The following is a 143,590-nucleotide window of genomic DNA, read 5'->3' as shown; positions in this document are numbered from 1 at the left end:
ATACCTGTTTTCCCTACGGAATGTTTGAATGATTGAACTGACAGTAGTTCTTCCAATATTGGGTTGCACCCTTCGACCAGCCTCCTCCATGGTGAGGCCGTGATTGACAACATGGTCCACAATTGTAGCCCTTATTTCATTAGGAATCCGCCTATATCTGCCTCTTCTCCCTCTTCCCCTTCCTCCCCGCATCCTCACCCCTCTTCCACGGTGCTGACCTTCCATTTTGTGTCACAGAAGTGTAGAAATGGTACACACTAGCTCCTGCGCAGTTTATATATGCTTGCCAATTGGGGATTCACAGGATTCATCCATAATTGACAGTGAACAAGTTGTTTGTCATTGGTTACAACTAAACTTTCACACGCCTCCTCATGAGTGACAGCTGTAATTCACCCGAGATCAATTGTTCAATTTCGGAGACATTTCCAGGAAAAATGATACAGAAAGGTATAGGATTTGCTTGACAGATGGCCAATATTTGGCATGTGATAACTAGTTCAACAATTTTGTGTGTGATGACTCAAGCAATGGATGTATGACTATTACCGTATTTTCACGACCATAAGGCGCACTTAAAAGTCTTAGATTTTCTTCAAAAAGTGCGGCGCGCCCTATAGCGCGGTGCGCCCTATGTGTTGTAAGGAGGACGTAGTAGAGAACACCATGAGAACGTTAAAGGGTGAAGTGTGGGCGTTGATCGTATATACCGGGACAATCGCACATACCTGTATAAAAGAACAGGTATGTGCATTATGCAGGACATCGTTGTTTTAACAACCCTGAAAATGGCAAAGAGACACGCTTACGAAGCACAGTTTAAACTGAAGGCCATCAGCTACATGGAAATCGAGCAGCGGCGAGAGAATTTAAGATTAACGAATCGATGGTTCGCAAATGGAGGAAGCTGGAAAACAAGCTCCGGCAGGTCAAGAAAACGCAGCTGAGTTTCCGCGGACATAAGGCGAGGTGGCCCGAGTTGGAGGAAAGACTCGAGCGGTGGATCATCGAGCAAAGAGCGAGCGGGAGAAGCGTTTCGACGGTCACCATTCGGCTAAAAGCAGTTTCACTAGCTGAAGAGATGAACATTGAACATTTCCAAGGAGGTCCGTCTTGGTGCTTTCGTTTTATGAAACGGTGCCATTTTTCCATCCGGACCAGGACTACGGTAGCGCAGCAACTTCCAGCGGATTATAAGGAAAAGCTGGCCATCTTCCGCTCCTACTGCAGCAAACACATCGGCGACAAAAACATCCAGCCCAGCCACATCACAAACATGGACGAGGTCCCGCTCACTTTTGACATCCCGGTGAGTCACACTGTGGAGAAGAAGGGGACCAGCACGGTAGCGATACGCACAACGGGGTATGAAAAGTCTTCTTTTACTGTTGTGCTTGGCTGCCATGCTAATGGACAGAAACTGCCGCCTATGGTGATTTTTAAGCGAAAGACTTTGCCTAAAGAGAAGTTTCCAGCAGAAATCATCATTAAGGCAAATGAAAAGGGCTGGATGGATGAGGAAATGATGAAAGACTGGCTGAGGGAGGTGTATGTAAGGAGACCAGGTGGTTTTTTCCACGCATCACCATCGCTGTTGATCTGTGACTCTATGCGTGCCCATCTCACAGCCGATGTGAAAAAACTTGTGAAGCAAATGAACTGTGAGCTTGCTGTCATCCGGGAGGCCTGACAAAGGAACTCCAACCGCTGGACATCGGTGTGAACCGCCCGTTCAAAGTAAGGCTGCGAGCGGCCTGGGAGCGATGGATGACCGGTGGAGACCACAGTTTCACTAAGAGTGGAAGGCAGCGCCGGGCGAGTTACGCCACAATTTGCCAATGGATTGTAGATGCTTGGGCTAACATGTCTGCTGGCACTGTTGTTCGAGCTTTCGCAAAAGCCGGCATCGTTTCCGAGGAGCCGCACGGCACGGAAAGTGACTCTGACGGTGAAGACGGTGAACCTGGCATGTTTGATGGAGATTTAGCGCAGCTGTTCAATTCAGACACAGAGGATGAGGACTTCCATGGGTTTGATGATAAAAATGTGAGTACCAAACTTTGTTTTGCTCCTGCTTTATTTTTAAATATGCACACTTGTATGCTTGTGTGTTGTTGATGATGACGATTATTGGCAATAGAAATGTGAGTAAGGTACCGAATTCAGGTTTGCTCCCGCTTTATTTTTAAATACGCATACGGTACTTGTATGCGCCCTATGGTCCAGTGCGCCTTATGTGTGTGTTAAATACAGTAAGGGCACACATAACTGAGACTGCGCCTTTTAGCACAGTGCGCCTTATGGTCGTGAAAATACGGTAGTTTTATTGGGAACGACTATTCAGCATCCATAGGTATGATTACTTTTGACTGACATGACATAAGCAAATGGAAATGTCAGAAAGCAGCAGGGAAATGTATGGAAGCAACTGATTCATGTCCAAAATCATTTGCAGTTTGTTCAGAGAGAGGAGAAATTGCTACTATGATGTGCACAAATGACTGAGTGTTGTGGAGGTTGAACTAATAGTTATGAGAATTTCAATTCTGATCTGAGAAACGCACCAAAGCGACTGAGAAAAACTGTAAACCTACATTGAATTAAAAGCCAAATGTGATGGTCTCTGTCGTCTCCGGCTGATTTCTCGGTTTGTTTGCTGTCTGTCTCTGGACTTTAGTTTTCTCTCTCTCCTCTGTCTGTGTTCCTTTGTTGTTGTCTGTGTTGCTTTGTTGTTGTTTGTGTTCCTTTGTTGTTGTTTGTGTTCCTTTGTTGTTGTTTGTGTTCCTGAGTGGGCCTCGTCTCAGCTTGCTGCCTCTGACCTGACCCACGTGTCTCCGATGATCTCAAATGCAGAATTGAGCTGGCTGTCATTCTTCACTGGACTGTTGGATTAGAGTTAGTGAAGCCCTGGCTGCTCCTGCTCAGTGTTTGTGCTGCTTCTGATGCTTCAAGATACTCGCTGTGTGTTTCTTCTGTGTAGACTCCTGGTTTCGATCTTCCCAGGTGTGTGGTAAGACAAACCCTGAGTTGAGAGAGTGTTGTGTGGACTCCTTTCCTCCCTGGAGTCCCTGGAGCACTATACGCCTCCAGTGAACTTTACAAATCATATATTTGAGTCCAACCTGCCTACCAACACAGATACAAAAAGTCAAAATATGTAATGTAAAGGCTTAAGACTGCATTATAATAAACAACTAAATGTTCCAAAATGCAAAACAGAACTACGAATGTTGAACAACCTTAAAAGTTCAAACATTATTAATCGCACCAAATCCCAACAACAGTCCCCTCAAGGTGCTTTATATTGTGAGGTAGACCCTACAATAATCACACCCAAGATCATGTACAGCCGATATTTTACAGAATCTGTCCTCTGTGTTGGAAAGGCTGTCAACTGTGTGTGGGAGCCCCCTTGTGGCGAGAGGGCACAGGTGCACTATTGAACATGTTCCAGGGATCAGAGTTTGAGCGGACTGACTCAGCAGGGGATGTCGACACACGGTGTGAGTCGTGCGCGTTGCTAAAGAACTGAGTGGACGTGGAGCCCTGCCTGGAAAGGACAGCTTTAGTCTTTTAGGCATTTAGTGGATGTAGAAGTGCAATGTGTATTGGCCTGTTCAACTGTGTGGCTAGTTCATGCTGCTAATGTTGTACACAATAATAATAATGCACACTTTGCATTGATCCCCGTGGGGAAATTCACTCAGTGAAGCAGTGGGCAGACACCAGTGCAGCGCCCGGGGAGCACTGTGTGGGGATGGTACCTTGCTCAGGGGTATCTCAGGGTAGCCGTTCAGAGGATTCGAACCCCTGACCTTACGATCACGGGGCAACCGCTTTGGTTGATTGGCTGTTTTGTGTTGTTGGGTGTATTGGCAATTAATGTCATGGACTGTAAGGTTTTCTGAGTAGTGCATGGAGATCTTCATATCGGAATTTCCATTTGTAGTTCATGGTCAGACTGGAAGAAAGCTCATGAATCTTAATTCATGACTTAAACGTTTGTTATATTCAGTATTTTGTATATGTTCTGCTCTTGTTAGCTAACAGCTAACAGCCCCCCACCTACGAGTTCTTGTACATCCTCTGTAAGCCTGCGGTTGCATTACTGTGCTGCTGTGCTGCGCTGTTAAGCTACAGAATCACAGTAAAGACAGAATAACCTTATTTGTGCGTCCTGTGTGTTCTGACACCGCGAGGTGAACACCACTGCTATTCAGCCAACGCCGACACAGTCCTGGGTTCAACCCAAATTAACTCAGAATCAGAACAGAAGCAGAAAAAATGGCTTCTAAGTACACAGCAGATTGTCTCTCTCACTCACTGTCTGACTGCTACAACTATCACAGCCGAACATAAACACAGGTTCAGATATGCTTTTTTCCCTGCTGTCAAATAATTGTGTAGTTATCAGTGAATTCACTGTCACTGATGATTCCAGGGAATCTTCTCCTCCCCAAACTTTACAGTCTGAACGGGAAACTTGTGCAGACACTGATGTGGAGAAGCCAGCCGTAAAAGTCACTGTCTGGATGTACTTGTACTTGTAACTGCACCTCTTTAGTTTCTTTTAACACCAGCAGATGTTTTGCTGTTCATAAAGACCCTTAACAGGTTTCTGTCTGGCTCCACCCACTGATGCTGAACTCAGCCAATGAGATGGTCTCTCTCTGCAGAACTCCAGCCTGATGTTGAGGAGAAGGCTGTGCAGCAGAGAGGCTGCTTAGTCTTTCATTCTGCTGAACTTTGTTCATCTGCTGTGTGACTTCAGCACCTGAAACATGTTCCTTTACCTGTTTGTACTTTTCTCTCACTGCATAGGTGAGTGTTAGAACACAGAAAAGTCTCATTGTGACAAGATTTGATCAGGAAATAAAAACCAGAGGAGACACAGATTCAGGGAGGAGCTGAGCTGCGACTGAAGAGCAGACGAGACAGAGAAACCTCCACATTCAACACAGAAGATTCAGTCCAACATGTTGTTGTTGGGCTGTTATGAAACTTCTCTGTTAATCATCATGATTCTAACAGGTACATGTGAAAAAACTTCATCCTAATATTTTAATTATTCTTCACGATTTCTTTGTATAATATTTACAGATTTCTGTTTCTTTAGGTGTCAGCTGTCAACAACTCACTGCCAGCAAAGCTGAAGAGTCCAGTTTGGAAGGCAGCACAGCTACTCTGTCCTACAGATACTCCAGACAAGCAACTGGAAGTGATCAGTTCTACTGGTATCGACAATATCCTGGAAAACCACCAGAGTTCCTGACCTTTAACTTGGGAACACAAAACACAACAAATTCCAAACTTTCTGTCAGAATGGTCGACGACAAAAATGGTCTGAACCTTCAGATCTCCTCTGCTGCAGTGTCTGACTCTGCTGTGTACTACTGTGCTGTGCAGCCCACAGTGACAGGAAACAGCAAAACTCTGTACAAAAACCTTTGGAGCAAAGACAACACAATACTCCACAACATCCACTAGAGGGAGCCACACACTGTTAAACCTCTGTAGACTCTGAGAGAATGAGGCACAGCTGTGACAGCGAACTTCAGCAGCTACAATAACGTCACGAGTCTCCTCCTGAGTCTTGTAATCACAGTGTTCAGCTCAGGTGAAGCCTGTCATGCAGCAGCAGAGCAGCAGAGCTGGAAGAAACACAGCCGTGGGAACATTCCTGTTTCAAACCAAACACTCATCTTTCTCCGTTTTGTTTGCTCACAGAATATTAAGAATATTTTAATAGATGATTTTATCTCTTGCAGATGATTCATTCAGCAGATTACAACTAGAAAACAGATTTTTACAGGAGGCTTTGATTAACCTGAAATTGCTCTTTGAGTATAGATGTGTGTGAAAGGGTGAACGAGGCTGTTGTATGAAGCACTCTGAGCGCTCAAGTAGAAAAGTGCTTTATGAGAAGCAGGAAGCTGAAGCTGATAAATGGAGCAAGTCTTGTTTTTCTTCATTTTACTGAAGCTCTTTATAAACCTTTTCCTTCTTAAGGCTTTTTTCTTTTGTATGAAAAAGAAATTCCTCGCTAACACACACGTCTCACTGCCAGACTTAATAATTAACCTACTTTAAAAACATGCACATTACATTACATGAGCTAAAAGGTGGTGTCAAAGACATATCCACGTTCTATCTGAACATATTAATACTCACAAAGATGAAAGTTTCCCAAGGCACGAGCATGTACATGAGCTTCCTCTTTTATTCCTGCTGAAACATTTGTTCACAACATTACCGGAGAAGATACGCCAAAGACAGGGTCATGGCCAAACGCTACTGTTGCTCAATGCATAACACAACAGAGATCATTTGTGACACACGTCTTCCTCTGATCAGATTTCAAAGCCAAAACATTTTAGAATAAATTTACTTACAATATTTATTAATTACACACTTATTTATTACCCTTGTGTAACTAAATCATGTCCTGAACTAATTACTGTCTTTGAGCAACACAGCAAACACAGAGCAGAGAGGAGGAGCAGAGATTCAGGGAGGAGCTGAGCTGTTACTGAACTATAGAAGAGAGAAAAACCTCCACATTCAACAGAGTTCAACACAAAACAAACTTTATGTTCCTCAACATGCTGTCATTACATCACTGTGTGTTTCCTCTGATTCTTCTCACTCTCACAGGTCTGCTCACCTACACAGGAAACTATGTTCAATTAAATGATTACTGTAAATTTTGTGTAACTGATTAATAACAGATATTCCTTTTTCTTCAGTTATCAGATGTGAAGAACTCACTCCAACCAAAGAAAAAGAATTTACTTTAGAAGCCAGCGCTGTTACTCTGTCCTATAAATACTCCAAAGCTGCTGTTGGAACAGATTACTTCTTCTGGTATCGACAATATCCTGGAAAACCACCAGAGTTCCTGATCTCTCATTTTGGAACAGGAGACAGAATATCAGATCGAGTTCCTGGAATAACGTTTAAAGTGAGTGAAGACAAAACACTGATGACTCTTCAGATCTCCTCTGCTGCAGTGTCTGACTCTGCTGTGTACTACTGTGCTGTGAGGCCCACAGTGACAGGAAACAGCAAAACTCTGTACAAAAACCTTTGGAGCAAAGACAACAGAATACTCCACAACATCCACTAGAGGGAGCCACACACTGTTAAACCTCTGATTCTTGATGACAAAGACAACAGAGAAATGAAGCAGTAAAGATCAGAGACAGAGACAGAGCTGCTGTGGAAGCACAAAACTGTTTGATTGGCCCCGCCCACTGAAGTTGAGCTCATCCAATGACATTATTTGTTGGTCATTGTGCTGCAGTGGAAGAACATTGTTCATGTGCTGTCTGTCTGGCTTTAATAACTCCAAAGACATGTTGCTGCACCTCTTTTTGCTTCTATCTCACATTATAGGTGAGTTTAAGAACAGGGATTAAAGTTTAGTTGAAGCTGCTGCATTAAGCAGATATACAGACTGCATTTCACTACTTTTCTTCTTTCTTTTTCCAGGACTAACAGCTGGAGACTCAATCACTCCTCAACAACCTGAAGTCACTAAAACAGAAGGAGAATCTGTCAAACTCACATGTAGCTATGAGACGAGTGCAGGTGGTTTTAGGCTTTACTGGTACAAACATCATTCTGACCTTCAGGCTCCTCAGTTTATACTCTGGAAAGCAGAAGGATCATGGAGTGGTGAATACATACCTAATAAACATTACAAAACCCAAACATCACCTACATCAACCAATCTGACCATAACAGCCCTAACCCTGGCAGACACAGCTCTCTACTACTGTGCTCTAGAAACACAGTGATACAAAGTGTAGAAGAGGCTGTACAAAAACCTGAACACAGATATCTGACTACTCTTCAAAGAGGAGGGAAGTGGTATTCAAAGCACAGCTTCATATCAGATGGATTCTGCTAATTCCTGTTTTATCAGAGTCACTGTGGTTACAGCTGCTAATGAAACACTGTGGGAGGATTCACATGAGCAGCAAATCCACATCAACCACAAACCAACCGTGGGCTCAGCCTGCAGCTGGCAGCACATTTAATCTTTATTTATATTGTACATTTAAATTTCTACATATAAATAAAACATTTCAAAAAGTTGAACTATGGTAAAACATAAGAGTAACACAATTACAACTTAGATACTTTAAAATTAAGAGTTTCATGTTTTGAATTGAAACATTAATCTGAGCCACCGGAGGACAATCATGATGTACTTTAGAGTGCTAGTGTAAATGTGCTATATGCACTATTGTAAAAAAAAGTAGGTTCAGTATGACATGTTTACATTGATCAGAGTACCATCATATCAAACTTTAACCTGCAGCAGGTCAGCTGGGAGATTAAAGCATATCTTACATGTTTGAACTGAACTCTCCTCTGTGACCGCTTTCACTTATGATCAGTCACAGCTCTCTGCAGCCTTCAGTGTCAATCTGTCGTTTCTACATTACAACTTTACAAAGACTTTATGTTTAGAATGAATACATGACATCACAAAAACAACAGGCACTGATAGCTGTATCGATTACTAACACTAATGATGCTCTGAGAAAAAGCCTTTAACTCATCAGCTTGAAAAAAAGAAAACGCTGACATCATTCATCATTACAAAGACATTTTATTTCTTGTTTTTTTTAAATACAGAGTCTTTTACAACAACATGCTGGACATCTTTATTCTGCTTTTGTTACACATGAGGGTTGGAAAAAAATGTTCACAATATGAATTGTATCCAGTTGGCAATGAGATCATTTTAATATTCATTCTGTTTTTCATTTGGAGTTTTCTTTCATCCTCATGATGGCAGTGAAGTGTGACACAGATGGAACAAAACTCACATGATCACAGTTGGAGTGCACTCTAATAAACCTTGAATAGTAATAACACTAACCATGAATCCCTTTTTTTCCTAGTTTGGAGTCGCTTTGGATGTCTTCTCTAGAAAAATTTCAAGACTATGGCGTCTCATCTGTGTGAGTTTTCATGTGTCGCAACAAAACACTATTACGTGTGAACATTTTCCCACAGATTTTACAAATATATGGTTTCTCACCTGTGTGAGTTCTTATGTGAACTAACAAATGACTACTACATGTGAACTTTTTCCCGCATGTGTTACAAAGATACGGCTTCTCACCTGTGTGTGTTCTCATGTGCTCCAGCAAATTACTGCTTCGTGTGAACATTTTCCCACATCTTTTACAATGAAAGGGTTTCTCACCTGTGTGCGTTCTTAAGTGAACTGACAGATGCGTACTACATGTGAACTTTTTCCCACAGGTTTCACAAGGATACGGCTTCTCACCTGTGTGGATTCTCATGTGGACCAGCAGATGACTGTTCTGACTGAAGGTTTTTCCACATGTCTGGCAGGAATGTAACTTCTCTTTCGTGTGGATTCTCATGTGGCGCACCAAATTGCTCCTATGAGAAAAACTTCTCTGACATATTTTACAAGAATGTGGCTTCTCACCAGTGTGGATTCTGTAATGCTCTTTTATTTGGGACCTTTTCTTAAAGCTTTTTCCACAAACATCACATTTTAAAGACTTTTTACCTGTTTCAGTTTTACATTGACTACCTGACATGGGACAGTCTTCAGCATTGTTATTGGCTCTTCTGTTCGTATTTCCAGTTGATCCTGGATCTACTTTCTTGCTTCCTTCCTGATCCTGGGTGCGAGTTTCAGGACAGCTGTGAGGGAGTGGCCTCTCTCTGTCTGGTTCACTGTGCTCTCCTTCCTCAGCAGCAGTCACCATAAAGGTATCCGTCTCCTCCTTCAGTCCCAGCTGCTCTCCATCCTGACTGCTGCACAGTTCCTCCTGTTCCTCTTTAATCTGTGGAGGTTCTGGTTCCTCCTGGTCCACACTCAGCTGGAGTGCCTGATTAGTGAGATCCTCCTCTTCCTTAAAAATGTGTTGCTGTTGGAGGTCTGCAAGGATGAAAGGAGAAAAGAAAAACGCATATTAAAATATCGATTGTAATAAGGCTCCACAGTGTGAGTCAGTAAAGAAATCCATAAAAAAATGTCCTCTTCTAGTCACTGCTGATGATCGCTGCTGTCAGCTGTTAAAAATATTGGAGAATGAGTGTTGATGTTGGAATCCTCACAGTCAGTTATGAAGTGAGAAAGTCGCATCAAGATTATTAGAAGGAGAAAGGCCACAGCTGAGAATACACACCCTACTCCACAATTAAGAACAGAAAAGACTGCCTTTTATTGTCATAATACAGATGTACAATGAACAGTGTGTATTAAAAAATAGCAATTATACAAATATTGGAAAAAATTATTTTGTTATATATATATATATATATATATATATATATATATATATATATATATATATATATATATATATATATATATATATATATATATATACACATACACACACACATATATTTACAGTGCGGGCTATTGCACATAAATTAAATGTCACACAGTGGTGATGTTAGTTGAGTTGTAGTCTGTGTATAGAAGTCCTTGAATTGGGGGGTGGAACTGTGTGGTCAGTGCTTGTGTGAGTTCAGGCTGGTTATGGCTCTTTGAAAGAAACAGTTTTTTAGTCAGTCGGTCTTTGTGCTGATGCACCTGTAGTGCTGCCCTGAGGGAAGCAGGCTGAAGAGGTCAAAGCCAGGGGGGGAGCTGTCCTTGATGATGTTTGCTGCTCTGCTGAGGAGGAATAAATGTCCATTAGGGAGGCGAGAGGGCAGTCAATGATCTTCTGTGCTGCCTTAACTACACTCTGAAGCCTCGCTCTGTCCGCCTTAGTACAGCTGCCGAACTATAGTGTGATGCAGTATCTCAGCAGGCTCTCAATGGACGAGCGGTAGAAGGTCAGCAGCAGGTTGGAGTCCAGTTTGTACTTCCTGAGGACCCTCAGGAAGTGTAGTCGCTGTTGGGTCTTCTTGATGACCATTGTGATGTTGTCTGTCCAGGAGATGTCAGTGGAGATGACGACGCAGAGAAACCAGAAGGTATGGACTCTCTCCACACAGTCTGCGTTGATGTAAAGGGGGACTAAGTCAGTGCTGTGGCTCCTGAAGTCGACAATGACCTCTTTGGTTTTCTTGGTGTTCACTGCCAGGTTGTTCTCTGAACACCATGCTGCCAACTTCAGGACTTCTTCTCTGTAGAAGAAGGGATGGCTACCTGATCTAGTGAGAGGTTGCAGATTCTTGTGAAGATGAGGGTGAGCTGGTGGGTGCATGCTCTTAGCACCTTGCCAGGTACTCTGTCTGGATCGGCAGCCATTTTAGTAAGATCTAATACATATATTAAAAGATCAGAGGAGAAATTCTGTCCATTAGGGCTGGGCGATATGGCCTAAAATCCATATCACGGTATAATTTGAAGCATGCGTGGTAACGATATATATCGCGATATATTATTTTCTTCTGTATAACGTATTTTACACACTTAAAATCCTTTAATTTTCTCAAAAATCGACAGTGCGCCTTATGGGTGCGCCTTCTGGTTGTGCTTACTGACTTTGAACTGATTTTATGTGGTACACAGCGCTCAAAAATCTGTCAAAATGTAGCTTTGGTAAGCTACGAAGCCGCACCGCTTGATACCATTGATTTGTTGTGTGGTAGTAACAGGTAAATAAACTTTTTTTTTTTATTATTTGAATATATATAAGTGCTTGTGTATAAATACACAAACAATACACATATGCTTTCATGCTTTCAATTGTGTAATTTAAGTGATCTAGGTAGCTCTGTTTTGGAAGTTCAGTTAACGCTAGAAATGTGCTTTGGACTTTGTGCATGCTTTGTCTCTGGGGGCCACCGCATATATTTATATATAAACATATATAAATAAAACCACTTTTTTTTACATTAGTAATTCCTTTAGTGCATAATTTTATATTATTGTTAATAATAAATTAATTAAAGCAACAAAACAACCTGAAGAGCCGGTTCGGAGCCGAACGATCCGACTCTTTTTTGTCACGATCCTGGGTCTTATGACCCAGTGTTTTGAGTTTAGTTTATTTGGATGTTTATATGATTAAACTCATGAGTTTATTTGGATGTTTATATGATTAAACTCATGAGTTTATTTGGATGTTTATATGATTAAACTCATGAGTTTAATCATATAAACATCCAAATAAACTAAACTCAAAACACTGGGTCATAAGACCCAGGATCGTGACACTTTTTAATGATCCGAGCCGAAAGAGCCGGTTCTCTAAAAAGAGCCAGAAATCCCATCACTACTTTTGACCAAAACAGGCGCAGCTTGATGACACCATCAACATGCGGTAGAGCGGTATAGTCAAAATCTGTACCGTTGGCCAAATTTATATCAAATTTATATCATTTCTACCGTTTACACCGCCCACCCCTACTGTCCATTACAAATCTTAACAGATCCCTCCGGAAGGACAGATCGAGTACCCTGGCACTGACCTTCCTGTGAAGACTGAAGCGATGCCAGCTCAGCAGGTGGTGGTGATCAGCTGACAGCTCAGTTTCAGTTTTCAGTTTTATTTGTCGTATGCAAGTTAGCACAGGGTCAACATCGCAATGAAATGTATTTGACGAGCAGCAGACAGTCACTCAGCAGAATGGTACAGTAGAAGAAAAAATAAATAAAAATAAAAAATAAAAATAGTAAAGAGCAAAATATTAATAAGATATAATAAAGGGAAAAAAGAGAGAAATTTCCAGTTAACTGACTGAATATATGTATGTATATATAAATATATGTACACACTAGTGACTAAATAAAGAAAATCTTAAATAGGAATGGGGGAGGGCAGATGGGACACTGCACAGGGATGAGCAGCAGTACAAACTGAACAGTACAAAGTTTTTTGTTTTTTTTGTGGCAGTTGTTACAGTATTGCACTTTTTAAAAACATAACTATCAATAAAGTGGAGTGACCAGTGCAGATTAAACAGAGAACTTGTGAAGCTGCAGCTTCTGAGTGCGTCCCGTGGACTGTGTGTGTTGAAGTGTTGTGGTTGAGGCGTCGTATGGCTTGATGGTAGAAACTGTTTAAGTCTTGTAGTCCGAGCAGACAGACTCCTGTAACGTCTGCCAGATGCTCTCCACACCCAGCTGACAACAACACACCGTTACAAAATCAGCTGAGAGCTTTAACCAAGCTCGCATTAGCCGGACTGTCTGTGTGCTAGCTGACTCACCAAAACTTTAAACTCCAATCAGAGATAACGGGTATCACGGGGCTAGTTATCGACTCTCACCGGCTGAGAGACAGACTGTCTGCCCACTGAGGTTTCCTGAGCCTCGGTGTGGGGTCCCTGTGCTCACCCTACAGGACAGCTACAGGACAAACGTTTAAAACGGCGTTAATGAGGATCACGGCAGCATCAGAGTCAGACTCACCTGCTGTGTGCAGCTTGATTTGGGGTTTCCAGGTGATATCCAGCAGTCTGCGCTGACGGTCGATCTCTTCCTCGTACTGGACGATCGTTTTTTCAAACTCCAAGAATATTTGTTCAGCAGCAGCAGTTAGTCGCTCGTTGATAAACTCTCTCAGATACTGAGCTGAAGGCATCGTTGCTGCCGCAGCTCACACACTCAGCTCACACTCGCCGCTGATTCAACACAGGTGGAAAGCTACTTCCGCCTTTCCTTTGTTTACTTCCGCCTGGTGTCACACGGTCAAGCTCCGGCAGACAAGGGCTTCCGTTCCACTTCGTTTACGTAACAGCTCAGTTTCTAGTAGGAGGGAATATTAGTTACACATTCCTGAAAAATAAAAGGTTTCGGTAACATCATAAGTGGATTTTTCCCACCTTGATGCTAAAATCTGATTCCCAGTTTGAATCCAGTGGCTCCAGAGACTGTTTGGTATCACAGGCTGTGGATCTCTGTGGTGAACAGGGTTTGGAATATAAACAAGAATAAGATGCTCTCTGCTGAGTAAGCTGTACCTGTGCAGGCCGCCTCCTCTTACATCCCACCATCAAACACCACATCTCACACTTTATGGAGCACGTGGCCAAAAGGACTAACACCTCAGCTCACCTCCATTCACCTGATTCAGGTGTGTTGACCCAGGGTGAGATCTAAAACCTGCAGGGAAACCAGCCCTCGTGGACTAGGGTTGGGGACCCCTACCTTACAATATTAAGCTTCTTGAAGCTTAATATTGCTCTGATTTGGCACTATATGAATAAAATTGAACTGAGTTCATTTAATTGATGATTTTAAATTGGTTTAGCTGAAGAGAAAGGACCCAGAAAACTGTTTGACGTACTTTTCATTGGTATATATTTTTTAAAAAGATACATAAAACACAACTGTTAATATGAGTATAACATCTATGTATGTTTTAATGGAACCTGTACCTGGAAACCAACTGTGTGGTGTTCATGTGCCTGAATATGGGACTAATTTATTTGTGCATGTATGTTTTTAATTTTCAGTGGAATATCTAATAAAGTAAGGAAAAGGCAAACATGTTAATCCATTCAGGCATCACGCTGCATGTATAGAGTAGAGAGGTTCCTTCACTGGTCCTGCTGCTCATTCTGTACAGGCAGCTGAAGGAGTTTAGGTCAGGAAACCAATTTGTTGACACAGACAAACATGGAGACAGAACACAGACACGGTCTGCTTTTCATTTGGATGATGATAGTCTCCTTTCAGACTGGTGAGTCATCAAAAGATGGAGTGAGATGTAAAAGGAGATGATGGACATGAAAATATCTGGATGTTGTTTGAATTGATTCACTTTTATAAACTAAGTTTAAAGATGCAGAAACATGATGGTGAAATATGTCTTTGTTGTTTTCAGGATCCTCTGAGGATTTACTGACACCATCTAAAGATGTAGTGATGAGTTTGGAAGGAGACACTGTGACTCTCTCCTGCAACTATTCAGGCTCTGTCCTCAACCTCTACTGGTACCATCAGAAGTCTGGTTCACATCCACAGCTTCTCATAGATGAACATTCAGAGAAAATAGAAAAGCTGAAGTTTAGAAAAGATCAAGACAAAAGCGATTTTTATCTGAAGATCTCCTCTGCTGCAGTGTCTGACTCTGCTGTGTACTACTGTGCTGTGAGGCCCACAGTGACAGGAAACAGCAAAACTCTGTAACAACCTTTGTAGAGACAGAGCTGCTGTGGAAGCACAAAACTATTTGATTGGCTGAGCTATAAAACTGACTCCGCCCACTGATCTTGAGCTCATCCAATGACATTATTTGTTGGTCATTGTGCTGCAGTGGAAGAACATTGTTCATGTGCTGTCTGTCTGGCTTTAATAACTCCAAAGACATGTTGCTGCACCTCTTTTTGCTTCTATCTCACATTATAGGTGAGTTTAAGAACAGGGATTAAAGTTTAGTTGAAGCTGCTGCATTAAGCAGATATACAGACTGCATTTCACTACTTTTCTTCTTTCTTTTTCCAGGACTAACAGCTGGAGACTCAATCACTCCTCAACAACCTGAAGTCACTAAAACAGAAGGAGAATCTGTCACACTCACATGTAGCTATGAGACAGATGCAGGTGGTGCTTGGCTTTATTGGTACAGACATGATTCTGACCTTCAGGCTCCTCAGTTTATTCTCAGGAAAGGAGCCAAAGGATACACGGGTGAATATATTCCTGATAAACGTTATGGATCCCAAACAACAGATAAATCAACTACTCTGCGCATAGCAGCCCTAACCCTGGCAGACACAGCTCTCTACTACTGTGCTCTAGAAACACAGTGATACAAAGTGTAGAAGAGGCTGTACAAAAACCTGAACACAGATATCTGACTACTCTTCAAAGAGGAGGGAAGTGGTATTCAAAGCACAGCTTCATATCAGATGGATTCTGCTAATTCCTGTTTTATCAGAGTCACTGTGGTTACAGCTGCTAATGAAACACTGTGGGAGGATTCACATGAGCAGCAAATCCACATCAACCACAAACCAACACTTTATATCAGCATCAACAGTCAGGAAACATCGTTGCTGTCTGTGGTCCTGAAATGGAAAGCATCTGAAATGTAAATGTCGTGAAACGAAGGGGTTTCTGTGTCTCTGAGCCCAGGACACTCTGACAAAAGACAATCTTCATCTCCAGAATTTCACTTCCTGATTTAAGTTAACAGTTCAGTATTAATTCTGACACACTGTGGCTTCTGATTCTGTGAAATGTCTTCATCTTCAGCTCTGCATCTTTACTGCGGCTTTGATTTATAAATCATGAAACAGACAAAAAAACTTTAGAAAGAGCTTTTTATAAGAGCATGGTGAAAATCTACAACTTCCTAGTTTCACTTCTAAATCCTGAACAATCAAAATTAGTTGAACACAAAACAGAAGAACAAAAAGTGATACATGCTTTCCACAAATAAAAGACTCGTGTGGTCAGTGAGCACTACAGGATTTCTCAGCTTCAGTATCTCAGGTCACAATCCAAATATCTGAGGTAGAGTAAAAACAAGGGAAAGAAATCATACGTAGATCAGAATATGACAGAATACAATGGAAACATTTCATACATCCAATTTTCCAACCAAGTTCAAATACACACACAAACTTAACTGATGGCGGTAAAAGGAAAACAAAGCCAGTCTAACTCTGCAGGGAAAGAAGCTGCTTTAAAAACTAAGAGTTGCCGAGCAACGCCTCCACTTGTACCTTTTGATATTTACATTGTTGTGACAGAAAACTGCAGCAAACTCACAGAACTTAGCAACAACAGGAAACACTTCGGTTCATATTACACACATTTTTCTACCAGAGTGTGTGAGTGCTGGAAAACACAGATTTTATAATGAAACAGAACAAATGTACTTCTGTCTATGGCCGGCTTTAACAAGAGTTTATATCATGAAACACCAACTGTAATTCAGTGGCTGTCCGCACATCCAATGGTACACTGCACAAACAAACTTAACACAATTCAAACAAAAAATGACCTTGTGTGAGATTCATCATGTTTCACTGGAGAATTAAAAACCCTCATCATGAGAGCGCCACAGCGTGACACAGAAGCGACACCGAGTCGTCTAAAGTTGCGTCTCTGCTGCACATGAGAGAAAATAAAAGTAATAACACATAAAATTGTCACATTGTGTTGATCAGTAGCTTGTAGGGCAGTGAAATGATCAGATTTCAGCCTTGAATTTGATTTTGGCTTCCTTCTATGAAATGATGATCATGGAACAAAACTGAAACTGTGTGCTCGACAAACAGAACACAAAAGCACATCAAGCACTTCCTGAATCACAGCTGTTCTCTGAAGGTTTCCTGAACTCGTCTGCACGAGTAACACTGTGTTAAGACACATATAACAAAACTGAGCTGTGCTGTACAGCAGAGGGGGAGGAGCTTGTCGTTCAGCATCATACTCTGTTGTTTTGAAATACTTTGAATTTAATGGAAGAGACGTAATGAAGACGAAATCACGTGTGAAGAGTGCTTTAACCTCCTAAGACCCGAACTCTTCCACGGCAGCATTTTTAATTTCTCTTTGATATTTGGTCACATCGGGGCCCGATGAATGTAAAAACAAAGAATTGCCAGATTTTTTTTTTAAAACTTATTTTTGTTTTTAAGAAAAATGAGAGCCACATATGAGGATATTCGTTTAAAATTCTGATAGAACAGTAGCAGTATAACGTCCTCGTAAGTGGATATCAGGCCCTGGTAGAGCAAAACTGAGTATTTTGGTCTAAATAACCCAAAATGTGACGTCCACATGTGGACGGCAGGTCCCAGGAGGTTAATCGCCTGAAAACAATCCACGAACTGCAGCACGACTGACGCACAAAGGCTAAAGAAATAAAGAAATGGTTACTGACGTGAGTTATCCGACATTGACTCGTCATGTCCACAATAAAGGTTTCAGCACACGGACTCGCTCACTCAGTTCTATTCCTGAAGAGGAGATACCTGCACTGCATGCAAAAGCACGCAGGGAAACGTAGAGGGAGGTCAGAGCTGTCGATCTACATCCATCATGCAGGTACAGTGAATGCAGGGAAAGACTTTACATTTAGTGTTAAGTGGATGCGCTTACATCAGGCTTGCACCATATCGGTCTGGAAAAGTGTTTTAATTAATTCGTTAATATATATATATTTTTTGGAATGTGGGTGAGTAATATTAGGAATGTTGCATTATGGATGTAAAAGCAGTGTTATGTTTACATGCAGTAAATGCCTTTTGTCACTAAAATACATGAATAATCACAACAATTAATCATGATCACAATATTGATCAAAAAATCAGGAGAATTATTTTTGCCAGAATCGTGCGGTCCTACTAGTTTGGTAGAAATCGACTCACAAGTGCAAAAATCTCCTCAACAAACAGTTTTGATCCTTTCGTTAGTCATATGTTCAAACTCACAGCACCGCGGCTGTTCACACTGCAAAAACAATACAGCTGCATCTTAGTCACCTACACTAGCCAAATGCTTTTTAATGGCCAACAGTCATTTCATATTTATTTTATAGTTTGTTTGAGATCTGCTGCTGAGAATGATTCAATTTTAGATTTACATGTTTGTTCGATCACGGCTGCAGAAATGAGGATGAACTCTGCTGCAGACGCACAGGATAATACACCCAATCTTTGTTTTCATCATGAAGAGGAGTGAGTGTGTGTTAAAGTGGGAAACACATGAGTCGAAATCTTACACTTTTTCTTCACCTACTGTTTCTGCTTTTACACACACATATATATAAAAAACATAAATAACTGTAAAGTTAAAAATCAGACAAATGTTAGTTCCTAATACTGTTTTACCTTCATATGTTTACAGAATGAGATGATTCATCATCTGAACTAAAGACATGTTAAGTGCCAGTATGGATATGGGACTCTACTTCCCGCCTCCTATTTTCCCATTTCTGAAACAGGCGTGAGCATCTACAGTGTTCATACTAAGTGCTATCGTCTACAGGCTGCTGTTGAATAGCAGAATATCAGAAGACTACAAGTAAGCTATTAGGTTAGCGCCGGTTCACATCACTACATCTTAATATACATAAATCTGCATCATCACCGGTGAGAGCCGAGAACACGCAGAAAAACTGACGTTTAAATTGTGATGTTTTTTTGTTTGCCAGATTTCATTATTTCATCACATTTATGGAACATGTATGAGCTTTTGAGATCAGTCATGACCTTAATTTCAGACTTTTAAAGACCTTTTATTGAGCAGCAGGAAGTGTGTAAAGCCAGCTCTGATTGTGAAAGCTTTACTGTTAACGGGTTCGATACTTTTGTCAAGCTCGGCTTCATAAATACACTGTTCCCTGCTAAATATTCAGAACTAAAACTTTTTCCCTGCGTGAGTTTTCATGTGGACTACCAAACCACCTCTTTGGGTAAAACTTTTCCCACATACTTTGCAAGTGTATGGCTTCTCACCGGTGTGAATTCTCACGTGCACCAATAAAGTACATTTTTTAGTGAAACTTTTCCCACATGTTTTGCAAGAATACGGCTTCTCTCCTGAGTGGATCCTCATGTGGACCAACAAACTGCCCCTTTGAGTGAACGTTTTCCCGCACGTTGTGCAAAAAAATGGATTTTCACCTGTGTGCACCGCCTTGTGCTTTTTAAGTGCTAATAAGTAACAAAATCTTTCACCACAGGTGTTACAGGTATACGGTTTCTCACCCGAGTGGGTCCTCATGTGAACCAACAGACTACCGCCTTGAGTAAAACTTTTCCCACACGTTTCACAAAGATAGGGCTTCTCGCCTGTGTGGATTCTGTGATGTTCGTGTATTTTGTATTTATTCTTAAACAATTTTCCACAAACATTGCATGTTACCGACTTTTTACCTATGTCAGTGTTACACTGACCCTCTGACGTGGGAGAGTCTTCTGCATCGGTACTGTGACTTCTGTTTGCACTATGTGCTGATCCTAAATCTACATAGTTGCTTCCTCCCTGATCTTGACCCTCAGCTATCAGGAAGCTGTGAGAGAGGAGCTGCTCCCTGTCTGGTCCTGGTTCACCGTGGGCTCTTTCCTCATAAGCAGCAGTCACCATAAAGGTATCAATGTCCTCCTTCAGTGCAAGCTGCTGTCCCTCCTGACTGCTGTAGAAATCCTCCTGTTCATGTTTGATCTGGAGAGGCTCTGGTTCCCCGCGGTTCTCCTCATTACAGAGCTGCTGGTTAATGAGAAAATCCTCCTCCTTATAGACATGCTGCTGCTGGAGGCCTAGAACGAAGCCAACATAAAGAAAACTGATGTGATGACAGAAAAACTCCTCTGAGCAATCATTAAAATAAACACACACAATGTTTCCGCTTCTTCTAAAAGTCTGGTCGGATGTGTAAAAAAAAGCTAAAAATCACGTCTGGAAAAAGATTTTTGTTTTTTTTTTGTGGGGATAAACCGTTTATTTTACAGCATTACCTCAGTAATGGATTGGATTTATAGAGCGCTTTTCAAGGCACCCAAAGCGCTTTACAATGCCACTATTCATTCACTCTCACATCCACACACTGGTGGAGGCAGCTACAGTTGTAGCCACAGCTGCCCTGGGGCAGACTGACAGAAGCCAGGCTGCCATATCGCGCCATCGGCCCCTCTGGCCAACACCAGTAGGCGGTAGGTGAAGTGTCTTGCCCAAGGACACAACGACCAGGACAGAGGGCCCAGGGATCGAACCGGCGACCTTCCGGTTACAGATGCGATTCCCAACCCCCTGAGCCACGGTCGCCCCAAATAAACCCACACACAGGGTTAAAAAGGTAGTAAAGAGCTTCATAAAATTACATTTATAATATATTAAAACTCAAAGAAACCTACAGAACCAAACTCACTAATATAACTACATGCCCAGGCACATAAAGAAAAGGCCTTTTATATTCTTATTTCTTGGTGTCAGTGAAAATCCAGGCAGGGCGTTCTGAATCAGCTGAGAAGACAGTTAAAAAAGTTTTTAAAAAATGAACGTATGAACGACCTTGTGAGAGTCATCAGCTGTTCTTGTTTTTTTGTTTTGCTTCTGTGTGTTTTTGGCTTTGAAGCAGAGCTTAAATATAACAACTGACATTAAATATAAAGCGCTTTGAGGCAATTGTTGCTGTGCTTTGGTGCTATATAAATAAAACCAAAGTGAATTGAAGTGCTATTGCAGATCAATATTATATTTCCATCATCTGTTCGTGTGTTTTATTTGATCATTTCTCGTTCACTCTGAGAGTTACTGAGAGCACCAGGGGGATAAGTGGATGCTACCGAGAGTAACGTCAGGCTCAAAAAGCAGCACCACTGCTCTCATTCTCTCCTCTCAGTGTGCACACAGACACGCATGGTAGTGGGTAACCATGGTAACCGTTCAGGTTATTATTTCCATGCAAAAGAAAGAACACAAGTACCACTGTTGTCTAACCGAGTAACTAATATACTGTGCATGTATATAGTGCATATTACTTTACAAAGTCAGTGTGCACTCTGTGACAATAATGTGACTTCAGAAGAAGAAAATAAGCCCTTCATTTGAAAAAATGTGATTGACTCAAAATAAAATACATAAGATGTGTGTGAAACAGAAGAGGAAGAGATGCAGCTGTGAAGACACGTTTCACTGGATGGAAAAGAACCCGGTAATAAAAAGCAACAGATGTGTTGGATGCACATCTGTAGCTGCATGAAATATTGGCCTGTAGTCGGCAGCGGACCTGACGACAGTTCAGCTCTTATGGTAGGAAATACTGTCTAAATATTTCCCTTTATGCAATGTTTTTAAATAATTAGCTGACTCAATGAAAAAATAATCTGATGCTAAGTAACCAATCATCACGTTGCACTATTTTTACAACCAGGACAATAAGAGAGAGCAGAGGTGATGACGAGTGCGGGAGTGAAGAAGAGCTGAACATCCCAAAGCAATAATATGATAAACATATAAAACATAGCAAATAACTTTAAAATGAGTGAGACTCGTTCATGTGTGAGTTCATCCATCCATCAGAGTGAGACTCGCCTGCTGTGTGCAGCTTTATCTCGGGTTTCCAGGTGATATCCAGCAGTCTGCGCTGACGGTCGATCACTTCCTCGTACTGGACGATCGTTTTTTCAAACTCTGAGAAGATTTCTTCCGCAGCAGCAGTTAGTCGCTCGTTGATAAACTCTCTCAGATACTGAACTGAAGACATGGTTGCTCAAACGGCTCAAAGATTCGGCTGAGAGACGACAACAATACGACCGTCTTCCTTCTCTGTCACACAGGAGAAAAGCTAACGGAACTTCCGCTCTTTCCTGTTTACTTCCGCCTGGTGTTACACAGTAAAGTTCCGACAGAGAAGGACAGGTTTCTTTCCCAAATCAGGTTATAGTACGAAGTTATATATTTATTTGTTTTTACCGCATTTCACAAAAACAAAACATTATTTTAACCATAATAAGTTGAATTTCAACTTAGAAAATTCTCTGTTTAAACTGAAAACTGATTGTTAGTTTGAGTTCTTCTCATTTTTATAAGAGAAATAGATTATTGGTTGGTCGACTCACGTTGTGTTCAGCTGCTCCATAAGAATAACAGATTTTCCTTTTATTGTTTTGTTTTAATTTTTTCCCCCGTAAATTTATTTAACTGCGTGCTGGCTTGGTGAAGCACTTTAGTTCAAGTGCTTAAATTAAAGTAAGCGACTGGACTTCTATAAATTTCTTGAAGACGTTTCACTTCCTGTTATTAGGAGGATTTTAGACACCTAAACATATTATTATTATTGTAGTTGTGAATAATAATAATAATAATAACAATAACAACAATAATAATAATAATAAATTCTATTTCAAAGCGCCTTTATAGACACCCAATGACACTTAATGATAGAATAAAACACACAATAGAATATTGGCTGTGAAGAAAAATAAGAAAACAAAAGCACAAGATAAAATAAACAGGTTCACAGTGAATATGCAGATTTGAATAGGTGGGCAGTAGTAGGAGGGATTTAAACCGGGGGAGAGAATCAAGGTTTCTTATATCTGGGGGTAGAGAGTTCCACAGCCTGGGAGCAGAGCAGCTGAAAGCGATGCCTGCCATGGTGCTGAGGTGGAAAGAAGGCACAGCAAGCTGGATAGAAGAAGATGATCGAAGAGATAGTGCTTAACAGGTCAGCAAGGTAGGCAGGAGCGAGGTTGTGAAGGACCTTGTAGGTGAATAGAAGAAGTTTGTACACTATCTGGAATTTCACAGGGAGCCAGTGAAGCTCCTGGAGAACAGGGGTGATGTTCTGGTCGGAGGGGGTTCTTGTAATAATGCAGCTGAGTTTTGAACAGTTGAAGTTGGAGATATTTTTGGGGGAGACCATGCAAGAGAGGATTACACTAGTCAATACGTGAGTTAACGAGACTGTGGACATGAATGGACATAAAACAGTAATTACTCATAGATCCTTGTATGTTGACGACATTCACCATTTAGAAGCATTAAATGTGTATATATCTATTTTAACATCCAATTTCTTAAACTCCAGCAGCTAAAACTGAATCCCCCCTTTCTAAACTAAAATTATGGCAGAGTTAAAAGTTAGAAAATTATAATCTTTTATGTTGCTTTTTTCCTCTGCATCCATGCTTGTTCTCTCTGGGTAATAAAAAAAAACTCTGCAGGAGGGGGAGATACAGGAGAGGTGGAGGAAGATCTCAGCCTGGGCGTCTATTGTCTTGTGTAGTCTGGAAGTTGAGTGGATGACGGGGTGGGTGCAGTTTTCTCTGTGGTGGGGTTGGGTGGGCTGTCCCAGGCTCTGTGGGGCCGGGCGGCGCTGTTGTTCTGGGCCCCGGTCCGGATGGGCCTGGGCCCCCTTTCCCTGGCGGGTTGCAGGGTATGGGGGTGCCTACTGGGGTCAGCGGGGGAGCTGGTCACTTGCTCCTCCCTTCCTTCCCTCCCCATCTCCAGCTGCCTCCCTCTTCCGCTCCACCACAACCACCCACACATGCAGGGCCTTGGGGTAAAGGTGTGTCACCAGGATGCAGGGGAGGCATCCCCCCCCCTCTGTCCCCTTCTGGCTGCCTCTGCCTCAATTTTATCTCACAACTTAGACATTCACATTACTCACACTCTCATTACACATACATATAGGATCTTGGGGGTGGGCACGATACACGGAGTCCAAATTACCATCAGGGTGTACACCTCACCCCTGGCGTCGTTGCCCACCTCTCAATTTTAAATACACGTAGACACTGAGGGCTAGCAGGAGGGGCTATGCGCTTACCTGCTGCTCTCTGGCAGGTAGCTCCATGCCCTCCTGGGTTTTAATTGCACCTTAGAACACACATGCATCAACACTACAATGAGCGGGTGGAGGGAGGTTTGGAGTCTTCTCTCACCCCCGTTCTCTGCGACCTGCTGGAGCGGGGGGTCTGCCTTCACCAGTGTATGAATGTGAGAGTGAATGAATAGTGGTATTGTAAAGCGCCTTGAGGGGTCCCGAAAAGCGCTATATAAGTGCAATCCATTATTATTATTATTACCCGACTGCAATCTGGAAATATTAAATATTTGGTAAAAATGGTAAATGGCCTGTATTTATATAGCGCTTTACTAGTCCCTAAGGACCCCAAAGCGCTTTACATATCCACCCATTCACACACTGGTGATGGCAGCTACATTGTAGCCACAGCCACCCTGAGGCGCACTGACAGAGGCGAGGCTGCCGGACACTGGCGCCACCGGGCCCTCTGACCACCACCAGTAGGCAACGGGTGAAGTGTCTCGCACAAGGACACAACGACCGAGACTGTCCAAGCCGGGGCTCGAACCGGCAACCTTCCAATTACAAGGCAAACTCCCAACTCTTGAGCCACGATCGCCCATTTAGGTATGGATATCTCTCCTAAGCTTGCAGAATTAACTAAATTAAACCACATCCCGCTTTTAAAGGAAGTAGAAGGCGATCTGGCTAGATGGAAATCTCTGCCCATATCACTCATGGGAAGGGTCGCTGCTATAAAAATGATGGTCTTACCAAAAATAAATTATTTATTTTCAATGATCCCAAATAAGCCATCACAAGATTGGTTCAGATCTCTAGACTCGTATATTTCTAAATTCCTTTGAAAAGATAAACCCCCACGTATCAGCTTAAAAACACTACAAAGGACCAAGGATAAAGGAGGATTAGATCTGCCTAACAAGCTTCAGTTCATCTCCAGATGGTTAAAACACACCTTCTTAGATGAACCCTGGATAGATGTAGAACAGGCACTATGTAATAATCTAGAAATTTCAGACCTACCATTTATCAGCTCAAACATCAAACGACATGAATGCTTTAAAAGCATCAACATCAGCTCTTCTCTGACAGCATGGTGGGAGTTTCTAAAAATAAAAGAGTCTTAATCCCATGCAAACGTACACCTCTGGAACCATCTGGGCATATTACAAAACAATAATATGATAAACTTTCCAGATTGGAGTTATAAAGGAATTAAATACCTGGAACATATGTGGGAAGGAACAGACTTTATTTCGTTTGACAGACTAGTTACACAATATGGGATCAACAAGAAACGATTTTTGGAATATCAACAAATTAAATCCATAGTAAAAAAGAAATTTAATCCCAGTGAAGCTGAATTACAAACACCACCAAGTGTGATACAATTTTTTAATCTTAAAACTCCCAAACTGTTGTCTAAAATATACAGAACACTTTCTAAAATAGATGAATCAATGTCCCTTCCTATTGCAAAATGGGAAGCAGATTTATCGATCAGCTTAGACCAAAACCTTTGGTCCCAGATATGATTAAAAACCTTTCAATGGATCAGAAATCTCAGTTTGCAATTAATGCAATATAAAATATTAAATAGAGTGCACTATACTGGTCATAGGATGTTCAAAATGGGCTATACGCCTTCCAACAACTGCTCACACTGTCAAGCAAATACACCGGACAATTATATCCACGCTCTTTGGTTCTGTCCACCAGTTCAGAAGTTTTGGCGCGAGATATGTGAAGACTTATCAAAGTGTCTGAAATGTAACATTCCAACTTCCCCTTTAGTGTGTTTGTTGGGCAACTTGGATGAGGTCACTACAGAAATAAATACAGCTCACATTGTTTTTACGACCCTATGCATTGCCAAGAAAACGGTCCTCATTAACTGGAAAAATAAAAATAATCTTAGTTCTAACCAATATAAAAACCATCTAATAGATCACATTAGTCTTGATACAGCCTCTGCATCACATTTGATCAACAGCGAACTATAGCAGTCCCTTAATTAACCTCTGCTGTCTTTCCTGTCCTCGCAAAGCACCAACAAAATCTCGTGGCACCAGGTTCTGTCCTCTATCACTCCTTTTAAGATATCCGAACTCCTCCATGCGCATTATTCCTCAAGGTGTCCCTTCAGTTCTCATGTGCTTTCACTAGCAACATCTAAACCCTCCCTCCTTGACATAGCCATTCGAGACCACTCTCCAAGCCGACTCGCGGTTCTGACGACATTCAAAATGGAATTATCATCTTCTGTGAGGTTCGTGGAATCAGGTGGCTCTCTGCCGGTTTTGGGGGTTATGATTATAGAAGGTGGTTTTACTCTAATCAGTTCGCAAACCCGTCCAAAGCTGCTGACTGTCACCTCTGTTCATTTCAGAAATTGGTGCCGTTCAGAGTCGATCCACGTCGCTACCTGATCGAGGGTTCCCCTCATTCATCCGTTAAGGTTTTCTCTTCTCCCACAATTCATTCCTAATCGTCTGAGCCCATCCACTCGATTCTATGGAATCCTGGACCGATTTATTGAGGGCACGGACTGTTCATCTTTGCTAGCCTGCCCACCAGTTATATTCCTCTCCTCTGGGTGGCGATGTCACTTGGTGTTCGTCCTGTCTTCCTTCTCTCACTCCAACCAATCACAGCAGATGGCCCCGCCCCTCCCTGAGCCTGGTTCTGCTGGAGGTTTCTTCCTGTTAAAAGGGAGTTTTTCCTTCCCACTGTCGCCAAAATACTTGCTCATAGGGGGTCATATGATTGTTGGGTTTTTCTCTGTAGGTATTATTGTAGGGTCTTGAGGAGACTGTTGTTGTGATTTGCCGCTGTATAAATAAGTTGAATTGAAAATTGAATTATTACTGCAGAGGTCTTTGACCGTACAGTTATTACTGCTTCTAGGGGATGCCTTCTTTGGGCATCTGTCCAGCCTGGGAGCCACCACCAGTCCTCTTCAAGGCCTTCCCCAAACTGCAGATCAATTCATGTCTAAGAATTCAACTTTACCTGATAAAAACGCCGTTAAAGCTAAAATGAGGACTTCGGCCCAATGAGTGTAATGTACCTCATCATGTGTAAATGAATTCATACTGAAATCCAACAGTAACTCTCTAAATCCATGGTAAAACCAAAAACCTAATCAGTTCTTACAGGGAGTGCAGAATTATTAGGCAAGTTGTATTTTTGAGGAATAATTTTATTATTGAACAACAACCATGTTCTCAATGAACCCAAAAAACTCATTAATATCAAAGCTGAATGTTTTTGGAAGTAGTTTTTAGTTTGTTTTTAGTTTTAGCTATTTTAGGGGGATATCTGTGTGTGCAGGTGACTATTACTGTGCATAATTATTAGGCAACTTAACAAAAAACAAATATATACCCATTTCAATTATTTCTTTTTACCAGTGAAACCAATATAACATCTCCACATTCACAAATATACATTTCTGACATTCAAAAACAAAACAAAAACAAATCAGCGACCAATATAGCCACCTTTCTTTGCAAGGACACTCAAAAGCCTGCCATCCATGGATTCTGTCAGTGTTTTGATCTGTTCACCATCAACATTGCGTGCAGCAGCAACCACAGCCTCCCAGACACTGTTCAGAGAGGTGTACTGTTTTCCCTCCTTGTAAATCTCACATTTGATGATGGACCACAGGTTCTCAATGGGGTTCAGATCAGGTGAACAAGGTGGCCATGTCATTAGTTTTTCTTCTTTTATACCCTTTCTTGCCAGCCACGCTGTGGAGTACTTGGACGCGTGTGATGGAGCATTGTCCTGCATGAAAATCATGTTTTTCTTGAAGGATGCAGACTTCTTCCTGTACCACTGCTTGAAGAAGGTGTCTTCCAGAAACTGGCAGTAGGACTGGGAGTTGAGCTTGACTCCATCCTCAACCCGAAAAGGCCCCACAAGCTCATCTTTGATGATACCAGCCCAAACCAGTACTCCACCTCCACCTTGCTGGCGTCTGAGTCGACTGGAGCTCTCTGCCCTTTACCAATCCAGCCACGGGCCCATCCATCTGGCCCATCAGGACTCACTCTCATTTCATCAGTCCATAAAACCTTAGAAAAACCAGTCTTGAGATATTTCTTGGCCCAGTCTTGACGTTTCAGCTTGTGTGTCTTGTTCAGTGATGGTCGTCTTTCAGCCTTTCTTACCTTGGCCATGTCTCTGAGTATTGCACACCTTGTGCTTTTGGGCACTCCAGTGATGTTGCAGCTCTGAAATATGGCCAAACTGGTGGCAAGTGGCATCTTGGCAGCTGCACGCTTGACTTTTCTCAGTTCATGGGCAGTTATTTTGCGCCTTGGTTTTTCCACACGCTTCTTGCGACCCTGTTGACTATTTTGAATGAAACGCTTGATTGTTCGATGATCACGCTTCAGAAGCTTTGCAATTTTGAGACTGCTGCATCCCTCTGCAAGATATCTCACTATTTTTGACTTTTCTGAGCCTGTCAAGTCCTTCTTTTGACCCATTTTGCCAAAGGAAAGGACGTTGCCTAATAATTATGCACACCTGATATAGGGTGTTGATGTCATTAGACCACACCCCTTCTCATTACAGCGATGCACATCACCTAATATGCTTAATTGGTAGTAGGCTTTCGAGCCTATACAGCTTGGAGTAAGACAACATGCATGAAGAGGATGATGTGGACAAAATACTCATTTGCCTAATAATTCTGCACTCCCTGTAGTTCTTCAGTTTTGTCCCATGCGTGCAGAAGTCTCCAGATTCTCTGAATTTGTGGTAAAGACGAGCAATTCTGGGAAACCATCAGGCGACTCGGGAGGAAAGCAGCGCTCTATCTGCTGGGTCTGGGATTGTCTGCTTAAGCTGTTGCCCCCGCTACCCGCCTCTGATAAATGGGAAAAAAATCAATTCAGTTTTATTTATACAACGGAAAAATCACAACAACAGCCTCAAGGTGCTTTATATTGTAAGCTAGGGTAAGAAAATGGAGCCATTACTGTTTGTATATCACATTTACAGTATTTTTGGCAACAGTGTAATAATGGAGCTTGAGAGTCATTGAGGCAGTAATGGCAGACCTGGGAAACAAACCATCCTTAAATATTATAACATACCAAGCTTCTGTGTTTGAATGCAAAACAAACACGTTGTTGAGCTTGAGCGCGCGTGTGTGGCTAAAAAATAAATTAAATGACATATTGATTATCAGCAATGTAACCTACAAAATAAAGTTATTGGAAGCTTAAAATGAATTTCAAAATTATTACATTTCAGACTTTGTTTTATAGCAACGTTTGTAAAGTTTTGATTGTATAACAATGAAATAAAATAATAATAATTGGTTCATATTTGAAGTATTATTAAATAACAGTACTGTACAATAACTACAGTAGTGGCAGCATATTTATTGTTCAGTAGAAAAATGTCCAGTATATTGGCTGACATACTTTTTTTCCTTTGAAAATATAAATGGGCTGATTGTAATCGTACTGTAAGTGTCAGCAAACCCACAGTCTGTCTACAAAACACAGGAAGCATTTTCCACACTGCTCAGCTCCACTAGAGGGCGATATCATCCAGTAGGCGGGGCTCTCCTTCTGCACTGTGTTCAACCATTGTGTCAATAATAAGTGCTGCTGTGAAGAGAACAATTCTCAGACTGAATGTTGAACATCAGCTAGTTTCTCCTGTTGATTTAAACCTTGTTGTACAGATGGAACATTGGCTGTGGATTATTCTTGCTGCTCTTTTCTTTGGTGAGATACAAACATCAACATGTTTCCTCTGCACACGACTCACAACAAGGACAGAAAGAGGAGATTTAATCATTTTACACTGTGGAACTTTTCAATAACTTCAATCATGTTTATTGATCCATCTCTTCCTCTGCATGTTCTGTTCTTCCTCAGAGTGTAAAGGAGAAGACAAAGTGATCCAGGAACAAGGAGATGTCATTGCTGCTGAAGGAGACACAGTTACACTTGAATGTAACTTTGAAACAACTGATACATATCCATATTTGTTCTGGTACAAACAAGAAGTAAATGACTTTCCAAAATATGTTTTACGACGTGATAAAACAGCCGGCGATAATGCTCAAGAATTCCCAAAGAACAGATTTGATGCTGAACTCAAAGAAAAGTCAGTCCCACTGAAGATCCAGAAGCTTCAGCTGTCTGACTCTGCTGTGTACTACTGTGCTCTGCGGCCCACAGTGACAGGAAACAGCAAAACTCTGTACAAAAACCTTTGGAGCAAAGACAACAGAATACTCCACAACATCCACTAGAGGGAGCCACACACTGTTAAACCTCTGATTCTTGTGTCATTGGACTGATGACAAAGACAACAGAGAAATGAAGCAGTAAAGATCAGAGACAGAGACAGAGCTGCTGTGGAAGCACAAAACTGTTTGATTGGCTGAGCTATTAAACTGGCCCCGCCCACTGAACCTGAGCTCATCCAATGACATTATTTGTTGGTCATTGTGCTGCAGTGGAAGAACATTGTTCATGTGCTGTCTGTCTGGCTTTAATAACTCCAAAGACATGTTGCTGCACCTCTTTTTGCTTCTATCTCACATTATAGGTGAGTTTAAGAACAGGGATTAAAGTTTAGTTGAAGCTGCTGCATTAAGCAGATATACAGACTGCATTTCACTACTTTTCTTCTTTCTTTTTCCAGGACTAACAGCTGGAGACTCAATCACTCCTCAACAACCTGAAGTCACTAAAACAGAAGGAGAATCTGTCACACTCAGATGTAGCTATGAGACAACATCGGATTATGCTAACCTTCACTGGTACAGACATCATTCTGACCTTCAGGCTCCTCAGTTTATACTCTGGAAAAAAGGAAAAGGGAGCACAGCTGAATATATTCCTGATAATCGATATCAGTCCACAACATCAGATCGATCAACTAATCTGAGGATAACAGCCCTAACCCTGGCAGACACAGCTCTCTACTACTGTGCTCTAGAAACACAGTGATACAAAGTGTAGAAGAGGCTGTACAAAAACCTGAACACAGATATCTGACTACTCTTCAAAGAGGAGGGAAGTGGTATTCAAAGCACAGCTTCATATCAGATGGATTCTGCTAATTCCTGTTTTATCAGAGTCACTGTGGTTACAGCTGCTAATGAAACACTGTGGGAGGATTCACATGAGCAGCAAATCCACATCAACCACAAACCAACTGCAGGAACGTTCAGACGCAAAGAAACAATAATGAAATAACTACAAACAGTAAAAACTGTTCATGTGAAATATGTACAGTATACAATATGCTTTCTAACTTTTATTCATACGCATTCACACTCCGATGGATGTATCAGAGAGCAAATCGGGGTTAGTATCTTGCCCAAAGACATTTGGCATGCAATCTGGGGGAGGCAGGGATCAAACCACCAACCTCCCGATCAGCAGCTGACCTGCTCTACCGTCTGAGCTAAAGCTAAAGGTCATCAGGATATAACTTTCTTATTTATTGGATGACAGTGTTTAAAAATCAGAAACAAAATAAAATAACCCAGTTTCACATGTAACAAAGTCACAACATAATAATCTAATCTAAAGGTGCTTCATACCTGCATGACCTACTTTGACATTCTCACAGTTTTTCTATCATGGCTTGAACATCTGCTTTAAACTTTCCTGACATTTGACACGAATCCTCTGTGTGAGTCTGATTTTTCAGTGATGTCATGTGTATAATTTCTCACCTGTGTGTTTGGTCTGATTGGGTGTTTACTGCCGTGTCATTGTTCACTCACTCGCTCCCCAATAGATATTTCATAAATAATTAGAAATAATAATAATATCAATCAATCAAAGCTTTATTCGCCACATGCAGGTTGCTCTGCAGTGAAATGGGACACCCCCCCCCCCCCGACCTTACACACACAACACAGACATTACATGGGGACACAGGTCGGAGATCGGTAGCGTTACAGAAAAACACTGAAATATACACAACGATGGGAAAGTACAAGAAGAAAAGAAGAGACCTCTACGCAGGGCCTTGGAGTAGGGGTATGTCACCAGGGTGCAGAGGAGGCTACCCCCCCCCCCCTCTACTGTCCCCTTCTGGCTGCCTCTGCCTCAATTTTATCCCACAACTTAGACATTCACATTACTCACACTCTCATTACACATACATATAGGATCTTGGGGGTGGGCACGATACACGGAGTCCAAATTACCATCAGGGTGTACACCTCACCCCTGGCGTTGTTGCCCACCTCTCAATTTTAAATACACGTAGACATTGAGGGCTATCAGGAGGGACCATGCGCTTACCTGCTGCTCTCTGGCAGGTAGCTCCATGCCCTCCTGGGTTTTAAATGCACCTTAGAACACACATGCATCAACACTACAATGAGCGGGTGGAGGGAGGTTTGGAGTCTTCTCTCACCCCCGTTCTCTGCGGCCTGCTGGAGCGGGGGGGCTAGAAGGAGGAGTTGGCCGTCCGACTGCGGTCTGGAGTGTGGGGCCTCCCTGCTGCTGCGGAGTCGGGGCAGTCTGCCTCTCCCCAACGCAGGGAAAAGGGTAACACCACCTGGGTCTGGGTGCAGTTCCCCCCTCCAGGGGCAAGGGTACCTAGACCCGGTTTGTAGAGTATGCTTGGGGAGCATGATCGTGTGTACAGCATCTCTTTATGTCTGTCTCCACGTTGGTTGAGTGTGGAGTAAGTGCATATGAGAGCATGAGGGTGGGAATGGATGTTTGTGTCTGTGTGTGCCTGTATGTCTGTGTCTATATGTCAGGTTGGGTATCAGACGCCACCTCTCTGGGGACATCTCAGGCCCTCCAAGGTTTGGGGTCTATCTCCCCCCACCACCACTTCCCCTGCCAGTGGCGGACTCCCTCAGACATCGGTGCGTTGGTGGTTCTTTGTGTCTGGGGATGGGCGTCCGGGTACACACCGGCTCACTCCTTGGCGGCCGCTTATCGGGGCCTGGAGCCTGGGGCTCGCTCAGGCTACTTCGGAGGTGGGGTGCCCCCGGCCTCTCGGCCTGGGGCTCGGTCACTCAGGCACGGCTGGCTGCCGGCGGAGCTCACGGGCGCATCACTGCAACTCCCCCTGGCTTCTGCTCCGCGGCTGCTGGGTGAACCCTCATCTGGGACTCTCCTCAGCTCTTTCTGGGACAGTGGCGCGGCTGCCCCTCTGTTGGTCTTCCTTGGTCTCTTGTGTTCTGGGGGCCTCTGGATGTCTGGAGTTTTGATCTCCTCCATACCTGCTTCATGCCCTGGAGGACGGGGCTGTGGCCCCCCCACACCCTCTAGCAGATCATTACATGAAGGAACCTTTTAAAAAAAACAAGCGCGTCCATGCTCACAGGTGTGCACACGGGTGATCACACCCACAAACTACACCCTTTTTGGCTCCTACCTCAAAGCACACTGTGTTCTGTTGATCTTATGTGCTGCACAATAATGTGTAATATTTAGTATTTACTGTCATATTCCCATATATCATTGTGATGCTGTTTATTCTATTACTCTTGTTCTCTTCTGCTTGTTTTCTTTTTTCTTTCTCAGCAGGCGATCCAGGTGATTGATATATGCATTTTTTTTTCTGCCCGTTCTGTTGGTTTTTGTCTTTTGCCCTTCTCCCCCGTCCCTCTTCTCAGCTGTTTCTCTTTCCCTCTTTCTTTCTCCCCTTCTTTCCTCCAGTCAAGTCTGTCCCGTATTCAGCAAGTGAAAATAAAATAAACAATAAAAGGTGAATCAAATGGACCATTATGGCAAGGCTGGGATGGTCAATTTGGTAAAGTAAATCCGTTGGGCATCTTTCTTTGCCTTTAGACAACAATTCTGATGCAAAAGAGCCAAACGGTACAGGCAAAAAAAAAAAAAAAAAAAAAAAAAAAGAAATATACACTACAATGGGAAAGTACAAGAGGAAAAAAAGAGACCTCTACTCATGCTGTGCTTCCATGGTAGGACAGCATGAGAACAGGAACAATAATAACATAATTAGCAAAGAAGTCAAGTACGTAAAACATGTTAAAAGTGAAAATGAAAACCTGATTAAAATTCAATAAATGTAACAATGTGACTGTGGTGGTTTGGGTTCTTTCTTCTTCTTCTTTTTTAAGTTTTTCTATCTTAAAATGCTTAGTAGTGTCTTTTATGATTTATTTAGTTAATTCTATATACTGTTCCCATTCTTTTCCATCAGTCTCTGTGTTTATCTTTTATTTGTTCTCGTTGTGCTGTTTTCCCTTTTTTGGCAGCTTTTGTTTTTTTCTGTCTTGTGTTTGCTTATTTTGTAATACCTGACTTCCTCTTTGCATTTTTTGGCTTTGTAAGTTGTCCTGACAAATCCAGACTAAGTACTTGTTGGAGTCCTGTCACCACCATGTTGCATTTGTGTCCATAAGATATCACCACATAGCTAATTATGACACACAGCACATGTCAGATGTCCTGAAAGTGTATGGTAATAACTGAGTGTAAAGTGTTGTTATGGTGCCGGCCAGAGATGGGCAGTAACACGTTACTGTAATCTGATTACTTTTTTCAAGTAACGAGTAAAGTAAGGGATTACTATTGCAAAAAACGGTAATTAGATTACCGTTACTTTCCCGTAGGAACGCTGCGTTACTGCGTTACTAAAACCGTGATTTCTTTGCGAGAATGTCTCACGACAGTGACGTAAGCAAGTGCAACATTCGTGGCAACAGCTGTGTGCAGATCAACAATGGATAATATATCGAGTTCGGGAGAGCATATGAGCGTGCAGCGTTTAAAGCGTGGAAGTACTGACCTTACTTTGAGTTTGATTCCTAAAAAGTGACAAAAACATTAGTGTCTGTTGTGCGTGGGAAGAAAACTTCTCTTTACAGCGAAAAAAAACCCTAAACAAGCACCGAGTAGCTACGACGTAATGGGAAACTCACAGATTCTTCCACTGACCGCGGCACACCTGCACCAGGGTAAACCTCCGCCTACCGTAGTCCTGCTTTACAGGCGAAAATAGAGCAACAGGACCGCTGAGTCTTTGATTTTATTTATTTTCTGCTGTGTTTTACTTGGATCTATTTGAAAGACTGAGTGTAAACACAAAAAATATTTTATTTTATGTGCTGGAATGTGCAGAAAATAGGTTTAAATGTTAAACTAATTTCTTCAAGACAGAGAATGTTGCAGATAATTAAATTTTTACTTGATGCATAAAGTTAAAAGGTTAAAACTAATAAAACAAGTTTTAAAGAGAGACTTTTCCATTTGATTACATTTTGTATGATGGATTATGCAGAAAAAGTAGAATTGGGCTGAAAGATCTATCGCTTTATCACCTATTCAGGTTGTAAATCGTGTTTTTAAAAAGTAACTAAGTAACTAAGTAATTAATTACTTTTGAAAATAATAATCAGTAAAGTAACAGGATTACTTTTTGGGGGAAGTAATCAGTGAAGGAAACGGTTTCCAGGGCCTAATCCGTGGATCGACTTCCTTCGAGGCGTGGACGTCTATCAGCAGAGATTGTCCCTTAGTCTGTAACACAGTCAAATATATTCTCAAGTAATATTCAAGCATGCCATTCAGCGTGTTAGTACGAGCTCGGGAGCAGCTTGGGAGAACAAGAAAACAGAGACTGCTTCAGGTTGTCTTCCCAAATTGACTCAACTTTATTCTCAAGTACAACAGTTTATATAGAGGGTAAAATTCATGAGACAGCAGATTCTCAGTTTAAACCAGTACAGACCAAGATAAGGGAGCGTCTTCCTGCCCTTGGGTGAAGAAGCATCCTTTGTATAGTTTATCAGTTCAGCTACAATTGTGATTATCTCAGCGACATATTTTCAAGGCACGAAATAAAGAGTTCTTTCATTAGTGAATTCTGAAACAAACCATCTGGCCTTCAACAGGCGTCTCCTAAGAGATTTAGAAACTAATGTAGCTGAGGGAGTGATCTCTGTGGTATTTCAACCTTGTACCAGTCTGTGATTCTCACACATCAATTCTTGGGTCAAAGAGAAAAATAACTAAAACAAAGGGGCCTTATTGAATGACAGAGTTTTCCTGCATAATGTCACTATAAAACAATATCCAGTAAATGCTCCCATGGTACTAAAATACCTAACAATCAGTAATTAGTTACTGATTACTTTTTTCAAGTAACTTGACCAACACTGGTGCCGGCTGAGACAAACAGCTGATTCTGTGTCATAAAGGATTATTTCATGAAGTGTGAGAGATTATCTGTATCTGTGCTTGTGTCAGTGGAGCTGGAGCAGCCTGTTAGACAAGGAGCTCTTACTGTAAGAGGCTGATAGATAACAGCTTGTTCAGTGACCTTCTCTCCACCATAACTTCCTGTATATCCAGTTTGCATTAAGCCTTCCTCATCACTTTATTCAGTTTGTTGGTGTCACCAGAAATGTGGCTTACGATTGTTACGATTTTCCCCCAGTATACATTCTGCTGTCGTCACAGAAGAGGTGATCATTAGGGGTGGGCTTTGATAATCGATTTATCGATTAATATTGATTCTGGCTTGGATAACATGATATTGATTCATTAAAATCCTGAATTGATTTTTTAATATAAATTTATTTTGCCCAAAATGCCAGAATCTCAGGTTAAACCACGCAAAATTTCAACAACCACCAAACAGCTAAAACAGTAAATGAGAGCAGGAACATGGATTCTGCACGTCTCACCCGACGGCACGGACACGGTCGGGGCTGAAAGCCGACAGCTCGCTGATTCTGATGTTTCGGCGGGTCCGCGCTTTGTGTTCACGCCGTTTTTGCGCTGATTCTGAAGCTGTCAGTTTGATCTCTCTCCAAACAATATTGACTGAACCAGCAGCAAAAGAAGATCCAAACTTCCCATAAACATCGTCATGAATTCACTCTGACTTTTGCTGTTTTGCTTCCACCAGGATAAAATCACACTTCATGCACAGCTCTCTCTCTGTACTTCAAGAACAGTTTCCTGTCTAAAAATCTGTTTTCTGCATTATTTGCTTGCTTGTTACGCACAAGTCTACCGTTGTTTACAGCGCTGTCGGTCGCTGTTTTTTTTCTTTTACTTACTTCTGAAAGTGAAACCGAATTTCTGCTGTTCAGTACTGAACAAATGTAAACTTTTAAAAATTATGCAAAACGTGTCTGTGTTTTATCTTCAGCTACTTTGACAAAAAGGCCTCTGCTGTGATGCTCACACCTTTGATAAAGTCTTGCAAGTGTCAGCTTCCTTTTTATAGATACAAAAATATGTAAATGTACTGATCTGAATAATAATATTTCTGACTGTCTGAGGCAAAATTTCCCAGATTCAAATCTAACCGAATTGTGAATCGAATCGATTCTAGAAATCAGTGACGATACCCAGCCCTAGTGATCATTGTTACCTGTGTGGACTCTGAGCTGTGTATTTATATTCAGGACTTATTCTTTCAGATTTATTCCCAAATATCCCATGTGTCAGAAACACACCAACTCCCTATCTCCATTGTCACACTGAATATGTAGGCAGGGAGGGTGATGTCTTCTTTTTGGCTTGGACACGCACAGCTCTACATTTGGAGTTGATCCTGAGTCTAATATTCACTTCCTATCTGATCTTGACTTTCAGCTTCAGCAGAGTTTTAACTGTGTTTCTATTAAAAAAATTTGTCTTTGAGACTCTCAAAGTGCTGAACACTACAAGCCACACTCGCCCTTCACACACTGATGTGTTTAAGGATCATTGACTTTTCACTTTGTAGACGTCCTGCTGCAAGATCTCCAAGCAAAGCAGAGCAGCAGAAAGACGTGCTGAGTGTGAAGCTGTCAGCAGGGGGAATAACACAGGGCTGTGAATGAGTCCTGTCACTGTGATCAGGCTCCTCCTTCTAATCCACCAACTTAGTGTTGATGAAGACTAAACAGAGAGATCACAGCTTCTTTATACTTGCTGTAGCTCACAGTTACTCTACACTGCAGATATGACGCCTCTGTTCATCTCAGTGCTGCTGGCTGCTATGTGCCTCGGTATGAACACAACTCTGTTTCTTTGATATCAACATTGACGTGATTCTTTAACAGCACACTGATACTGTTTGTTGGTGTTTTACAGAATGCAGAGCACAAAAAGACAACGTGCTGCAAGCAAGAGGAGAAGAGACTGCTGCTGCAGGAGGCACAGTAATACTTGACTGTCTCTATAACAGCAGCAGTTTAACAGCTCCTTCTCTCTTCTGGTACAAACAGGATGGAAACAACAGCCCCAAATTCATCCTGATGCGCTATAGTGGGGATCAAGGAAACACAGCAGACAAGTTCAAGGAGAGATTTTCATCCACACTGGATTCCAGCATCAGATCAGTTCCTCTGAAGATCCAGAAGCTTCAGCTGTCTGACTCTGCTGTGTACTACTGTGCTCTGCGGCCCACAGTGACAGGAAACAGCAAAACTCTGTACAAAAACCTTTGGAGCAAAGACAACAGAATACTCCACAACATCCACTAGAGGGAGCCACACACTGTTAAACCTCTGCCCAGTTGGGTTTGTTGTAGTGACAATTTGAGTGAATAATGTTTATTGTGTAAAATAACAGAAATTATTCAAGATAATCAGTCATGTGACACAAGCTACTCACTGAAATACAATAACAGCTAGCTAACGTCATACTTCTATTATTTTGTGATGAATCTACTTCCTGCTTCTTCAAAATGTTTGTTCATACAGCAGCAGAGGTAAGGATGAAACAGAAAGACAGAACTGTGTCACATGACCACAGATGTTTCTGCAAAAGCTGCTGCCCACATTCTGCAAGAATACAATGACTCTAACCCCACTAACTGCATGGAGGAAGCCAGAGAAAACCCAACCCAATAAATAAGGATGTGAGCTATTGTCTGTTAAGGTTCTCAGTCATCCAGGTCATCGTAGTCAAAGGTCCTGTCCTCCAAGGACCAACTTCACACCCGATCAGATTTGCACACTGTTAGACCTCTGCCTCACCACTACATATTTCAAATACAACGAAGGCTTCTACAGACAAAAACATGGCTGTGCCATGGGCTCCCCCGTGTCACCTATTGTAGCCAACCTTTACATGGAGGAAGTGGAAAGGAAGGCTCTTGGCTCTTTCAAAGGAAGAGTACCCAGCCACTGGTACAGATATGTGGACGACACCTGGGTCAAAATCAAGACACAAGAAGTGGAATCCTTCACTGCGCACATTAACGCTGTGGATAAAAACACCAAGTTCACCAGGGAAGACACAAAGGACAACTGTTTGCCTTTCCTGGACTGCGCTGTGCACATTGTAGAGAATGGCAACCTCAACATCGAGGTTTACCGGAAGCCCACACACATGGACCAGTACCTCCTCTTTGACTCCCATCACCCTTTGGAACACAAACTTGGAGTAATTAGGACCCTACACCACCGGGCAGAACATGTTCCCTCTAAGCCTGAAGGAAAAAAGAAGGAACACACACATGTAAAGGAAGCACTCAAAACGTGCGGCTATCCTAAATGGGCGTTCTTAAAGTCAGCAAAGAGGCACAGAAAAGAAGATCAGACACCAGCGAGGGAGGATAGGAAAGACAGACGCAACAACATTGTCATCCCCTATGTAGCCGGTGTATCAGAGAAACTCAGGAGAGTTTTCTCCAAGCACGACATCCCGGTGCATTTCAGACCCAGCAACACACTCAGACAGAAACTGGTTCACCCGAAAGACAAAACGCCAAAACACAAACTTAACAATGTGGTGTATGCTGTACAGTGCAGCGAGGAATGCCCAGACCTCTACATTGGAGAGACCAAACAGCCACTTCACAAGCGCATGGCACAACATAGAAGAGCCACCTCCACAGGACAAGACTCAGCAGTCCATCTGCATCTTAAGGATAAAGGACACTCTTTCGAGGATGCCAATGTTCACATTTTGGACAGAGAGGACAGATGGTTTGAAAGAGGAGTGAAAGAAGCCATCATTTCTCACTCAATATGTATTAACAGACCTCTCTGCATTGAATCATATCTGTTATTAACCTCTGTCTCTCGTCCACAGCATGTCTTTATCCTGTCTTCCTTCTCTCACCCCAACCGGTTGCAGCAGATGGCCGCCCCTCCCTGAGCCTGGTTCTGCCGGAGGTTTCTTCCTGTTAAAAGGGAGTTTTTCCTTCCCACTGTCGCCAAAGTGCTTGCTCATAGGGGGTCATATGATTGTTGGGTTTTTCTCTGTATCTGTGAAGCGCCTTGAGGCGACTTATGTTGTGATTTGGCGCTATATAAATAAAATTGAATTGAATTGAATCTATGTCCACTGTGAGCGACCATCTTTGAACAGAGGCGGTGGTTTACGACACCAACTGTCTGCCATCTATAATCCAGTTTTGAGATCCCTTCCCAGACGCCTTAACGCCCACTCACATCCTGGGCCATCTGATCCCAGGAATTCGCATGATAAGGTGGGGCCAGGTTTCACAATGAACACACCCGAAACTCTGGCTGATTGGGACCCACACCCAGTTTCACACCTTGGCTCAGGCGATTAGAGGATCATCAGGGGGTCCTTTTGTCCCTCTGTGGGGGGAAACTCCCACTAGGTTTATATCTGGGACTCTCCACCATTTGACCTTATAACTGAAGAAGCTTCTCGGATGAGAGGTGAAACGTCTTCATGCAACTTAAAGAAGTCCAGACGCTTTTCTTTGCAAGCTCCTGTGACGATGTGAGTTATTGTCTCTTCACTGAGGATAGACTGACAAGAAACTTTTTTCTCAAACACAGTAAGTACAGGAGATTTTAACAGGTGAAATGTTTAATTTAACACTTGCAGAGGAACAGAAATCATCAATGAAAATGCTAACTACCTCTATATATGAGCGTCCCGCCACGTCTTGAGTCTAAAACTCTACAAAAAAGCTAAAAGTAACAGAAAACTAGTGTCAATGAATTAAATGACAAAAAGAAAATGAGACAAATGAATGATATAAACATCAACATTAAAAAATTATATCTAAATGAGCTTTCAAGTTATTCTTATTAAAAGAATTGGAAAAGCAGCATGATGGTGCAGTGGTTAGCACATTTTTAAAAAATCTCAAATTCATCACAGTGTAGTCTGACAGCTGGAGGTTCGACTGATCTCACAGGATTACACGCAACAAACTAGAACACAGGGTAAAGCTGTACTCTGCGGAAACACAAATCTAAAATAAATATTGTATTTCCATTTATTTTATCACTCACTGGCCTTTCCATGCTGCTGTTTATTTTTAACACGATGGCTGCACGTTTGAATTTTTTATAAGACACCTTTAAACATCAAAGGTTACTGTCCAGAACCAGAGCACAAACAAACAACCTGAAATGAAATAAAATCAAAAAGAAATTAATTTCATTGATGAAGCAGGTCTTCTCGGTGTGTGTTCTGTTCTGCAATGACAGCAGTGCAAAAGAGATATAAGAGCAGAAACCAAACATTTGCACTTCATTCATTTAGGAAACAGTTTAAAGACTTCTACATAGACAATGTATTCCTCAGTACTGTTGGGCAAGTTACTTTGAAAAAGTAATTAGCTATAGTTACTTCTTCAAAAAAGTAAGTTATTAACTAAGTTACAATATTATAAAAGTAACTAAATACAAAGAAAATTAACTATGGTGTTACTTTAGAAAAAAAAGTTTAACCCTCTGAGGTCCAGGGTTGATTTGACCTCTACATTTCACCTTTCAAGAACTATTTATCATGCCTTGTTTGGTATCATTCTTTTCAGCACAACCTCACATCTGAGTTTACAGTTATGTTTTCAATAATACAATTGATTAAAAAAAAATGTAAATAACCAAAACAAACAACCCCCCACCCCCATGAAATCTTTTTTTTTTTTTTACTGTAACAACAACAAACATTTAACAAATCATTTTCATAACATGAAATGCAAATAGACGTACATTTTAAAAACCTATGCAGGAGTTTTGCAAATAAAAAAGTTATATGCAACTATTTACCAAAAAACGCAGCAAAGACTTTTTGATAACCATTTTAAACTTTTTACAGAACACTCTGCATCAAATAAGATGCCACACAAATTATTTGTGCCACCACGTTATCTTAAATTGGTCATGTAATTGGTTTACCATGACTACTTTATTCTTCCTCAGCCAACCAGTGGGACTTGTGGGACTGTTTCGCCCCACTAGCTCCCGGCAAGATGAACACAGCTTCAACCAACAGTGTGTTGAGAAACTGTAACGTGCCTGCACCGCATTTTCTTCATAGTAACAGTAACAGCAACAGCATTATAACGATAGAAATAGTAATTAGTTAGATTACTAATTACTGAAAAAAGCAATGGTGTTATCCCCATCACTGTTGCTTGGGTACAGAATTGATAATGTCCTTAAAACATTTTGTAAATAGAATAATTTGTAAAAATGTGCCACTTCCACCTGCTTTTAAAATGAAACTCTAACCATGACCTCCTCACTACCATCCTGTGTTTACCATTAGTTCCCATGCTGACTTATGTTTAACTTTGCACTCAACACAGCTTACTAAACTGTTAATTTTGTTAAAAGAGTACACCTCTATATGTGTATTTTCATGTGACGCAACAAGTGAGCACGATATCTAAATGAATTCCCACAAGTTTTACAATGATATGGTTTCTCACCTGTGTGTATTCTTATGTGCTCTTTTAAATGACTGTTACGCTTGAACATTTTCCCGCATGTTTTACAATGATATGGTTTCTCACCTGTGTGACGTTTTGTGTGTATCAAAAACAAGTTTCTAAGTGGAAATGTTTTCCCACATGTTTTACAATAATAAGGTTTCTCACTTGTGTGAACTTTTTTGTGCCTCAATAAGCCATTACTACGTGCAAACATTTTCCCACATATTTCACAGTGATGTCGCTTCTCACCTGTGTGCGTGATCATGTGGACAGTTAAACCATTTGTCTGTCTAAAACTTTTCCCACACACTTTGCAAGAATATGGTTTCTCACCTGTGTGGATTCTCATGTGCTTCACTACAGAACCACTACGTACAAACATTTTCCCACATGTTTTACAGGAAAACGGCTTCTCCCCTGTATGGATTCTATAATGCCTTTCCATTTCATAATTATATTTGTAGGCTTTTCCACAAACATCACATTTTAAAGACTTTTTACTTTTGTCAGACTTGCACTCACTGTCTGGCGTAGGTTGGTGTTCTACATTATTGTGACCCTTTTTTTTATTTCTTCGTGATTGTGAATCTTTCTTCCTTCCTCCCTGATATTGTCTCACTGCTACAGCAGAGCTGACACAGTTGAGTTGGTCTCTTGTTGGTTCTGGTTCACTGTGGTCTCTTTCCTCAGCAGCAGTCACCATAAAGGTATGAATCTCCTCCTTCAGTACCAGCTGCTCTCCTTCCTGACTGCTACAGAGTTGCTCCTGTTCCTCTTTAATCTGTGGAGCTTCTGGTTCCTCTTGGTCCAGATTGGAGCTCCTCTCCTGGTTCCAGAGCTGCTGGTCAGCGATAACTTCCTCCTCCTTACAGAAATGCTGCTGTGGGACATCTGGAGGGGAAAAAGGAGACAATTAAAAGAAAGGTGATGTGAAAAAAAAAAAAAAAAAAAATTCATACTGAGCAAATATACTGCACAAAAAAATAAAGGAAGACTTTGAACATGTATCAGATCAAAATGGAAAATTAAATTAAGCTTGATATCTATAGTGCCATGGACTGGGTATGTGTTGGGAATAGGGCTGCACGATTAATCGTTAGAAAATCGCGATCTCGATTCATACTTACAGTATGTGCGATCTCATTTCCAAATGACAACGATTAAAAAAAAACAAAAAAAAACAAAAAAAACAAAACCCGACGACGATTGTACCGCATTTTGATCCGGGACGTAATCTGCATGAAAACAAGCGCTCACTCTTCCTGCTCAACAAATGACAAGGGCGGAGCCTTATACCACGTGATACAGAAGCTGTGCCGTGTGATGCTAAAATTAGCAGGGAAAAAAGACAACGGAGAGCACGTCAGGGATGATGAGAAAGTGACAGGAGAAAATCCGTCCCGGTCAACCACCCAAACATCAATAACGGGAACCTTATACAGCGCTTCCCTATACCCGTCGAACTCCCGCAGGCACAAAGAAATTACGGAGGCTATCACTTATCACCTGACCAAAGATATGGCTCCCATCAACACTGTGCAAAACGAGGGATTTAGGAAAATGATCAACACCCTAGACAAACGCTACACAGTGCCGTCCCCGCAACTATTTTTCTATTGTTGCACTACCTGCTCTATACACGCAGCGTCGAGCAACGGTGGAGACGGAATTTCAAGCAGTACAACATTTTGCGGCAACAACAAAAATCGTGATTCTCATTTTATGCAAAATCGTGCAGCCCTAGTTGGGAATGAAAGGATGCCATGTGGCTGAATTCAAGGACTCCCTAAAAATTTTACTGCAACAACTCAAAATGGTACTCAGTAGTTCAATTGGCCCTATTTGCTTGTAGGGCAGGGGTGTCCAACTCCAGTCCTTGAGAGCTACTGTCCTGCAGCTTTTAGATGCAGCCTTGTTCCAACACAACTGAATCTAATGAAAGACTTGTTACCAGGCCTTTGCCACACTTGATGGCATGCTGAAGAGGTATTCCAACCATTTGATTAAGCTGTGCTGGGGTAGGGATGCATCTAAAAGCTGCAGGATAGTAGCCCTCGAGGACTGGAGTTGGACACCCCTGTTGTAGGGCATGAAATGACAGATGCGTCCTGGGGGATCCCCCCCTAGATCTTGATCTGCCCATCACTGAGCTCCTGGACAGAGTTGTAACCACGTAGTACCAGATGGAATGAAACATAACATCCCAGATATGAATGGAAATTGAGAAGAATTTAGTGATTCCAACTGATTATTGATAACGCTTAATGTTCCAATTTTGTATCAATTCTGTCTTCGATCCTTATTGCCTCTGCTTTGAGAGTCACCGCTATCATTAAGCAGCACATCAAAGACATTACTTCATACAAATTAATTTGTGCATGTTAGAGGTATTTCTCCTTTGTTGTGATCAGTGCTGGGGTGGTAAATGACAAAAACCCAAAACAAAACAAAACAAAACGTTGCTACACATATTACATGGAGCACTTAAAATTAATTTGAATTAGTACAGTACTGCAGTATTTACTCCTAGAAGAAAGTAACTCATTGTACTAGTCATTACAAAACTTTAATGTTAATGGGGTCAGCTCTCAACTGCAGCGTCACTCTGGGCTCTTGGCTAGCTTAGCATTAGCATGCTGACTGCACAGGTGCTTGCAGAGCCATAGTTGTGTTAGCAGCCGTTTTGTCCTGGATGCAGTTTCTACTTTACCATCATGTTCTCATCCTTTTGTGCAATAAAAATAAATGTAATGTCCATATCCATGTTGCAGAGTGCGCCGCTATTTCACTCCTCTCACACGCAAACTAAAATCAGCTGATTGTAGTGCAAGAACAGTGGGATCAATAACCAGACAAACTAACAATTGAATTACTTGAATTGGATTACCAGGAACCAGTTCTTGAGGACAGCCAGTGCCCAGCAGTCCAGGTCCTTGGATTCCCGTGCCTAACCCACTCTGCTACTTAACTGACCAGATCAATATGCCAGTAGTTTGACTGACCTGATGCTATACTCTGGTTAAAAAGCATTCCTTTAATTTTTCGAGCAGTGCATACTGTTAAAACAAGGCTTAAAAGTAGGAATGTCAGTCAGAAAAACACAGAAAGTTTACGCCTCTTGTCAGTGCTGATGATGACTGACATCAGCTGTTGAAAATACGAGAGAAATGCAGAAATGTTGGCTGAATCCTCACAACCAACAGATAAATCAACTCTCATTAAAAATCAGCTACAAGGAAAAAGGCCACAAATGAATACAGAGAGAATACAGACCCTACTCCACAAGTTAGCCCATGAACAGAGAAAGTCTTGTAAATTCACAGTAACTGCCGTCTCCTTACAAATGTTCATTAGATTAACCACACTTATACAGACTGTATATAACCACCAACTCTCCAGCCATGTTGATGGATTGCCTATATTGGCTGGAAATATTAATTTCCAGAGGAAAGACACAGACAGACGATGCTTACAGGATGTGATGTAACAACACTAATGAAATATTGATGTGTCATATTTGTCCAAGGTGTATTTCATTGTTATGGGAAAAGAGAATATCAAAATCATGATGAACAGGAGTGGTGATTTCTATGACTTTGTGTATATAATTTGGAATTTTGTACAAATGTAGGCCAATAATAAATATATGATATCATTTCATTCATTTCAAAGGTTTATTTGCATGACGCACAAACAGACACAGTTGAAAGGTACAAATGTGCATGACACTGATTCAAACGTGCTGCAGATGTGTGTCACAGGTTGATCTGGCTGTAGGCTGTGGCACGTGGCCAGAGGTGGCGCTGGTTGACTCGAGTCCATGTTAGTGCACAAAGTAAACTGCTCGCTGTAGTAGTGAAGCAAAAACGCTGAAACCGGAGAAATAAAACGATAACGACGACAAGAGTCTCCCGATCGTTTACTCTTGCTGTCCTGTGAACAACATCGGCGTGGTGTTACTTGTTTGCTGTTTTCGCGATCGCGTCGCACATGAGGATATCACCAAGTGGTACATAAGTACATTTTGCTTATGTGACCTCTGTGTAGTGTCTTCTCTGGTCTGCATCCACAACAAAAAGGCAATGGTTAGAATGCTCTCTTTTTAATGTCGTGGGCAATCAGAACAAAATCTAAATGGGAAAGCAACAACAGAGTTAGCTAACTATGCTCCCATTTTGTTTCCTCTCCTCCCAACAAAGAAATCTCACATAAACGTGCACTCAGTTCAACATAAAGACTGGAGAAATGACGCGCAACGAATGATGTATAAACAACAAAAATAATCGGGTCAGACTGTATTACTTTAACAGCCTGCGATATGATTTTTCCTCCCCACGACATTTGCGCATTCCTTACCTCGCAGGAATCCTCCATTATTCTGAGGATTACCCAGAATCCCTTGCCCTTTGTGAATATTGCAGGGTGACATTTTTCGACAGTAGGTGGCGCCAATGTCCCATTTAGCGGGATTTAACTTCAACTCTATTTAACTATGTTACATTTACTTAAGTCTCCAAAAAGTCCTCACAATCAGAAACGTCCCGCAGAGCTGTGATCAGGATCCTCCCTCAGAGGGACACTCACCTGTCCTGTGCAGCTTGATTTGGGGTTTCCAGGTGATATCCAGCAGTCTGCGCTGACGGTCGATCTCTTCCTCGTACTGGACGATCGTTTTTTCAAACTCCAAGAATATTTGTTCAGCAGCAGCAGTTAGTCGCTCGTTGATAAACTCTCTCAGATACTGAGCTGAAGGCATCGTTGCTGCCGCAGCTCACACACTCAGCTCACACACAACAACACAACAGTCTCTGTGCTCAGGCACACACACGTGGGACGATAACGGCGCCTTTGCTTTGTTTACTTCCGCCTGTGTCACGCGGTGAGGTTCCGGCAGTACACGAGTGTTGCCTTTAGTTCCTCTTTAACGTCTCGGTTTGTTGCAGTAAATGAATAAATGATTGTGAGCAGCAAGGCTGCAGTGAGAAGAGAAAACAGATCCATGAATGACTGAAGCTCCATGCAGGCTGTGGAATAAAAACAAAGGAAATTATTTTGACTGTTTAGCTTTCAGTGCTGACTTTCATTTAATTTTTAATACACAACTAAACAAATCCATCGTACTCATACAAAAATATCAAAGACGAAAGAGCAGAAACTGCAGCAGCTTCTTTTTCAGCTGCTGTATCAAATAAAAGGAGTAAAACCTCCTTCATCTGTGTCACTGTGTTAGTTTTCAGGTCTTTCAAATGTGACTCCAACAGTTTTCTCAGTGTTACACTTATTATTACACAAGCTGTAAATGTTTATTTTTTACAGATTTACATAAATGTAACGTTTTATTTTCAAAGTGGAGCCCAGACGTGAGTGTTTAGTGGATGTTCTTTGGCTCAGACACCACAGAGAGAAGAACCAGATGCTCTGTGTGAACAAAGTTGAAGCAGGAAAACTTTAAAGAGCAGCACGAAGCACAAACTGTGCAGGACCTCCTGAAGACACACAAGCTGTCGTCAGGATTCAACAGGACACATCACATGACAACAAAAGCAGCTCCTCCTCCTGATTGCAGAAAACTGTCTGACTCCAGCTGTGAACATCAGACCACTCACAGCTCATAACTCCAAAGACATGTTGCTGCACCTCTTTTTGCTTCTATCTCACATTATAGGTGAGTTTAAGAACAGGGATTAAAGTTTAGTTGAAGCTGCTGCATTAAGCAGATATACAGACTGCATTTCACTACTTTTCTTCTTTCTTTTTCCAGGACTAACAGCTGGAGACTCAATCACTCCTCAACAACCTGAAGTCACTAAAACAGAAGGAGAATCTGTCACACTCACATGTAGCTATGAGACAAGTTATACACATCCAAAGCTTCACTGGTACAGACATGATTCTGACCTTCAGGCTCCTCAGTTTATACTCTGGAAAGGAGGGAAACAGCAGACAGCTCAATATATTCCTGATAATCGATATCGATCAGAAACATCAGATACATCAACTACTCTGACCATAACAGCCCTAACCCTGGCAGACACAGCTCTCTACTACTGTGCTCTAGAAACACAGTGATACAAAGTGTAGAAGAGGCTGTACAAAAACCTGAACACAGATATCTGACTACTCTTCAAAGAGGAGGGAAGTGGTATTCAAAGCACAGCTTCATATCAGATGGATTCTGCTAATTCCTGTTTTATCAGAGTCACTGTGGTTACAGCTGCTAATGAAACACTGTGGGAGGATTCACATGAGCAGCAAATCCACATCAACCACAAACCAACTGCAGGAACGTCAAAATGTGATGTTTGACGTTTAGAGTTTTATTATCATATGCAGATAAACAGTTTAGCCACATTTACCTATAAGGAAATTCTTTGGCTCATGCTCGTCAGCTTTACATGAACATATAGAAGTGTGCCGTTATATTAAAGCAGAAAATAACAATAACAATAATAATGATTAGAAGAAGAATAACAAAATACTAAAATATTAAATATTTAGAGAATTTAAGACAATTTTTGGTATTTAGAGTTTGCACCAAAATCGTTGCAATGAGCATTTAAATGTGTAATGTTGTGTCCAGAATGTCAGCAGTTCAAAAGTCTGATGGCTTGTGGGTAGAAACTGTGTCTGCTAGTGCGGGTCTGGATGCTCCTGAACCGCCTGTCGGACGGCAGGAGTGTGAAAAGTCTGTGGCTGGGATCAGAGAGGATCCGCTGCGTCTTCCTCATGCAGCGCCGTTTGTACAGATCCTGCATTGCTGGTGATGCACTGTGCTGATCTCACCACCCTCTGCAGAGCTTTGGGGACAGGAGTGTTACAGCTGCCGTACCAGGTGGTGGTACAAACAGTCAGAATACTTTCAATGGTGCTTCTGTAGAAGTTTGTAAGTATTCTGGGGTTCATGCTGAATCTTCTCAGGCGCCGCAGAGAGAAGAGCTGCTGTCTTGCTGCTTTTGTGATCACATGAACATGGTGTGACCAGCTCAGATCCTCGCTGATGTTGATGCTTAGGATGATGCCTTTTCATATTACCTTATTGTTCTTTCAAAATAAAGTTCTTCCAAAGAGTGCTGCACATCTTCACACAGATTTAAATTCCACCTTCAGTCGAGCTCCATCCTGGTTTGACCTGCTTTGGTCGAACTGTGCTGTGAAGAACTGAAACTGAACCTTCAGCAAACACTCCTCTGAGGCAGGAATAATCGCACTGACTGGCCTGAAAATGTTTCTGACTCCACCCACTGATGCTGAACTCAACCAATGAGATGATTTCTGTCTGCAGAAGCACAGCCAGCCTGACGTTGAGGAGAAGGACTGCAGCAGAGAGGCTGCTTAGTTTCTTCATTCTGCTGTCTGACTAACCCAACAACTAAAGACATGCTGCTTTACCTCATTTTACTTTTCTCTCATATCAGAGGTGAGTGTTGAGAAGAAATCTGTTAGAATGGTCAGAAGATCGTTTCTGCTGCCGTTTGTTAGCTTGTAAAAACACCTGATATTCTACATGTAATTCTACTCTTTAAAGCTGCTGATTGTTCTCCTTTAATCAATCATGTTTATTGATCCATCTCTTCCTCTGCATGTTCTGTTCTTTCTCAGAGTGTAAAGGAGAAGACAAAGTGATCCAGGAACAAGGAGATGTCATTGCTGCTGAAGGAGACACAGTTACACTTGGATGTACATTTGAAACATCTGCTTCATATTCATATTTGTTCTGGTACAAACAAGAACTAAATGACTTTCCAAAGTATGTTTTACAGCGTGGAACTACTGGAACAGCAGATAACGCTCAGGAGTTCCCAAAGGACAGATTTGATGCCGAAGTCGACAAGAAAGAAAAGTCAGTTCCTCTGAAGATCCAGAATACTCCACAACATCCACTAGAGGGAGCCACACACTGTTAAATGGCTCTGTATGAGTTCAGTGCCATGTGACCTCATACACGCGACTGTTGCTAACCTACAATGTAAACACCCAGAGGCTTTCATCGCTGCTTGCTTTTAACCAAATCAGTCTGGACTCTATTCTGCCAGCCGTCCAGCAGTAAGTGGCAAAACACAATGACGCTCTGGACCTTCTGTATGCTGTCGATCTGCAGGGCGCACAACCCCTACAGATGAAGACCCTGTGAGTCTTACTCAGTAGATATGTAAAGGTCAACTGATGATAGTATTCAGGAAGAAAAACAAACATTGCAGATATTTTTATCATAACTCTGGTTTTACGTGGCCGATCAACACAATTTAAAAACTGGTATAAAGTCCACACTTTGTCCGTCAGTTGTTCCATCTGTCCTGCTCACATCTCCAACGGTTGTGCACGCTGTCATTAACGTGGCTTCACTCCACATCAGCCGCTTTGCTCGCTAAAACAGCGGTGTCGCACATAAGGACGCTGTCATAGCCTGTCAACCACGTTGATTAGCTGCGTATATACGAATGTGAGTCGCGTGATTGGCTGGACTGTGGGATAAGGAGGCATCGTTCTGATCCCATACGTGAGCAGCCAGTCACTGACTAACACTGCAGAACAGGATTGTTAAAGTTTTAATTTCAATTCAGGTTAGATTTTTTTGTGTGCGCAGAGACCTGCCAGCAGTGCGCAATTGCACACGTGCGCAGCTTAGAGGGAACATTGGTTGTCAGCTCTCAATAGTGGCACTTGTTAATTTGGGTTCATGTTAGAGGCTCAGCTGGTTCTAGACAGGCATATATGAGGGGGCAGACAGATGTAAAGGGGGCACATGGTGGCAACAGAGGCAGGAAAGGGGTGGTGGTGGGGTCCTCCGGATAACTGTTTTTGTCACGTAATTGGACTGCACTTTGTCAGGGCTCGTACCTAAGACCTGACCAACTGAAGGTTAAGCTTCTTCTGGTCTAGCTCTCAGGGACACTGAGCCTAGCAAACCGCCCTGACCATGTTAAGGGGGAAAACTGAAAAATAAAATAACAAAAAATAAAATATTCCTCATCAGATTATAACAACTAAAAACACGATATTTACCCTAATTGGATGGCCTATATCAAATATATTCAAACCTAACAATAACACTTCTCACTATTGCCAATACTAACAAATCTAAAAATGGTTGGCATGTCTTTTCCTACAATTCTCAAATTAATTTGTAGAACACAACAGGTCTAGAACAGAACATTTGAACTTTTTCTTCTTTTTTGTCTTGTTTTAAGCTTGCATGAAGCAGGTAAACAAGTGGATTCCTTTTTTCTTTTATGTAACATGGTGCGTAGGACAAAGCATTAACTTTGCTTTTGTGCTGGAAGTTGGGGTGGAAAGTGAATAAGCTTTACTAAAATCGCTGTGATTACCAGTGATGGGAATAACGGCGTTACTAACGGCGTTACTTTTTCAGTTACGAGTAATCTAACTAATTACTATTCCTATCGTTACAACGCCATTACAGTTACTAACAAGAAAATGCGGTCAGTTACTATTTTTTAACAAACAGATGGTTGAAGCTGTGTTCAGCTTACAGCATCTTATATCAGCTGCAGGAAAGTAGCTGTAAGTAATCTGGACGCTACAGCTTTAAGCAGCTGCGCGCTCAACAGCACAACACCTGGAGCTCAGGGGGCAAAACAATCGCATGAGTGCTGCTGTTTGACTGAGGAAGAGTAAAGTAGTCGTGGTAAGACAATCACATGACCACTTAAAGACAAAGCAACAAGGTGACATATACCAGTTTATAAATTGTGTTGATAGGCCAGTAAAACCAGAGTCATGATAAACAATATATACGCGGCGTTTTTCCCTCAATAGTTTCATCACGTTTACTGTCTAAGGACAGCGCAGTGAGCACTCTCTGCTTATGAGCAAAAAACAACAACAACAACAACAAAAAACAGGAGACGTTTTAGGAGTGACGGAGAGAGAGAGAGAGAGAGAGAGCAGAAAAAGAGAGAGAACGAGTTTTGAGATGTCAGAGAATTGTGACGTTTAGCGTGTTTGCAGTGTGTAGTTAATGTGTTGTCTTGTGTAGTTAGTGTGTAGTGTTGTGGACAGTTTTGTGTTGTGTGTCAGAACAATGAGGCGGCTGCTGTCTCCGGGTAGAAACAGGAGCGACACACCTGCTGCTGTCAGACCTGCAGGTATCAGGCTGTGATGTTTCCTTTATAGTGGACAGAAATATTTGGAGTGGCACAAATAATTTGTGACATCTTATTGAAGAACAGCTGATTGTTCTGTAAACAGTTTGAAACGGTTATTTAAAAAATCGAGGTAAAAGGTAAATGGACGCAAATAACTTTGTTTGCAAAACTTGTGCGTATGATTTAAAAATTGACAATTTATATTTGCATTTAAAGTTCTGAAATATGATCAATAAACATGTTTGTGGTTGTTACAGTAAAAATGTAACTTTTTCTACAATGATTTTATGTTTTTTGTCTGATTTTAGATCAATTGTGTTAATACAGTCTGTCAAAGTGAAAACATGACTGTAGATTCAGACACGTGAGGCTGTGCTGATGAGACCAAACAAGACAAACAAATAGTTTTTAAAGGTGAAATGTGGAGGAAACATCAGAAGTAGTTAAAAATTCCCAATTATACCCTGTTTATACACATAAACAATATGTGGACTGTCCCACCAGGGGAGAGAAAATTTTAGACCTACTGTATGCTAACGTCAAGGATGCATACAGCTCCTCCTCCCTCGCCCCACTTGGTAGGTCAGATCATAACCTGATTCACCTCACCCCCCGCTATGTGCCAACTGTGAGGAGGGAACCTGTGACCACCAGGACTGTTAGGAGGTGGTCAGAGGAGGCAATAGCGGAACAACAGGGCTGTTTCGAGGTGACCAACTGGGAAACACTCTGTGAGCCTCACGCCGAGGACATCAATGGGCTTACTGAGTGTATCACAGACTACATAACTTTCTGCACCGACTCCATTGTTCCAGCTCAGACTGTTCATTGTTACCCAAATAACAAGCCGTGGGTGACTAAGGACATCAAAGCCCTCCTCAACAACAAGAAGAGGGCTTTCAGAGGGGGCAACAAAGAGGAGGTGAGGAAGATCCAGGTGTTGCTAAAGGACAAGATCAGAGAGGCTAAGGACAATTACAGGAGGAAGCTGGAGTGGAAACTCCAGCAGAACAGCATGAGAGAGGTGTGGAGGGGCATGAAGACCATCACTGGATTCAGGCCAACCAACAGCAGGGGAGCTGAGGGAGGTGAGAATAGAGCCAACGAGTTGAATCTGTTTTTCAATAGATTCGACACCACAGTGTCTGCTCCCACCCCCAGATGACCACAGGTCAGGTCGTAAATCATGATATAAAATAATTCATATCGTGATGAATATTTTTTCCATATCGCCCAGCACTAACCCCCACGCACCCTGCAACATCATCATCAAATTTGCAAACAACAGCACTCTGATGGAGCTCATCACTGACGATGACTACACCACCTACAGAGATGAGGTCCAACGTCTGACAGAATGTGACTTCAATAACTTAATTCTCAACTGACACATCAGCCCTGGTGAAGAAAGCCCAGCAGTGCCTCCATTTCCTGAGGGTTCTGACATGACCTCCTAGTCTCCTTCTCCCATGCCACAATCGAGAGTGTGCTGCTGCACACCGTCCCTGTGTGGTACGCCGGTTGCACAAGAGCCAATGAGTGAGTGTGTGCTTCAACAAAGAACTAGCAGATATAAACGTTTTCCCACACATTTTACAAGAGAACGGCCTCTCACCTGTGTGGATTCTGTAATGCTTTCTCATTAAATAATTATACTTAAAGGCTTTTCCACAAACATCACTTTTGTTTCTATTTCCAGCTGATCCTGAATCAAACGTCTTGCTTACTTGGCTCTCACCTACAGCAGAGCTGTGAGAGAGAAGCTCTTTTGTTCTGGTTCACTGTGGTCACTTTCCTCATAATCAGCAGTCACCATGAAGGTATCAGTCTCCTCCTTCAGTATAACCTGTCTTCTCTCCTGACTGTTGCAAAGTTGCTCCTGTTCCTTGTTAAACCCTACAGAGCTGGACAATAAAATCACATTGCTCCATCTTAGGAATCATAAAGTTTCTCAGTAATATTAAACCCGATTCTTTGATCCCCATGATAGAACAGAGAAGACCCGACTCAGAGTGGTCAAAACATTTATAATTCTTTATTCAATCATCTTCTGGAAGAGAGAGCCCTGCACAGCCCAAAGTCAGCTGCAGAATCTCTAACATTAGAAGCTCAAGATGAGTCTCATATGCATGTTATTTTAGTACTTCAGACGTCACACACAGTTTCAACACAAACAACTCCTACTTAGTTCCTTTGTGTCTTACTTCCTGTGCAGCTTGCAATAACTTCCCTTTTCTGAGGTCTGTTGCCAGGGCAACCTGTCACCCTTCATCTGAACTTAGATTCACTCGGTCTGCTCCTCATATACTGCAAAAACATGCAGTTTCCTGTCAGCCTGTGACCTAGTCAAGTCTGGGCCTCTCATAAAACAATCGAATCAGCAAATGAGCATTAAGAATATATATTTATTTATATTTATTTCTTAACAGTAACAATGAAAAAAGATGATCTGATTTTATGTTTGGCTCAGGATTCAAATGGAAATCCAGCTGAGTGGACTCCAGCAGCACATTTAAAAACATTCCTGTCATAAAAGTGAAAATGAGAAAGAGTTGCAGGAGTCTAATGTGGCCTCGAGAAGAGAGAAACACGCTGAAGGGTTGGAAATGGCTCCGATTCTGGAAGTAGAATAGGCAGGAAGACAAAGTCTGCAGCCCATCAGACCTGTTCCGGTAACAAAGTCAGAAACCCCAACCCCTGCAGCTCCTGCCTTTGCCTTTTTAGTCCTTATGAAATCTCAGCGACAGGCCAGAAGTTCTGACTTTATAAGTCATATTTGTTTCAGTGTGCACATTTGTAATTTCAATATACAGCTGGAGAGGTCAGACTGATCTCACAGTGTAACAAACTGGAAGACCAGCCAAAGGTTGTTTGACTCTGAACCTTTATAACGTTGTACATGTTTTTTCAGCCTCGCCTTCCAGACACCGTTTTCTCTAGAAAGACTCCGACTTCTGACCTCAGGGGTAGACGATGAATGAAGATCAACACAGCCAGGCTCCCTTTGTGTAAACTGACCTAACAAAAAGTAAAATCAGGCAGAGAAAACAGTTTTACGACAGTCGACGTGAACTTTTTATTTAAGCCGGGCTTTCTGCTTCAGACTCTGAGCCTGCTCACTTCTTCCAAAGTGTGAGTGTAACCTACTCCATCAGACATGAACAGATGACGATAAAGCGATTTAAAAAATCTATAAAGAACATAGAAATGTAAGTTAAACAGAACACGACGTAAAGATATGATAAAAGGTTAACGCAGCAGAAAACTAGTGCATTGAGCAGTAAAATAAACATTATAATGTGATAATTATTTTCTCTTTGAGTGCGCGCTCAGCTCTCATTAGAGCTCTGAACTGGACCCATGAAACATTAAAGCTTACAGTCCCAAAGCCTGACAAAAGATTTGCTTCAGTCTGTAGCAAAGTGAAATTCATTTTATTGTTTTTGTGTTTTTGTAATAGCTACAATTCAATCTGTGTAAAAGAGACTTAGCAGCAGATTAGAATCAAGTACAACAACATACTTTACATTTGCTGCATTATTAAATTACACATACGGGGTCACATTCTGGCCACTTTTAAACTGAACCTCCGAACATTACCCGCTTTCGACCAGTTTATTTATATGTTCAGTGTAAGTTACCATGGTGATTTTGCCAGGTACAAACTGGCCAGGTAAAGACTTTAGAGACACAAACATGTGGTTTCAGCTCAAAGCAGCTCACTAAGCCAATAAGCTTGGCTGAGGATACACTTCTCTCTGTGAGTTTTCATGTTTTACAGCATGTGTGTTTTTGTGTTCCTGTCATGTTGGGGTCAAATCTGACAGATTTACAACTTAAAGCACTCATAAATATTGTGTTTTACATACAATTGCCTTATGCTAATTTAAGAGCTGTGAAAACAGACCGGTCAATTCTGACCGGGAACACTAAAGTAAAGGGGTCGGGACTCTGGAGGATTAAAGCTACTTTTGAATATTTTTCCATGTTTTATGAGATGGTTTCAAACCTGCATGAACTCTCATGTGCTTGAATAAAGAACTACTATATCCAAACACTTTCCCACATGTTTTACAATGATATGGTTTCTCACCTGTGTGACTTCTTGAGTGTTTTAGTAGATCCCTATTATATGCAAACATTTTCCCACATGTTGGACAAGAACAACACTTTTCACCTGTGTGAGTCATTATGTGCTCTGTTAAGTGAGAGCTACGTTTGAACATCTTCCCACATATCGTACAAGAAAATGGCTTACCACCTGTGTGGGTTCTTATGTGCTTTGACAAAGAATTATTACATCTGAACATTTTCCCACACATCTTACAAGCAAACGGCCTCTCACCTGTGTGGATTCTGTAATGGATTTTAATTTGATAATTAAACTCAAAGGTTTTTCCACAAACATCACATTTTAGAGACTTTTTACATTTAGCAGAGTTACACCGACTCCCTGATGCAGTGGGGCTTTCTTTATTTTTGTGACTTTTATTTCTTTTTCTACTTGATCTTGAATTCTTGCTTCCTTCCTGATCCTGACTCTCAGTTCCAGCAGAGCTGGGAGAGGGGAGCTGCTCCCCGTCTCCTCCTGGTTCACTGTGGTCTCTTTCCTCAGCAACAGTCACCATAAAGGTGTCCGTCTCCTCCTTCAGTCCCAGCTGCTCTCCCTCCTGACTGCTGCACAGTTCCTCCTGTTCCTCTTTAATCTGTGGAGCTTCTGGTTCCTCCTGCTCCACACTGGAGCTCCTCTCCTGGTTCCAGAGCTGCTGCTCAGGGAGAACCTCCTCCTCCTCCTCACAGACAGGCTGCTGTGGGACGTCTGGAGGAACTGAAGGAGACAAAAAAAAAAAAAGAAAAGTGATGTGACAACAGAAAAACATATCTGAGCAAATATACCGTCAAAATAAGGCTCTACAGTGAGAACATGTTCCTCAGAAAGTTGCCACCTCTTGTCAGTGCTGACAATCACTCACGTCTGTATTTGAAACCACTGGAGAAATGGATGCTGTTCGCACAATCCTCACAGTTAAAGAAAATTCAGCTACAAGGAGAAAGACCACAAATGAAGGCTGCAACAGAGAATACACATCCTACTGTAGAGTTAAGCTCACCATTAGACCAATAAGACCAATAAGGGTCAAACGAGGTTAGGTAATACATTTACTGTAGTGAGCTGCTAAATCAAACCAAGAACTGACACACAGGCACTCAGATGTTGCGTGTACAGAGTTGAGACAGAGGGAGGGGCGGGAAGCTTGCAGAGTATTAAGAGGCTGTGATTTGGAAATAACTGACTGTAAAGCGCTATACAAATGCAGGTCATTTTGTTCCTCCAGGAGACGATCATCCTGAACAAATGATTACAGCAAACAGTCACAGTTGGATTATAAAGTAAAAGGAGGACAGAGTCTGATGTTTGTGACCTGTTAATACAGACTTTTGCTGATTTCAATTTTCTTTCTAAAAACTATCACTGATAACATATACAAGGAGAAATCTCTGTGAAGGTTCTCAGTCATCCAGGTCATCGTAGTCAAAGGAGCTTGCAAAGAAAAGCGTCTGGACTTCTTTAAGTTGCTTGAAGACGTTTCACCTGTTCCCAACACCATGTATACCTGTCTTTTCAGATAAAGACTGTAATGAATTTTTAAAATTTTTTTCAAGATAAGATTAGTTGCCTAAGAGGTAACATAACTCCCTTAGGTAACCCCACCAACCATGATCGTCCACACTCCATAATTATGGAATCTTTCCTCCCAGTTTCTTTAGAGGATTTATTGGAAACACTGACTCAATTGAATCCTTCAACGAGTTTAGCTGATGTCTTACCTACTCATCTATTTTGTAAAGTTTTTGAGACCATCGGGCCCTCTGTGGTCACGCTGATAAACCATTCATTGCTATCTGGCTCTGTCCCCAGGTGCTTTAAACAGGGGGTTATTCAACCTCTGCTGAAAAAGCCTAACCTGGATCCAACACTTCAGTCAAGCTACAGGCCCATCTCAAAACTTCCTTTTATCTCTAAAATCTTAGAAAAAGTTGTTTGGCTACAAGTAAAGAAAGCGCTGGAGAAGCATAACATTCTTGATAAATTCCAATCGGGTTTTAGAAAGTTACACTCTACAGAAACAGCTCTGCTGAAAGTCACAAATGACCTCTTGATGGCTGCAGACAGGGGTGATTGCTCAGTCCTGGTTCTTCTGGACCTTAGTTCAGCCTTTGATACCGTTGACCATCAGATCTTAATCCATCGCTTAAATTGCATGGTAGGGATATCTGGATCTGTTCTAAAGTGGTTCACCTCATTTCTGGAAGATAGGACGCTTCTAGTTTCAGTGGGAAACTTCCAATCAGACGTGGCGAAGTTCCTATGTGGAGTTCCACAAGGTTCGGTTTTAAGCCCCCTGTTATTTTCACTATATATTCTTCCCTTAGGCCGGATCATTAGCGGTTTCAAAAATATTTCTTATCATTTGTATGCAGACGACATCCAATTATACATTTCTTTTAAATCTTGGGAATTAGACAAGCTATCCACTCTTATGGACTGTCTTAAGGAAATTAATCTTTGGATGACAAACAATTTCCTGCAACTGAACGCAGATAAGACCGAGTGCTTAATCCTTGCCCCAGAGAATATCAAGCCTCAAATTAGTCAACATCTGGGTGCTTTTTCATCGACGATAAAAGCCACTGCTCGGAATCTTGGGATAATTTTTGACCAATCTTTGTCCTTTGATGTTCATATTAAATCCGTGACCCGTTCCTGCTTTTTCCACTTAAGAAATATTGCCAAACTCAGGACTATTGTCTCCACAACCGAACTGCAGATGCTTGTCCACACCTTTATTTCCTCCCGGCTAGACTATTGTAATGCACTTTTCTCCTGTGTATCTAAGGCCTCACTAAATCGGCTCCAAGCGGTTCAAAATGCTGCAGCAAGGCTTTTAACCCACAGCAATAAATTTTCCCATATCACTCCTATACTAAAATCCTTGCATTGGCTTCCGATTGGGTATAGATATAAGTTTAAAATCCTCACCTTTACGTTTATGTCTCTACAAGGTGAGGCCCCCATCTATATCTCGGAGCTTCTCAAACCCTATTCTCCAAAGCGAACTCTTAGATCCACTGATAGTGGTCGTCTATCTATTCCACGGACTCGTCTGAAAACAAAGGGGGATCACGCTTTTCAAACCCTGGCTCCAATACTGTGGAACGGTTTACCCTCCTCACTACGCACCATCGACACGGTGGCCTCTTTTAAAAAACAGCTTAAAACTCATCTGTTTAGACAGGCATTTGGGTAATATGTTGTCTTATTTTATATTTATATTGTACTATTGCTTGTTTGATATGCTTTTATATTTCTTCTAATATTGTTCGTTTGACATGTTTTTATGTGAAGCACTTTGTAATAGGGCTGGGCCATATTATACCGTTCACGGTAATACCGGTATAATGTTAGGCAACGATAGGAAAATGAAATATCGCGATAGAATGGGAGTAAAACGCGCATGCGCAGTGCCTTTGTTTTCATACGCACATGGCCGATTGTTGAGTGAAACAGATGAACCAGAATTGGTTTGTAAAAATGGTGCAACTTCAGTGATGTGGAACTGGTTTGGTGTTTGTCCCTCAGATACACGACAAAGCACATTTTTTTGCAGAACATGCAAGCGGCCGTTGTTATTGTCATATTTGTCGGACTAAGATGCTCTTAAATCTGGGAGTAATCTGGGTCCTAAACTTCGTATGCTTCAGGTCAAACAACACTGCAGCATCACTTAGAGTTAAAAACTGTCTAAATTCTTTCATCTTTAATAAAACGATCAGCATTGCTGCTTTACCAGGTGTAACTATAAAGTTTAACTTCCAGGCATCCATGAAAACAAAAGTTATTACATTTAACGGAGTTAGAAGTTAGCAGGAAGCTAGCGGAAGTTAGCTCGCTAGTTTCGCTAGTTACCTAAGCATGATATTGCATGTTCTGACTGAGAGATTTCTGAAAAAAAATCAAATGTACAGCTCTGCTATCACTTCCAACATAAATGAAGACAGGAAACTAAACAGCAGTGACGTTTGTAGGGTTACTGAAGTTGGGCTAGCTGGTATATAATGATGTGCTACGTGATCGCTAGCGACACAGCTATGTTAGCATAACATAAACAGTGAAGCTGGAGGACGAACACTTTTCCACTTATAAAAGTTGACGTGAGGGTTCCTGATGGTTAGAGACAAATGCAATCGCATGGCAGGATGCTGTAAACGGACCAAACTTCAGTCAGGAGAACAACTGAGATAATCCATCCACAATACGAGGTTAGTCATTAATATACTGCAACAACATGGGAATAGAGCAGCTGCCAGAGAATTCAACATTAATGAATCAATGGTACAGAAGTGGAGGAAGCAAGAAGAATGAGCTTAATAAAGTTTGATTTATCTGACTGCTTTGTTTCGCTTAATGTGCCTTATAATCCCGTGCACCTTATGGTCCGAAAAATGCGTACTGCACACTGCAGTTTAATGTTGCAAAGCACCTCTTTTTAACTTCAGTGGATATTATACATGGTTATGCTCAGGATATGTCAGCCCATTTCTACTGGAAATGCCTTTTGGTTAAACTTTCAGCAAGGAATTTGCATTTGCACTGTTACATTTTTATAAAGCTTTAATGTACATAAAAACCAGCTTCTTGTTTAAGTGAAAATAAATGGAAGGTTGTCTTTTTGCGCTAGTAATGTTGTGGAGTTGTATTTTGTCTCGCATCAATTATATCGTCGGTTATATCGTTATCGCAAATTTTCAAATATATATCGTGATAAATATTTTTGGCCATATCGCCCTGCTCTACTTTGTAACAGCGTTTTTGTCTTAAAAAGTGCTATATAAATAAATTTTACTTTACTTTACTTACTTACCTCTCATCCGAGAAGCTTCTTCAGTTCTAAGGTCAAATGGTAGAGAGTCCCAGATTTAAACCCAGTGGGAGTTTCCCCCCAAAGGGGGACAAAGGACCCCCTGATGATCCTCTACTCACATGAGCCAAGGTGTGAAACTGGGTGTGGGTCACAATCAGCCAGGGTTTCGGGTGAGCTCATTGTGAAACCTGGCCCCACCTTATCATGTGATTTCCTGAGGTCAGATGGCCCAGGATGTGAGTGGGCGTTCAGGCGTCTGGGAAGGGACCTCAAAACTGGATTATAGATGGCAGAGAGTTGGTGTCGTAAACCACCGCCTCTGTTCAAAGATGGTCGCTCACAGTGGACATAGATGCTTCTTTCACTCCTCTTTCAAACCATCTGTCCTCTCTGTCCAAAATGTGAACATTGGCATCCTCGAAAGAGTGACCTTTGACCTTTAGATGCAGATGGACTGCTGAGTCTTGTCCTGTGGAGGTGGCTCTTCTATGTTGTGCCATGCGCTTGTGAAGTGGCTGTTTGGTCTCTCCAATGTAGAGGTCTGGGCATTCCTCGCTGCACTGTACAGCATACACCACATTGTTAAGACAATGTTGTGTATTGTCAAAAACTGGTTCACCCAAAAGACAAAACTCCTAAACACAGACTTAACAATGTGGTGTATGCTGTACAGTACAGCGAGGAGTGCCCAGAAATTGAACTTGCAAATTTGAATGTCACATAGCTGCAGACCACAAGATAAACTAGATCTACGCTCATGGGTGGGACGATTGACTGACTGGACAAGATTAACAGAGTCAATAAGATTCAGGAAGTCTCCAACCAGAGGTTTTTGGTAGCAGCAAACATGAATATTAAAATCCCCAAGGATTAAAACGCTGTCAAATCTTGGTAAGATCCCCGATAAAAATACAAAGTCTTGAATAAAATCTTCGTTAAACTTCGGAGTACGATAAGCAAGTGCACACAGCACAGGCGAATGCAGATCCAACAGAAATAATTGTTGTTCAAAGCTGCCATAAATGAGCGGTGAGCTGTCGTCATTTAAAAGTTTTTTTTAAAAACAGTTGCATAAAACCTCCGCCACGACCACTTTCCCGCAGGGAGTTGAAAAACTGGCAGCTAGAGGGAATGAGTTCAGAGAAAGCGCTTAACTCACCTGTCATGGTCCTGTCACATCACATCATCACCGTGGTGAAAAAGGCCCGACAGTGTCTCTACCACCTCAGACGCTTGAGAGACTTCCAACTGCCCTCCAAGGTGCTCAGGAACTTTTACTCCTGCACCATAGAGAGCATCCTGACGGGAAACATCTTAACCTGGTTCGGGAACAGCACCATGCAGGAGCTCTACAGAGGGTTGTGCGGTCAGCTGAGCGCACCATCCGCTCCGAGCTCCCTGACCTGCACTCAATCTACAGCAGGCGGTGCTGGACCAAGGCCAGGAAGATCGTGAAGGACCTCAGCCATCCCAACAACAGACTGTTCTCTCTGTTGAGGTCAGGAAAGCGATTCCGCTCCCTGAAGACCAACACAGAGAGACTGAGGAGGAGCTTCTTCCCGCAGGCGATACGGTCTCTCAGTCACACCACCACACAGTACTGACCCACACATATGTTTTTTACACACACACTGGACATTCTGGACATTTGTTTACACTAGTGGCCACTGCACAACTACACTGCCTGGTCATCTAATCAAATCACTCACTTAGTCACAAGTCACTTAAATAAATCACTTTTAAGCATATTTAGGGGCGACCGTGGCTCAGGGGGTTGGGAAGCGTCTCTGTAACCGGAAGGTCGCCGGTTTGATCCCCGGGCTCTCTGTCCTGGTCGTTGTGTCCTTGGGCAAGACACTTCACCTACCACCTACTGGTGTTGGCCAGAGGGGCCGATGGCGCGATATGGCAGCCTCGCTTCTGTCAGTCTGCCCCAGGGCAGCTGTGGCTACACCTGCAGCTGCCTCCACCAGGGTGTGAATGCGAGAGTGAATGAATAGTGGAATTGTAAAGCGCTTTGGGTGCCTTGAAAAGCGCTATATAAATCCAATCCATTATTATTATTATTATTATTATTATATTTGCACTGCACAAGACACTTAAATATGTGGATTGCACAACCCTGGACATTACATTTCTTTCATTACTTGTACTGCTGCTCTTACTGTTCTATTTTATTTTATCCTTTCCTAGTTAAATTTACCCTTCATTTTAATTTTCAGATTTATTTCCTATCCTATTCAGTCTTTTAATTTAGGTCACGAGCAGATGTCTAAGCATTTCACTGCATATCGTATTGTGTATGTGACAAATAAAATTTGAATTTATTTATAGAAATACAAACAAACTACAGGTACTTCCATTATTTTACAGCATGTGTATAATGTCAGTTAAAATAACAGGACATACCGAGGCTGCCGGCTCCGAGCTCTGGCTAGCTTTAGCTTTAGCCACTTTGCCTTTGTTAGATTCTTTAAAATGTCCATATTTTGCTGATTAATGGAGATTTAAGCATCAGATCAAGTTTGTTGCTACCAATTTCCTTTAGGTCCTCACGTGGTTTACTTTGGCGATGGTTGTGTCTTCACTCACAGTGAAGAGCTTCCATGGTACCAGCATGAAATTATCCAAAATGTCTTTGTATGTTGAAGAAATAAAAGTTCCTTTGACTGGAACTAAAGGGCAAAACCCAACTCCTGAAAAACAACCTCCTTCACCAGAGATACACAGTTAGGTGAGTCCAGTTTCCCTGCCAACCCTGGAAACGCCTCATCAAGCCCAAAGGGGGAGGGGACACACACACACACACACACACACACACACACAAACAAACAACTCTCATAGCGTGAGCTAATAATTGTCAGGTGGTGTAATCAAATAAAATATTAATTAAAATCACAAAATAGTTTTTTTGTACTCTCTACAATAATTTATGCATTTATATTTGTATTTTTCTGTGTTTAAATACTACATTGAAGAATAAAAACAGAAATATTTACCGTTAGAACACAATTATTACAATTTCCAAAAAACAATCAAACAGAAAATAATGTGATCTGCACTGTAGACAATCAAAGGGACGTTATTTATTTTAATTCGGCTGAACCACCTGACAGTTTTGTGGTGCTGAATAGAAAAATGGGGACGAAATAGTAAACTGAAGAAAATTCTAAAGATGTTAAAAGAGAAACAGCCTGCAGATAAATCACCAAACACATTTTATTATTGCAGCTCATATTATGTTTCCAACACTTTCCAATTAAACACTGTTTTACTTCTTCATCATCATCATCATCTCTAGCTTTCTCAATCATTGGTCGTTATTATCATCATTATGATTATTATTACAACAACTACTAATTAATAATCTCTGGCTCTCTTCCACAGCTGTCTTTGTCCTGTTTTCCTCCCCTCACTCCCACATGGCTGCCCCTCCCTGAGCCTGGTTCTGCTGGAGGTCTCTTCCTGTTAAAAGGTTGGTTTTCCGTCCCACTGTGGCCAAAGCGCTTGCTCAAATTGCGTCATATGATTGCTGGGGTTTCCTTGCATTACTGCAGGACCTATACTTTACAATATAAAGTGGCTTGAGGCGGCTATTTTGATTTGGTGCTATATAAATCAGGTTGAATAAAATGCTTAAATCCGGCCTGATTTCAAACAGGAAGAGAGGGACTGAGCGGGGAGGAAACGGCCCTGGACCGAGTCCAACCCTGACTCTTCCGGGGGCTTTTCGGCACATGGGTCCCCCTCTGAACCAGACTCACAAATCTCCTGATCCTAACTTTGTTTCACTAAATAATCAGGAGAGAAATCCAGGCTGATTTCAGCGCCTGCTGTTTGAATGCAGCGCAGTCCTGTCCTCTGTTTGCTCTTTGTTAGCTCACATCTCCAAAAAGTCCTCACAATCAGAAACGTCCCGCAGAGCTGTGATCAGGATCCTCCCTCAGAGGGACACTCACCTGTCCTGTGCAGCTTGATTTGGGGTTTCCAGGTGATATCCAGCAGTCTGCGCTGACGGTCGATCTCTTCCTCGTACTGGACGATCGTTTTTTCAAACTCCAAGAATATTTGTTCAGCAGCAGCAGTTAGTCGCTCGTTGATAAACTCTCTCAGATACTGAACTGAAGGCATCGTTGCTGCCGCAGCTCACATAAAACAACACAACAGTCCCTGTGCTCAGGCACACACACGTGGAAAGCTAACGGTATTAGCGCCTTTCCTTTGTTTTCTTCCGCCTGGTGTCACGCGGTGAGCTTCCGGCAGAGCACACGTGTTGCCTTTAGTTCCTATGTGTACATTTTTCAACTCACCGTTGCAGTAAATGAACAGATTCTAAGCAGCAAGGCTACAGTGCGAAGAGAAAACAGATCCATCAAAAACAAATTAAAGTGCTCAAATTAAACTTAGTATCCTTTTGCCATAAGCATTGTTGCATTGTGTGAAACTAAAACCGGTGAGCATTAGTTTGGTGATGAGAGAGCTCAGAGGAGAACAATCAGACAGGTTGGAGCTGACAGAAAGAACAGCTGTGAACATCAGTCTTATCCAGGGACTCTTCAACATGTGCATTGAAGGAGAGGTAGATCAAACTACCAACGGATAGATTTCACTTTATAGACTTCCTGCTGCAAGATCTCCAAGCAAAGCAGAGCAGCAGAAGGACGTGCTGAGTGTGAAGCTGTCAGCAGGGGGAATAACACAGGGCTGTGAATGAGTCCTGTCACTGTGATCAGGCTCCTCCTTCTAATCCACCAACTTAGTGTTGATGAAGACTAAACAGAGAGGTCACAGCTTCTTTATACTTGCTGTAGCTCACAGTTACTCTACACTGCAGATATGACGCCTCTGTTCATCTCAGTGCTGCTGGCTGCTATGTGCCTCGGTATGAACACAACTCTGTTTCTTTGATATCAACATTGACGTGATTCTTTAACAGCACACTGATACTGTTTGTTGGTGTTTTACAGAATGCAGAGCACAAAAAGACAACGTGCTGCAAGCAAAAGGAGAAGAGACTGCTGCTGCAGGAGGCACAGTGACACTTGGCTGTCAGTATAACAGCAGCTCATCAAATATTAATCTCTTCTGGTACAAACAGGATGGAAACAACAGCCCCAAATTCATCCTGAGTCGTGTTAGCAGGGATGATGGAAACACAGCAGACGAGTTCAAGGAGAGATTTTCCTCCACACTGGATTCCAGCAACAGATCAGTTCCTCTGAAGATCCAGAAGCTTCAGCTGTCTGACTCTGCTGTGTACTACTGTGCTCTGCGGCCCACAGTGACAGGAAACAGCAAAACTCTGTACAAAAACCTTTGGAGCAAAGACAACAGAATACTCCACAACATCCACTAGAGGGAGCCACACACTGTTAAACCTCTGATTCTTGTGTCATTGGACTGATGACAAAGACAACAGAGAAATGAAGCAGTAAAGATCAGAGACAGAGACAGAGCTGCTGTGGAAGCACAGAACTGTTTGATTGGCTGAGCTATTAAACTGGCCCCGCCCACTGATCTTGAGCTCATCCAATGACATTATTTGTTGGTCATCGTGCTGCAGTGGAAGAACATTGTTCATGTGCTGTCTGTCTGGCTTTAATAACTCCAAAGACATGTTGCTGCACCTCTTTTTGCTTCTATCTCACATTATAGGTGAGTTTAAGAACAGGGATTAAAGTTTAGTTGAAGCTGCTGCATTAAGCAGATATACAGACTGCATTTCACTACTTTTCTTCTTTCTTTTTCCAGGACTAACAGCTGGAGACTCAATCACTCCTCAACAAGCTGAAGTCACTGAAACAGAAGGAGAATCTGTCAAACTCACATGTGACTATCAGATAAGTGGCACCCCTGATGTTTACTGGTACAAACATCATTCTGACCTTCAAGCTCCGCAGTTTATACTCTGGAAAGGAGCAAGAGGATCCACAACTCAGTATATTCCTGATAAACGATATAAATCAGAAACATCAGATCGATCAACTAATCTGACCATAGCAGCCCTAACCCTGGCAGACACAGCTCTCTACTACTGTGCTCTACAAACACAGTGATACAAAGTGTAGAAGAGGCTGTACAAAAACCTGAACACAGATATCTGACTACTCTTCAAAGAGGAGGGAAGTGGTATTCAAAGCACAGCTTCATATCAGATGGATTCTGCTAATTCCTGTTTTATCCGAGTCACTGTGGTTACAGCTGCTAATGAAACACTGTGGGAGGATTCACATGAGCAGCAAATCCACATCAACCACAAACCAACTGCAGGAACGTTCAAATGTGACATTTTCATATTAAAAGCATTTCTGTTCTTTCAAGAGTGCTACATATATTGACACAGATTTAAATTCCAGGCTTGATAATGTTTTTGGCTCCACCCACTGGGGTGGAACTCAACCAATGAGATGATTTCTGTCTGCAGGATTTAAAGCACAACCAGCCTGATGCTGAGGAGAAGGACTGCAGCAGAGAGACTGCATAGTTTCTTTATTCTGAGGTCTATTACAGTTTCTCTAATGTTAGAATCATCATGTCTCAGAATGATGCTGAAAAAGTAGTTCATGCATTTAGGTGGGACTACTGTAATTCATTATTTTCAGGTTGTCCTAAAAACTCCCTGAAAAGCCTGCAGTTGATCCAAAATGCTGCACCAAGAGTACCGACAGAGAAGCAGCTTCCAGTTTGGTTTCAGGAGACAGACACTATCTCTACTTTTAAGATTAGACTTCAAACTTTCCTTTTTGCTAAAGCATAAAATTAGGGCTCAACCAAATGACCCTGAATCGCTGGTCTTAAAAACTGGTTATAATGTAGGTACAGTTGATACATTTGTTGCGCTGTCTGCTGTCCGCTTGGCCAGATTACACTTAAAAAATAAATTTGTAATGTCAACAAGATTGTTTGTGAACTGGATAAATAAAGGATATATAAAAGTCACTGCCAAAAACTGATTGCAGCTTCTACCTGTTACAGGAATGTTCCTGGTGGCTCAAAGTGACGTGATGTCATTAATGAGGGAAACATTTGACATGTTTCACGTATTATAGACCAACAAGTTATTTATAGCAGGTTAAATATGAGCAATCAGTTTAGGGCAAAAACCAGAAATCAGTTTTTGGCACAACATCGGTCATTCTTACACATGTGCTGTATCATATAAAATATATAAACTAAATATCTTTGCAGACCACCCTGTGTGATTCTCCACTTGTCGACCAGGAAAGACCAACCGCAGGTCTTAGTTGCAGCAGCCCATCCACGTCTGATCTTGCTCGGGCAGATTCAGCAACACTGCCAGAGACTTCCTGTAATCTATTACAGTTGTTAAAGAAACGGTCCAGGAACAGGTCACTCAGGTTAATCCTGTGTGAACAACTGAAAACATTGTTTTTTCATCTTTACTGTGTATTTGAAATATTCTTGTTTAATCTCTTTAATCTTGTAGTATACAAATATTTCAGTCTGTATCGCCCGATTGGGCGATCGTGTCTCAAGAGTTGGGAGTTCGCCTTGTAATCGGAAGGTTGCCAGCTTGGACAGTCTCGGTCATTGGTCCTTGTGCAAGACACTTCACCCGTTGCCTACTGGTGGTGGTCAGAGACCCCGGTGGCGCCAGTGTCCGGCAGCCTCGCCTCTGTCAGTGCGCCCCAGGGTGGCTGTGGCTACAATGTAGCTGCCATCACCAGTGTGTGAATGTGTGCGTGACTGGGTGAATGACTGAATGTAGTGTAAAGCGCTTTGTAAATAGTAAATGCAGGCCATTTACTATTTTAACGGGCGCTCAAAAGTTTGAGTACATTTCCCCTATTTTAGCTTCACTTCACTGGCTGCCCATTTCTTTTAGGATTCATTTTAAACTTCCTCTATTTGCTTTTTAAGCTCTGCATGGCCTAGCCCCATCTTATCTCTCTGAGCTGCTACAGCCTTATACACCTACCGGCTCTCTCAGGTAAGCTGATCAGCTCCTCCTGAATGTACCCAGGACTGGGTGTAAACTTAGAGGAGATCGTGCTTTTGTTGTATCAGCTCCCAAACTGTGGAACGACTCCCTTTAGAGATTAGACAGGCCACTTTCCCTACCTGTTTTTAAGTCACTCCAGAAAACCCACCTCTTTACCCTGGCCTTTGACACCACGTGAGATGTTGGTTTTTATTTTTTTGTTTTATTTTAGTTGTTTCTACGCCGTTTTGTCTTGTTTTTTTTTTTAAGTATAGGGCTGTTTTAATTTTTATGTATTATGTGTTTTATTTATTTACCTTTGCTGTTTTCTGTTATTCTATTGTTTTTAACTTATTTTATGTACAGAACTTTACAAGTGAAGAATAGTACAGGAGAGTATAAATACAGGTTTAATGCTTTATTTAATACTTGCAGAACAACAAATGAAAATTGTACACTTATACCTGCCTACCAAACCTGAGGTTCTCACAGAAAGTCTAGATTCTTAAACAACTTAAAAATACCAGTAAATTAATGTAAATGCACTAAATGAGCTAAATAAAGAAAACAAATATCAATATAAAGGCCATCTCAATTAAAACAAAAACAAACATCTTTTATATATTCAAAAAGAAACTAGCAGCACGGTGGTGCAGTGGCTAGCACCATCCCCTCACAGTAAGAAGGTCCTGGTTGGCTCAGGCCTCCCTGTGTGGAGTCTGCATGTTCTGTCTGGGTACTCCAGCTTCCTCCCACAGTCCAAAGACATGGATGTTGTTCTAAATAGTGATTATATTGACCACAGGTGAAAGTGTAACTGGTTGACTCTGATAGTCTGGCAGCCACATCATCACCACAGTGGACAGCATCATGTTTAAGCTGTAGATGGAAAAACATAGAAACAGCTCCTAGATTTCAGTTTGCCGGAACAGAGCACCCCCCTCAGAAAAAGAAAGCATATACTGTCAATGGAGATTAACACGACCAGACTTCCTTTATATAAACTAAATTAACAAAACTAAAATCCCAGTCAGAATAAACGCTGCCATTATCAGATGACAATAAAATGATTAAAAATTTATAGAGAACATAAAAAAAATATACCAATAAAACACTTGCTGAAAATATGACAAAAGAGTGTGCGCGTGGCTCTCACTAGAGCTCTGATACTTTAAACTGGACCCATTTAAACGTTAAAGCTTATAGTTCCAAAGCCTAAGAAAATATTTGCTTTACTTTGTTCCAAACTACATTCATTGTATTGTTTTTGTGATCCATCTTCTAATAGCTAAAATTAAATTAGTGCAAAAGATTTAGCAGCAGATTAGAATCAAGTATAACAACACTTGTATGTTTTCTGCATACTAAATGAATACATGCACATTCCAGTTAAACCTCTCAACTTTACCTGCTCTTTAACAAGTTATGTGTTCAGTCTAAGTTACCATGACCTTTAAATTAATATTTATATTCATAGCTCTTTCAATTATTCATTCCTGAACAGGGTAATTAAAGCCAGATTTAAAAAAGCAACTTTTGTGACGCAAACCTCTGACTTTTAGCTCAATGCAGCTCACTGAGCCAATAATCTTGTATCGATAGTGCGCCGCTTAGCATGAGTTTTCATGTGGCGCAACAAATGAGTTCTAGAGTGAAACATTTTCCCACATGTTTTACATCCATACGGTTTCTCGCCTGTGTGTGTTCTTATGTGCTCTGTCAACATAGAGTCACGGCTGAACGATTTCCCACATGTTTTACAATGATATGGTTTCTCACCAGTGTGCGTCTTCAGGTGCTTCAGTAAATCACTGTTATAAGCAAACATTTTCCCACATGTTGTACAAGGATAAGGCTTCTCACCTGTGTGAGCTCTTCTGTGCTTCCCCAAAGAGCCAGTACATACGAAACCTTTGCCACAAATAGTGCATGAAAACGGTTTCTCGCCTGTGTGGATTCTATAATGTCTTGTCATTTCAGAACTATATCGGAATACCTTTCCACAAACATCACATTTTAAATACTTTTTACTTTTATCAGAGTTACACCTACTCCCTGATGCTGTCGAGTCTTTTTCATTCTTGGGACTTTTGTTCGTAAATCGAATTGATTCTGAATTGAGTTTCTCACTTCGTCTCTGATCTTGGTTCTCAGCTACAGCAGAGCTAAGAAACAGGAGCCGCTGCCCATCTGTTTCGTTTTGGTCACTTTTGTCACAAGTAGTGGTCACCATAAAGGTATCCGTCTCCTCCTTCAGTACAAGCTGCTCTCCCTCCGGTTCCTCCTTAACCTGCGGAGATTCTGATTCCCCCTGTTCCAGACTGGAGTTGTTCTCCTGATTACAGACCTGCTGCTTAGTCGGTACCTTCTCCTTCTTAAGAACATGTTGCTGTGGGACATCTGGAGGGACAAAAGGAGACAACACAAAGAAACTGATATGATACCAGAAAAACAGAAGCAAATTTGCTGTCAAATCAACTAAAGAACAGCAATAAGGGTAAACCAACATTAAACTACAAGCTGATGTTGGAAAAAAAATGTTTCCTCTCTTTAAAAAAGCACTCCATGAAGCTAGAACATCGTATTATTTACCTGAGAATAAAATGAACGGTTTCTCTTTAGCACCGTAGCCAGCCTGACAAAAAGTCCAAGCACTGTTGAGCCAGTGATTCCTTTCGCTCTTTTTTTTTTAAAAACTGAGTTTTACATGTATCAATGGCCTTGTCCCAGACTTAGTGAGCAGAATGATTTTAATAGCAGCACAGGAGTCACAAAAAGAAGAGCAGCTCCTGGACACTGCTAACTACCAAAACACCAAACATTATTTGGTCAATTCTTGTTTTCCTAATCCTAAATGTCAACAGATCAGCGTTTTTTAATTCCAAGGTGAAACAATGGCTGAAACAAAAACAAATCTGTGGACACTAATGTAAACCAGCCTGCTTTATTGTGGGCTGTTTACATCAACCAGCAAAGAGGATAAAGTGCATCTCCATGTATCTCCTGTTATTAGTTACAGTAACTTACAACAAAAGAAACAGATCTTTCAGATAGAATGTATCTGCAATAAAACCTCCCCCAGCACAGAGTGGCTGGAGAGGAATGTCTTTGATCTTATAGTTTGAACTTAGACTTTACAAATTTAAGAAACACAATGACAACATTCAACAATTTGACTTAACAGTCGTGTTTACGAGTGCCCGTGAGGAGTCGAGCTGCAGCATCCTGAACTAGCTGCAGATGAGACAGCAGAGCTGATACCAGAATAAAGACTGTTGCAGCCGTCAAGCCTGGATGAAATGCATGCGTGGATCACTTTCTCAAAGTCAGCTGATGACATAATGTTCATAATTTTTCCAAAGGCTCTGAGCTGGAAGGAGCTGGCTCTTACAACAGAATTTATTTGTTTGTCAAATGAAAAACTGCCATCAAAGAGAGTTCTGGACTTTTCCAGAGCGCCAAGGTCAACCTTAAGAGAAGAACGAGGGTCAGAAGGTCTAAATAGTACGATCTCAGTATTTTGACCGTTTACATTCAAAATATGTAATGCCAACTACAGGGAGTGCAGAATTATTAGGCAAATGAGTATTTTGTCCACATCATCCTCTTCATGCATGATGTCTTACTCCAAGCTGTATAGGCTCGAAAGCCTACTACCAATTAAGCATATTAGGTGATGTGCATCTCTGTAATGAGAAGGGGTGTGGTCTAATGACATCAACACCCTATATCAGGTGCATAATTATTAGGCAACGTCCTTTCCTTTGGCAAAATGGGTCAAAAGAAGGACTTGACGGGCTCAGAAAAGTCAAAAATAGTGAGATATCTTGCAGAGGGATGCAGCAGTCTCAAAATTGCAAAGCTTCTGAAGCGTGATCATCGAACAATCAAGCGTTTCATTCAAAATAGTCAACAGGGTCGCAAGAAGCGTGTGGAAAAACCAAGGCGCAAAATAACTGCCCATGAACTGAGAAAAGTCAAGCGTGCAGCTGCCAAGATGCCACTTGCCACCAGTTTGGCCATATTTCAGAGCTGCAACATCACTGGAGTGCCCAAAAGCACAAGCTGTGCAATACTCAGAGACATGGCCAAGGTAAGAAAGGCTGAAAGACGACCACCACTGAACAAGACACACAAGCTGAAACGTCAAGACTGGGCCAAGAAATATCTCAAGACTGGTTTTTCTAAGGTTTTATGGACTGATGAAATGAGAGTGAGTCTTGATGGGCCAGATGGATGGGCCCGTGGCTGGATTGGTAAAGGGCAGAGAGCTCCAGTCCGACTCAGACGCCAGCAAGGTGGAGGTGGAGTACTGGTTTGGGCTGGTATCATCAAAGATGAGCTTGTGGGGCCTTTTCGGGTTGAGGATGGAGTCAAGCTCAACTCCCAGTCCTACTGCCAGTTTCTGGAAGACACCTTCTTCAAGCAGTGGTACAGGAAGAAGTCTGCATCCTTCAAGAAAAACATGATTTTCATGCAGGACAATGCTCCATCACACGCGTCCAAGTACTCCACAGCGTGGCTGGCAAGAAAGGGTATAAAAGAAGAAAAACTAATGACATGGCCTCCTTGTTCACCTGATCTGAACCCCATTGAGAACCTGTGGTCCATCATCAAATGTGAGATTTACAAGGAGGGAAAACAGTACACCTCTCTGAACAGTGTCTGGGAGGCTGTGGTTGCTGCTGCACGCAATGTTGATGGTGAACAGATCAAAACACTGACAGAATCCATGGATGGCAGGCTTTTGAGTGTCCTTGCAAAGAAAGGTGGCTATATTGGTCGCTGATTTGTTTTTGTTTTGTTTTTGAATGTCAGAAATGTATATTTGTGAATGTGGAGATGTTATATTGGTGTCACTGGTAAAAATAAATAATTGAAATGGGTATATATTTGTTTTTTGTTAAGTTGCCTAATAATTATGCACAGTAATAGTCACCTGCACACACAGATATCCCCCTAAAATAGCTAAAACTAAAAACAAACTAAAAACTACTTCCAAAAACATTCAGCTTTGATATTAATGAGTTTTTTGGGTTCATTGAGAACATGGTTGTTGTTCAATAATAAAATTATTCCTCAAAAATACAACTTGCCTAATAATTCTGCACTCCCTGTATGATTTCATGTATCAAGGCAGTCCAGCAATTTTTAAAGAGTCTGTAGATTTTTTTTTAAAAAGGAAAGTAGATTTGAGATTCATCGGCGTAACAGTGAAACGACAGTCAGTCAGTCGGTGCTCTGTCTTTGTGTCGTCACAGTTCACGGTGCTAATGTGGGCTACATGTCTGTGCTTCATGCTTCAGATGGAACTATCACAGTGTAAGAGAGAGATTCTCCGTGCAGTAAATGTAACACATGACTGAAGTGGAGCTCTGACAGACGACACAGCGTTTAGTTCAAAGGTCATTTTTGCTTGTTATGAAGCAAATTAAAAACTGACGGGCTGTGCTGAGTCTGTCTTTGCTCCCCAGAACAAATGCACCCACTGTTTATGATGGAGGTGACAGGTGCTATCAGCCCAGCTCCATCAGCTGTGTAACTCACTGTAACACTGGGTGTGGTCTATGGCTGCAGAGGAGGGTGGTGCAGTGAGTTCAGGGGTGTGAGTCAAGCTGGGTCCATGACACAACTGTGTTACAGAAGTCGAATGTTAACTTTAACTGGAAACCAGCCTGGAGACCTGAGACCTGCTGTCAGTCTGCTACAAACAGAGTGAACTGAAGACGCTGAGTCACATCAAACATCAGAACGAAGTCAGAGAAACCACATCACTGACTCGTGTGTACAGCTCACACTGACACACACTTCAATGCTACAAACACTTTAGAATCAAAGAAATCACATGAAAGTCATCGATGTTGGTGGCAACATGACGGCTGTGTGGTCTGGACTGAGCTCGATAAAAGAAAACTGAGTATGTATAGGGCTGCTCAATTAATCGAATTTTAATCACGATTACGATCTGGGCTTTCAACGATCTTTAAAAATGACTGAGCCGATTATTAGCCCCTCCCTCAAGCTTTACTCTCGCGCTGCTCCGTGTGGCAAATCGAGCGCACCTCTCTGCATTTCGAACACGCATCACAACAATTAAGAGGACCCGAGGGAAGCTCGGAAAGCTAAGCAGAAGTTACTTGGAGAGGAGAGTGACTGCTGTTGGTTGAAAAGAGAGATAAAAAAAAAAAAACTTCAGTGGTGTGGAAACATTATGGGTTGGCGGAGTCAGACGTGGATCAAGTAGACACAGTGTGTAAACTTTGCTACGGTGTCGTAGCTGCACCACAGAGCAACACTGCAAAGTTCACTAAACATAGATGTTTACATTTTTCATTTATTTTTTTATATTGCAAACATTTGCACTGTTATCAGTATTTGCACTATTTTATATTATTTTTTAAAGTCATTATTCAATACATTGTTATTGTTAACCCTTTAAATCCCTGTAGAACCGGAACCGCGTAAGCTAGCACAATAATTTTGTTTGCATATGAAACCAGAGGAGTTGTACTTACATCTTATGCCATCAGCTTGTCCTCGGTCACGGTTTCCTTCCACATAAAGCTTTGCAAAAATTGCATAAAAAGCGCTTGCGGGAACAAAACCATAATATTCCAGAAACACGCTTTGCCGATCCGATCAGCTGTTCGTAACACTTCCCACATTGAAACAGACGTCAACGCGAACTATCGCATGTCCGTCATTTCCCGTCCGAAACCGGAAGTGATGTCATTTTCGCGGGAAATGTAGTTTTTTACTTGTAGGCCTTAAAAGCCTATACTGGTGTTTTTATAAGTCATGTTTGACTTTTCTGAATAGTTTCTGTGATGCTTAGAACTCGAATTGCACAGCTGGAAATAGTTTATTTTGATGCACATGCTGTTGTCTTTGCAAATTCGCATCATAGGATTGTTTTTTGTTTTTCCTGCAGTATATAAAAATTGCTGTATCTCCAAAATAAAACTATGAAGACACTCAAAATAAATTTCCTGTTGTTGTAAACTATTTTTTGCAACTTTTTTGTATTTAAAGTTTTGAGGGATAAACCTCTTAAATTTCTCCAAGTAGAAATATATGTAAAAAACACAAAAACAATTTCCAATTTTTTTATAGTTTATTGCACTTTTTTGCAATTAATGTAGTTACTATGGACTTAATGCAGACATATTATTAAAATATGGGCTATAACAGTTGTATTGATGTATAGCAACTTGAAATGCTCACAAATGGCTCTATAACATGTAAAAAAATAATATAAGCTCTGGCGGACTTGGTTCTATGGTAGGTCTTAAAGGGTTAAATAAATATCGTCAAATAATCGAGATCTCAATTTCAGTGAAAATAATAGTGATTATCATTTTTGCCATAATCGAGCAGCCCTAAGTATGTAAAACATTTATATTCTACACTTTAATAAATAATATATATGTATTTATAGTTATAAAGTGAGCTTTGTTTTAATGACACTGGCAAAAGCGCTCGTCCAGCATTCTGAATGTTTCACAGTGAGCGAGGAGGCCGTCACACTGGACCTGCTGCAGCCCCTCAGCTCATCCTGAAACATGATGTTTTAGCTCCTTTATCCTTTAATCCAACTTCACTGTGATTGGCCGCCTTTTAAAAACAGCAGGTCTGAAGCGCAGGTGGGGCTGCTGTGCACTTTAGACGACCATATCAGGGATATCTGCTCGCTCTGATCATGCTGTTCTGATCTGTTCATGCGGAGTTCATTCAAACCAGCAGAGAATCACACACTGCTGCTGCATGCTGGGCAATACCTGTGTGTTCATCGTTGGTGCTGCACTCAAACTCCATAAAGGTATCCGTCTCCTCCTCCAATCCCAGCTGCTCTCCCTCCTGACTGCTGCACAGTTCCTCCTGCTCCTCTTTAATCTGTGGAGCTTCTGGTTCCTCCTGCTCCACACTGGAGCTCCTCTCCTGGTTCCAGAGCTGCTGCTCAGGGAGAACCTCCTCCTCCGCACAGACATGCTGCTGACAGAAGTACTTATTTTTATTCTAAGTAAGTACCACGTGGAACCTTCAGAGGCTCACACACCCTCCGTGCCTTTAAATAAATGTGTGTATTGAGCAGCTGCTCAGTCTGATTGTGTGTACTGATTAATTTTATTTTTGCTATATTTAAAAATGTAAAATTTAAAAAAAAAAAGTCCAACTGAGGACTGGGTTTGCAAAATATCCTTTGGTTCGAAAACCTTTGTAAAAACCGTTGTTTTGTACAATTAGAGAAAAATGTTTATAACTGTCCATTATTAAATTCAGTTCTTTGTATTCTTCAACGGCCAAGAAAGACATGCTCAAAGTGGTCTAACTCAAAAGATGATCTTTAATTTTACATTTTCCGGAAAATGAAGACTTAGCACAGAAACGCCAGCTCAAGTCTGGGGCATCAGCGGCCTGTCTCGCTATACTGTATATTTTTGCAGCACGTCAGACCCAGTTTCGATACAAACTCCTTATATGGTACAAGTTCTGGTGCAGCTTTGCACTTCCTCTTTCTAAAGTCTGTTGCCAGGGCAACCTGTCACCCTTAACATAGTTCTCGTGTGGGTCTGGCATACATAAAACAATATAAGCAGACAATAAGTCGGACAATATATTTAAATCCCAACAGACCCCCTCTTGACCTTTCCCCCAGAAAGGTCAAGAGGGGGTTTTGATTGTAGACAATCAAAGGGACGTTATTTATTTTAATTCGGCTGAACCACCTGACAGTTTTGTGGTGCTGAATAGAAAAATGGGGATGAAATAGTAAACTGAAGAAAATTCTAAAGATGTTAAAAGAGAAACAGCCTGCAGATAAATCACCAAACACATTTTATTATTGCAGCTCATATTATGTTTCCAACACTTTCCAATTAAACACTGTTTTACTTCTTCATCATCATCTCTAGCTTTCTCAATCATTGGTCGTTATTATCATCATTATGATTATTATTACAACAACTACTAATTATTAATCTCTGGCTCTCTTCCACAGCTGTCTTTGTCCTGTTTTCCTCCCCTCACTCCCACATGGCTGCCCCTCCCTGAGCCTGGTTCTGCTGGAGGTCTCTTCCTGTTAAAAGGTTGGTTTTCCGTCCCACTGTGGCCAAAGCGCTTGCTCAAATTGCGTCATATGATTGCTGGGGTTTCCTTGCATTACTGCAGGACCCATACTTTACAATATAAAGTGGCTTGAGGCGGCTATTTTGATTTGGTGCTATATAAATCAGGTTGAATAAAATGCTTAAATCCGGCCTGATTTCAAACAGGAAGAGAGGGACTGAGCGGGGAGGAAACGGCTCTGGACCGAGTCCAACCCTGACTCTTCCGGGGGCTTTTCGGCACATGGGTCCCCCTCTGAACCAGACTCACAAATCTCCTGATCCTAACTTTGTTTCACTAAATAATCAAGAGAGAAATCCAGGCTGATTTCAGCGCCTGCTGTTTGAATGGAGCGCAGTGCAGTCCTGTCCTCTGTTTGCTCTTTGTTAGCTCACATCTCCAAAAAGTCCTCACAATCAGAAACGTCCCGCAGAGCTGTGATCAGGATCCTCCCTCAGAGGGACACTCACCTGTCCTGTGCAGCTTGATTTGGGGTTTCCAGGTGATATCCAGCAGTCTGCGCTGACGGTCGATCTCTTCCTCGTACTGGACGATCGTTTTTTCAAACTCCAAGAATATTTGTTCAGCAGCAGCAGTTAGTCGCTCGTTGATAAACTCTCTCAGATACTGAACTGAAGGCATCGTTGCTGCCGCAGCTCACACACTCAGCTCACACAACAACACAACAGTCCCTGTGCTCAGGCACACACACGTGGAAAGCTAACGGTATTAGCGCCTTTCCTTTGTTTTCTTCCGCCTGGTGTCACGTGGTGAGCTTCCGGCAGAGCACACGTGTTGCCTTTAGTTCCTATGTGTACATTTTTCAACTCACCGTTGCAGTAAATGAACAGATTCTAAGCAGCAAGGCTACAGTGCGAAGAGAAAACAGATCCATCAAAAACAAATTAAAGTGCTCAAATTAAACTTAGTATCCTTTTGCCATAAGCATTGTTGCATTGTGTGAAACTAAAACCGGTGAGCATTAGTTTGGTGATGAGAGAGCTCAGAGGAGAACAATCAGACAGGTTGGAGCTGACAGAAAGAACAGCTGTGAACATCAGTCTTATCCAGGGACTCTTCAACATGTGCATTGAAGGAGAGGTAGATCAAACTACCAACGGATAGATTTCACTTTATAGACTTCCTGCTGCAAGATCTCCAAGCAAAGCAGAGCAGCAGAAAGACGTGCTGAGTGTAAAGCTGTCAGTAGGGGGAATAACACAGGGCTGTGAATGAGTCCTGTCACTGTGATCAGGCTCCTCCTTCTAATCCACCAACTTAGTGTTGATGAAGACTAAACAGAGAGATCACAGCTTCTTTATACTTGCTGTAGCTCACAGTTACTCTACACTGCAGATATGACGCCTCTGTTCATCTCAGTGCTGCTGGCTGCTATGTGCCTCGGTATGAACACAACTCTGTTTCTTTGATATCAACATTGACGTGATTCTTTAACAGCACACTGATACTGTTTGTTGGTGTTTTACAGAATGCAGAGCACAAAAAGACAACGTGCTGCAAGCAAAAGGAGAAGAGACTGCTGCTGCAGGAGGCACAGTGACACTTGGCTGTCTCTATAACAGCAGTGGAACAAATAATTATCTCTTCTGGTACAAACAGGATGGAAACAACAGCCCCAAATTCATCCTGATGCGCTATAGTGGGGATGATGGAAACACAGCAGACGAGTTCAAGGAGAGATTTTCATCCACACTGGATTCCAGCAACAGATCAGTTCCTCTGAAGATCCAGAAGCTTCAGCTGTCTGACTCTGCTGTGTACTACTGTGCTCTGCGGCCCACAGTGACAGGAAACAGCAAAACTCTGTACAAAAACCTTTGGAGCAAAGACAACAGAATACTCCACAACATCCACTAGAGGGAGCCACACACTGTTAAACTTCTCTCCAGTCAGAATTTTACAGTCTTTACTTGTTTGATCACCTTGATGGAAAGCGTTAAGGCCTATTATTTTCTCTTTTCTTTCTACATTTTTCATTTCAGTGTCTGATCGATGCACTCCTCCACTTTTCATCAGGACCAAATTCTGTGGGTCCTTCCAATATTTGCCAGTGAAATATAGTACAGTGGTCCCTCGGAACATGGGGAACAGAGCCTTCAGTTGCTCTCTTCCTCAAGCCATAAGAAATAAAAACTCTCTTCCTGTGTTTAAGTCACAGCTCAAAACACATCTGTTCAAACTGGTTTATTCACTTTAGTGCTGATTTTATCTGCTTTCAAGTTCTGTTTTGCAATTTTAACTTATTTTATGTCATTTATGACTACTGCTCCTTTTATTAATTTTGTTCTTTTGTAAGGTGACCTTGGGTTTTTGAAAGGCGCCCACAAATAAAATGTATTATTATTATTATTATTATTACTTCTCTACCGTGGTGATGGGATTTCTTTCAGCTCCCAACCGGCTCTTCAGGTTGTTTTGTGGCTTTAAATAATTTATTATTAACAACAATATAAAATTATGCACTAAAGGAATTACTAATGTAAAAAAAAAAGTGGTTTTATTTAGAGACAGAGCAGGTACAAACTCCAAAACACATTTCTAGCGTTAACTGAACTTCCAAAACAGAGCTACCTAGATCACATAAATTACACAATTGAAAGCATGAAAGCATGTGTGTATTGTTATATTCAAATAATTAAAGAAAAAATGTTCATTTACCTGTTACTACCACACACCAAATCCGGTCATTGGTACTTTCTGGCTTGTGTAGCCACTACGTAACAAAAGCTCAACACTGCGCCTAGCATCCTGGAGCACGTCTGTTGTGTTTTGTACGTGTTTTGGAGCTTGTATGTGCTTTGTCTCTAAAAAAAAAAACCAAAAACATGGCTCGCGTCATTCACGTCAAAGATCCGGCTCTAAGAGCTGTTTCGTTCGCAACCGACACATCACTACTCTACGAGACTGAAACTGTGAGAAGAACATTGGACTAGTTTCCCTTTGACTGTACAAATATAGTTGTACTTTTTTAGTTGTTATTTATCTCATGAGTATCTTACACAATGCCAGTCTTACATTCCTGTTGTATTTCATAGTATTAGACCCTTACCTGGCACTTCTATTTTAACTCTGTTATTTGTTGTTTATTGTATACCGCACATTTTTTACTCATTCTCATCCTGCTGCTGTAACACAGTTTTACCTGTGAGATCAAAAAAGTCAAACTTAAAATCACACATGCAAACGTGTGAGTGTGAATATTCTGTCTCTGTTAGACCTGTGATAGACGGCCAACCTGCTCCCTTACTCAGTGATCACCACAGTGGTTAGGTTGGCCGTCATGTTTGAGTTTTGGGTGGATAAAAAACAAAGAAAGAAAACAAACAGCTGTTGTGCATTTTTGGTTTATAACATAATTGTAAAATTCTAACTTTAATTCAACAACACAGTAGATTTCCATGTGTATCAAAAAACTGAAAAGACAAAACAACAACAAATAAAAACATTAAAAATTGATCACATCGCAGTCTGACAGCTGAAGACATCAGGCTGATCTGACTGTTCAGGACAATAATGCAGAGGCTTCCTGCGCCGTAACAGTGGGGTACAACAAGTTTCTGTAAAAAACGGTCGTGGTGGTGAGCAAAATGACCGTTACAGCAGGTATACTACTGCGTTAAGGTGGTTTAACTTCAAACCCTTAGAAACTCTCTACTTAGACACTGTTTTCTCTAAAAAGACTTCTAACCTGAGGGGTAGATTATGAATGGTAAATGGTAAATGGCCTGTATTTATATAGCGCTTTACTAGTCCCTAAGGACCCCAAAGCGCTTTACATATCCAGTCATCCACACATTCACACACACATTCACACACTGGTGATGGCAGCTACATTGTAGCCACAGCCACCCTGGGGCGCACTGACGGAGGCGAAGATGATATTAAGGGAACAACTGCACATTAGAGACCTGAAACTTACAGCAGCAAAAAGTAAGAAAAGATTTGCTTTAGCTTGTTGCAAATCTAAATTAATTGTATTACTTTCTTGTGTTGTGTGTTCTAATTGCTACAATTTAATCAGTGTTAAAGAGATTTAGCAGCAGATTAGAATGAGGTATAACAGCACAGTCACTTTTAAAGTGAAACTCTGAACACATTACCTGCTCCTGACCAGGTTATTCAGTGTAAGTTACCACAGCGAATTCGATAAAAACAGCTACTTTTGTGACACAAACCTCTGACTTTTAGCTCAACACAGCTGAGCAATTAACCTTCTGTGTTCTGGTTTTGAATCTTTTATTACATCTTTGACAACAAAGCCACTGGCCAAGTGGAATACCTGGGAGTGTCCTCAAAACCTGCGCTTGCTGGCTCCTGTGTTCACCAGACTATTCAACATTTACCTGTCACATGCCACTGTCTCACATTGCCTCAAATCAGCAACAATAATCCCACAGTCCCCAAGTCCACCACCATCAGTGGCCTCAACGACTACAGAACCATCGCTCTGACTCCAGTAGTTGCTAAGTGCTTTGAGAAGCTCGTTTTAATGCACATAAAAGACTACCTCTCACCCAGCTTCGACCCCCACCAGGTTTGCCTATAAGGCAAATAGGTCCAACTTAAGATGCATCTTCCACTGCCCTCCTGGGACTTCAGTAAGGATGCTCTTCATTGATTTCAGCTCGGCCATTAATACCATCATCCCAGACATTGTTATTGACAAGCTTGTAAACTTGGACTCCCCCCCACCCCACATGTGCATGGATCAAAAACTTTCTTACAGACCGATGAAAATATGTCAAGGTTGGCAACCAGAGATCATCCACCCTGTCACTCAGCACTGGCTCACCACAGGGATGTGTGCTGAGTCCACTCCTGTACACCATCTACACCAGTGACTGCACCCCCACTAGTGCTGAGCGATATGACGATAAATATCGTGTGGACTATCGTGCCATTTGTCTTCTATCGTTTCTAACCTAATTTTAGAATTTATTACATAAAATATAACCTTTAAAACCGGTCGGAGTGGGAACGCTCCATTTTGCGTAACTATTTTTAAATCCCTGTAGAACTGGAATCACGTAAGCTAGCGCAATAATTTCTTTTGCATATGAAACCGGAGGAGTTGTACTTACATCTTATGCCATCAGCTTACCCTAGGCCACGGTTTCCTTCCACATTTAGCTTTGCAAAAACTGCATAAAAAGCACTTGCAGTAACAAAAACATAATATTCCAGAAACACCGATCTGATCAGCTGTTCATAACACTTCCCTGGTTGGAACAGACGTCAGCACGAACTATTGCATGTCCGCCATTACCTGCCCGAAACTGGAAGAGACGTCATTTTTGAGGAAAATGTAGTTTTTTACCTTCAGGGCCTTATAAACCTATGCTGGTGTTTTTGAAAGTCATGTTTGACTTTATGCTTTTCTGAATCATTTTCAGGATGCTTAGAACTCAAATTACACTGCTGGAAATAGTTTATTTTGATGCACATGCTGTCTTTTTGCAAATTTGCATTGTAATATTTATTTTCATTTTTCCTGCAGTATATAAAAATTAGTGTATCTCAAAAATAAAACTATGAAGACACTCAAAATAAATTTCCTGTGGTGGGAAACTATTTTGTGCAACTTTTTTGTATTTACAGTTTTGAGGGAAAAGCCTCTTAAATTTCTCTAACTAGAAATATATGTTGAAAAAACAAAAACGATTTTCATTTTCAATTTATGTAGTTACTATGGACTTAATGCAGACATATTATTAAAAATTTGGGCTATAACGGTTGTATTGATGTATAGCAACTTGAAATGCTCCCACAAATGGCACTACAGTATGTAAAAATATAAAAATAAGCTCTGGCGGACTTGGTTCTATGGCAGGTCTCAAAGGGTTAAATAGCCTGTGGCAAATATATTAGTGTTCGCTTCTCACTATACATACTCTTAACTTTATGCAAGAGAAAATAAAGTATTAAAAAAATGATATTTTTCGCACAGAAACTCCGTCTTGTGGTTTTGCGACATGGTGCTGCATTACGTGCACCCGGATTTGCGACATGCTTTACGGTAACTCAAAACGATGGACGTGCGACAGGTTGCAGTTTCATGCCCAGACATGCAACAGGCAGAGACAGCTACACAGCAGCAGGAAGACCACCATCAGTGACCACACCCCCACGCACCCTGCAACATCATCATCAAATTTGCAAACAACAGCCCTCTGATGGGGCTCATCACTGACAATGACGACACCACCTGCAGAGATGAGGTCCAATGTCTGACAGAATGGTGTGACAACAATAACGTAAACCTCAACACCAGGAAAACCAAGGAATTGGTCACAGACAGACTTCTGCAAGACAAAAAAAACCCGGCTCCCCCCCCATAAAAGGTGATCACCTGTCCACCCATGGACTCCATTGCCAGCTCTAGATGTCTCTCCATAAAAGACCGCCTCCATCCTCACCACCATCTATTCAACATCCTGCCCTCTGGAAAAAGGTTCATATCCATCAGGTGCAAAACCAATAGACTAAAGAACAGCTTCTTCCTGTAGGCTGTCAGGAAAATAAATGCAAACTGAGAGTTTCCTACAATCATTCTGGTGCTGCTATTTGCTATTTATTATTGTCATTATTGCTTTTTTGTGTGCGCGTGAGTTTCTTTTTGTTTCCGTACAATATTCTGCTCCTGCTGTGCAATATTTCAGCTATATGTGCAATCTCCATCCCTTAATGACCATAGCCCTTCCACCCTTATTTATTATTTACAATGTTTTATTATGACGTCTACATCATGTTTATAGTGTACATAGTGTTCTTATATTGTCTCTCCTTCTTCTTCTTCTTTCTTGTATATCATTTTCTTTATTTTCACACCTTTGTGGTATTGCTTCCAAATTTCAGTGTGCAAGCAACTATACATAGAACTTAGAACTCTTTTATTGTCAAAGTTCCTCACCTGTGTGAGTTCTTATGTGCTCTGTTAAATGACAGTTACGTCTGAACGTCTTCCCACATGTTTTACAATTATATGGTTTCACACCTGTGTGCCTTCTCATATGCATCAATAAAGAACTACTATATCCAAACACTTTCCCACATGTTGCACAATGATATGGTTTCTCCCCAGTATGTGTTCTTGTGTGTTTCAGTAAATCACTATTATATAAAAACATTTTTCCACATGTTTTACAACGATATGGTTTGTCCCCAGTGTGTGTTCTTATGTGTTTCAGTAAATCACTATTATACATAAACATTTTTCCACAAGTTGTGCAACAAAATGTCTTAACACCTGAGTGAGTTTTTGTGTGCTTCGACAAAGAACTAGCAGATATAAACGTTTTCCCACACATTTTACAAGAGAACGGCCTCTCACCTGTGTGGACTCGATAATGCCTTCTCATTAAATAGTTATACTTAAAGGCTTTTCCACAAACATCACAGTTTGAGGACTTTTTACTTTTATCAGAGTTACATTGACTTCCTGAGGTAGGTGGATATTCTGCATTGTTGTGACTTTTGTTTCCATTTCCAGCTGATCCTGAATCAAACTTCTTCCTTATTTCCTGATATTGGCTCTCACCTACAGCAGAGCTGTGAGAGAGAAGCTGGTTACTCTTTTGTTCTGGTTCACTGTGGTCTCTTTCCTCATAATCAGCAGTCACCATGAAGGTATCAGTCTCCTCCTTCAGTATAACCTGTCTTCTCTTCTGACTGCTGCAGAGTTGCTCCTGTTCATCTTTAACATTAGGAAGCTCTGATTCCTTCTGGTTGAGACTCTCTTGATTACAGAGCTGCTGGTCACTGAAAATCTCTTCCTTACAGACATGCTGCTGTGGGACATCTGGAGGGACAAAAGGAGACAAGACAAAGAAATGATACAAGAAAAACACATGGGAGGAAATATACTGTGAAAACCAGGAAAAGTACAGCAGTAAGGATAGACACACATTAAACTACGAGCTGGGGCCCGTTCTTCGTACGTCGCTTACTACATCCAAGATCAAATGACACATCCAAGACCAAACCATCACGCTAACCGTGAGCTCGCTAATCCGGTTCTCCGAACACACCTGCTGTTGACGATTAGTACAGCTGGATGAAGTAATGTGAGATCACTGGGTGTCGTAAAAGGGGCTACGCATCGATAGTAGAAACATTGATCGGCAACCCTTTGATTGGTCGGCGAAAATGTCGAAGGAGCGCGTTCGGTATTTTTCGGCAGCAGAGCAAGAACTCTTGAGTGAGGGAATTCAGGAGTTTCAGAGTTTAATCAGAACGCAAGGGAACACTGCAAAGGCTGCAAAAGCAAGGAGAGAGGGCTGGCAGGAAGTTGCTGACAAATTAAACTCGTAAGTAATGTCGTATCACACTATATTATCCAATATTATATTACATTATATTATATTATGTTATATTATATCCCCTTTCACATTAGAGCCACAACAGGACCCACTAGAACATGGGAACAGGTAAAAGTGAAATATAAGAATATTCTACAGAATGGTAATATTTATCACTTATATTGCTTTTCGTCTCTTGCAAAGAGACCCTGGAATAATCTGTTTGTTTATAACAGCAACCAAGAAAAGGGCAGAGCAACAAAAGACAGGTGGTGGTCCTGCACCCCCTCGTCAACAAGTTGGTTAAGTGAATAATACCCTCACGGGAAAATCGATATCTCTTAATGAGCACACTGTCGCGCTGAGCTAAAGGATCCTGTCTATCCCGCAATATACGCTGAATTCTGAAAACTCTCCTTATCAATCTTGCACCTTCCACAATGGGTTGCTCGCGTAAACGGACAGGACATGGCTGCGACAGACTTCCCAAATCCACCTTCGCTTTTATAGCCGTGGTCTCTCATCTTGATTACACGAAGTAATTTGCAATTACTACTCTAAAATATGAATTACATCTGTAATAATCACATACATGTAATAGAATGTTAATAGTACATTTCCCTTTTTTAGGAAATGACCTGTATGTATCTGTGTGACATCAATAAATGGATCAGGTGCTGCATTATCTTTAGTTACATTGATGTTATTTATTTATGGTGAAACAGTGGTGGAATATCGCCGTTGCTTTCGTATAAATGAAGCGGACATACCTGCGTGGCCGCGATCTAATCCTGTTTACATAAAGTAAACCTGCTCCCGAGCAGGTTTACGCTTACGGCTCTGTTGCTATGGCAGCAAGTCCCAGATGAGCTTTGGGGAACCGAACGATCCAGGATCACGCGAAATCGTCAACAATCTAATCCAGCTAACTTACTTAGCGAGGTACGAAGAACGGGCCCCTAATGTTGAAAATAGTTTGTTGCTTTATAAGACAGCCCTCCGCAAAACCAGAACATCTTACTATTCGTCACTGATTGATGGAGAACCAGCTTCAGCAAAACAACGTTGGCGAAGTCTGGAGAGGCCTCAGAACCATCTCGGGCCACAAACATCAGAACTCTCTGCCTGGGAGGGATGTGAGGTGGGCAAATGAACTGAATCATTTCTTCAACAGATTTGATTCAGCCATGAGGCAGTCTCCAACAGGGGCCGCAGGCTCACCCACCCCCACTGCTGCTGTTCCACCTCTGACACCTAAGACACTTCACACCTCCTCTACTCACCCTGCTCACTCCTCCCCACCCCCAACAACAGCATCCAATACACACTCAACACAAGGCTCCAGCCTGTCTCTCTCAACCACCCAGGTTAGGAGGGAACTGAGGAGGATTAAAGCCCAGATGGCATCAGCTCAAGGGTTGTCAGGTCCTGCCTGAGGCTGGGGAAAGTCCCACAGCTCTGGAAAACCTCCTGTGTTGTACCAGTGCCAAAGACACGCCCCAAGGACCTCAACAGCTACAGGCCAGTGGCTCTGATATCCAAACTAGTGATGGGATTTCCGGCTCTTTTTAGAGAACCGGCTCTTTCGGCTCGGCTCACTAAAATGAGCCTGCTCTTTCGGCTCCCAACTGGCTCTTCAGGTTGTTTTGTTGCTTTAATTAATTAATTATCAGCAACAATATAAAATTATGCACAAAAGGAATTAGTAATGTAAAAAAAACTTGGTTTTCTTTATGTATGTTTATATATAAATATTTATGGGGGCCCCTACAGACGAAACACGTACAAACTCATAAACACATTTCTAGCGTTAACTGAACTTCCAAAACAGAGCTACCTAGATCACTTAAATTACACAATTGAAAGCATACAGGGAGTGCAGAATCATTAGGCAAGTTGTATTTTTGAGGAATAATTTTATTATTGAACAACAACCATGTTCTCAATGAACCCAAAAAACTCATTAATATCAAAGCTGAATGTTTTTGGAAGTAGTTTTTAGTTTGTTTTTAGTTTTAGCTATTTTAGGGGGATATCTGTGTGTGCAGGTGACTATTACTGTGCATAATTATTAGGCAACTTAACAAAAAACAAATATATACCCATTTCAATTATTTATTTTTACCAGTGAAACCAATATAACATCTCCACATTCACAAATATACATTTCTGACATTCAAAAACAAAACAAAAACCAATCAGCGACCAATATAGCCACCTTTCTTTGCAAGGACACTCAAAAGCCTGCCATCCATGGATTCTGTCAGTGTTTTGATCTGTTCACCATCAACATTGCGTGCAGCAGCAACCACAGCCTCCCAGACACTGTTCAGAGAGGTGTACTGTTTTCCTTCCTTGTAAATCTCACATTTGATGATGGACCACAGGTTCTCAATGGGGTTCAGATCAGGTGAACAAGGAGGCCATGTCATTAGTTTTTCTTCTTTTATACCCTTTCTTGCCAGCCACGCTGTGGAGTACTTGGACGCGTGTGATGGAGCATTGTCCTGCATGAAAATCATGTTTTTCTTGAAGGATGCAGACTTCTTCCTGTACCACTGCTTGAAGAAGGTGTCTTCCAGAAACTGGCAGTAGGACTGGGAGTTGAGCTTGACTCCATCCTCAACCCGAAAAGGCCCCACAAGCTCATCTTTGATGATACCAGCCCAAACCAGTACTCCACCTCCACCTTGCTGGCGTCTGAGTCGGACTGGAGCTCTCTGCCTTTACCAATCCAGCCACGGGCCCATCCATCTGGCCCATCAAGACTCACTCTCATTTCATCAGTCCATAAAACCTTAGAAAAACCAGTCTTGAGATATTTCTTGGCCCAGTCTTGACGTTTCAGCTTGTGTGTCTTGTTCAGTGGTGGTCGTCTTTCAGCCTTTCTTACCTTGGCCATGTCTCTGAGTATTGCACACCTTGTGCTTTTGGGCACTCCAGTGATGTTGCAGCTCTGAAATATGGCCAAACTGGTGGCAAGTGGCATCTTGGCAGCTGCACGCTTGACTTTTCTCAGTTCATGGGCAGTTATTTTGCGCCTTGGCTTTTCCACATGCTTCTTGCGACCCTGTTGACTATTTTGAACATATATATACACACACACACATATATATATACATACATACATACATACATACACACACACACACACACGTACGTATGTATGTATATATATATATATATATATATATATATATATATATATATATATATATAAGGGGACTGGTGAGTGTCAGCACCACAGTCCAGGATGAGACAACGAACATCCAAGAATACATTGGGAAGATGGCCCCAACTGACCGAGTGCTCAGTGAATACCTCAGGCAGCAGAAACCCAAGAAAGAGGAGGGAGACGAGGAACCATCATGGAAGGACAGGCCCCTGCACGGTATGTACCACCGGCAGATAGAGGAGGTGGCTGATATCCAGAAATCCTACCAGTGGCTGGACAAAGCTGGACTGAAAGACAGCACAGAGGCACTAATCATGGCAGCACAAGAACAAGCTCTGAGTACAAGAGCCATAGAGGCTGGGGTCTATCACACCAGGCAAGACCCCAGGTGCAGGCTGTGTAAAGATGCCCCAGAGACAATCCAGCACATAACAGCAGGGTGCAAGATGCTAGCAGGCAAGGCATACATGGAACGCCATAACCAAGTGGCCGGCATAGTGTACAGGAACATCTGTGCCGAGTATAACCTGGAAGTCCCGAGGTCAAAATGGGAGATGCCCCCAAGGGTGGTGGAGAATGACCGAGCTAAGATCCTGTGGGACTTCCAAATACAGACAGACAAAATGGTGGTGGCTAACCAACCGGACATAGTGGTGGTAGACAAACAGAAGAAGACGGCCGTAGTGAACGATGTAGCGGTTCCGAATGACAGCAATATCAGGAAGAAGGAACACGAGAAGCTGGAGAAATACCAAGGGCTCAGAGAAGAGCTCGAGAGGATGTGGAGGGTGAAGGTAATGGTGGTCCCCGTGGTAATCGGAGCACTAGGTGCGGTGACTCCCAAGCTAGGCGAGTGGCTCCAGCAGATCCCGGGAACAACATCGGAGATCTCTGTCCAGAAGAGCGCAGTCCTGGGAACAGCTAAGATACTGCGCAGGACCCTCAAGCTCCCAGGCCTCTGGTAGAGGACCCGAGCTTGAAGGATAAACCGCCCGCAGGGGCGTGCTGGGTGTTTTTTTTTTTTTATATATATATTTATATATTAGGGGTGCAACGATATTCGTATCGATATTGAACCGTTCGATACAGTGCTTTCGGTTCGGTACGCATATGTATCGAACAATACAACATTTGTAATTTATTTTATCAACTTTCCTTCTGACGATGCTGTCTGTGTTGAGCGCTCAGTGAATCTGCGCTCGACAGTGCAGCCTAGGCGGAGTAGTCGAACGCAGATTCACTGAGCGCTCAACACAGACAGCATCGTCAGAAGGAAGAGCGCAGGGCAAGCTAGCGAGACAGAAGTTAAGCTCTCCTTTCAACATGGACCTCCCCCACCCTCATTCAGATCTGGCGTTTGGAATTATTTTGGTTTTCATGTGACGTATGACCCTGAAGGTAAGCGAGTCATGGACTAAAGTAAAACAGTATGTTGGATGTGCCACGCAATGCTCAATTACATGGGTGGGAACTAGTGTGTTAGCGCAGTTAGCTCGTTAACGTGTTGGCCGTCTAGCCCCATGCGCGGGGCGATCGGCGGTAGCTCGTTAACGGAGATTTGCCGTGTTGTGGCGTTAACGTCATTTCAACGAGATTTATGCTGACAGCACTAGTGGGAACTGTCACGGTCTGCGGAGGCAGACCGTGCGGAAATGTGTATGGTGGACCCAGGAGCGAACACAAGCGAGGATGCAGGAGTGGAGTTAAACAAAAGCGAGCCTTTTATTCTGGCTGATGAAAGGAACACAACAGAGTGAGGGCAGCATAAGAGTAATAGTTCAAACAGAAACCTAAACTGGACATAAACTAAGAAAAAGCTATGGCTGGAGATACGGAACACGGGGTGGTAACACAGACGACGCGACACAGACTACATGAAACACAGAGACTAAATACACAAGAGGGATGATCAGGGGAAGTGGCCACACATGGGAACACAGCTGACACAGATAAACATAACAAGACATGGCAGGAGTAAACAACACTGACGGGAGACTGTCAAAGTAAAACAGGAAGTACACAGGTGCAAACAGGAGGAGAGAGAGCGCAGGCATAGTGGGCTGGGGAAACATGGAATGAAACAAGGAGGGGAGATGAGGGCTCACAGATACATAGAGGGGCACACAGGGGATAAAAGTCACAAGGGGAAGTCAAATAAGGAACAACACAACAGCACAACTTAGGAAACATGACCTAAATAAGGAACGAAATACAAAAATACAAGAAACTAAGAATACTGGGCCCACATGGCCCAGGACCATGACAGGAACACAACGAATATGACTGCTCATTTACTCCGACATCATCCTAGTGCAAAGACAAGTGGAAGCCGACAAAAACAACAAGCATGCATGCTACAAACTTTACCCGAGTCATTTAGACAGCCGTTAGCACATGATTCTCCTTATGCTGCTGACAATATAGCCCAGAAGAAGCGTATAGTATAGCTTTTATTTTGGAAAGAGCCATTTCTCTGTAATAAACTCTCTTTTCCAAAGATGAGTGATTCCTCAATCAGATACAGGGCTCGCAAAATTTTTCCAGTCGGGCTACCAAAATCTCTCTCTGCCCTGCCTGTCGGGCTATCGCAGGAAGGAAAAATATATGTCAATGCTTTTGCATTCTTTCGGAAATGTAGCTGGGTAATTATGTCATTGGCATCAGTGAGCCACTGTCAATATGTGACATATTGAAATCGCGTTTGAATTTGCGCTTGTTTTTTGCTTTCACTTTGCAATCGTGTGAACTGTGTATAGAGAGCGACAGCACTGATCTGTGAGTGATGATAATTTGTGCACCAATTCCTCTGACATCGTCTTATTAATCGTTAGCTTACTATGCAAACATGACAAGTGAAATCTCCCGCAGCAAGATTAAACATGTGAGAGGTTGATCGCGCAGAGAATTGCTGAGCTTATGTGAGTGAGCGTGTAAAAGCATTTCAGTTCTGCTGAGCCAAATAAGACAGGTCAGGGTGAAGAAGTGACAGCCAAAGAAAAGCTTACCACAAAACGGAAAAGTTATGACAAATCAGACTATAAGGCAAAAAGAAAGTGCAGCTTTATGGTTTCATGGACAAAAGAATTTCTGTGGCTGCAATATGACGAGCTAAATAACCAGGGCTGCACATAAGTGGTCCGCAGGTGCGCATTCGCTGTCAAAATAAAAAATGCGCACAAGGTATGAAGTTGCAACGCGTGTTTGCATACATAAGATTTTCAGGAGGAGGACAGACATTTGTTTAGAACTCTTAAAGATGTTGAAGAAGCTCCTTTAAGCAATTACTTTGGTGTTCCTCCACCTCCAAAGAAATGTCAGAAGGAGTCCGAACCACAAAAGAAGCACGTATTCTCGGAAAAGTAGTTGCAGGAGGTGAGCTGGCTCCAAACAAATGATGAACGCACAGAGATGTGGTGCAGAATGTGCCATGAAAATTTAATAAATGACAAATTAAAAAGGCATGAACATTTTTTTTTGTATCGAAAAAATATCGAAGCGTGACACCAAAGTATCGAACCGAACCGTGAATTTTGTGTATTGTTGCACCCCTAATATATATATACATATATGTGTGTGTGTATATATTTCATATTTATCTGTCTTGCTCATGTCTGCGGTAGGCTTGCTTAGCATAGGGGGTCTAGCCTTAGGACCCTTACTGGATACAGACGCCCCAGGCAGGAATCGAACTTGCGATCCTCTGTTCCAAAGGCGTGTAGTCTAACCACTACGCTATCCAGCTGCTCTGTGTGTGTGTGTGTGTGTGTGTGTGTGTGTGTGTGTGTGTGTGTGTATGTATATATATATATATATATATATATATACACATACATATACACATATATATCATATACACAACATATACACATCTACTATATATATTTATATCTTATATACATTATATATCTATCTAATATATATATATATATACATATCTATATATATACATACTAATATCATAATACATACATATATATATATATACCTACATACACTATATATTATCTACACTACATACATATAATATATATACACTACATACCTATATATATATACATACATACATATATATACCATTACATACATATACCCACACATATATATATATATCTATATATATAATATATATATATATATATATATATATATCTATATCCACCCCCATACACACACACATACAATATACACAACATATATACATCCCCACCACACACCTACTAACATCAGAGGGTATAAGTCACTTAATCTAGTGTGGTCACTGAGGCTTTGCAAGACCTCTCGGCGGTCTGGTCGAGCATCTGGAGCCTTGCTACCTGCTTCCAAACCGGGATTTTTATGTCAGAGAAAGTTATCCCACAGAAGTAAAGCAAGTGTGTAAGTTCATCTCTGAATGTTAGTAAAGCATTTTAGCGTTAAGCTTAACAACCGATATATGGAGCGACTGCCTGTCTCTCTCCCTCTCCTGCTGCTATTTCAATCATGAAACTGATCAATGATCAATGATCAGCTGATCGGCTTTTCTGTTGCGAGTCCGTCTCTCTTGTTAGTTTATCGCCCACTTTGCACCAGAAAGAGGAAACCAGCAGATAAACAACAGCAGCACGTTTAAGCTTGATAAGCTGTTGTTAGATTTTATTTAATATTACTTTCTACACCAGGATCCTTTTCTATGCAGCTGACGGCTGGTAACTGTGCAGGGGCGGATCTAGCAAAGTTTAGCCAGGGGGGCAGGTAGGGAAAGGGGGGGCCCAAAATTACATTTCTTTCTTACTGTCATGTCGAGCTTTTAATAAATAATTATCTGAATCTTAAAACCAAAGTTTTCATCTGATGTAAAATGTATGGAAATCCATTACTGTATATAGTAACTGTTAAGTCAAACTTATAACCTACTAAGCTGTAGTACTTTTTCCTTTGGGAACCATCTGTGCAGTCTGCAGTTCTGTTGAAGAAAGATGTTCAATCCATTTAATTATTCTTGAAAAATTATTGATTTCTGTTTTTGTTTTTTTACACGTGCATCAAATTAAAGTTGATTACGTCGATTAAGCATCATGAGGTGGAGGGTGGGGGGTGGTTCCCTATTTTTTTTCTTTTGCTGGGAGTTTGCAACCCTGTTAGTTAGGTTGTTTAATATTTCTGCTAAGTACTCTGTAAAACACCAGAATAGGGAGGATGGTGCAGGTTTAAGTTTATTAGATTGATCAGTTTTGCTGAACTATGAAATATTTTGGGTGCAGTGTGTTTTTCGCATACAAGTGTAACAGAATAGCTTTAGTTTAGTTTTGTTTTTAACTTGAGTATGAACTTATACAAAATGCAGCAAGATATTTAAAAAAAAACATTTTATTGATCATAAAATATGCTATATCGGATTCATATCGGTATTGGCAGATATCCAACTTTATGATATCGGAATCGGACATAAAAAAGTGGTATCGTGCCATCTCTACATATCACCCCATTAGAGCACTTCGCTCTGGCACTGCAGACTTACTTGTTGTTCTTAGAGTATTTAAAAGTAAGCCCACCTAAACAAACTGATTCAGTGATGGATTCAGGTTGAATAAAATACTAAAATCCGGCCTGATTTCAAATTTTACAAGAATTATTCTATAGGATTCTTTTATAATAATAATGGATTGGATTTATGTAGCCAACACCAGTAGGCGGTAGGTGAAGTGTCTTGCCCAAGGACACAACGACCAGGACAGAGAGCCCAGGGATCGAACCGGTGTTCCAGATCTACTGGCGTTTAGATCTACTGGCGTTGGTCGAACAGATGTGTGGCAGTCTTGCGTTTCAGGAGCTGCTACCGACAAACCAGCAAAAAAACGCCAAATGTGTCATCTGTGACACTTGTGAGGTTATCTCAAACACACTCCGTCAGTCTTGATGCTGTTGAACAACAAAATGTTTAAAATGTGGCGAGTTTACCTGGTTTATCGCCCGCCGAAATATAACAAGGTGTTCTTATCAGAGTTCTCAGAGTTTCTTGCTGATTGTGCATCACGATATGACCAGATCCTCCTGCTTGGTGATTTTAATATTCACGTTTGCTGTCCGGGGAAGCCCCTGGCCAAGGACTTTCTGGACTTAGTGAACTCTTTTAATTTTGTCCAATTTGTTAGTGGTGCCACTCAAGAACGTGGTCACACACTGGGCTTAGTTTTATCTCATGGTTTATCTGTTTGCAATGTACGGGTTGAAGATGCAGTATTTTCTGATCATATGCCTATCTTATTTGATATTGCGCCTTCTAACGTTTTTGCAAATCAGGCTGCACCTGCTCGATGTTATCGTGCCTTTGGCTCTGATTCTGCCGAACGGTTTTCTATACTGTTTGACAAATTTATGTCTTATGCCCCTGAGTTGCCCACTGCAGATGACCTACTTTTGTATTTTGACTTTGCTTGTAAATCTGTGCTTGATGTTGTTGCCCCTTTGAGAGTAAGAAAATGTAAATCTAAGACTAGTCCTTGGTTAACAGATCATACCCGAGCTATTAGAAGACAATGTAGGAAATGTGAAAGACAGTGGAAAAAAGACAGATTGCATGTCTCCCTGGAAGCCCTAAAGATTAGTTGGAAAACTTATCAGAGGGCAGTTAAGGCCGATAAACACTCCTACTTTTCTCAACTTATTTCGGCCAACTCTCATAACCCTCGTGTTTTATACAATACGATTAATTCTGTACTTAACTTGGAGGGTTACAACCTTTTGCCGTCCTCTGAGGCTATGTGCAATAAGTTTATCACCTTTTTTGTGGACAAGATTGCTAGCCTGAGGCCTCTGATTCCAGCTATTGTTGATCCGGCCATGCATGCTCCTTGCTCAAGCTTATTCCCTGCTTTTGCACCGATTTCTCTGCGTGACTTAGAGGAGTTGGTGCTACATGCTAAGCCCTGTGGCTCCCCAAATGATGTTGTTACTCCCCGCTTTCTCCAAAAAGTATTTCCCATCATTGGACCTTATATCCTGAAAATTATCAATACTAGTCTGTTAACCGGTCAAGTTCCTAGTGGGTTTAAACATGCAGTCATACACCCCTTACTTAAGAAACCTGGCCTTGATAGTTCTACTATGTCAAATTTTAGACCTATCTCCAAACTTCCCTTTTTAAGCAAGATCTTGGAGAGGATTGTACATACCCAACTGTTGGATTATTTGAGCGACTCGCAATTGTCTGAAATTTTCCAATCTGGTTTTAAGCCCTTTCACAGTACGGAGACAGCTCTTGTTAAAGTTATGAATGACATTCTTGTTGCTACTGATCGTGGTAAATATGCTGTGCTTGTCTTATTGGATATGACAGCTGCATTTGACACAGTGGACCACGACCTGCTGATCTCCCGCTTACATCACTGTGTGGGAATTTCTGATCTGGCATTGTCATGGATAAAATCATATCTTTCCGAAAGGAGTTTTTGTGTCAAGCTGGGTTTGGCCGCTTCCTCTGTGGCCCCTCTGCTTTGGGGTGTGCCCCAGGGATCTATCCTTGGGCCATTACTTTTCTCGCTGTATTTAATAATAATAATAATGGATTGGATTTATATAGCGCTTTTCAAGGCACCCAAAGCGCTTTACAATGCCACTATTCATTCACTCTCACATTCATACACTGGTGGAGGCAGCTACAGTTGTAGCCACAGCTGCCCTGGGGCAGACTGACAGAAGCGAGGCTGCCATATCGCGCCATCGGCCCCTCTGGCCAACACCAGTAGGCAAGTAGGGTAAAGTGTCTTGCCCAGGGACACAACGACCAGGACAGAGAGCCCAGGGATCGAACCGGCGACCTTCCGGTTACAGATGCGATTCCCAACCCCCTGAGCCACGGTCGCCCCCCTTGGTGCGATTTTTCATAAACACGGAGTGTCATTTCATTTGTATGCCGATGACTGTCAGCTTTACTTACCTTTCAATCATTTGGATACCTCCCCATGTCAATCACTGCTTGACTGTCTTAGCGATATTAAATTATGGATGGCAAATAATCTTTTGAATTTTAATGGTCGCAAAACGGAAGCAATTTTATATGGCCCGCATCGTTCTACTGATTCTCCAGATGTTGATTTTGGTGATTTGACCTCTCATCTGAAAACTTCAGTCACTAATCTTGGTGTTAAACTTGATTCTGCGCTTACTTTTGAAGGTCATGTAAGTGGGGTGGTAAAATCAGCTTTTTATCACCTCAGATGCCTGTCGAAGGTTAAGCCTTTCCTTTCCAAACCCAAAACTCTTATTCATGCTTTTATCACCTCACGTCTGGACTATTGTAATTCCCTTTTAATAGGGGTCGGGTCGGGCACCTTGTCACGCCTGCAGTTAGTGCAAAACGCGGCGGCGCGATTTTTAACCGGTAGTAGGAAATTCGATCACATCACTCCGGTTCTGGCTTCCTTGCATTGGCTTCCCATTGATTTTAGGGTTCGTTTTAAGGTCCTTTTATTGGTTTTTAAATCTTTAAATGGTCTGGCTCCTGTGTACTTATCTGACTTGCTGAAGCCACATGTTCCTCCTCGCTCGCTCCGTTCAGCTGAGCAGCTGCGGCTGTCGGTCCCTAAGTCGCGGCTGAAATGCAGAGGAGACCGTGCCTTTTCAATTGTGGCTCCGATGCTCTGGAATAACCTTCCCCTCCAAATTAGACAAGCGTCATCAGTGCAGGTCTTTAAGTCCAGATTGAAAACCTATTTTTATTCCCTGGCTTTTAACTCTGTAGGAAACTGACACCTTCTTATTTATTTTATTGTTTGTAATGATTTTATGGTATTTTTAATTTGGTTGTTGTTTTGATCTGTGTTGTTCAGCACTTTGGTCTGCCTGGTGTGTTCTTAAAGTGCTATACAAATAAACAATGATAATGATGATGATGATGATGATGATGATGATGATGATGATAATGATGATGATGATAATGATAATATCCTCACGCGCGACACGATCGCGAAAATAGCAAACAGTTAACACCACGCCGATGTTATTCACAGGACAGCAAGAGTAAACGATTGGGAGACTCTTGTTGTCGTTATCGTTCCCCTCGCACGGTTTATTTCTCCGGTTTCAGCGTTTTTGCTTCACAACTACAGCGAGCAGTTGACTTTGTGCACTAACATGGAGTCGAGTCAACCAGCGCCACCTCTGGCCAAGTGCCACAGCCTACAGCCAGATCAACCTGTGACACACATCTGCACCACGTTTGAATTCGTGTCATGCACATTTGTACCTTTCAATTGTGTCTGTTTGTGCGTCATGCAAATAAACCATTGAAATGAATGAAATGATATCATATATTTATTATTGGCCTACATTTGTTCAAAATCCCAAATTATATACACAAAGTCATAGACATCACCACTCCAATTGGTCATCATGATTTTGATATTCTCTTTTCCCATAACAATGAAATACACCTTGGACAAATATGACACACCAATATTTCATTAGTGTTGTCACATCACATCCTGTAAGCATCGTCTGTCTGTGTCCTTTCCCTGGAAATGAATATTTCCAGCCAATATAGGCAATCCATCAACATGGCTGGAGTTATATACAGTCTGTATAAGTGTGGTTAATCCAATGAACATTTGTAAGGAGACGGCAGTTACTGTGAATTCACAGCAGTTACACAGTGATTAGTAATAAACAGCCAGTGAGAGTGAGTGGATTTAAGAAAGTCAGTGACTCAGGTGTGTCGCTTGGTTTGTCATCTGTTTGTGAGACTGGAGGAGACGTAGAAATCCTTTGTTTTAAATCTTAATTAGGAAGATTCCTGTTTGAAAACAAGCACTTTTTGTGAGAAATGCAAGAAGCACATCTGCAGAAAGCACACAGTTACATTCTGTCCATCATGTGGACAAAACTGAAAATGTTGAGCACTGAAAAACTGAGAACGTTGGGCAAGTTCAAAAGAAATGTGTTTGTAAGAACGAAAAACCAAACTGTTCCTACAATAGTTATGGAAAGTCTAACAGTTGTATGTCTGTGTTCTACATGTTTATCTAATCGAAAATAAAGGTGCTATTGTTTTATTGCAGTTTTTGGACAATTCTGAGTGGATTTACACAGTACGGGTCAAAATGACCCGCAACAAAATCAATGTCACTTTTTTGTTTTTCAACATAATACAAGGGTTCATTTCCAAAACTTCCATATGATCTTCAATTTGTAGCAGATCCACTATCACACAGCAGCTGGAGCAGTTTCAAATGGAGGTCAGTCCACTACTACCATAGCCTACTACTGGATAAACTTGTGACACATCTGCACCTGCTGCTATGATCACAGTGAGTAGAGGCTGAGTGGCTGCACTAAACCCTGGTACATCCAGATCTGCCCACAAACATGTTGAAAGATGCAATGCCAGCAATGTGGATTGTCAACACTGAAAACAATCAGTAAGCAAAGACTACAGGGATCATTTGTTTCTGTTTATTTAGCATGCACAACATTTGTAGTCGCCTTCTGCACAGGGGACGTCCACACACACTGTGTGGTACCACTTTCCACAGAAGGTGCATTCAGTCTGCAAGATTGAATGAGATTGTCAGAGTCATTGTCTGACTGTTTATTACTAATCACCTGCTGTACATTCACAGTAACTGCCATCTCCTTACAAATGTTCGTTAGATTAACCACACTTATACAGACTGTATATAACAACCAACTCTGAAATGTTCGTTTGCAGAGAAAAGACACAGGCAGACTACGCTAACGACATGTGATGTTACAACACTAGTGAAATATTAGTGTCATTTCATTCTTTTCAAAGGTTTATTTGCAGACGCACAAACAGACACAATTGAAAGGTACAAATGTGCATGACACTGATTCAAACGTGCTGCAGATGTGTGTCACAGGCTGATCTGGCTGTAGGCTGTGGCACTTGGCCAGAGGTGGCGCTGGTTGACTCGAGTCCATGTTAGTGCACAAAGTAAACTGCTCGCTGTAGTTGTGAAACAAAAACGCTGAAACCGGAGAAACAAACCGTGCGAGGGGAACGATAACGACGACAAGAGTCTCCCGATCGTTTACTCTTGCTGTCCTGTGAACAACATCGGCGTGGTGTTAATTGTTTGCTGTTTTCGTGATCGCGTCGCGCGTGAGGATATCACCAGGTAAACTCGCCACATTTTAAACATTTTGTTGTTCAACAGCATCAAGACTGACGGAGTGTGTTTGAGATAACCTCACAAGTGTCACAGGTGACACATTTGGCGTTTTTTGCTGGTTTGTCGGTAGCAGCTCCTGAAACGCAAGACTGCCACACATCTGTTCGACCAACGCCAGTTGATCTAAACGCCAGTAGATCTGGAACACCGGTCGCCCCTGGAGCGCAAACACGAAAAGAGAGGGACAGAGCGGGGAGGAAGCGGCCCAGGGTGGACTCCAACCACAACTCTTCCGGGAGCTTTTCGGCACATGGGCCCCCCTCTGAACCAGACTCACAAATCTCCTGTTCCTAACTTTGTTTCACTAAATAATCAAGAGAGAAATCCAGGCTGATTTCAGCGCCTGCTGTTTGCATGGAGCGCAGCGCAGTCCTGTCCTCTGTTTGCTCTTTGTTAGCTCACATCTCCAAAAAGTCCTCACAATCAGAAACGTCCCGCAGAGCTGTGATCAGGATCCTCCCTCAGAGGGACACTCACCTGTCCTGTGCAGCTTGATTTGGGGTTTCCAGGTGATATCCAGCAGTCTGCGCTGACGGTCGATCTCTTCCTCGTACTGGACGATCGTTTTTTCAAACTCCAAGAATATTTGTTCAGCAGCAGCAGTTAGTCGCTCGTTGATAAACTCTCTCAGATACTGAGCTGAAGGCATCGTTGCTGCCGCAGCTCACACACTCAGCTCACACAACAACACAACAGTCCCTGTGCTCAGGCACATACACGTGGAAAGCTAACGGTATTAGCGCCTTTCCTTTGTTTTCTTCCGCCTGGTGTCACGTGGTGAGCTTCCGGCAGAGCACACGTGTTGCCTTTAGTTCCTATGTGTACATTTTTAAACTCACCGTTGCAGTAAATGAACAGATTCTAAGCAGCAAGGCTACAGTGCGAAGAGAAAACAGATCCATCAAAAACAAATTAAAGTGCTCAAATTAAACTTAGTATCCTTTTGCCATAAGCATTGTTGCATTGTGTGAAACTAAAACCGGTGAGCATTAGTTTGGTGATGAGAGAGCTCAGAGGAGAACAATCAGACAGGTTGGAGCTGACAGAAAGAACAGCTGTGAACATCAGTCTTATCCAGGGACTCTTCAACATGTGCATTGAAGGAGAGGTAGATCAAACTACCAACGGATAGATTTCACTTTATAGACTTCCTGCTGCAAGATCTCCAAGCAAAGCAGAGCAGCAGAAGGACGTGCTGAGTGTGAAGCTGTCAGCAGGGGGAATAACACAGGGCTGTGAATGAGTCCTGTCACTGTGATCAGGCTCCTCCTTCTAATCCACCAACTTAGTGTTGATGAAGACTAAACAGAGAGATCACAGCTTCTTTATACTTGCTGTAGCTCACAGTTACTCTACACTGCAGATATGACGCCTCTGTTCATCTCAGTGCTGCTGGCTGCTATGTGCCTCGGTATGAACACAACTCTGTTTCTTTGATATCAACATTGACGTGATTCTTTAACAGCACACTGATACTGTTTGTTGGTGTTTTACAGAATGCAGAGCACAAAAAGACAACGTGCTGCAAGCAAAAGGAGAAGAGACTGCTGCTGCAGGAGGCACAGTAACACTTGACTGTCTCTATAACAGCAGTGGAACAACTCCTTCTCTCTTCTGGTACAAACAGGATGGAAACAACAGCCCCAAATTCATCCTGAGTCGTGTTAGTGGGGATGATGGAAACACAGCAGACGAGTTCAAGGAGAGATTTTCATCCACACTGGATTCCAGCATCAGATCAGTTCCTCTGAAGATCCAGAAGCTTCAGCTGTCTGACTCTGCTGTGTACTACTGTGCTCTGCAGCCCACAGTGACAGGAAACAGCAAAACTCTGTACAAAAACCTTTGGAGCAAAGACAACAGAATACTCCACAACATCCACTAGAGGGAGCCACACACTGTTAAACCTCTGATTCTTGTGTCATTGGACTGATGACAAAGACAACAGAGAAATGAAGCAGTAAAGATCAGAGACAGAGACAGAGCTGCTGTGGAAGCACAAAACTATTTGATTGGCTGAGCTATTAAACTGGCCCCGCCCACTGAAGTAGAGCTCACCCAATGACATTATTTGTTGGTCATTGTGCTGCAGTGGAAGAACATTGTTCATGTGCTGTCTGTCTGGCTTTAATAACTCCAAAGACATGTTGCTGCACCTCTTTTTGCTTCTATCTCACATTATAGGTGAGTTTAAGAACAGGGATTAAAGTTTAGTTGAAGCTGCTGCATTAAGCAGATATACAGACTGCATTTCACTACTTTTCTTCTTTCTTTTTCCAGGACTAACAGCTGGAGACTCAATCACTCCTCAACAACCTGAAGTCACTAAAACAGAAGGAGAATCTGTCACACTCACATGTGACTATCATACACCTGCAACCAGTGCTTACCTTTACTGGTACAGACATGATTCTGACCTTCAGGCTCCTCAGTTTATACTCTGGAAGAGAGGAAAAGGAGGCAGTGGTGAATATATTCCTGATAAACGATATAAATCAGAAACAACAGATAAATCAACTAATCTGACCATAACAGCCCTAACCCTGGCAGACACAGCTCTCTACTACTGTGCTCTACAAACACAGTGATACAAAGTGTAGAAGAGGCTGTACAAAAACCTGAACACAGATATCTGACTACTCTTCAAAGAGGAGGGAAGTGGTATTCAAAGCACAGCTTCATATCAGATGGATTCTGCTAATTCCTGTTTTATCAGAGTCACTGTGGTTACAGCTGCTAATGAAACACTGTGGGAGGATTCACATGAGCAGCAAATCCACATCAACCACAAACCAACTGCAGGAACGTTCAGACACAATAAAAACTGTCAAACATCAAAAGCTGCTCATTTACACTATTTTATATTTAGTGGATGAGGACATGCAGAAATGCAGCAGAAGCAAAATAAACAGAGTAACAGAGGTTTATCTCTTCAAGGTAAAATCTCTGACATGAAGCTAAAAGTCCAACCAGGAAGACCATCTCATGCTTGTTCCATTTATTCTCTTTGAACTCATCACATCAGATGATGACGCTCTCCTTCATCATTGTCCTGCTCTGGTACTTTGTGATGTTCCCCCTCTGGCAGGTCCAGACTCTCCTCTGTGCTTCTGCTCTGAACAACATTTCAGAGTGCCTGGCCTTCTTGAGGTCTCTGAGCAGGATCCTGGACGCTGCATCATCTGGTAACTCTATTGTGCTTCTGAGGACTTTATGTGTCAGAGTGACTGTAACAGGGCGGCCCTTAGCGGCTGGAAACACAGTGAGATGGACCAAGGCAAGTGTAGTGGAACAAAGTATTTATTTGCTATACAGCTCTCCTTACAACAATTGGTTTGTCGAGCTTCTTCACAGCACAAAAATCCCTCCTCTAATGACAACTGGCAGCCTTAAATATGTTCAGCTGTCACAAACTTAATCATTATTCCACTCTCAAGTAAATTCTTAAATCCCAACCTTCCACCACAGTATACAATATATCAATAAGAATAAATAAATACATAAATACATTTTCACATTTACATATTAATAAATACTTCACACTTTAATGTTACACCAAACCCAATATTATAAAAACCCAGAAACCCAAGCACAAAAAGATTCACCACACTCTCTTTACCAATGGTCTCTCCCGGAACCTTTAAATGGTGTCTGGACCCCCGGGGAAACATTTGCCCAAACACCTTGAAGAGGACACAGGCAAGAAAGGTGAGTAATCATTAACTTACACTTATTTGCATCACTTTTATCCCTAGATTTCACACACACATTTGCATTAGTTTTCCTTACTGGTAAACCTCAATCACAATCTCAATCACCATTCTTCTCTCCTGACAGACAACCACCACATTCCTTGATGAGGAGCAGCTGTGCAGGATCTGAAATAAGGCTACCAACTAATTTTAAAATTCCCAATAAATAGTCAATAAATATCTAAACTTCTTGTGTGCAAATCCATGCTTAAAGTGCAATGCTAAATAAAGTGCTTGATAAGGTGCTTTTAATAAAGTGAAAGGTGTGCTCTAAAGTGGTATACAGATAATATAATATAAATAAATGCAGTAAGGGAGTCCTCTTCCTTACATTTCCTCCTCCCTCTCTTAAGTGCGAAGTGCTTCAGTCCTCTGTCATCCTAGATAAACAATCAGCAACCACATTTGACTTCCCCGGCCTATACTGGACCGTAAAGTCATAAGGCTGCAGAGACAGGTACCATCCTGCAATGCGGGCATTCGCATCCCTCATGCGGTTCAACCACTGGAGGGCACGATGATCAGTCTACAGAGTGAAGTGACGTCCCAGAAGATAATACCTCAAGGCCTCAATAGCCCATTTCATGGCCAAGCACTCTTTCTCCACCGTCGAATACCTCGTCTCCCTGTCGAGTAGTTTCCGACTCAGAAACACCACAGGCCTTCTTTCACCATCCACCGCCTGCTGAAGCACAGCACCAAGGCCAACTCCTGAAGCATCAGTTTGCAAGATGAATGGCTTGTTGAAGTCTGGGCTGTGTAGAACCGGATGTGTGCAAACTGCTTCCTTGAGGTCTCTGAAAGCTTGCTTACAGTCTTCTGTCCAACGCACTTTGTTGGGGCCTGAGCCTTTTGTGAGGTTTTTCAGTACAGTGGATCGCTCTGCAAAAGAAGGTATGGATTTCCTGTACCAGCCTACTAGACCCAGAAAACCTCTCACCTTCCTTTTTGTTGTCGGAACTGGGAAGGACAGAATTGCTTCAATCTTCCCAACCTGCGGCTTTATCTTCCCAGAGCCAACTACAAAGCCCAAGTACTCCACTTCTCTCTTGGCTATGGAGCACTTCTTGGGATTGATAGTCAGTCCAGCCATTCTGATGAAGTGTAGCACCTTCTGCAGGTGAACGACATGCTCTTCCCAGGACTGGCTGTACACCACCACGTCATCCAGATATGCTGCAGAGAATGCTGACACATCTCTCAGTACATGGTCCATTAATCGTTGGAATGTCGCTGGTGCACCTTGAAGCCCAAATGGCATGACTTTAAATTGGTACATACCAAAAGGAGTTTTAAAGGCTGTCAGCTCCCTCGCTTCTGGTGCCAAAGCCACTTGCCAGTATCCTTTACACAGATCGAGTGTTGTAATGTACCTTGCTGATCCAACTCTCTCCAGCAGGTCATCCACCCTGGGCATTGGGTAGGGATCAAACTTGGATACTGCATTCAAATATCTGAAATCAATACAGAATCTCAGGGTGTCATCTTTCTTTGGTACCAAAACAATCGGGCTGCACCACTCACTACCTGACACCTCAATGATTCCCAGGTCCAACATCAGTTTTATTTCTTTCTGCAGCACTGGCATCAACCGTTCTGGAATTCTGTAGCTCTTTTGTTGAACCGGTGCATCCTCCTTCACCCGTATCTTGTGCTGAACCAGTGATGTGAAGCCTGGTGTTTCTCGAAAGAGCTGTGGGTCCACGAGTGGTTTTATATCAGCCTGCTCAGTAGGAGACAAATGAGAAAGGTCAACTGAAGCACAAACTTCAATGTTAGTTGGAAAGAACTTCTCAGTCACCTCCGAATCCTTAACTGAACGCACCAGTAACTGATAGACCGGCTCTTGTCGGCTGTGGAATTCCTTCAACAAGTTCACGTGAAATGTCTGATTTTTTTTAACTCTGTCTGGCATATTCAGCTCATAAGTGACTTTACTCACTTGTCTGACGATCTCGTATAGGTTGATGCTTGACTCTGTAATTGCATCATCAGGTCTGCAGCAGTGTGTTCTGGACACTCTGGTGAAGAGAGGAGCTGAGCTGTCATCTGATCACCATCTGGGGGTGAGTTGAGTCAGGTGGTGGGGGAGAATGCTGGACAGGCCTGGCGTATCAAAGTGGTTCAGGTGATCTTCAACTCCCACCTCCAGCAGAGCTTTGGCAGCAGTCTGAGTGAGGCTGGGGACTCATTGCTGATGGGGCTGTGCAGAGCTTTGGCTGCAAGCTGGTTGGTGCTTGTAGTGTTGCTAACCTCCTAACCAGATCTCATTAACTCCTCGTGTTTTGGGGAATGAAAAGTCCAGCTGAAACATCCACTCTTTGTCAGATTGTTGTCTTCATTCTGGTGGTAATTCAGCTTTAATTTATGACTTATCAGTTTGTGCTTGTAGCTTCTGTTACCTCACCATGTTCTCTTGTGTCTGCTCATATCTCTGTGGACTTGAGTTACCTGAAACCTGAAGGATTCTCTCATTGTCTGCTGTTTGGAAAGGACTGACTTGTAACAGAGCTGGAAAACTCACCTGCCCATCCACTCTCCACCCACTCAGCCTTCTGAAGCCTTCACTTACCTCCCTGACACAGAAACTCTAAAAGTGAAACACAAGAAAGGACTCTAATAAATACTATATAAGCAATTCTGACTGCACTGATACTCAGCAGTCGTTCTCTCGGGCAGTTCTCTGGTGTCTCCCTGCTCTGTCCCTCTGCAGGAAACCTACTTACCTGCCCCCTGTCTTTGAACCTTCTCAAAATAAAAGCATGTAAAGCTTTAGCCTCATGTGGGCTGCGTTAGAGTCGATGCATTCCTGTAATCATGACACTGAGAGGTTGCTCCAGGGATTTAAATCATGTATTAATCGTAGTGGAGAGAAATTAATATGAATATTTCCTGTGTGAAGATGATGGTGTGATATCAAGGCTGCCACATGAAGGGGCAAAGTGAACAAGTTTATGAATACCTCAGAAAAAAAGCTTCAATGAGTATAAATGATCTTCTGATATTAACAATATCCTGGAACACCAACATGCACGCTCAGTCATCCAGGTAAGCAAATCCCAAAAAGTTGATTCTGTTCATCTGGATGTTTTCAGTGGGAGAAACGTTTCATCATCATCAGGTGACGTCTTCAGTCTCAGCTGACTGCAGGTTTCCAACCTTAGAAACAGGACATTTGCACAATGACTGAAACCAGCAGCACTGAATGAACACTGGGCTGTGAGGTCAGTTTATGATCATTAATATGCAAATTGTACCAACCATTGATCAACAACCACTGATCAATGGTCACGAGTACCACTCTCTGTTTATCATACTAAGCTGCTGTGGAATCAGAAAAGTATTTGATTGGCTGAGATGAAGTTTCAAAAAAATATTAGAGCTCCTCCCACCTGAAAGTGAAGATGCTGCTACTAGTGTGTAAAGCAGGAGGAAGTGAGAGAAGTTCAAATCCAGATCAGAGAGGAGGAGGAGAGATTCAGGGAGGAGCTGAGCTGTTACTGAACTAGAAGAGAGAGAAACCTCCACATTCAACAGAGTTCAACACAAACCATAAACTTTACCTTCATTCAACATGTTGTCTTTGGACTATTTTGCACTTTCTTTACTGATTCTCACCATTCTAACAGGTACGTTACAATCTGTGTGTTTAAAGAAACACATTTGAACTGTGATGATTTATAAAAGAATAAAACATGTTTCTGTTCCTTTAGGTGTCAGCTGTGAAGATCTCACTCCAACCAACAAAGAAGTGTTCAGTGTAGAAGGCAGCACTGCTACTCTGTCCTATAGATACTCCAAAAAAGCAACTGGAAGTGACGAGTTTTACTGGTATCGACAATATCCTGGAAAACCACCAGAGTTCCTGATCTATCATTTGGGATCAGGAAGTGTAATGAAAGAAGAAATCTCTGGACTGTCTGTTCAAGTTGTGGATGATCAAAAACAAATCGATCTCAACATCTCCTCTGCTGCAGTGACAGACTCTGCTGTGTACTACTGTGCTGTGAGGCCCACAGTGACAGGAAACAGCAAAACTCTGTACAAAAACCTTTGGAGCAAAGACAACAGAATACTCCACAACATCCACTAGAGGGAGCCACACACTGTTAAACCTCTGATTCTTGTGTCATTGGACTGATGACAAAGACAACAGACTCATTTCAGTCTCATCTTTACTCAAATCTTCATCTTTCTCTCCAACAGAAATCAACCTGTCACTGATCAATAACAACATGATAAATGATTGATCACTGATCCCACAGAGGTGGTTGTAGGTAAAGTACAGACATCCAGGACTTTTTCCATCAACTTCTTTACTCCAAAGGGAAAAAGTGCAGAGTTAACTGAACCTTGTGCTACATTAATGTAAATGAATGATATCAGCACACAGGAGCACAAACTTTATTTCAGTGTAAATCTGAATTATATTAAAATCACTTCATTAGACTGAATCAGTGAAGTCGAACACGAGCAGAGAAAAAGAGGGAAAATGAAGACATTTCTGTTTTCTGTTGGCTCCATTAGAGAGTGACTGTGCCTCTAACAGGAACATGAGCAGAGAACAGGTTAAAGTGGATTCAGCAGGTGGGAACCCTAAAATCAGCTGTAGTGGCTCAGTGTGGGGAAAAGAATCAAACTCACAATCATTTCTGCTGAGAGCTCCAGTAGATTTGATTCAAGTACAGGCTGTGATCAGCTGATCTGAGCTTCACCGCTCTTTGTAATGTGAATTCAACCAGATGTGAGCAGGTGTTTGCGAGGATTCTGTCTGTGTGCTCCAGCTTCCTCCCACAGTCCAAAGACATGCGCTTAGTGGGGTTAGGTTAGCTGGTGATTCTAAATTGCCCATAAGTGTGAATGGTTGTGTGTCTCTCTGTGTTACCCTGCCATAGACCAGTGACCTGTCCAGGCTGTGCCCCGCCTCTCGTCCTACAGTAGCTGGGATGGCTCCGCCCCCCTAAATCGGATCAGTGGAAGAGAATGGATGGATGGACGTAAGCAGATGTTTCTGGGCTGATTTGCATCCTCTACACTGACAGTACACTGATTCTGCTGTCTTTATTCTGCACTACACAGTTGGTGTGAAGGTGGAAATCAGTGAATGGATCTCAGCATCATCGGCTACAATTCATCTGAACTTCACATCGTTTACACACTTAAAGGGAGTCACATGCAAGCTTTACATTTTCAGTTCATCAGATAACTCTAACATACTCTGGTGATTAATCCATGAATGGGGCTGCCTTACATGTGTTACTGTTTAGCCTCAACCTTCCCTAAAGCTGCTTTGTGGAACAGACAGAGTGGAGTCAGGTTGGGGAGCATCCTCCAGCTCATGGAAGCTGGACGAAAAGACCAAACTGTTGATGAAATGACTTCACCTGCGTTTGTTAACACTGCTAGTTCATCAGTTTTCCCTTTTGAATCTCTGGAGACACTGCTGACCTTTGACCTTTTGTACTTATTATTATTCTTTTGATTCCTATCATAACTATTATTATGTGCTGTTATTATGTGTCATTTTCTGTGCACACTCTGTGCTCCCTGACCGTCTTATGAGTCTTACGCTCTTACAGAAAAGGTTTTTCCGACCTGTTGTAGGATTCAGGCCATTGCTCTCCACACCTCTGGTTCTCCAGTGTATATGTAGTTACAGATCTCATCACTCTCCTACTCCTCCCTTGCTGCTGACCTCACCTTCCAGACATTGTTGGAATGAGTAGGACAGATGTGGAGTCCGGCTTGAGGTACCAAGCTGTTGGAACAACTCTTCAAGAAATGGAGAAACACAAGAGATGTGACTTTAAAGCTTTTAGTGACTTCAAGTGAGCAGCAGCAGCAACCATAACTTTGTGCGAGCGCTCTCTGGAGACGTCTCAGCGAGCTTCTTTTCTACAGACAAAGAGGATTTGTGTAGCATGTTGCATATCACCCTGGGACAGATGTGTAGGAGGACTTTCTCAGGAGTTGTATCTCCTGGGAACTTGCTGTGCTTTCGGTTACATGTGATAAGAGCCACGACACACAATTCTGACTTCTCACAATATTTCACGTGTTAAACAAAGATGTTGTATCATATCTAGTACGTTTTTCTAACACCTGCTTTAACAGTCACTGTGTTCTGGTCACATCTTCCTCATAAACGAACACAAGTGGAGGAAACTCTCTCATCTACCACACACTCTCTCACGGCACCTTCAGCTATCACAGCCATGTCCAAAACATAATAGGATACGTTCAGTGCTCCCAGTGTTAATAACAGTGTAGGAACAGATTTATCTCTAAATCTCAGTGAATTATTATTTTTATTAGTTGTTCAAATACTCTCCTCCCAAAACGTTTCAGTCTGAAAGAAACACACATGCAACAAGGACAGCTGTAAAAACAACCAGCAGATGTTTCGCTGTTCATAAAGACTCTAAACAGGTTTCTGTCTGGCTCCACCCACTGATGCTGAACTCAGCCAATGAGATGGTCTCTCTCTGCAGAACTACAGCCTGATGTTGAGGAGAAGGCTGTGCAGCAGAGAGGCTGCTTAGTCTTTTCATTCTGCTGAACTTTGTTCATCTGCTGTGTGACTTCAGCACCTGAAACATGTTCCTTTACCTGTTTGTACTTTTCTCTCACTGCATAGGTGAGTGTTAGAACACAGAAAAGTCTCATTGTGACAAGATTTGATCAGAGTTATTATTAGCAGATTTCTTCATCTCATTATGCTCACAAAGGAAGAAAAAGACTGACTGACATGAATCATTCATTTGCAGCTTTGGGCTCCATGAACAGCATAAAGCAGGAACGTGCTGAAGAAGCTGTTGCAGAGCGAGGAAACATCAACCTGACCTGTACATATGATGGTTCTATCTACAATATCCAGTGGTACCGACAATACCAGAGATCCAGACCAGAGTTCCTGCTCTACATCACAGAGGGAGGATCAGTTCATCGAGCTGTGTCGGGATTCTCAGCTCACATTGACAAAACAGAGAAACGTGCAGATCTGGAGATCTCCTCTGCTGCAGTGACTGACTCTGCTGTGTACTACTGTGCTGTGAGGCCCACAGTGACAGGAAACAGCAAAACTCTGTACAAAAACCTTTGGAGCAAAGACAACAGAATACTCCACAACATCCACTAGAGGGAGCCACACACTGTTAAACCTCTGATTCTTGATGACAAAGACAACAGAGAAATGAAGCAGTAAAGATCAGAGACAGAGACAGAGCTGCTGTGGAAGCACAAAACTGTTTGATTGGCTGAGCTATTAAACTGGCCCCGCCCACTGAACCTGAGCTCATCCAATGACATTATTTGTTGGTCATTGTGCTGCAGTGGAAGAACATTGTTCATGTGCTGTCTGTCTGGCTTTAATAACTCCAAAGACATGTTGCTGCACCTCTTTTTGCTTCTATCTCACATTATAGGTGAGTTTAAGAACAGGGATTAAAGTTTAGTTGAAGCTGCTGCATTAAGCAGATATACAGACTGCATTTCACTACTTTTCTTCTTTCTTTTTCCAGGACTAACAGCTGGAGACTCAATCACTCCTCAACAAGCTGAAGTCAGTAAAACAGAAGGAGAATCTGTCACACTCACATGTAGCTATGAGACAGATGAAGATAATATTTACCTTCACTGGTACAGATATTATTCTGAACTTCAGGCTCCTCTGTTTGCTGTCAAGAAAGGAGCAAAGGGATTCAAGAATCTGTATACATCTGATAATCGATATAAATCAGAAACATCTTCTTCATCAACTAATCTGACCATAGCAGCCCTAACCCTGGCAGACACAGCTCTCTACTACTGTGCTCTACAAACACAGTGATACAAAGTGTAGAAGAGGCTGTACAAAAACCTGAACACAGATATCTGACTACTCTTCAAAGAGGAGGGAAGTGGTATTCAAAGCACAGCTTCATATCAGATGGATTCTGCTAATTCCTGTTTTATCAGAGTCACTGTGGTTACAGCTGCTAATGAAACACTGTGGGAGGATTCACATGAGCAGCAAATCCACATCAACCACAAACCAACTGCAGGAACGTTCAAATGTGACATTTTCATATTAAAAGCATTTCTGTTCTTTCAAGAGTGCTACATATATTGACACAGATTTAAATTCCAGGCTTGATAATGTTTTTGGCTCCACCCACTGATGTTGTACTCAACCAATGAGATGATTTCTGTCTGCAGGATTTAAAGCACAACCATCCTGATGAGGGCTGTATCCCAATTCAGGGTCTGCAGCCTTAAAGTACGCAGCGAAGTGCGAGGCTTGTGAAATGGGACGGTCTAGCCTCCGTTGCGCTGCCCAGGTTGCCTAGCAACCATAATACTAACAGCTGGAAACGTTTCATACAGCTTTGTTTGACAGAAATGAAGGAGAAAATCTTTTGTTCATTTGTTTGTTTCTACATGAGCTTTGATCATTCTCTGTAGGATTAAGATCAGCTATTGAACTGCGCATATTTTAAAGTAAAGGCTTTAAAACCAAGTTAATACAAACGTCACTAATGTCACATGACTTTGCCGACATGTGGCCAACAGCAATGTTTTAATGTTCTTCGTTATTAAACATTTGCACATAAATAAGTGACATAATATTCAGTACTTACTTAAAGTTTACTCTTCGGGCGCCCCTGATCTGCTGTTTTTTTTTCGGCAAATTTATCCACACCCATCGCCGCGCTATGCATTCTGGGATATGTTGGGCCACGAAGTCTACACTGCCACAGCCTTAAAATTCAGGGAAATGAAGGACGCATTTCAGGGCCGCATTTCGAGCAGCCTTTGAATTGGGACAGCCTTCGGCGCGCCGCTGTGACGTAATCGGCCTTGAAATGCGTACTTTAAGGCTGCAGACCCTAAATTGGGATACAGCCATTGAGAAGGACTGCAGCTGAGCGACTGCATAGTTTCTTTATTCTGAGGTCTATTTTTACAGTTTCTCCAATGTTAGAATCATCCCTGTCTCAGAGTGATGCTCAAAAAGTAGTTGATGCATTTAGGTGGGACTACTGTAATTCATTATTTTCAGCATGTACCAAAAACCTCCTGAAAAGCTTTCAGTTGATCCAAAATGCTGCACCAAGAGTACTGACAGAGAACCAGCTTCCAGTTTGGATTCAGGAGACAGACACTATCTCTACTTTACAGATTAGGCTTCAAACGTTCCTTTTTGCTAAAGCATATAGTTAGGGCTGGACCAGGTGACCCTGAATCCTCCCTTAGTTATGCTGAGATAGGCATAGACTGCTGGAGGACTGCCATGATGCACTGGGTCTTTGAGTATCAGTTAAGATGGGGGCTGTGGTAGGACTTGACTTAAGCGGCCAAAGAAGTGCAGGAAACTGATGCTGTCCAGTGTAGCAAGTGATTTATTCACCATTTTGTGACCCAAACAAAAAACATAAAACATAACTGAACTCAAATCAACGGAAATTAAGGTCAAAATGCACACAGCTACACTGACCTGAACCTTTCTTCAAACACCTGAGTTCTGCTTAAATAGTCCACTTAACCAAACAATTTTTCCTCTGAACTATTCCATTCAGTACGTAAGATGAACAGGATTATATTCAAACCTCTACTGCCACTCTTTACTGGTGTAATCAATACATATTACAACAATAAATCTATTTCTCCATAAACCCTCTAAAATCAACTTGATTAAATTACAAGAGTTCTTCCCCTTCTGCACTTGGTCTCTTCCTGTGACCTCAGATTGACCCAGAAGCTATAAAGCAGGAAGTAAAACTACATTTCCTCCTTTTGTTTCTGGAAGACAGGTACGTAAGGTAAGTTTAAACAGTACAAATTAACAGTTGAAATAAAGAACATGTTAACTTAAAAAACTTGTAGGAATTGATTTAAACCAAGATGTTATATTATATAATCTGTAAAAGTGCAAAACATAAACAAACCCGGGATAGTAGATGTTTGCCTGTTGCAGACTACATATGAAATATGGTTCAATCAAAACAAGAATGTTAACTAATATGGACAAATGGTATTCTCACCCACTTTGTCACAGGGGTAATGCCAAAGAGCTCTCAAAACAGATTTGATGTCGAACTTGACAGTACATTACCAAACACCAAAACCTTATGGAGGAAAGACAACAGAACACAGAATATATTTTTCTCTTCTTTTCTTTGCTAAATGAACTTTGATTATTGTTTACATGATTGAAATAAATTAAAAAAACAAACAGACAAATATTGAAAGAACCCACAGACTATGGTCCTGATGAAAAGTGGACGTGGGAAGTTAGATAAAGGTTGCTTTGATTTGACACTGAAATGAAAACTAAGAGCAGAAGAAAGAGGAAGACTTAAACATGAAGGGCCTTAAAGATCTTCATCAAGGCGGTCACACAAGTGAAAGCAAAGTAGACTGTAATCCTGCTGCAGAGAAGTTTAACAGTGTGTGTGTCATGGTCACGGTGAGTGCTAGAGTTTTCCATTGTGCCAGTGATCTCATCCCTTAGGTGGAGTTGCCGCATCTCCACGTGCCACGGCCTCTGTGAGTAATTTGGCTGCTGGCTTTTAAGACCAGCGCTCACAATCACTCCCCGCCAGATTGCCTGCTAACCATGTTTAGTGTCGGACGTCATAGCTGAAGTTAATGTATCATAGTATTGCTCGTTCCCACCTGCTTTACCTCTCTGCTCACAGTAATTCTCCATCCTGCCATAACTAACCTCCATTAAGTCGCTGGTTTGTTGTGCTGCTTCACCGCTGCACTCACTTGCCTGCCTCCCTGCCCAGCTTTCTGGAAATGCTTGGATTTCGCTCAAGATGTGTATGAGGCTCACCAGGACAACTTACAGGCTGTATCCCAATTCAGGGTCTGCAGCCTTAAAGGCCACATTTTAAGGCCGATTACATCACAGCGACGCAACGAAGGCTGTCCCAATTCAAAGGCTGGTGGCGTCGAGCCAAACTGACTTTAACGTGTGTTTGAACGAGCTGACGGTTCACTCGTTAAGCTGAAAGAAAGATGCTTTAATCACAGCAGTCACACATGTGTCCACTGCACCATCTGGGAACTCTTCTTGTTTAGCTCTCGTAATAACACAAACACTAAATCCTGCTTCTCTGGTGCTGTTGTGTAGCAGTGTGTACACCTGAGACTGTCACCTGTCTGTCTGTCCTGCACTCTCTCTCTGTTTCTTTCTCTCTGAATGTGGAATAAAAGTATGAACCTGTGTTTATAAGTTACACTTGTGTTTGAATCCTGCAGCTTATCACACATTTGATTTCCATGTGTGACGACTGCAAGTGTCCAGAGTGAGGACAGACTGAGGGACCCACTGCTGCACATCATCTGTGAGGCTTTGCACCCCTGATGATCCACCAGGACAAACTCAGCAGTGTGTGAGGAAGAGGAGGAGGAAGAGCCAGCAGCAGCTGACAGATGGAGAGAATACAGACTGTTCCCTGTTTGTGAAGGACTGCTAGAAAAGTTTAGCATAACTGTCTGTGCTGAATCAGTCTTATTAGGTAATGTTCAAATAATGTTATCATCCCAGTGTTTCCAGTGTGGGAGAAAGTACTCAGGGCCTTCAAGCTACACACTATGAAAGGCAGCAACAAGTTTAATGTTCAGAAACCTAAAGTATGTATCAGCAGCAGAATGGAGCTAAAAATAAATGTTTGTTTCAGTTCTATGAAGCTTTGAGTATTTTGGATCAGTAGCACTGCTGTGTTTGTTGCATCATATTGCTATAACTGTTTATATGCTTTATATATTCTGAGCTAAGTTGATCTATAGTGTTACATCATATTCTATAAGGATGTTATGTGTTTGTAGACTTTCTGCCCAGTTTGACCCATGTACCAGACGTCAGCCTGTTTAAGGCTCTGATATCTATTCTGTATGACTTAAAGCAGTTATGACTAGGGATGGGTACCGGTATCCGGTGCCATTATGCCACCGGTTCTGACATAAACTGTAGTAACCAGATCAAAAAGCAGCGCATATTTCAGTGCTTTATTTAAGTGCTTTTTCTCCCCCTGAGATGTCATACACTTTGGATTCCAGCCAATCATTTTACCTTTCCGAGGATAGTAGGCGGGCCCAGGTATGTACGTTCTTTTAGAGCAGAGCTACAGATTAAAAATGCCCAAGGCGAAGCGGTCAAAAGTCTGGCTGTACTTCACAGCACAGGATGCAAACTCAGCAGCCTGCAACAAGTGCTTTAAGCTGATACTGTGCAAAGGAGGTAACACCTCTAATCTGATGAAACACCTGGCGACGCATAGCGTTTTTTTAAAAAGCCTAGAAATGCACCGTATTTGATAGCTTGCTGCGAGACCTCACACAGAGCACATCTACTGCGGGTGGGTTGCCTGTTATTGGTCCCGGAGTTAGCAACATCCCCCAAAAACCCGAAGAGGAGAGTCCTGGCCCCTAGCCCTGCCAGTGTAGCAGAAATGATGATGGATGATGATGCAGCAGCAGCCGTTCTTCTCTGCGTGAGTAGCTTAATGTTGTTCGTGTGTAATTTACGTTGAGTAGGCTAACCACGTTATTAAATTAATGCACGTAAGGTGAACTAGCAAACACCGTCATAGCTACGTGCGGATGTCTTCTTGTTTGATGGCAGCTGTAAATGTTCATTGGTTATAGATTTAATTACATTTAACATTTTATTTTCAAAGTGGAGCCCAGACTTGAGTGTTTAGTAGATGTTCTTTGGCTCAGACACCACCGAGAGAAGAACCAGATGCTCTGTGTGAACAAAGTTGAAGCAGGAAAACTTTAAAGAGCAGCATCACATCACATGAGAACAAAAGCAGCTCCTCCTCCTGACTGTAGAAAACGGTCTGACTCCAGCTGTGAACATCAGACCACTCACAGCTCACAGCTAATAACTCCAAAGACATGTTGCTGCACCTCTTTTTGCTTCTATCTCACATTATAGGTGAGTTTAAGAACAGGGATTAAAGTTTAGTTGAAGCTGCTGCATTAAGCAGATATACAGACTGCATTTCACTACTTTTCTTCTTTCTTTTTCCAGGACTAACAGCTGGAGACTCAATCACTCCTCAACAACCTGAAGTCACTGAAACAGAAGGAGAATCTGTCAAACTCACATGTAGCTATGAGACAAGTGATAGTGATCCTTGGCTTTTCTGGTACAGACATGATTCTGACCTTCAGGCTCCTCAGTTTATATTGTGGAAAGGAGCAAAAGACAGCAGTAATCGTCAGTATATTCCTGATAAACGATATGACTCAGAAACATCAGATCGATCAACTAATCTGACCATAGCAGCCCTAACCCTGGCAGACACAGCTCTCTACTACTGTGCTCTAGAAACACAGTGATACAAAGTGTAGAAGAGGCTGTACAAAAACCTGAACACAGATATCTGACTACTCTTCAAAGAGGAGGGAAGTGGTATTCAAAGCACAGCTTCATATCAGATGGATTCTGCTAATTCCTGTTTTATCAGAGTCACTGTGGTTACAGCTGCTAATGAAACACTGTGGGAGGATTCACATGAGCAGCAAATCCACATCAACCACAAACCAACTGCAGGAACGTTCAAATGTGACATTTTCATATTAAAAGCATTTCTTTTCCAAAATAAAGTTCTTCCAAAGAGTGCTACACATAAATGGTAAAATGGTCTGTATTTTTATAGCGCTTTACCTGCTCCTAAGGACCCCAAAGCGCTTTACATTATACACAGTCATCTACACATTCACACACTGGTAATGGCAGCTACAGTGTAGCCACAGCCGCCCTTGCCAAAAAGGCTAAAATGACCAAAGAAAAAGTGGAAAACAGCTAAACATGAGAGGTTTTTGGACAAAGTTGGTGTTTTTTCCCCCCCCCATTGCTTAAGCATTGCTTCCAGCCAAGAGTGATACCATAAATCCCATATAGCTGCAGAAAAGGCTAACATTGTTATCTTTTTACAAAAACAAAAACAAAAAAACAGTTAAACATAAGAGGTTTTTGGACAAAGTTTGTGTTCTTCATTCTTTAAGCACTGGCACCATTTCAAAAGTACCGGTTTCGTACTGGTATCGGATAAAACCTAAACGATACCCATCCCTAGTTAAGACATGGTCTGATTTTCTCACCCAATAAAGGAATATTTAATATGTCAGTCTACTCTTCATTCTATCAGAAACAGTTATCACAGCTCGTACATTTTCTTTTTACACATATATGTAAGCATTGAGCCAAAAGTAATAATGCCAACATATTAAATGAACAATATATTTGTCTCTTATATATAATACATCTAGACATACACTGTCAAAGATACTTATCTTTGAGTGAAGATTTAAGGTGATGGGAAATTTGAATAAATGCAACTTGAATCTTTACTGAAGCTCAGTATTTGACACAGAGTCCAGGTTCACTGCTGTAATAACTTTAATATTGGCCATATTATATTCACCCAAAGTGAGATGACTTTAGTCTCATGAACAACATTAGCTAATTGTTATTTACTAGCTAATCTTAAAATGGGTGTTCAGTGCAGTAATGAAGCCCAATAATCATGTTTTCACAGTCCCGTGGTCTCAGCCTCAGATACTTATTAAAATCACACAAAGCTCATGTAGAAACAAATGAACAAAAGGTTTTCTCCTTCATTTCTGTCAAACAAAGCTGTATGAAACGTTTCCAGCTGTTAGTATCATGGTTGCTAGGCAACCTGGGCAGCGCGACCGAGGCTAGACCATCCCATTTCACAAGCCTCGCACTTCCGGCCTTAGCGGTTATGGGGTCCACGGCCCTTGTGGACCATTAAGACTGTGTAAGGCTGAAAACCCTGAGTAGACATGGGACCAGAGACTAAACACAGGCTAAGATAAATACTAAGTAAGGAAGGACTAGAATTACAAAGAACTAAAGAAAACCAAAACCATGAACAAGAGGCTTTGTAAAATATACATGATACTGTATATACACTCTATTTCCACATTTTTATTATGGCTTTCATACATAGGTACATACGTAAAGAGAGAGAGAGAGAGCAAGAAAAGGATTAGCAATTTACTGCTTAGAAGCCTCAAATAAAGACCTGATTTAGACAGAAATAAATCTGTATTTACTGAAGACAGACATTTAAGAAACCTTTTGGTCATATACAATGAGTACAGGAGAGTTTAACTACAGGTTTAGTGCTTTATTTAATGCGTGCAGAACAAGAAATGAAAATGTTACGCTTACACCTATCTATCTTTGAACCTGAGGTTCTCACAGCAAGTCTAGATTCTTAAACAACTTAAAATTAACAGTAAATTAATATAAATGCACTAAATGAGCTAAATAAACAAAACATATGAATACAAAAGACCACCCCAATTAAAACAAAACAAAGATCTTCTATTTATTCAAAAAGAAACCAGCAGCACGTTGTCGCAGTGGCTTGCACCGTCCCATCACAGTAAGAAGGTCCTGGTGGGCTCAGGCCTCCCTGTGTGGAGTCTGCATGTTCTCTCTGGGTACTCCAGCTTCCTCCCACAGTCTAAAGACATGAATGTTGTTCTAAACAGTGATTATATTTACCACAGGTGAGAGTGTAAATGGTTTACTCTCTGATAGACTGTCAACCACATCATCACCACAGTGGACAGCATCATGTTTAAGATTTAGATGGAAAAACATAGAAACAGCTCCTAGATTTCAGTTTTGCGATACAGAGCACCCCCCTTTAGAAAAAAAAAAGCATATACTATCAATGAAGATCAACACACCAGGCTTCCTTTATATAAACTGAATTAACAAAACTAAAATCTCAGTCAGAATAAACAGACATTATCAGATGTCGATAAAATGATTGAAAAATTATAGAAAACATAAAGAAAATATACCAATAAAACACTTGCTGAAAATATGACAAGAGTGTGCACTCGGCTCTCACTAGAGCTCTGATACTTTAAACTGGACCCATTTAAATGTCAAAGCTTATAGTTCCAAAGCCCAAGAAAATATTTGCTTTACTTTGTTGCAAACTAAAGTAATTGTTTTGTTTTCTGTGATCCATCTTCTAATAGCTACAATTAAATTAGTGTAACAGATTTAGCAGCAGATTCAGCAGAGAATCAAGTACAACAACATTTCCACGTTTTCTGCATACTTGAATATATATATATGAATATATGCACATTCCAGTTAAACCTCTCAACTTTACCTGCTCTTTAACAGCTAATGTGTTCAGTGTAAGTTACCATAATCTTTAAATCAATATTTATATTCATACCTCTTTCAATTATTCATAGCTGAACAGGGTAATTAAAACCAGATTTTAAAAAAAAGCTACTTTTGTGACACAAACCTCTGACTTTTAGCTCAACGCAGCTCACTAAGCCAATAATCTTGTATCGATAGTGCACCGCTTAGCGTGAGTTTTCATGTGGCGCAACAAATGAGTTCTAGAGTTAAACCTTTTCCCACATGTTTTACATTCATATGGTTTCTCAAAATGTGTGTGTTCTTATGTGTTCTGTCAAAATAGAGTTACAGGTGAACGATTTCCCACATGTTTTACAATGATATGGTTTAACACCTGTATGCATTCTCATGTGTTTCAATAAGGAACTACTATATCCAAATACTTTCCCACAAGTTTTACAATGATATGGTCTCTCACCAGTGTGCATCCTCGTGTGTTTCACTAAATCACTATTAGAAGCAAACATTTTCCCACATGTTTTACATCCATATGGTTTCACACCTGTGTGAATTCCCATGTGTTTTAGCAGAGAACTACTGTATCCGAACATTTTCCCACATATTTTACAATGATATGGCTTTTCACCTGTATGAGATCTTGTGTGCTTCAGTAAATCACCATTATAAGCAAACATTTTCCCACATGTTTTACATCCATATGGTTTCTCACCTGTGTGAGTCCGCATGTGTTTCAGTAAATCACTATTATAAGCAAACATTTTCCTACATGTTTTACAATGATATGGTTTCTCACCAGTGTGCGTCTTCAGGTGCTTGAGTAAATCACTGTTATAAGAAAACATTTTCCCACATGTTATACAAGAATAAGGCTTCTCACCTGTGTGAGCTCTTCTGTGCTTTGCCAAAGAGCCAGTACATATGAAACCTTTGCCACAAATAGTGCATGAATACGGTTTCTCGCCTGTGTGTATTCTATAATGTCTTGTCATTTCATAATTATACCGGAATACTTTTCCACAAACATCACATTTTAGATACTTTGTACTTTTATCAGAGTTACACCTACTCCCTGATGTTGTCGGGTCTTCTTCATTCTTGTGACTTTTGTTCGTAAATCGAATTGATTGTAAATCAAGTTTCTCGCTTCGTCCCTGATCTTGGTTCTCAGCTACAGCAGAGCTTAGAAACAGGAGCTGCTGCCCACCTGTTTCGGTTTGGTCACTTTTGTCGCAAGTAGCGGTCACCATAAAGGTATCCGTCTCCTCCTTCAGTATAAGCTGCTCTCCCTCCTGACTGCTGCAGAGTTCCTCCGGTTCCTCCTTAATCTGTGGAGATTCTGGTTTCCCGTGTTTCAGACTGGAGTTGTTATCCTGATTACAGAGCTGCTGCTCAGTCGGTACCACCTCCTTCTTAGGAACATGTTGCTGTGGGACATCTGGAGGGACAAAAGGAGACATCGCAAAGAAAGTGATATGATGTTATACCAGAAAAACAGAAGCAAATTTACTTTTAAATAAACTAAAGAACAGCAATAAGGGTAAACCAACATTAAACTACAAGCTGATGTCTTTAAAAAAAAAAAAGCACTCCATGAAGCTAGTACATCTTTTTATTTACCTTAGGATAAAATGAGAACAATTCCAGGTTTCTCTTTAGCACTGTAGCCAGCCTGTTAGGCTGTCCAGCCCATGCACTGTTGAGCCAATGACTCCTTTCGCCCTTTTTTAAAAAACTGAGTTTTACATGTATCAATGGCCTTGCCCCACAGTTAGTGAGCAGAATGATTTCAAAAGTCAGCAGCGCAGGAGTCGCAGGAGAAGAGCAGAATATGGACACTGCTAACTACCAAAATACAAAACATTATTTGGTCAATCCTTGTTTTCTTTCTTTTAGAACATTTTACCATCTCATCCTCTCTCTAAGGGAGAGGCTAGCAACCCATTGGAGGAAGCTCATTTCCGCCGCTTGTATCCACAATCATTTTCTTTCAGTCACTACCCACAGCTCGTGACCATAGGTGAGGGTAGGGATATAGATTGATCAGTAAATTTAGAGCTTCGCTTTTACAGTCAGCTCTTTCTTCACCACAACAGAGCGGTACAGCGTCCACATTACTGTGGCCACAGCACCAATCCCATCTGTTGATCTCCTGCACCCTTTTCCCTTCAATCGTGAACAAGACCACGAGATAGTTAAACTCCTCCACTTGAGGCAAGAACTAATCTCCTACCCAGATTGGGCACTCTACCCTTTTCCAGCTCAGGACCATGGCCTCAGATTTGGAGGTGCTGATTCTCATTCCCACCGCTTCACACTCAGCTGTGAAGCGTTCCAAAGTGAGCTGAAGGCCATCACCCAATGAAGCCAACAGAACCACATCATCCGCAAAAAGCATAGATGAGGTTCTGAGCCCACCCAAGTGAAAGCCTTCTGCCACTTGGCTAAGCCTAGAAATCCTGTCCACCCCTGGGGTGGGGGAGCACCAGCAACAGTGTGACCACTCTTCAGATGGCCTTGTTAAACATGAGGTCACTGGCTAATAAGACTTTTGTCTTAAATGATTTTATTCGCTCATCCGGACTTGACTTGTTATTCTTGACTGATACTTGGCTTCGCCCTGGTGAAGCCAAGTTTCATTCTCAGAACTGCTTCCACCCAATTTCACTGTTCTGAGCTCACCCCGGACCATTGGCAGAGGTGGAGGGCTAGCTTCAGTTTTTAAAAACAAATTTCGATGTCGGCAGCTGTCATCTGTTCTGTACCCCAGCTTCGAGGTGCAGTTATTGGAACTGAACCACATCCCTTCATTTCTTTGTGCTTTGGTGTATTGCCCCCCGAAATTTGTTAAGGATTTTATTTCTGAATTTGCTGACTTACTGGGGAGTGTTGTCTTATGCTATGATCGTATTTTAATTGTTGGCGATATTAACATTCATGTTTGTTGCAAAGACGACTCACTAGTCAAAGACTTCCTTACTCTTATTAATTCGTTTAATCTCACCCAGTGGGTAAGTGATCCAACTCACACAAAAGGTCACACACTCAACTTGGTACTGTCAAATGGTTTGGATATCTGCATCACGGACATCACGGATAAAGTTGTATGGGAAACGATTAAACATTATCCTTTTCTTTTCTCCGATCGGTGATCGCTTTAAATTGGGAGAACCTCAGGATTTCGGACCGTTTTGTTTAATACTGTTATTAACAATGTTGATTTGTATAGTGATGGTTCTCTACGGCAAACGCGCTCGATGAGCTCTCAGTCAATTGCTCATTTCACTGCTGCTTTTTTTGATTCCCCTCTTTCTGATGTTAATGGTATTGCGGATTTATCAGCGGAGGAACTTACCAACCTTTTTAATACTAGATGCGCCGACATTCTTAATTCGGTGGCACCTCTGAGGACAAAATGTGCCAAATTGTTACGCCAACCCTGGCTTAATGACACTACCCGCGCCCTTAGGTGTGAATGTCGGCGCACTGAGCAAAAATGGAAAAAAGATCAACTCCATGTCTCTCTGGACATGCTGCTAAATCTGCCTTCTTCTCTGGTATTATTAGGTCTAACTGCCATAATCCCCAAGCCCTTTTTAGTATTTTTAATTTCTTGATAAACCCTTGCCCCTTTACTTATAGGGATGCCTCCCTTGTACTTTGTAATAAATTTTTAAATATTTCACTGACAAAATTTCAGTTCTGAGGGTATCTCTCTCATCTCAATCATTGTTAGTTTCTGACCCTGTTCCAGTCCCTGAATGCTTGACTGTCTTTCAACAGTTCCAGCCACTGTCTGATTCTGATTTAACAGCTATAATTGATCATCTCAAAATCTCGAATTCCCTCCATGATATCCTTCCCTCTCGTTTTCTTAAGGAAGTTTTGCCCACTGTTGGTCCCTGTATGCAACTGTTACTGAATATATCACTGTCATCAGGTTGTGTACCGTCAGTATTTAAGCACGCTGTCGTGCAACCCATTATAAAGAAAAAGAACACATGCTGCGGTTGGGATAACACTTCCTTTCACTGCTACGCCGACGACATACAATTTTATTTCCCTTTGACATCGGATGTCTCTATTTCCTTGCAACCCCTATTTGACTGTCTAAATGAGGCCAAAACTTGGTTATTATGTAGCTCGCTCACACTGAACGAGGATAAGACAGAAGTTATAGTTTTTGATAGTCACACCCCGCTGGAACAACTAACTGATGCCTTAGGGCTCCTTGCTAGCCATCTCTCACCCACTGTTAGAAACCTTGGTGTTTTCCTGGACAGCTCTTTTAAACTCGAGAAACAGATCTCTCCTGTGGGAAAAAAAAAAGTTTCTACCACCTGCGTCAGACATCTAAAGCTAAACTATACCTCACTTTGAAGGACCTTGAAAAGCTCATTCACGCTTTTATCACTTCCATATTAGACTACTGTAACTCTCTCTACTTGGGCCTCCTATTTTTCTCTATTCACCGGCTCCAGTTAGTTCAAAACGCAGCTGCGTGTCTCTTAACTGGTACTAGAAATTATGTCCACATCACACCAGTTTTAGCCAACCTACATTGGCTCCCTGTTGATTATTGTATCAATTTCAAAATTCTTTTGCTTACCTTTAAAATTTTAAATAATTTGGATCCCAGCTATCTATGCAAACTCGTTCATTTGTATATCCCTAATAAGACACTTAGATCTTCCAATCAAATGCTCCTGATGCAACCAAGGTCTCGTCTGAAGTCCAGAGGTGATCGGGCCTTTGCTGTCGTAGCTCCCAGACTCTAGAATAACCTCCCTCCTTATATTCGTTCCTCCGAGTCCATCCAGTCTTTTAAATTGCGTCTTAAAACTTATTATTTTAGTGTCGCTTTTGATTTAAACTAGTATGTTATTTCGTGGCTAGTTTTTGTTTCAAACAATTGTCATATTGTTTCCTGCCCTCCTTTAAACTGTTTCTTTTTTAAATTCTGTCTTATGCTATTGCTCTGACCGACTGTGAAACACTTTGGTCAACTTTGTTGTATTTTTATGTGCTATAGAAATACATTTTGATTTTTTTGGGGGGATAAAATAACGAACAAAGGGCAGCCCTGCCGGAGCCCATCACCCACCAGGAACGAGTCCGACTTATTGCCAGCTATGAGACCAAGCTCTTGCAACGATTATATAAGGATCGAATGGCCCGCAGCAATAGGCCAGTCACCCCATATTCCCGGAGCACCCCCACAGAAGACCCTGGGGACACGGCTGAATCTCTCTCCAAATCACCAAAACACACGTAGACTGGTTGGGCAAACTCTAATGCACCCTCAAGTATCCTTGAGAAGGATCTATCCAGTGTTCCACGACTAGGATGAAAACAGCATTGTTCCTCCTGTACTCAAGGTTTGACTAACGGATGGACTCTCCTTTCCAGCAACCTGGCATAGACCTTCCCATGGAGGCCGAGGAGTGCGATTTCCCTACAGTTGGAACAGACCCTTCGGTCCCCCTTCTTAAAGATGGGAACCACCACCCCATCACAACAACAGTCGCCTCAAGGCGCTTTATGTTGTACAGTAGATCGTACAATAATAGATACAGAGAAAAACCCAACAATCATATGACTCCCTATGAGCAAGCACTTTGGCGACAGCGGGAAGGAAAAACCCCCTTTTAACAGGAAGAAACCTCCAGCAGAACCAGGTTCAGGGAGGGGCGGGGCCATCTGCTGTGATTGGTTGGGGTGAGAGAAGGAAGACAGGATAAAGACATGCTGTGGAAGAGAGACAGAGATTAATAACAGATATGATTCAATGCAGAGAGGTCTGTTAATACATAGTGAGTGAGAAAAGTGACTGGAAAGGAAAAACTCGAGGGAATCCCCGACAGGCTACGTCTATTGCAGCATAACTAAGGGAGGATTCAGGGTCACCTGGTCCAGCCCTAACTATATGCTTTAGCAAAGAGGAAAGTTTTAAGCCTAATCTTGAAAGTAGAGATAGTGTCTGTCTCCTGAATCAAAACTGGAAGCTGGTTCCACAGAAGAGGGGCCTGAAAACTGAAGGCTCTGCCTCCCATTCTACTTTTAAATACTCTAGGAACAACAAGTAGGCCTGCAGAGCGAGAGCGAAGTGCTCTAATAGGGTGATATGGTACTACAAGGTCATTAAGATAAGATGGGGCCTGATTATTTAAGACCTTGTATGTGAGGAGCAGGATTTTGAATTCAATTCTGGATTTAACAGGAAGCCAAAACAGGAGGAATCTGCTCTCTCTTTCTAGACCCTGTCAGGACTCTTGCTGCAGCATTTTGGATTAGCTGAAGGCTTTTCATGGAGTTTTTAGGACTTCCTGATAATAATGAATTACAGTCGTCCAGCCTGGAAGTAATAAATGCATGAACTAGTTTTTCAGCGTCACTCTGAGACAGGATATTTCTAATTTTAGAGATGTTGCACAAATGGAAGAAAGCAGTCTTACATATTTGTTTAATATGTGCGTTGAAGGACATGTCCTGGTCAAAAATGACTCCAAGGTTCCTCACAGCGTTACTGGAGGCCAAGGTAATGCCATCCAGAGTAAGAATCTGCTTAGATACCATATTTCTAAGCTTTTCAGGGCCGAGTACAATAACCTCAGTTTGATCTGAATTAAGAAGCAGAAAGTTAGCGGCCATCCAGGTCTTTGTGTCTTTAAGACATTCCTGCATTTTAACTCATTGGTGTGTGTTATCTGGCTTCATGGACAGATAGAGCTGGGTGTCATCAGCATAGCAGTGAAAATGTATGCTATGTCTTCTAATGATACTGCCTAAGGGAAGCATGTATAATGTAAACAGAATTGGTCCTAGCACTGAACCCTGTGGAACTCCATAATTAACCTCAGTGTGTGAAGAGGACTCTCCATTTACATGCACAAACTGGAGTCTATTAGATAGATATGATACAAACCACTGCAGCACAGTACCTGTAATACCTACAGCATGTTCTAATCGCTCTAATAGGATATTATGGTCGACAGTATCGAACGCTGCACTGAGGTCTAGCAGGACAAGCACAGAGATGAGTCCACTGTCAGAGGCCATAAGAAGATCATTTGTAACCTTCACTAAAGCTGTTTCTGTGCTGTGCTGAGCTCTGAAACCTGACTGAAACTCTTCAAATAAGCCATTCCTCTGCAGATGATCTGTTAGCTGTTTGACAACTACTCTTTCAAGGATCTTTGATATGAAAGGAAGGTTGGAGATTGGCCTATAATTAGCTAAGACTGCTGGGTCTAGAGATGCTTTTTGAATAAAGGTTTAACTACAGCCAGCTTGAAGGCCTGTGGTACATAGCTGATTATTAGAGATAGGTTGAGCATATTTAAGATTGAAGCATTAAAGCCCCTGGGGTGGACCTCATCCACCCTAGGGGTTCTGCCACCAAGGAGTTATTTAACTGCCTCAGTGGTCTAAGGAGCATGGAAAAAAGTGTCAGGACTCCTTTAAGTTGCTTGAAGACGTTTCACCTCTCATCCGAGAAGCTTCTTCAGTTCTAGGGTCAAGTGGTGGGGAGTCCCAGATTTCAGCCCTGTGGGAGTGCCCCTCCCCCCTCCCTGAGAGGGACAGTGGACCCTCTAATGATCCTCTACCTAATCACATGAGCCAAGGTGTAAAAACGGGTGTAGGTCTACCTTATCATGTGATGTCCTGAGGGCAGATGGCCTAGGATCTGAGTGGGTGTTTAGGCGTCTGGGAAGGGATCTCAAAACTGGATTATAGATGGCACAGTGTCGTAAATCACCTTCTCTGTTCAAAGATGGTCGCGCACAGTGGATATAAATGGCTTCTTTTACTCCTCATTCAAACCATTAATCTTCTCTGTCCAATATGTGTACATTGGTATCCCTGAAAGAGTGACCTTTGTCCTTTAGATGCAGATTGACCGTTGAGTCTTGTCCCATGGAGTTGGGTCCTCCACGGAACACCTCCATGGGACAAGACTTGGCGGTAAATATGGTAAACCTCTCTACTTGTAAGCTTTGTACCACAGGTCTGCGCTAACTTAATCATTACTTTAAAAGCCACAGTAAGTCAGATAATCAGTGTTGGGGAGTAACGGAATACATGTACTGGCATTGTGTATTTCAAATACAAAATTTGAGTGACTATATTCTGTTACAGTCACCATTTTTAAAAAGTTATTCAGAATACAGTTACTTTGTTGAAATAAATGGATTACACTGCAGTCTTTTCCTGTTTCATGTTAGGCTATGCCCTCTCTATTTTTGGTAATTCCACATCGGTGGAAACCCAAACAAAACCCGCATTAAGAGGCTCTAATGCCTGTGTCTCAATCTTGCGGCCCATGAAGTGAAGAAATATTTTTTAATAATTTAAAATATTTTTTTTTAATTATTATTCAAAAAATTATTTAATATGAAGGCAATAGTTGGAGTGTTACAGGCATAATCCTAAAGAATATAGCCTCATGGGCAGTGTAGTCTGTGCTGCAGGGAGAATGGACTGCCATACCAGTTATGTAAATGGTAAATGGACTGATTCTTATATAGCGCTTTTGTACTCTCACGGAGTACTCAAAGCGCTCTATACAACATGCCTCATTCACCCAATCGCACCCATTCTCACAAGCACTTTATCTATACATAGTGCTTACTAACGACATTCACACACATTCATACTCCAGGGTTAGTATCTTGACATGCAGACTGGAAGAGCCAGGGATCAAACCACCAACCTCCCGATCAGTAGGTGACCACCTCTACCTCCTGAGCATGACATGGTGGCTGTACACCATGCCTGTGAGCGTGAGGGAGGGAGAAAAGGGAGAGGGGAAAAGAGTTGACGAGTTGTCACCGAGCAGAAACGGGAGTTGGAAGCATGCAAATATAATAAAAACCACTGCAGCCAAAAAGAGTGCCTGACAAGCCCAGTTGTAAGTAAGCTATTAGGACTTGACTGTACACTGTGTTCGTGTTTTCCTCCAAAACAATAAGTTTTGTTGGAGCAGCCTTTCAATGCCTCTCTCTGTCTCTCGCTAGCAAAGTCGACCCAGACAACATATTAAAGCTAGTTTTCGGCTATGAGCCCAACAAGGAACCCGACATATTAGCCAGGACTCCCTTCACTACGGTTTGGAGCTGCTGACCTTTTTTATATATGTGCAGAAAGGTTTTCTATAAGAGATCGCTGCTAAAAGTGCAGCCTTACCTAATGTCCACCCTACTGTTACTCATTGTATATTAAGATTTAAAAATCTAGTTGGTGTTGGTTTGACCACTAACTAGGGCTGGGCGATATGACCCACAATCCATATCACGGTATAATTAGAAGCATGTGCGGTAACGATAAATATTGCGATATATTCTTTTTTCTGTATAATGTATTTCCCACCCTAAAAATCCTTTAATCCCCCCCCCACACACACACACACACAGACAAAACATTAAGGATTGTACATTAACATAAAACTGTTGTACACACACACACACACACACACACACACACACATGAAGAGAGAGAGTATGCATTGTATGCAAACAGCTACCAAACAGCCATCATAATTCGTCATACAATGAGAACAGGACAAATCAACAATTAACAACGACTAATTAATATTAAAATCTGTAACATAATGTATTGTTTGGAGTTTAGTCTGTTACTGTTAATATTTTTACCATTTCTTCTTGGAGCAACTGTAACCCACATAATTTCCTTAGGGATTAATAAAGTATTCTGCTTGTTTCAGGATGAGCTGCCATTATCCAATCACACATCTGCTTACCTGCATCTTTGCTCGTTTCTCCTCCTCTTCTTTTCTCTTTTTTCTAAACTGAGCACCTGATGGCTTTGAACTTTTCTTGTCCATCTTCCATTGGTTTTAATTTTGCACTCCAGTATGAACACAAATCCCCCAACCCGAAGATCACCACAACTTAACCTAACACACCTACACCTTAGTTCACAGATTCACTTTGTCTAAGGTGCTTTTCTGAGATTTCACACAACCCAGGATTCAGATCATGAATCCATAATGAGCTTGGATTTACATCATTATGGATGAAATGTGCTCTATTTGGAAGCAGCAGGCCCCGCCCCTTTCGACGGGTTGTGTGGAGACTTTAAATCATCAAACTGTAAATTATAAATTATAAATTGTTATTGATCCCTTTACCCCGAGTCCTAAAGTGTATATTTATTTTCTTACTCCTCTTATATATATTGTTTGTTTACTTGCACTGCTGTAACTGGAGCCTCTCGTCTCGTCTCTATATACTGGACTGTATGTAGCGGAGATGACAATAAAGTTTACTTTGACTTCAGCAGCGCGCAGGCGCACCGAGGGCTCTCGCGCTCACTTTTCATGTACAGAATTTCGAAAAAACATCGGTGCAAATTATAAGTCTGTATCATGATGTCTGGTGTTTTCGTGTTTGTTGCTTTGTTTTTATTTTGCGAGTTGGTTATTAGACGCTGCTCCAGCCGGTCAGAGACTCCCCCGACGCCCCGCCCTCTCCTCCCTGTTCCGCCAGCAGCAGGCGCACCTCGCAAACTGGGGGCGCCCTTACTCCCAGCAAATGGGCGATAGAAAACCGATCGGTGCCTGTGACATTCCCACTATGCGCTGGCTGATGTCGGGCAGCATGAGTACCAGCAATTTTTTTTTTTTTGCCGATGCCCGTGATGCCGCCCCGGGCAACCGCCCGTATCTAAAACCGCTACTGTGCTCAGCCTTGTGTATATACAGATGTATTGCACAGCTAATGGTGCCGTATTTGTTTATATTGTTGTTGATGAATAAAATTCACTTAAAAAAAAGCTTAACAGGAAACATGAAGCTGTTTAAAATGATTCCGCCTAAACAAACTCATTCAGTGATGAATTCAAGTTGAATAAAATGCTCAAATCCGGCCTGATTACAAAGCTTTACATTAATTATTCTATAGAAAGGAAAAGCGGGACAGAGCGGGGAGGAAACGGACCAGGTCGGAATGCAACCACGACACGTCCGGGGGCTTTTCGGCACATGGGCCCCCCTCTGAATCAGACTCACAAATCTCCTGATCCTAACTTTGGTTCACTAAATAATCAGGAGAGAAATCCAGGCTGATTTCAGCGCCTGCTGTTTGCATGGAGCGCAGCGCAGTCCTGTCCTCTGTTTGCTCTTTGTTAGCTCACATCTCCAAAAAGTCCTCACAATCAGAAACGTCCCGCAGAGCTGTGATCAGGATCCTCCCTCAGAGGGACACTCACCTGTCCTGTGCAGCTTGATTTGGGGTTTCCAGGTGATATCCAGCAGTCTGCGCTGACGGTCGATCTCTTCCTCGTACTGGACGATCGTTTTTTCAAACTCCAAGAATATTTGTTCAGCAGCAGCAGTTAGTCGCTCGTTGATAAACTCTCTCAGATACTGAACTGAAGGCATCGCTGCTGCCGCAGCTCACACACAACACAACAGTCCCTGTGCTCAGGCACACACACGTGGAAAGCTAACGGTATTAGCGCCTTTCCTTTGTTTTCTTCCGCCTGGTGTCACGTGGTGAGCTTCCGGCAGAGCACACGTGTTGCCTTTAGTTCCTATGTGTACATTTTTAAACTCACCGTTGCAGTAAATGAACAGATTCTAAGCAGCAAGGCTACAGTGCGAAGAGAAAACAGATCCATCAAAAACAAATTAAAGTGCTCAAATTAAACTTAGTATCCTTTTGCCATAAGCATTGTTGCATTGTGTGAAACTAAAACCGGTGAGCATTAGTTTGGTGATGAGAGAGCTCAGAGGAGGAGAATCAGACAGGTTGGAGCTGACAGAAAGAACAGCTGTGAACATCAGTCTTATCCAGGGACTCTTCAACATGTGCATTGAAGGAGAGGTAGATCAAACTACCAACGGATAGATTTCACTTTATAGACTTCCTGCTGGAAGATCTCCAAGCAAAGCAGAGCAGCAGAAAGACGTGCTGAGTGTGAAGCTGTCAGCAGGGGGAATAACACAGGGCTGTGAATGAGTCCTGTCACTGTGATCAGGCTCCTCCTTCTAATCCACCAACTTAGTGTTGATGAAGACTAAACAGAGAGATCACAGCTTCTTTATACTTGCTGTAGCTCACAGTTACTCTACACTGCAGATATGACGCCTCTGTTCATCTCAGTGCTGCTGGCTGCTATGTGCCTCGGTATGAACACAACTCTGTTTCTTTGATATCAACATTGACGTGATTCTTTAACAGCACACTGATACTGTTTGTTGGTGTTTTACAGAATGCAGAGCACAAAAAGACAACGTGCTGCAAGCAAAAGGAGAAGAGACTGCTGCTGCAGGAGGCACAGTAACATTTGGCTGTCAGTATAACACCAGCACTACAGCAGCTCCTTCTCTCTTCTGGTACAAACAGGATGGAAACAACAGCCCCAAATTCATCCTGAGTCGTGTTAGTGGGGATGATGGAAACACAGCAGACGAGTTCAAGGAGAGATTTTCCTCCACACTGGATTCCAGCAGCAGATCAGTTCCTCTGAAGATCCAGAAGCTTCAGCTGTCTGACTCTGCTGTGTACTACTGTGCTCTGCAGCCCACAGTGACAGGAAACAGCAAAACTCTGTACAAAAACCTTTGGAGCAAAGACAACAGAATACTCCACAACATCCACTAGAGGGAGCCACACACTGTTAAACTTCTCTCCAGTCAGAATTACAGTCTTTACTTGTTTGATCACATTGATGGAAAGCGTTAAGGCCTATTATTTTCTCTCTTCTTTCTACATTTTTCATTTCAGTGTCTGATCGATGCACTCCTCCACTTTTCATCAGGACCAAATTCTGTGGGTCCTTCCAATATTTGCCAGTGAAATATAGTACAGTGATCCCTCGGAACATGGGGAACAGAGCCTTCAGTTGCTCTCTTCCTCAAGCCATAAGAAATAAAAACTCTCTTCCTGTGTTTAAGTCACAGCTCAAAACACATCTGTTCAAACTGGTTTATTCACTTTAGTGCTGATTTTATCTGCTGTCAAGTTCTGTTTTGCAATTTTAACTTATTTTATGTATTTTATGACTATTGCTCCTTTTATTAATTTTGTTCTTTTGTAAGGTGACCTTGGGTTTTTGAAAGGCGCCCACAAATAAAATGTATCATTATTATTATTATTATTACTTCTCTACCGTGGTGATGGGATTTCCGGCTCTTTTTAGAGAGCCGGCTCTTTCAGTTCTCAACCGGCTCTTCAGGTTGTTTTGTTGCTTTAAATAATTTATTATTAACAACAATATAAAATTATGCACTAAAGGAATTACTAATGTAACAAAAGTAGTTTTATTTAGAGACAGAGCAGGTACAAACTCCAAAACACATTTCTAGCGTTAACTGAACTTCCAAAACAGAGCTACCTAGATCACATAAATTACACAATTGAAAGCATGAAAGCATGTGTGTATTGTTATATTCAAATAATTAAAGAAAAAATGTTCATTTACCTGTTACTACCACACACCTAATCCGGTCATTGGTACTTTCTGGCTTGTGTAGCCACTACGTAACAAAAGCTCAACACTGCGCCTAGCATCCTGGAGCACGTCTGTTGTGTTTTGTACGTGTTTTGGAGCTTGTATGTGCTTTGTCTCTAAAAAAAAAAAAAAAAAAACATGGCTCGCGTCATTCACGTCAAAGATCCGGCTTTGAGAGCTGTTTCGTTCGCAACCGACACATCACTACTCTACGAGACTGAAACTGTGAGAAGAACATTGGACTAGTTTCCCTTTGACTGTACAAATATAGTTGTACTTTTTTAGTTGTTATTTATCTCATGAGTATCTTACACAATGCCAGTCTTACATTCCTGTTGTATTTCATAGTATTAGACCCTTACCTGGCACTTCTATTTTAACTCTGTTATTTGTTGTTTATTGTATAGTGCACATTTTTTACTCATTCTCATCCTGCTGCTGTAACACAGTTTTACCTGTGAGATCAAAAAAGTCAAACTTAAAATCACACATGCAGACGTGTGAGTGTGAATATTCTGTCTCTGTTAGACCTGTGATAGACGGCCAACCTGCTCCCTTACTCAGTGAGCACCACAGTGGTTAGGTTGGCCGTCATGTTTGAGTTTTGGGTGGATAAAAAACAAAGAATGAAAACAAACAGCTGTTGTGCATTTTTGGTTTATAACATAATTGTAAAATTCTAACTTTAATTCAACAACACAGTAGATTTCCATGTGTATCAAAAAACTGAAAAGACAAAACAACAACAAATAAAAACATTAAAAATTGATCACATCGCAGTCTGACAGCTGAAGACATCAGGCTGATCTGACTGTTCAGGACAATAATGCAGAGGCTTCCTGCGCCGTAACAGTGGGGTACAACAAGTTTCTGTAAAAAACGGTCGTGGTGGTGAGCAAAATGACCGTTACAGCAGGTATACTACTGCGTTAAGGTGGTTTAACTTCAAACCCTTAGAAACTCTCTACTTAGACACTGTTTTCTCTAAAAAGACTTCTAACCTGAGGGGTATGATGTAATGTAAGCTTATTATGAAGCTATAGTCCCAGGAACCAACTTCATACCCATCACAGACACACTATGGATCAGCTACTTACAGCACAGCCACACCGGGCGCTACAGAAGAATGATTAAGGGAACAATGCCTTAGCTGCTGCGCAAAATACCTAGCTTGTGCAATCAATTAATTGTATTACTTTCTTGTGTTGTGTGTTCTAATTGCTACAATTTAATCAGTGTTAAAGAGATTAGCAGCAGATTAGATGAGGTATAACAGCAAAGTCACTTTTAAAGTGGAAACTCTGAAAACATTACCTGCTCCTGACCAGGTTATTCAGTGTAAGTTTACCACAGCGAATTAGATAAAAACAGCTACTTTTGTGACACAAACCTCTGACTTTTAGCTCAACACAGCTGAGCAATTAACCTTGTGTCAAAAGTACACCTCTCAGTGTGAGTTCTCATATGGCGCCACAACTGTGTTCTGGTTTTGAACCTTTTTTCACATCTTTGGCAACAAAGCCACTGGGTTCAACAGCACCAACACGGAGCAGAAGACGTCAATTTAGCTATGCTATAAAACTATTCCTGCACCCGATGGCAACACAACAAATCTCTTCTATCACTTATAGAAGGTCCACAAAAAAGAATACTGAAGAATCCAGAAATCCAAGCTAACCAAGGTTGTGACGACGGGAGCAAGTGGGAAAATAAAAAACTATACCAGCGAGACATACAGCAGTCTTTCACACAAGCCCTCATGAGAAAAACGTCCCCAGCGCCATAAACAAATACAAGGCAGCCGTCTCACATTTACATTTTAAAGGCATGGCCCCGGTTTAGTAGTATGAGAGGACAGCTTCTGCTTGCTTTGTGATGCTGAGTTTCTTTTTGTTTCCGCTTAACAATATTCTGCTCTGCTTGCAATATTTCAGCTAATGTGCCATCTCCCTCCCTTACATGACCATAGCCTTCCACCCCCCCTATTTATTATTACCTAGTTTATTATGACGTCAAATCCTGTTTATAGTGTACATAGAATCAGAATCAGAATCATGTTTATTGGCCAGTATATGTGCAGACACAACAGGGAATTTGGTTCAGGTAGAGGTGGCTTCACGCCACAGCACTGCTACATCCACACACCACACACACAACGGTCTATAATCTATCGTGCTAGTGTTCTTATATTGTCTGTTCTTCTTCTTCCTTGTATATTGTTTTCTTTATTTTCACACTATGCGGTATTGCTTCCAAATTTCAGTGTGCAAGCAACTGTACATTGACAATAAGAGTTCTAAGTCCTGAGTTCCTCACCTGTGTGAGTTCTTATGTGCTCCGTTAAATGACAGTTACGTTTGAACGTCTTCCCACATGTTTTACAATTATATGGTTTCACACCTGTGTGCATTCTCATATGCGTCAATAAGGAACTACTATATCCAAACACTTTGCCACATGTTGCACAATGATATGGTTTCTCCCCAGTGTGTGATCTTGTGTGTTTCAGTAAATCACTGTTATATGAAAACCTTTTTCCACAAGTTGTGCAACAAAATGGCTTAACACCCGAGTGAGTTTTTGTGTGCTTCAACAAAGAACTAGCAGATATAAACGTTTTCCCACACATTTTACAAGAGAACGGCCTCTCACCTGTGTGGATTCTGTAATGCCTTCTCATTATATAATCATACTTAAAGGCTTTTCCACAAACATCACAGTTTGAGGACTTTTTACTTTTATCAGAGTTACATTGACTTCCTGAAGTAGGTGGATATTCTGCATTGTTGTGACTTTTGTTTCCATTTCCAGCTGATCCTGAATCAAACTTCTTCCTTATTTCCTGATATTGGCTCTCACCTACAGCAGAGCTGTGAGAGAGAATCTGGTTACTCTTTTGTTCTGGTTCACTGTGGTCACTTTCCTCATAATCAGCAGTCACCATGAAGGTATCAGTCTCCTCCTTCAGTATAACCTGTCTTCTCTCCTGATTGCTGCAGAGTTGCTCCTGTTCATCTTTAACATTAGGAAGCTCTGATTCCTTCTGGTTGAGACTCTCTTGATTACAGAGCTGCTGGTCAGTGAGAAGCTCCTCCTTACAGACATGCTGCTGTGGGACATCTGGAGAGACAAAAGGAGACAAGACAAAGAAATGATACAAGAAAAACACATGGGAGGAAATATACTGTGAAAACCAGCAAAAGTGCAGCAGTAAGGATAGACACACATTAAACTACGAGCTGATGTTGAAGATAGTTTGTTGCTTTATAAGAAAGCCCTCCGCAAAACCAGAACATCTTACTATTCATCACTGATTGCAGAAAATAAGAACAACCCCAGGTTTCTCTTCAGCACTGTAGCCAGGCTGACAAACAGTCAGAGCTCTGTTGAGCCAACCAGCCCTTTAACATTAACTAGTAATGACTTCATGAACTTCTTCACAAATAAAATTTAAACCATTAGAGAAAAAATTACTCAACCATCCCACAGATGTAACATTATCTACAGCTACTTTCAGTACCATTGATGTTAAGTTAGACTCTTTTTCTCTAATTGATCTTTCTGAGTTAACTTCAATAATTACTTCCTCCAAACCATCAACATGTCTTTTAGACCCCATTCCTACAAAACTGCTCAAAGAAGTCCTGCCATTAATTAATGGTTCGATCTCTAATAATCAGCTATGTACCAATTCAATTCAATTCAATTTTATTCATATTGCGCCAAATCACAACAAAAGTCGCCTCAAGGCGCTTCATAGGTACAGAGAAAAACCCAACAATCATATGACCCCCTATGAGCAAGCACTTTGGCGACAGTTGGAAGGAAAAACCCCCTTTTAACAGGAAGAAACCTCCAGCAGAACCAGGTTCAGGGAGGGGCGGGGCCATCTGCTGTGATTGGTTGGGATGAGAGAAGGAAGACAGGATAAAGACATGCTGTGGAAGAGAGACAGAGGTTAATAACAGATATGATTCAATGCAGAGAGGTCTGTTAATACATAGTGAGTGAGAAAAGTGACTGGAAAGGAAAAACTCAGTGCATCATGGGAATCCCCGACAGCCTACGTCTATTGCAGCATAACTAAGGGAGGATTCAGGGTCACCTGGTCCAGCCCTAACTATATGCTTTAGCAAAAAGGAAAGTTTGAAGCCTAATCTTGAAAGTAGAGATAGTGTCTGTCTCCTGAATCCAAACTGGAAGCTGGTTCCACAGAAGAGGGGCCTGAAAACTGAAGGCTCTGCCTCCCATTCTACTTTTAAATACTCTAGGAACAACAAGTAGGCCTGCAGAGCGAGAGCGAAGTGCTCTAATAGGGTGATATGGTACTACAAGGTCATTAAGATAAGATGGGGCCTGATTATTTAAAACCTTGTATGTGAGGAGCAGGATTTTGAATTCTGGATTTAACAGGAAGCCAATACAGGAGAAATCTGCTCTCTCTTTCTAGTCCCTGTCAGGACTCTTGCTGCAGCATTTTGGATCAGCTGAAGGCTTTTCAGGGAGTTTTTTGGACTTCCTGATAATAATGAATTACAGTCGTCCAGCCTGGAAGTAATAAATGCATGAACTAGTCTTTCAGCGTCACTCTGAGACAGGATATTTCTAATTTTAGAGATGTTGCACAAATGGAAGAAAGCAGTCTTACATATTTGTTTAACATGTGCATTGAAGGACATGTCCTGGTCAAAAATGACTCCAAGGTTCCTCACAGCGTTACTGGAGGCCAAGGTAATGCCATCCAGAGTAAGAATCTGCTTAGATACCATATTTCTAAGATATTCAGGGCCGAGTACAATAACCTCAGTTTGATCTGAATTAAGAAGCAGAAAGTTAGCGGCCATCCAGGTCTTTATGTCTTTAAGACATTCCTGCAGTTTAACTCATTGGTGTGTGTTATCTGGCTTCATGGACAGATAGAGCTGGGTGTCATCTGCATAGCAGTGTAAATGTATGCTATGTCTTCTAATGATACTGCCTAAGGGAAGCATGTATAATGTAAACAGAATTGGTCCTAGCACTGAACCCTGTGGAACTCCATAATTAACCTCAGTGTGTGAAGAGGACTCTCCATCTACATGCACAAACTGGAGTCTATTAGATAGATATGATACAAACCACTGCAGTGCAGTACCTGTAATACCTACAGCATGTTCTAATCGCTCTAATAGGATATTATGGTTGACAGTATCGAACGCTGCACTGAGGTCTAGCAGGACAAGCACAGAGATGAGTCCACTGTCAGAGGCCATAAGAAGATCATTTGTAACCTTCACTAAAGCTGTTTCTGTGCTGTGCTGAGCTCTGAAACCTGACTGAAACTCTTCAAATAAGCCATTCCTCTGCAGATGATCTGTTAGCTGTTTGACAACTACTCTTTCAAGGATCTTTGATATGAAAGGAAGGTTGGAGATTGGCCTATAATTAGCTAAGACTGCTGGGTCTAGAGATGCTTTTTGAGTAAAGGTTTAACTACAGCCAGCTTGAAGGCCTGTGCTACATAGCCGATTATTAGAGATAGGTTGATCATATTTAAGATCGAAGAATTAATTAATGGCAGGACTTCTTTGAGCAGTTTTGTAGGAATGGGGTCTAAAAGACAGGTTGATGGTTTGGAGGAAGTAATTATTGAAGTTAACTCAGAAAGATCAATTGGAGAAAAAGAGTCTAACTTAACATCAATGGTACTAAGAGTAGCTGTAGATAATATTACATCTGTGGGATGATTACTGGTAATTTTTTCTCTAATGATAAAAATTTTATTTGTGTAGAAGTTCATGAAGTCATTACTAGTTAGCGTTAAAGGGATGGTTGGCTCAACAGAGCTCTGACTGTTTGTCAGCCTGGCTACAGAGCTGAAGAGAAACCTGGGGTTGTTCTTATTTTCTTCAATCAGTGATGAATAGTAAGATGTTCTGGCTTTGCGGAGGGCTTTCTTATAAAGCAACAAACTATTTCTCCAGGCTAAATGATGATCCTCTAAATTTGTAACACGCCATTTCCTCTCCAGCTTACGAGTCATCTGCTTTAGGCTACGTGTTTGAGAATTATACCACGGAGTCAGGTACTTCTGATTAGAGACCTTAGTTTTCACTGGAGCTACAGTATCCAGAGTCGTACGTAGTGAGGAGGTGAAATTATTAACAAGATAATCGACCTCTGTTGGGGTAGCGTTCAGATAGCTGCTCCGCTCTATGTTGGTACAGGGCACAGGCCTTCAAGCTGGCTGTAGTTAAACCTTTACTCAAAAAGCATCTCTAGACCCAGCAGTCTTAGCTAATTATAGGCCAATCTCCAACCTTCCTTTCATATCAAACATCCTTGAAAGAGTAGTTGTCAAACAGCTAACAGATCATCTGCAGAGGAATGGCCAAACCCCCGCAGCTGCCAACCCAATGTGGGAGTGAAAAGAGGAGGTAAGTGACAGAAGTGACGGACAAGGTAAGCGACTCATGTTGTAACTGACGTCAGACGCCGGAGATTTTGGCAGAAAATTAAAGCAAATGGTAGTTTAGAATTGAATAAATTCCTTTAAGCTTCAGTATTACCAAATACACTTATCAATTGTCTTATAACTAACAATACTTGTCCAAATCATCTCCAACACCCTGGAGAACAACGGGGAGAGTTCAGAGGCTCTCCAAAATTACATTGATCAGTGCTTCCAGGATCTCGTTATGAAGAAGGCTCAAAGTGCATCTTCCCCGGCTAAATCTGAGATGCCGTTGTCGAAAAGATGTCGAGAATCCCTGGAGTACAGCCAGCAGCAGGTGGAAACGCTTGCTGCTGAAAATGCCACGCTAAGGGAGTCGGTGAAACGTCTCACAGACAATGTTACTCAGCTAAATAGAGAAAATAAAAAAATAAAAGAGACAGTTATTGATCTACAAGCTCGTGGCATGCGTAATAATCTTGTATGTTCTGGTATTCCAGAAGCCGCTGGAGTAGACGCGGAGACTACGGTAAAAAGCTTCATCAAAACCCACCTGAAGCTGCCGGAGGACACTGTGAAGAACATCACCTTTGATAGAGTGGATCACATCGGCCCCATGCGGGCTGCGACCGGGAGACCACGTCCTATCGTGGCCAAATTCGGCCACTTCAAACAAAAGGAACAGGTGAAAAGTCGCGGCAGGGAATTCAAAGGAACGGACTTCAGCGTGAACGACCAGTTCCCCAAAGCGATCTTGGAACGATGCAGGATCCTCTTCCCATTCTGACGCGGCTTCATCCAGAAGGGCTCCCGCGCTGTCATCGCTGTGGACCGGCTGTACGTGGACGGACAGCTCCACCGCGACCCCAACATCACTCCGTGGCTGTATTAACCTCACACCAGATAAGAATCCGCTGCACCCTTTCCCTATCCACTCACACTAACTTGCATTAACATCTGTTTAACTTACCGGTATCAAATCGCATCTTAAGTGTGATTTCATAGCAGAATGAACTGTGTCACTCTCCGTCAGTGATTTAATGGTTTAGTGTTTCCGTTTTTTTTTCCCTTCTCGTCCCCCCCTCCTTTTCCCCCTCTTGCTTTTATGCTGCTAACCCTTGTCCTTGATTTCTTTCTTTTTTACTTTCTTTCACTGCTTCGATCACCTGCTTCCAGACTCATCCACAAACAACATCCTTTATTTCGACGTGTGTGTGTGTGTACACACACACACACACACACACACACAGTGGGGCAAAAAAGTATTTAGTCAGTCACCGATTGTCATCATTTTAGGTGGGGGAACTTGCACAATCGGTGGCTGACTAAATACTTTTTTGCCCCACTGTATGTATGTATGTATGTATGTGTATATATATACATACATACATACATATATATATGAAGAGAAAACAAATTAAAATGATTTATTATTCCAGATCAATATTATGTTTCCAACATTTGTCCACACTAGATTTTGCTCGACTACACATTTACAAAATTGTACTTCATCCTCATCATCCTCATCTCTCTCATCATTAATATTCTCATATTAGAAAACTGAAGCAGCAAGAACCAAATGAAGTGCTGCTGCCACGTGAAAGACTTCAACTGGATCCTTTTTGTTTTTTAATTTATGATGTTTGCAACTTTCACAAGTTTCACAGGACACATGAAGCTGTTTAAAATGATTCCGCCTAAACAAACTCATTCAGTGATGAATTCAGGTTGAATAAAATGCTCAAATCCGGCCTGATTTCAAAGCTTTACAAGAATTATTCAATAGAAAGGAAAAGCGGGACAGAGCGGGGAGGAAACGGACCAGGGTGGACACGACACTTCCGGGAGCTTTTCGGCACATGGGTCCCTCTCTAAACCAGACAAATCTTCTAATCCTAACTTTGTTTCACTAAATAATCAGGAGAGAAATCCAGGCTGATTTCAGCGCCTGCTGTTTGAATGCAGCGCAGCGCAGTCCTGTCCTCTGTTTGCTCTTTGTTAGCTCACATCTCCAAAAAGTCCTCACAATCAGAAACGTCCCGCAGAGCTGTGATCAGGATCCTCCCTCAGAGGGACACTCACCTGTCCTGTGCAGCTTGATTTGGGGTTTCCAGGTGATATCCAGCAGTCTGCGCTGACGGTCGATCTCTTCCTCGTACTGGACGATCGTTTTTTCAAACTCCAAGAATATTTGTTCAG

The 143,590-nt window shown here is 41.8% G+C and overlaps 7 protein-coding genes and 9 gene segments (V, D, J or C); 9 read left to right on the top strand and 7 right to left on the bottom strand.

The window, feature by feature from the left end:
• The first annotated feature begins 4,736 nt into the window (after positions 1–4,736).
• Positions 4,737–6,665, top strand: LOC120728402. The segment is given in 2 exon segments: positions 4,737–5,031; positions 5,117–6,665. Coding segments are annotated over 2 exon segments (426 nt in total).
• A 1,938-nt stretch (positions 6,666–8,603) lies between these two features.
• On the bottom strand, positions 8,604–22,239 carry LOC120728552 (zinc finger protein 271-like). The gene is made up of 4 exons (XM_040023567.1): positions 21,953–22,239; positions 19,284–20,178; positions 13,370–13,557; positions 8,604–9,934 (listed from the first exon to the last, which is right to left on the bottom strand). The coding sequence occupies exons 1-4, from the start codon at positions 22,122–22,124 to the stop codon at positions 8,958–8,960; spliced, it is 2,232 nt and encodes a 743-aa protein (XP_039879501.1). The 5' UTR covers positions 22,125–22,239; the 3' UTR covers positions 8,604–8,957.
• On the top strand, positions 13,722–15,309 carry LOC120728428. The segment is given in 2 exon segments: positions 13,722–14,033; positions 14,787–15,309. Coding segments are annotated over 2 exon segments (363 nt in total).
• Positions 22,240–37,875: 15,636 nt separating the features above from the next.
• Positions 37,876–38,574, top strand: LOC120728452 (the record flags this gene model as incomplete). The annotated part of the segment is given in 2 exon segments: positions 37,876–38,181; positions 38,267–38,574. Coding segments are annotated over 2 exon segments (354 nt in total), but the record flags the coding sequence as incomplete, so codon positions are not given.
• A 2,374-nt stretch (positions 38,575–40,948) lies between these two features.
• LOC120728122 (zinc finger protein 501-like) lies at positions 40,949–47,704 on the bottom strand. 3 transcript variants are annotated; one of them, XM_040022878.1, is made up of 3 exons: positions 47,412–47,697; positions 43,352–43,718; positions 40,949–41,600 (listed from the first exon to the last, which is right to left on the bottom strand). In XM_040022878.1, exons 1-3 carry the CDS (start codon positions 47,581–47,583, stop codon positions 41,546–41,548), a joined length of 594 nt encoding a protein of 197 aa, XP_039878812.1. In that variant the 5' UTR covers positions 47,584–47,697; the 3' UTR covers positions 40,949–41,545. The 3 variants fall into 3 exon arrangements, with proteins under 3 accessions (XP_039878812.1, XP_039878822.1, XP_039878802.1); XM_040022888.1 differs by having other exon boundaries at positions 40,949–41,583; positions 43,350–43,718; positions 47,412–47,696; XM_040022868.1 differs by lacking the exon at positions 40,949–41,600 and having other exon boundaries at positions 42,084–43,718; positions 47,412–47,704.
• An 8,642-nt stretch (positions 47,705–56,346) lies between these two features.
• LOC120728202 (zinc finger and SCAN domain-containing protein 31-like) lies at positions 56,347–66,035 on the bottom strand. Of its 3 annotated transcripts, XM_040023008.1 has the most exons (3): positions 65,817–66,035; positions 60,993–60,998; positions 56,347–57,761 (listed from the first exon to the last, which is right to left on the bottom strand). In XM_040023008.1, exons 1-3 carry the CDS (start codon positions 65,986–65,988, stop codon positions 56,899–56,901), a joined length of 1,041 nt encoding a protein of 346 aa, XP_039878942.1. In that variant the 5' UTR covers positions 65,989–66,035; the 3' UTR covers positions 56,347–56,898. The 3 variants fall into 3 exon arrangements, with proteins under 3 accessions (XP_039878942.1, XP_039878952.1, XP_039878961.1); XM_040023018.1 differs by lacking the exon at positions 60,993–60,998; XM_040023027.1 differs by lacking the exon at positions 60,993–60,998 and having other exon boundaries at positions 56,347–57,752.
• Positions 66,036–66,118: 83 nt separating this feature from the next.
• Positions 66,119–67,183, top strand: LOC120728421 (the record flags this gene model as incomplete). The annotated part of the segment is given in 2 exon segments: positions 66,119–66,739; positions 66,825–67,183. Coding segments are annotated over 2 exon segments (405 nt in total), but the record flags the coding sequence as incomplete, so codon positions are not given.
• Positions 67,184–70,202: 3,019 nt separating this feature from the next.
• LOC120728301 (zinc finger protein 570-like) lies at positions 70,203–79,483 on the bottom strand. The gene is made up of 3 exons (XM_040023099.1): positions 79,375–79,483; positions 77,578–77,788; positions 70,203–72,199 (listed from the first exon to the last, which is right to left on the bottom strand). Exons 2-3 carry the CDS (start codon positions 77,612–77,614, stop codon positions 71,373–71,375), a joined length of 864 nt encoding a protein of 287 aa, XP_039879033.1. The 5' UTR covers positions 77,615–77,788; positions 79,375–79,483; the 3' UTR covers positions 70,203–71,372.
• Positions 79,484–80,120: 637 nt separating this feature from the next.
• Positions 80,121–81,150, top strand: LOC120728382. The segment is given in 2 exon segments: positions 80,121–80,308; positions 80,394–81,150. Coding segments are annotated over 2 exon segments (435 nt in total).
• A 3,501-nt stretch (positions 81,151–84,651) lies between these two features.
• Positions 84,652–102,342, bottom strand: LOC120728160 (zinc finger protein 2 homolog). Of its 2 annotated transcripts, XM_040022946.1 has the most exons (3): positions 102,043–102,321; positions 86,545–86,723; positions 86,452–86,473 (listed from the first exon to the last, which is right to left on the bottom strand). In XM_040022946.1, the coding sequence occupies exons 1-3, from the start codon at positions 102,212–102,214 to the stop codon at positions 86,459–86,461; spliced, it is 366 nt and encodes a 121-aa protein (XP_039878880.1). In that variant the 5' UTR covers positions 102,215–102,321; the 3' UTR covers positions 86,452–86,458. The 2 variants fall into 2 exon arrangements, with proteins under 2 accessions (XP_039878874.1, XP_039878880.1); XM_040022940.1 differs by having other exon boundaries at positions 84,652–86,723; positions 102,043–102,342.
• Positions 102,343–102,760: 418 nt separating this feature from the next.
• Positions 102,761–103,378, top strand: LOC120728440 (the record flags this gene model as incomplete). The annotated part of the segment is given in 2 exon segments: positions 102,761–102,976; positions 103,062–103,378. Coding segments are annotated over 2 exon segments (363 nt in total), but the record flags the coding sequence as incomplete, so codon positions are not given.
• A 5,337-nt stretch (positions 103,379–108,715) lies between these two features.
• Positions 108,716–110,258, top strand: LOC120728545. The segment is given in 3 exon segments: positions 108,716–108,946; positions 109,031–109,337; positions 110,213–110,258. Coding segments are annotated over 3 exon segments (408 nt in total).
• Positions 110,259–111,797: 1,539 nt separating this feature from the next.
• Positions 111,798–112,374, top strand: LOC120728466 (the record flags this gene model as incomplete). The annotated part of the segment is given in 2 exon segments: positions 111,798–111,954; positions 112,085–112,374. Coding segments are annotated over 2 exon segments (330 nt in total), but the record flags the coding sequence as incomplete, so codon positions are not given.
• Positions 112,375–120,460: 8,086 nt separating this feature from the next.
• Positions 120,461–133,170, bottom strand: LOC120728001 (zinc finger protein OZF-like). Of its 6 annotated transcripts, none has more exons than XM_040022676.1 (4): positions 132,712–132,933; positions 122,690–122,920; positions 122,279–122,310; positions 120,461–121,001 (listed from the first exon to the last, which is right to left on the bottom strand). In XM_040022676.1, exons 1-3 carry the CDS (start codon positions 132,881–132,883, stop codon positions 122,291–122,293), a joined length of 423 nt encoding a protein of 140 aa, XP_039878610.1. In that variant the 5' UTR covers positions 132,884–132,933; the 3' UTR covers positions 120,461–121,001; positions 122,279–122,290. The 6 variants fall into 6 exon arrangements, with proteins under 6 accessions (XP_039878610.1, XP_039878618.1, XP_039878582.1 ...); XM_040022684.1 differs by having other exon boundaries at positions 120,461–120,817; XM_040022648.1 differs by having other exon boundaries at positions 120,461–120,817; positions 122,279–122,920; positions 132,712–133,153.
• Positions 133,171–133,253: 83 nt separating this feature from the next.
• On the top strand, positions 133,254–134,318 carry LOC120728375. The segment is given in 2 exon segments: positions 133,254–133,631; positions 133,717–134,318. Coding segments are annotated over 2 exon segments (438 nt in total).
• Positions 134,319–137,191: 2,873 nt separating this feature from the next.
• LOC120728224 (zinc finger protein 2 homolog) overlaps positions 137,192–143,590 on the bottom strand; it is a 6,568-nt gene continuing 169 nt past the window's right edge. Inside the window, exons 1-3 of one of the 2 annotated variants that reach the window (XM_040023049.1) lie at positions 143,474–143,590; positions 137,900–138,078; positions 137,192–137,828 (exon numbers count right to left, since the gene is read on the bottom strand). The exon at positions 143,474–143,590 is cut by the window's right edge and continues 145 nt beyond it. In XM_040023049.1, the coding sequence (XP_039878983.1) occupies positions 137,814–137,828; positions 137,900–138,078; positions 143,474–143,590 (311 nt within the window). In that variant the 3' untranslated portion in view covers positions 137,192–137,813. Of the gene's footprint in view, positions 138,079–143,473 lie in introns of both variants that reach the window. The other variant, XM_040023048.1, reaches the window with a different exon arrangement.

This window comes from Simochromis diagramma, unplaced genomic scaffold (assembly GCF_900408965.1).
Source record: "Simochromis diagramma unplaced genomic scaffold, fSimDia1.1 OVJJ01000385.1, whole genome shotgun sequence".
NCBI classification, from domain to species: domain Eukaryota; kingdom Metazoa; phylum Chordata; class Actinopteri; order Cichliformes; family Cichlidae; genus Simochromis; species Simochromis diagramma.
This window is presented reverse-complemented; position numbering and strand designations above follow the sequence as displayed.

Coding starts and splice junctions, on each gene's coding strand:
- LOC120728552 (XM_040023567.1), bottom strand. CDS start 22,124: ATGTCTTCAGTTCAGTATCTGAGAGAGTTTATCAACGAGCGACTAACT. Junction 20,179..21,952: donor GATAAAGCTGCACACAGCAG/GCGAGTCTCACT, acceptor GCTTCGTTCTAG/GCCTCCAGCAGCAGCATGTC. Junction 9,935..13,369: donor AATCAAGCTGCACACAGCAG/GTGAGTCTGACT, acceptor TCATCCTTGCAG/ACCTCCAACAGCAACACATT.
- LOC120728122 (XM_040022868.1), bottom strand. CDS start 47,583: ATGCCTTCAGCTCAGTATCTGAGAGAGTTTATCAACGAGCGACTAACT. Junction 43,719..47,411: donor AATCAAGCTGCACAGGACAG/GTGAGTGTCCCT, acceptor TTTCCCCTCCAG/ATGTCCCACAGCAGCATTTC.
- LOC120728202 (XM_040023008.1), bottom strand. CDS start 65,988: ATGCCTTCAGTTCAGTATCTGAGAGAGTTTATCAACGAGCGACTAACT.
- LOC120728301 (XM_040023099.1), bottom strand. CDS start 77,614: ATGGAGTTTGAGTGCAGCACCAACGATGAACACACAG. Junction 72,200..77,577: donor CACCAACGATGAACACACAG/GTATTGCCCAGC, acceptor TTGTCCCTCCAG/ATGTCCCACAGCAACATGTT.
- LOC120728160 (XM_040022940.1), bottom strand. CDS start 102,214: ATGCCTTCAGCTCAGTATCTGAGAGAGTTTATCAACGAGCGACTAACT. Junction 86,724..102,042: donor AATCAAGCTGCACAGGACAG/GTGAGTGTCCCT, acceptor TTGTCCCTCCAG/ATGTCCCACAGCAGCATGTC.
- LOC120728001 (XM_040022641.1), bottom strand. CDS start 132,883: ATGCCTTCAGTTCAGTATCTGAGAGAGTTTATCAACGAGCGACTAACT. Junction 122,921..132,711: donor AATCAAGCTGCACAGGACAG/GTGAGTGTCCCT, acceptor TTGTCCCTCCAG/ATGTCCCACAGCAACATGTT.